Source organism: Dermacentor albipictus, chromosome 7 (genome assembly GCF_038994185.2).
Source record: "Dermacentor albipictus isolate Rhodes 1998 colony chromosome 7, USDA_Dalb.pri_finalv2, whole genome shotgun sequence".
Taxonomy (NCBI): Eukaryota; Metazoa; Arthropoda; class Arachnida; order Ixodida; family Ixodidae; genus Dermacentor; species Dermacentor albipictus.
The window spans coordinates 18,974,105-19,117,067 of NC_091827.1; the positions used below are offsets into that span (position 1 = coordinate 18,974,105).

Consider the following 142,963-nt stretch of genomic DNA (forward strand, 5'->3'; position numbering starts at 1 on the left):
CGCTTTCTTTTCAACCTCGTCTGACGACTCGAACACGCTCTTAACTCGACACACCCCAACCGACAACCGCGCCTTTCTAAATCCTTCATTTCGCTCCCCACAGTTTTTAGTGGCTTTCGATTCATTCGGACGCATTGCCTTCTCTGCCGCCTTTCTGCATTTGCGACGCCTCTTTCTCTTCGTACTGTTTCTCGTGTTCATTTCCGAGTGCCTTTCTTTTCTATCCGTTAGCGGCTCCTCAGCCTGACCAACTTCCTGAATTTCTGTCGGGGAAATCAGAAAGATTCTCTCCTCCGGCTTAACTATATGCCTCCCGAGCTAGTTGTTTCATCCTCTTTCTTTGCACCGTGTTCTTCGTCGTAATTCAGCGTCTGACTGTCTTCCTGAATTTGGGGAAGGGGAAATCGGAAAGATTTCCTCCTTCAGCTGAACTACGTATCCGGAGGTATCTGTTCCATCCTCTTTCTTCGAACTGTGTTCAGCGCCGTAGCATAGCACCCGACCCTCTTTTTGAAGCTAAACATTTCGACAGAATTGCCTGTCTGGTTGGGAAATTGATTAGAACTTGAGAATGACTCCAACCAAATACCTGAATTTTATTAGCCCGACGTTTCGGAGCCCATTCGGCTCCTTCTTCGGGGGGTGGCGGTGTGCCGCTTCAAAAAAGACGCTTTAAAAGCGGCACACCGCCACCCCCTGAAGAACAACCCCCTGAAGAAGGAGCCGAATGGGCTCCGAAACGTCGGGCTAATAAAATTCAGGTATTTGGTTGGAGTCAGTCTCAAGTTCTGACCCTCTTCTTATATTTCGGTCGAGGAAATCGGTTCCCTCCAAAATTTCTCTGCGGAGAACATGTATTTTGCGAGATACTCGCCTTCACTAAACTGTACATGCCTGCCTCAGCTGCGCTTAGTCGGGCTACGACCTGCGCGACTTCTCCCGGCATTTAATTGAAACAACCGTTCCGGCCATGTGCCCTGGTGAAACTATCGCTTCTCACGAATACGTTCAAAATCAATCAGGTAGAAACCGATGTCATCGCCTATTTCGTGCGGCTGAACCAAACTCGTCGTTTCCACGCTTTCCGTTGGCGCGGCGCCGCATCCACCTTGCGTGTTAATCTCGCTAGCTCTAGGCTTATTTCCGTGAGCTCAGTTTCATCCTGCTTTCTTTGCTCTCGCGCTCCTCCTCTTCCGCTCTTTTCTTCTCGCGACATGTCTTTTCCCAGGTATTTGAGAGCTCGACCTCATCGAAACCCACTTCGTCAATTGCAATACGAATTTCGGGCTTCCTCAACTGTTATATAAGTTGAGGAAGCCCGAAATTCGTACTGGCGATTTCGTAGGTGGCGATTTTTGCTTTCTGCTTTGTCGATCGCGAAACTTCGGAGTGCGTTAAAAATTACTGCTTGGCGGGAAAAAATCGAACTTCTAAGAAAACAGAAATATGGTTATCCGCCTTCATGTCCGACGGCGCAGTGTTCCGGCGAGTGGCGCAAAACGTCTCAAAAGCGGTGTTTCAAACCATCGATAGCGGGCGGCGATTTTCGCTTTCTACTTCGACGATCACGAAACGTCAAAGCATGATAAAAAATTACAGCTTCGCGGGAAAGAAGCGGGCTGCTTAGAAGAGAAAAATAAAGTTCTCCCCCTTCACGTCCGACAGCGCAGTGTGACCGTGAGTGGTGCAGAAGGTCTTGAAAGCGGCGTTTCAAACCATTGTTAGCGGGCTAACAATGCCCATTGGGCACGGTACAGGAAGAGTTAAACCACGTGAACAATGGCCGCAGATTCAAGGTTCACAACCGCCAGAACTCGTACAAGTGAAACCAACGCCGTAATCCATGCATGGTCCCCTGTGTATTTTTGGCCACCGTTATACTTCCAAATCTGATGGCCCACATTCCTCTCCTCTTGGTTCAGTGGTCTATTTGAACTTTTTTATTGAGTATGAGCACATTAGCGACCTAACAAAACATCCCACTGCACCTTGTTAACTAATCACAAGGTGTGATTTTGCACATGTCGCCATTACAATTTTTTATACACACTCATAAAGGCAATTTTAAACAAAGTTTCACTATTTCAAAGAGCTAAAAATATCGAAGCAATGTGCAAATTTTACTTCCATTGATGCAACACACTTAGCCGAAACAACAAAAGCTTTGAAACTTCTGAACTAAAATCCTATGCAGAAGTCACCACGCAATAGGAAGAATGTGTCCAACAATATGCTATTACCATGGTAATGATAGGTTGCTGTAGTAATGATACATCTCGTACAATTCTTCATCACAATCAGGCAAAAAAAGCACAAATATCAGCTATCAAATCAAATATCTACCACATGGTCATTATCCCCATGGCTCAATTGCCGAGGCTTTCCCTTGAGCAACCCGACATACCCAGAACTCGCATAGCCTACATACACAAAACAAGGTAGCAGAACATTGCAGATGTGTGACATCGAAGCGCACATCCACACCTAGATATGCAGTTTGTATAATACAAAAGTAATTAATAGTATTAGGTGCTGGTTTATACAGCAAATAAAAAATGCAAGAAGGAAGGAAGGAATTCCTATTGGCCGCAGTCTGAAGAGGTTGAAACCTGCATGGCAATTAGCAGGGGGGAGGGAAATGGCTATGTAGAAAGACAGGGAGAGAAGGTAACAAAGGTGAAGAAAAAAAAAGACTCTTTACATCTGTGTACAGATCATGCCTAAGTGAATCAATATGAAATGGTAAGCATTAATAAAATGGAGCACAGCAAACTCCTCCCCCGCCATCCCTCAACCCCATTTCTAAAGAAAAGATCACCGGAAATCAACGCGAGCATTTAGTGCAGTTGCACACAAGAACCTCAGGTGTCTTTTGGCAGACAAGTGTAAAACTACTAGACCACTGTGGCAGCGTTCTTTTGTTTAAGTACCGGCATGTATGTTTCTCTATGTTTTGTTCATCTTTCAAACTACCTATCGATTTACTCGGAAGCAATTTTTACATTGATGCAAATAATCTTTTTCTGACTCTGTATCTATGTTTTATTCTATCTAGGTTGGATACGACTTAGTTATAATGTGGAAGACTCTACACAGATGAAGGTTCGACCGTGTACTAGCATCTTCAGCTTGCAGTGTCTGCTCAAGTTTGTTGCCAGCCCTGACAGTAAAGATGAGCTACAGAGAGCAAAAATTCGCTAAGCGAGACACAAAAACGTAGTCTTATCTTTTAAATTAGTATTCAGCAATCTTTATTTGTTTTTTTCCTGGCCTGGCATGTTATGTGTGATGATGGTTGGTACACTGCTGATGAGCCGAGTATTCAGTCACCGGCCAATGTTCTCCTGGAGACCACAGCATTCAATGCCATCAAAAAGGAAGAAGTTTTTCAGTGGTGGATCCTTGCACGAGGCCACCTGGAAATGAAAACGGACTTTTAAAAGCACCCGGGTTGTACGAAGCATGACTAGGTTACAAATTCGCATATAACCCGCATTCTGCGTGTTGAAGCTCCCTTCCCCCCTATTTCATGATCACCATTTTGCGTTTTGGCTGTGTTAGTAATTCAGCATCTCAGGCGATCCCAGCTGAATATGAATAATCCGTCTGTTACGTTATAGGGCCACATAGTAAATTTTATTCTGTTGAGTCTACTAACTGCACTCTCGCCTTATAATCAAATAAATACATTAATGTGTTCATAGCATTTTAGTAAACAATATAGGGTGCAGATCGCTGGTTCCTTGCTCTCAGCACAAGAATGTCGTCATGTAACACGGTGCCTTCTTTCAATGTTTCTTGACAATGTTTTACATCAGGCATGTTCTTCAAGTGGCTGAATCGGTGCTTTACAAGTATGATAGATGTGAAATAGTTCATGTTTTCATATCTGGCATTCTTGTAGAGTTTTTGCATGGAGTTCCCATTCTGTGAACTTCACAGAAATCATTGAATTGAACATTTTTTAAATCTATTCTGCAGCTGTACACTTCTTGTGATTTTGGCAATGAAAGAAATGTGGTGAAATTAAATGTTTAATGGAGACAATAAATCGGTGCGTGAAGGGAATATTTGATTGATTAGGGCCCTTTTCGTGGATTTAGGCTTCTACGTCGAGACTAAGTGCGACCTCACTGCACTCAGTCAAATAATGCAGCATGAAAATGCATGCATGGCAGCAGGAACCACTAAAGACTTCGTTTAACGTTATTATTGCAATAAATCAATTTTGTTGCAACAAAGGCTCACGGTTTCCTTTGTTCTTAAACCTTTCATTTGATAACACCTAACCACGTCCTTTCATTATTTAAAAAAAAAAAAACATGGACACCATTCCCTCCTCTGCTGCGACTAAATGTAAAATACACGGCAACAAACGACCCACCTTGATAATGTCCTGAGCCAAGACACCTCCAACAACAGCACTTGTGGCACACATTTCCTTGGAAATAGCACTGGGGACAAATTAAAAGAAAGAAGCATATGGTCACTATTGGTCTGAAAAAAATATTGTATCAGGTACATTTAAGCGTGGCAATAGGCCTTTTGCGTGTGTATATGTAAATAGCCAAAATGCTATACAAGTCCCTTGTATCTCATCTCACAATCCAACAAACGATTACCGCATGTCTCCGACTCGCTTGGATTTTCTGACGGCCACACAACCAGTTTGCTTGCAAGCGCACACATGGCGTGTTTCGCTTTCTTTATTGTGGCAGGCGCTGGTTGCTTCAAAGATTAACACAAGCTGAACAAATTTTGCTATGCATAGTATTTGCAAAGAAATAACTGCACCTTTAAAGGACACATTTCATAACACATAAGTGTGCTTCCCTGTGCAGCACACTTGCCCACCACAGTGGCACTGATTATTGTTCGAATGAAGGCAAAGTGCTAACTGCAGACACCTGGGGCTTCTCTGTTGCGCACGTTCCTATCACGAGAGCTATGTCTACATTTTCCGTGTCATAAGACAAGCAGGCTATATGCCTCAAAAAGCAAATTTTCTCAAGTTTGGAATTTCTCTTGCTCACCGGCATTACATTTTATCTCTGAAACATTTTTATCGGCTTCTTCGCCTTCTGGACAACTTGGAAATATAATTGGAATGACTACTGTGAGAACAAAATCTCATCAAAAATTTCGTATTTCCACCTTTCTGTACCTTCTTCCGTGTTTTATATTCAAACAAAAGTAAGACAAATTCAGTTCAAGTTCATATATACATAAAAAACAAGATGGAATTTCCAATGTGACAGGGGTACAAGAAATTATGTTCTCAGTTTCCTTTGACAGGCACTAGCAACTCAAGGCATCACTAGCTAGGTAATCGGGAAAAGGAGAGAACTTACTTGAACAGTCTCTCCGGAATGCGCTCCTTGTCGACAGCTAGGTCTGCTGCCACTTCGTCCCTTAGTTTCACCATCTCTTCTCTGTCCGACTCGCAGGGGTCAACCCGGTGCTTGTCGTAGAAACGCAGAAGAACTAAAGGCAAGAAGGGGAACGAAAAAAGCATGGTCGATCCATTACATTTGTTGTTACCTAATTTAAGTGAAGCTTTGCTATCTATGCAAAGAGACACATGGTGCATGCAATTTTACTTCCAGCTACGTGCAAAGAACTTCACATTCTTCCCCAATCACAGAAGCCTTTTTCTGTTTGGCTTTGCAGTAATGTGCATGTAACTGTTCATAATTAGCAAATTTTACTGCATATGCATAAATGTAAGGAAAAATAAAAGAATAATACATCTAAATACTATTGGATTCCTCTCTCAATGCAAAGTAAGAAATAGAAGGTACAGTTGTTGACCAATTTTTCAGACCTCAGCCCATATTTTCTAATATTCCATCTCACTATCCACTGAAGAAACTGAAGCAGTGAGACAACGCTTTTGCACGTAATAGTGACAATAAAACAACAACACTGTTTGTTTCAAAGTAACACAGGAAAATGAAATCAGCTTGTTACATCACAAATTTGTTTTGATCAATGCTCACTAGAATGACTGTATCTCGGTTATAATCTTCTCACAACGCGAGTCGTAGTTCAATTGTTTTCAGAAGCGCAAACGAAAGTGTGGTTGTAGTACTTGTACCAAGATTCATGATTTTTCTGGATCTTTGCTTGGCAGCCTTATTGCACCCGGCAATCATTCAATTTTTAAACAACACAACATTGTCAAAATCAAATGTGCCAAATCCAAGAAAAGGTTGTGAGAAGACTGCAAGGAAAACAAAAAAAAAGTTACACAGAAGCTCCTTGCCTTTACGAAAATTCCCGATTTTTCAACCGAATGCAACAATGCATCAGGAGATGCAGTTCAACAGGATTCGCTGCTGGGCATGTTGGCATGGATATACTACATGCTTTTAACGGTATGAAAGCAGACACCATGAAAAGAACGTGATAGACACAACTGCCTGTGGTTGGCAGTGGCAGGCGATTGTTGTGCTCTCTGTCGTCTTTCTGTTTTTGCCCCGTTAAATGAAATTACAGTGCCCTAGAAGAATATCCCTTGGCCAGATTTGGTCCGCAGCTGGCACCAAACCTGTGACGTCATGCTCTGCAGTGCAATGCCATAGCGACTGAGCAACCACAGGGGGTGAAAAGTATGGATGACCTTAAGTGTCAGCTCACCATGAAGCAGGAAGAAAAGAGGTGACGTCTTCCTGTCTAGGCCAGTGCTTGCTTTGCCAGCCTTGACTTGGAGTGCTCTTGAAAGTGGCACACATGTCATCACCTGGGGTGAATGGATGAGCTTTTATTATTTTAGCCTTCTTGGAGAGACGACCTGAGAGGAGGCCCTAGTACCTTGTTCAGATACACGTTGCTCTGTTGCGTGAAAATGTTTGGCAAGAAAAAGTACAGCATTGGGAAAGTTTCAGATGCTGCGAAAGCTCTCAACGCATAAGGAGACACAGCCACAGAATGCAACTAAAGGGCAGCACAGTTTGGTTTAGCTCAGCAAAACAAGATGTCGCCAGTATAGTACTGCTGTTTATTCTGCTGAAATCGTATGCCAAAAGGTTTACATATCAGTTAAAACTGTCTAGTACTGTACCAACACACCTTCTTCTCGAGTTGCAATAATCACATAATGTGCATATTTTACGGTGTCATGTGCTTGGCTTCTCTTTCCACACATGGAAGAATTACACTTTTAAAGAAGATGAAATTCTTCGACATGGAGTCTGTGCAATCTTTTAGCGTAAACACAGAAAAAAAAAAAGAAATAATGCATCAACTGTTGTTGGCTGTCACATGCAGAAGCACGGAAATTGCTTACTTTTTGGATCACAGTGCTTGTGTCTTCTGTCTTTGGCTTCTTGGCAGGGCTGGGACCCACAGGCCTTGCAAGTTTGAGCACTTCTCTGAAAAAAGTTTAATTACTTAGCACCTGTGCATATCTCTGGCTATACAGATCAACCTGTACCAAAAAACCCCATTTTTTTCAGCCCCACAATGCATGTTATAACTGTATCACACAGACAGGTCGACTATATTGCTTTGAGCTCAGCAAAAGAAAGTGGTACCCAACTTAATTTGCTTTGTTCTTTCACGTAAAATGTCTGCAAGTTCTCATATTTGCATTTTGTAATGAATAACTAGGGAAGAACACATTCAACGCATTAGAATAGAAAACTGAGCGATTCAATGAATGTTCATGGTGACGTGGCGTTGTGACACAGATACCTTCCCTTTACGTCTGTGTGTGGCAAATCATTTCCATGGAAGCCCACAATGTGGAGGATCATTCACAAAAGGAATAAAGCTCAGCAGAACTGATCTGCCATATTCAGTGTCCCTGTGCTTTGAGTTGTCAATTAGTTCAGCCTCACTATGCCATGTGCCAGCCTTCTAGTTCACTCAGATGGCAGAATGACCACTCCGGAAAGGCACTGGACGTAGGTTCAGCTCTTTGGACCAGGATAAACTTTCTCCACAAAGTTTTCAGAGAAACCTCATTTGGATTTCCATCGTAAGATTTTCCACATTCCTTAGGTCTGGGTATCAGTGTCACCCCACTATGAACCCTCTAATGCTTTAAAATTATACAACTGGTTCTCTTGACATAACTTCGGATAGCGCAAGAAGGACAAAAGAAAAAGAACTCCAAAGGATAAGCACTCAATAATCCAAAAGGTATGCATCCATACCAACTACCCCGCTCGCAGTGCTTATAAAGTTATGTTTATTGACATATCTATTTGTAGATTAACTGAACATCATTTTTTTATAAATTGAAAGATACCTGATTATTGCCAAAAATATGTTGCAAAAGATCTTCAGCCTAACTGTAAATCATCACTGCAAAGCCGTGAATCGTACTACAGAGGAACCTCCTCAATTTACTGAACACAGATATAATGAATCATTGGATATAACTAAGTAAATCTAAAAGTCTCTTGCCACTATCAGCAAGTAACAAATGTATGTTTATAATGAATAGTGGATATACCAAGGCTATTTTCGTGTCATAACTAATGTCGTGAAAATACAGTTAAAATGCAGCCATTTTGTGCAATCTAAGAGGTCATGCAAACAAAAACACACACACACAAAGAAAGTAACTCACTGTGTGTAGGCATGTTGAATGAGATCACTGAAGTAGTAACCAAAGAAGCCCCACACATGACCACAGAAGAACTTGACGCCAAGGTTATGACACTGGGTGTTAACCTTGACAAGGTCTTCTGTGGAGAGGCTTTCTGTGCAGCACACAATGTCAAACTTTAGAAAATAGTCATCGTTCTTGTTCAGCAAACTGCCATCCTCAGAGTCCACTTCAACCATGGGGTTCAGATTTTTTGTGTAGGCCTTTGAACTGTGTGCCCTCTGCAACAAAAAGAGTGCACAGGAAAATTGAGCCAAAACATGCGTTGTGAAATCATTTAGCACCATGGGCAGCACTAACAAGCTGCTTGCAAAACAAACACTCTGAACAGCAAAGCACAGGACACAATAAATAGAGAGCTTTCAACCCTTTGGTTGCTCTGTGTTTTCCTGAAGTGCAAAAAATTAAAATTCTCTTGCAGGACCGTGTTAATGGGATTTAAACTTGAATGATATTTATAGGTGATACGCTGTGCTGCAGAACATTTGACAAATTTTTACTTAAAAATCTTTTCGACTAAAAATTAGGACTTATACTAATAACCTTAATTAGGATAATTAGAATTAATGAGACGATGTGGCCTCTTTGTCACTGTCATTGCACACTGAAGACATTTCGTAATCAATGTCAAATTCCTCCGATTCACAGTCGTAAAATGCTCATTTTTTGCACTGTCAAAAAGAAAAAGAACAAGCACAGCTTTTTGTGTCAGCCAGTCACATGGGAAAACGAGGAACTTACATTCTTGCCAACGTCTCCTCTTTCGACCATGAACTGGGACGAAAAATCCTCGGCAGTGACCTACACAACATTATTTATTCACTGTTATGTTAAAAAGTCCACTAGGGGAACTGGTTACCGTACTTACATTGTGGCTATCCAAGAGCATTATGGACTTGATGCCCGCCAAAACCAAGTTTTTCGCTACTTCTGCTCCAAGGCCGTTCAAGCCAGCGACCAGAACCCTCACCGCTCGCAACCTGCGAACGAGAATGCATGTAGTTCCAAATTTATGGATTCACCTCAAGTAGACATCACAACAACCATTGCCACAAGAAAGCAGCTACTGCCAAGATCTGCCGGCACATCAAACACATGCACACAAGCAAGCGTTGCTTACCGTTTCTGTGATTCCAAACCCCAGAGACGTATCTGACGGTCGTAGATACTGGCCTCTTCTTGAGACAACTCAGGAGCAACTGCCCGAACTTCACCCATAATGTTCACCATCGGCACCTCCCGCACCACAACACATCAAAAGACGCTTCGCGCACTATTGTCAATGGCTACTAACTAGGCTATTTTGGTGGCTTCGGCTTTAATAGCTTTGACCCTTTGATGGCTAGTTGGTAGAGGGAGCATAGGAGGCTATGATTGGTAAAGTCCCTATAAAGTACCCATATTTGTTTAGCGTTTAGCAGAAAATGTATGGACTTTAATGGTTGGTAATGCTGCGTTCGTCCGTCCTTTTTCTTAGGCATTAAAAATGTGGCGGCGATGACATCACCTGTCGTTCACCGATGAAACCCTGGACTTAGGCACAATCCACGCCTCAACGACGCGTAATAAAAACAAATCTCAAAATGTATTATGAAGGAAGGAAGTCTTTTTTTTTCCTCCGTGAAATTTAAGTTTTTGTTGGCTCATGCGCCAGAAGCGATTGTGAGAAACTCTATGGCAGAAACCAAAGACAAGGCATACGCAGAGGGCAAAAGTATGGCCTTCAAGATTGGCATTTCTTTAAGAAAGTCGTTGTTGATTGCGTACAACTGACATAGAAGCGAATGTTTTAAGGATTAAAACTTACCGTACTTGTTGTACAAATCTGATTTTTTTATTTATCAAATATGAAACAAAAATATGTTTTGACATGTGCTAATGATGATGATGATGGCCCTATAAGCACTCGCCTATCCATTGCCGACGCTCCTTTCGGTCTTTCGGTCTTCACGCGTCTTCCGCTACTTGTGTGGTTGTGCAGATTGTGCCTGCTGTGGTTGGTTTAGTGCACTATGGTGTTGCTCGAGAATGAATCGGTTAGTGTTTTTTAATCGTTCCGTTATCGCCATCGCAGACATATGAGGAACCGTAAATGCTACAATTTCTTTCATGCAGTATGTTGAGAACTAGGCGTCTGATCGGGAGTTGAAATGCATGCATGCTGGCAGGTTGCGCCAGTCGCAACCTTTCTTCGGTAGCTGGTGTCCGACCTGTCTATTTCTCTGTGTCTGCAGTTTCTAAGCGAACTGACGAAGTTGTTCCAAAAGTACAGAAGCAGTGGTTCCGTCTACATCACCATGAAAAGATGTAAGTTGGTCTACCCGGGTCAGCGCGCCGGACCGAACGGCTGATTGTTTTCATCGGAGCATTGTCGCGTGACGACGTCTTGTATGTGTGACATGGGGTTTTATAACAACAAATCAAAGCGTACCTGCCGGACTGTATTGTACAGTAAATCTCGAAGCCGCAACACGTAGGACGCAACGGTGCTGCTATGTGTGTCGTGAGTTGTGTACCGCCGGTCATGAACCACCCGTACGAGTTTCGGAAGCTCGGTGGTGGTGCCTGTACGTACTGGTTGCGAGCACGAAGTTTGACAACCTTCTACCTAAGGCCGCCTGTATAACGCCTGGTTCGTCCAAGCTTCGATATCTTGTTTTAACCTAATCGCACTGCTTGGCTTTAACTAGCTTCGTTTCGCCTCTAGTCTAGCTCTACCGTTGTACTATGTTCAAAACGTTACTCCCAACTCTAGGATTACAACTAAAAAGCTTAAAAATATCGAAATTACTCATGGCAAGTTTTATGCCAAAATGCGAGCTAGATCTACCAACATGAAAACTTGCGGAGGCATTTATGCGCCAGTAGCAGCTGCACAGAATAAATTGGCCGTAATATGAAGCACTTAGCTTCCCTAGAAAAGGAAAACAAAAAAATTATAGCAAGCACACAATACAGCTGAATCGCAATAAACAACAGAAAACCACATGGTGGTTTCTTAGCAAAGTTATGCAAAGTTGCAGAAGGTCAATTTTTCACCTGTCATACCTCCAGTAAATGACGCAGTGCCAAAACTTGCTAGTTATCAATGTATGAAACTATCGTTTTGGCCTTAGTTGCTAGACAGGTGCACCCAAGCTGTTGCTTGAGAGAGACATCTTGTGCCAACTTTGTTGAGAAATAAAACATGCCTTTAATAAAATGTGGAGATAACAGCTATTCTCTTGGTTCTGGATGCAGAGGGGATGATGTGACAGGCAGAAAAGAGGAAACTGGTAGTTCAGATGTACATTACCACTAGCTTCCCGGTGGAAGCAACTACAGTGCAGAAACGAACTGTCTCAGGTGATCTTTGTTATATACTTAATATAACGAACTAAATCTAAAATGTTTCTTGTCTATATCGGCGTGCAAGAAGTACATGCTTATAATGGATACCAGGCAGATGTAACAAAGGCATTTTCACATTGTATGCGACTTTGTCATGACATGGTCAAGTGTTGTTAGTTAGACTTGTTGGTATGACAATATAACAAACAGCACAAACCCAGGACATGGAGTAGGAAAAGACAAATCTTGACTGGAGGGTTAAAAAGCAGTGCATTCACTCTACGTAAGCAAAGGGCTGCCGCATTGGCAGCCTAACACAATCGAAGCTCCTAAAGCGTATTGTTATGAAGCAGAGTTATATTAGTTGTGTCAGCAGCTTCCTGAGCTTCGTGCTGAAGAAGTCTAGTAGTAGAAACGGTTTTGTGAACACCATGACAGAAGTGAGTGAGCGCTCCACAGAAATTCCCAAAGCATGACCTATCGGTCTACTATGCCGAAAAAATAAAAAAGTGTTTTCAGGTTTGTTTTAACATACGTGAAATCGCCTTTGGCATTTTCAAATAATAGTAATGTACCGCATGCCTGAAGTGCAGACGTGTATAATTTTTCATTTAACTTCAAACAAAATTGACTTGCCAAATTGCAATTAACTGGAGAATCAGGGTGCTGAAAATGTCCTTGTTTTCTGTGCTGGCTCAATACGACGTCTCGCCAACATCTTTTTAGTGAGCAGGCTTTTTCAGTGGGCAAATCCAGAAGCTTTCCAGGGTCCGTTTGTAAACGGCAAAATGGTCTATAGAACTGGCTTCTAATCTAGCCTATCAACTACTGTACAGTCGGTGCTGCATACAGCCCGAGGAAGCCAGGAAACTGGGTTTTTTGCGGCACATATTGTTAATGATTTTGCCGACAGGTGTATGCACTTTGTAACACAAGTACCATGTGGAACTTGCGCAGATGATGGCAGAACCAAGCCAAAGCCACGGCAAGAGAAGCTTGCTGCCAATCCAATCCAGCCACCAGCAGAGTACAAGTGCCTACTCAGAGCGCATGCTGGGCCAAACAAGATCAGCACAGTGGTGAGCAGGCCATAGTACATAGTTAACACTGATACTGGTCTTGCCGAGGCTTAATGTCAACAATGCACATTTATGCTTTCAGATTAACGCCAAGGACGTCAACAGGTTTCAACTGGTACGTACACAATTAGTGCCCACTGACCTTTTTACTACTGCCTTGTGCACTCAAACTACCTTCATCTTCAAGCAGTGCCAAAAAAAAGAAAAGAAGTTCTGCGCTAAAATGAGCAAAGCTTTTAAACCATTAAGTAAAGAGAAAAATGAGGTGCTGTTGTCTACAGGTTTTTGCTGTGGTGGCTTGATTTAGCAAATGTAAAGTCTTGTGTGACAGTTCGAACCTCAGTGAAAAAGAAAACATGAACTTGATTTATAATTTAACGTGCATTTAAAATTTATTACTAAAAGCATAACATATGATAGTAAGATACTCCTAAAACTGCATTGATCAGCTTGTAAACTTGGTTATCACTACCAGTGGCATTGTTGCTGTCTGTTGGCAGTTTTTAGTAAAGTTAAAGGGCAGCTTCAGATTGTATGACTGTTGCCAGAAAGTGCATGGGGTATGCTTCCCCACACCTCTTAATCAACATGTAAGATAGTTCAGCTTGCATAACAAGACAAACAATTTTGAATAAGCAACAACAAAAAAACTAAATAGGGCAGCCTGGGAAACAGCTGCTTGTGATGTGATCTTGCATCGCAGTTATTTTTACCAGAAAATGCAAAACAAAAAGTTGCTTAAAAGATTATGTTGCTGCCAACACCTTTAATTATAATGTTTTTACATGACAAAAACCGTAATATCATTACGGTGGAGGATATGGTGGAGTAATTTTCACCACCCGAGGTATTTAACGTACACCTAAGTGTACACGATTTTTGTGTTTATCCCCCATTAAAAAGCGGATTCAGCAGTTGCGATCAAACCTGCAACCTCGTACTTGGCAATGCAACGTCGTAGCCACTGAGCTACCGCGGCAGGCACAGCAGATAAGTTGAACGCAGTCACTCACGGCAACAAGAGTGCTGTTCCTCTGTTAGTGTCATAAACAGCAAGCACAGGATGACCAGCAGAAGCTATCCATTTGATAGCGTGGATCGGTAGTGCACGTGCCGACTTATGCACATCAACATACACACCACCCTCAGTTTCACAATTTCAGAACAGATGATAATATTCCCAGCAGAACCTAAAATGCTGCCACATTTTCCTTTTAAGGCGCTAGCTAACCAAGCGACAAAAATATTGGGAGCCCACCGAACCAGAGACCAAGAAATCCATACTGTAGTCTACAGTTTCACAAAGTGCAACTGCGAAGATGTTGCAATCACTCTGGCAAAATTTTGAGCAGTAAGTCAAAGATGAATGCTGTTCCCTAAATTACTACCAATGGTTGATGATATGAACCGTAAACAATAGGACTGTCTACCTCTAGCTTCCGTCGTCTTCGTGGCGTTTGATTGGTTACAGTGTCTGTTTTCCTCCATCAACATTTCCTGAATATATATAGTGTGGCCCTAAACACAGTTGTTAGGTTGAAAAGTTGTTCCCAACCCGACCTGTGAGTGCCTGTGCTTGCATTATTGTTGCAGGCTGATGAAAGGCAGCATATAAACTGTACCGACAGAAAGAAAATGGGAACACTGCTAATCACTTAATTTGCAGAAACCTAAGCAATGCAAAAGAAAGAGCCTATAAAACGGAAAACTTAAATTGTGCATTTCAATTATATTCCTTTTTGAGGCTTGTACACACAGAAGAAATATATTCAGAAGAGCAGAGCATTGGGCAAGATGGCTTAGATACATGGTTAGGGGCAGTGCAAAAGATGAAGATGGAGAAAGCACAACAACAAAGTCTCCCTATCTTCTTCGTCCCTTGCGCTGCCCCCAACCATGAGAAAGACATCCTTGTGCATAGCCACGGCCTCAAGAAATGCAGCTCCTGCCTTTCTTGGCCTGTCGTTGCTCGCCTTATCCAAGAATAGTGTGTTCGTGTGGACAAGCCTCGGATAAGAATGTCGTTTAGATGGCGCAGAAGGGCCCCACCTCGCAGAAAATCCAGTGACGGCGTCCAGCGTCGGACGTCGCTTCGGCAAAAGGAATTTCGAACCAAATTCCATACCACGCATACCCAACCACTCCTCTACCACCAAAGTTGCTCATACTTTGTCTTTCATTCTTTACAAAGCTATCCCTCGGAATTTTGAGAACAGCAACCCACAAACAAATGTAATGGAAAAAAGAACACACCTACAGCGCATATTTTTTATGTTAGCTCTTCTCAGACCGAAATATTAAAAGTTCGAAACAATAACAGGAGATCGACCCTCGCAAGAGGTGGCGTTCCTGCATCCCTTTATTAAAATTCAGTTGTTAATTATTCAGCAGTGTTCTCTTTACTTTTGTCCCTGTGTAAAACATTAACACTGGCCGAACCTGTCCATACGCACCAGTTAGTCCCGCAAGATAACTGTACTTCTGTGAATTTGGCCCCCGTTAATTAAATTATTCAGTTAATTCGATGCCGAGCGAAAGTGCTGGCTCGCACCCATTCATTTCTATAGATCCCAACTTGTTATTTCGGTCATGAAATTGGCCTTCGCCACATGACTGGTCATCGTGCATGCACCTGACCCAAATAATAACCCCGGTAGTGGTAGCGCCTGTCTGGACGGTTCAGGAGGTATTGATGTGGTTAGGATCATTCTAAAGTCAGCGCACTTGTTGAGACAAACCTTAAATCGCACACACATGAGCACTGTTGTCAATGTTCTTGCTTATGTGATTCACTGTTCATCCATGTCTGAGCTGGTAGTGGCGCTTAGGGGACAGTGAATGCATCGGAGACACGTTAAAACTCCCAGTTTGCAGCCAAGAGTCGGGGCAAATACCCCAAAACGAAGCGGTGGTTGTGTTACGACATGTTTTACACACATTACTTTGAATTTGGCCCGGCGGATAATTCGATCAATTTCATTGGTCCCAACAAAATCAAGTTTATGAAAGTTGATTTTACCGTGTCAAGTGTCAAGTGCGGCATGAGAATCTGTGCACAGTTGAGATGTTTTCCTGCAGGCATACGCAAACCTTCTCAAAGGAAACATTGATGGACTCAAGAAGAAGGACAAGAAGAAGAGCACTGCCAAGGCCACTCAGTAAAGCTATTTATTAATTTTTTTTGTACAAGACGAGAGCAAAACTGTCATTCTGTATCACTCTCATTATTTTAGTAAAACCTGCACCAATCATGCAGGCTAGCATATTTCTGAAACCACACAAAACCATCCAGGCATACAAAATCATTTCGTAATAACTTACTCATGCTGCGCTTATGTCGTACAATATTACTGGACACGCAAGCTGGTATGCGACCGCTCAGTAAAATAAGCAATGCTGGCAGCAGTCGAGACCCAGTTCCAGTATTTTGCATATTCAACCAGCGGGCTTTCCCAGAGAACTGGTCCATCATCGTGGAATAAAAATTTCAACAGTAATTGTACAAGTCACGCTTTGTGCCAGCGTCTTTGGGCAATTGCAATGTCACAGGTGAGCTAAAGTTTAGTATATATACACAACGGAAAAAAATGCACTGAAAAAAAGAACAAAAAGTGCTTTTGCAATGATGAACTGGCTCAGTGTTGCCCAAGTGCAAGAACTTGAGGGGTTTCAAGCAGTCCTCGAAACCCTTGAATATAGAACACCATATTCAGATTAACACCTTGAAAGTCCTTACACACCGGAAAGTGTTTTAAAATCCTTGTATTCTGTATTTTTTGTAACACTTGGAGGACTTTTTTTGGACATTTGTCCTTAAAGGGCCCCTCACCAGGCTTCGTTAAAAATTTCAGTTATACACTGACCGTTTTAAAGCATCACCTCAGGAGCATTCTACTGCAAGAATATTTAACAAGAATTTAGGGCCGACTTACACTTTCACATGACTGTGTGGTTTTTCGTGCAGAGGTGCACAAATTTCAGTGTACACTGGGTCTGCACAAGCAGCGTAAACCAAAATTTGCGCATCTGTATGTGACATGCAATTCTTCGCACACCTGTATGCATGCGACAGACGTGCAGTTTGAGTGTAAGTTAGTCCTAAGTGGTATCTGAGATGGAAACAAATGATACAGCAAAAGCAATGGTATGAGTCGTCGAGCTACCTTTCCTTCATCTCTCTCAATGCCCCTACCGGGGCCACAGGCGGTGTTCCTTTCCTGCCTCCCATATTGAAGCCGACGGCCCACTTCTGACATTATTCTTGTCTTTCCTCCCTTTTTACTGCGTGGCATATATTTGCAGATGCGTTTATGTTTGCTCTGTGTTTCACAGGAATCCCCGAGCTATTCCCTATCAGAACAAAAAGAAAGAAAATCATTATACGCCCTATACACAGTAATACCACATGAACAAATGGCAATTCTACAAAAAACCCTATGTTCCCACATGTCATATGGAGCCTGTCCCGTATGTTTTTAATATCGAGTTTATGAACGCTTGGGAATCTCACATAGAAACCAATGTTCCCATGGGAACACATGGGTTTAAATTTTTGTATAATCATATCGGACTTGCCCCATACGATTATAGGGGGTTATAACGAAGGGTTTTTTTTTCCGATATGGTCCCCCTGCTGTGGCTATTTGTGTGCTGCAGGCACTATCTGTTTGACGTCTCCTCGACGGTGCAAGTGGTCCCTTTCTAATGAACACACAGGCCTTTGGAAGTTTCAGCTGGTTTCGTGGCATATATCGGTGCAATGCTTCAGACACAATCATCATGGCATGATCAGTGCACTACTAGAAGTGGTAAGGGGCCCTTTACTTTAAACAAAATGTATGCCAAATTCGAAAATCCAGTTGATCCTATACAATATAGCAACTTTCTAGCAGTTTTCTAGGGAACCTTTTCATCACATTTTTGTTTAGCAATCATTTGTGGTCAACAAGAACAAGTCGGTTGCCAGCAATAGTTTTTAAACTATCCAAAGTAATGTTTCACTAGTCCTGAAAAATTTTTGTTGCGGCTACAAAAGTTCTTAAATTCCCTCAATTTCTTTTTCTTGAACTGCTACCCTGATTATGCACCAGCGTTTTGAGTTCATGTGCAAGGCTTATGTTCTTGTAGTACGTACTTGCCACTACAAGCAGAGTTCCTTAATCATGCCAGTTGTAGAGCACCTGCTAGTCCCCACATTTAGGTGTCCAGACACAGTGGTGATCAACTATAAAGCACAGAGGTCTGGCAATTGTTGCTATAGGCAAGATGCCTCTCCTCTCCCAAGCACAACAACAACAAAAGTATATCTATGAACGCACTATGAGCAACACAAAGTAAACAGCATTTCCAATCGGCACCTTGAACATTTTAGGGAACTTGCTGCTCTGATCACATGCGATGTGGTAGATCAATACATCGAAGTAAAGTTCAGTTTTGTTTCTCCCTTGTTGATTGGTTGATTAGACCCTACCACACCCCCTACGATTGGAGAGCTACAGTTACATGAAGTGTGCAGCATGCCCTAATTACCATTTCACTCTCCACAACCGTGAAGTGCACGTTCGGCACCTCGTGTACCAAATTTTGGATGAACAGGAGCACTATGTAGGCATTAACCTTTCGGCTAAACTGCTGGTTTCATGTCGCAGTGCATGCAGTTTGCTGCCATGTTTGGGTGCATCACTTGCCTGTTTCGTACAGCGTCAATAAAGTACATCTCATCTGTGGTGATGGCAGACAGACAACTGTCTGTTTTGCTGCAATGGAACAGTGACACTGTTTATTAGAAACATGGCACTCTTTGTTTTGTTCACAGCGACATTTGGCGCCAACATTCCATTTCCCCTGCATTTTATGTTTTCTGGTGTGGCATAGCCACAGGAGAACGTGTACTGAGAATTTATTCCGAACTAAACAGGCAAGCGGTGCTCCCGGAACACAGCATTAAACTTCACGCACTGTGAAATACTGCCAGTGCAGGAAATTTTGAGTGCAAATGAGCTAGCACTTTAGCTACAAGAATCACGCATACCAGGTAGTACTCCTATATACACAATGTTTAGCACGACGTTAGTAGTACGTATATAAACAAATTACCCAGTGTGTACATAACCGAAATTGGGTTTTCAAGAAACGACAACATTCGCTCTACTCTCCGCCATGTGAAGCACCACTGTCTGCCTTTGTATGATGGCTGAACAAAAGAAAAAAAAAGCTTGCTAGCATAAATTTTAACAGTACACAAAGCAGCAAGGAAATGGCTGTGGTGTCCAAGCCACAGCTAATGTTAATTTTGCAGACACAATACATCTACACATGAAGAACTTGATGCGATATATACAGTTTCAGCGTTCACCCTTACACAGCCGTTTGTGGAGATTTGGCTGCAAATTAGACTGGCCTTACTTGTGCCCTGGATTTAACAATATCTCATCTGCTGCTTCTCCCATTTCATTCTACACCTGTGAGAAGAAACCGAAAAATGTTTTTGCCACAAGTTATTCCTTCCGAGAGAGGCCTAGAAAGTGCAACTCTGACTAACTTTTTTTCCCCCAACCATGCTTGCACCAGTTGCTGAAAAGTTGCATGTGCGTCTTTTTTTTTTTTTCAGTTGTCTAATCAGCACTGAATTTAGAGGAGGGGACCCCATATACACACGGAAGCGAACAAAAAGATGCCATATTTAACATTTTCGGTCTTGTGAGCCTGTTGCTGCATCATCCCAGACTGCTAGCCTCGGTCAATAGCCTCTAAACACTTGATACTGCATTATTCACACCACGTGTCTTATCCCACTGTCTGAAAAACCTGCCTATCCCAAAAATGTATCACAAGCAAACTGTACATCGATCAGTATGTCGCAAAGCTCGCATAGGAGAGTGAGATTAATTCAATGACAACTGCAGAAGGTTAGCCTAGCTACAGGCTGGGCTTGCTACTCCAGGTGTAATGACAAGGGATAAAAGAGAAACGCACATATACACTAGTGCGAAACGCACTAGCACACAAACTGGGGAATGCGGCCAACAGGGAGCACCATAAGAAATGCGGCAAAACAAACATACCAATGCGCATCATCACCCCCCTAACGGCACAAGTGTGCATACTACAAGAGAATATCAAAAAGTACCGGCTGATGGCTTTTTAATTGTCAGTAATGAACCTGTCACAGAAAAACCATAATATGATACCTCTTTGTATACTACTGCATAATGGTGGGAAGTACGCACGTGGTTTGCCCATAGCCGCTTATGGCACCAAACTTATGCTCACAATCAAACTCTCTGCGGTAACGAGATTGCAGGAATTCAGTGCACACACTTTTAAAACCACAGAAAGCAGTGCTTTTGTGCTACACCACCAAAGGACCCTTAATGTTCCCCACCTTACCCCTTAATCACATACTTTGTGCACCATTGTTGGGGTTCGTGCACTTATGCATGCTGGGATGTGCTGGCATACAATTTTTTTTTTTTTTTTCTTGGTGGGGGGGGGGGGGGGGTCATAATCTGGATCTGTCACTTTTAAGATACCTAGTCGAACCCCGTTATCAACAAGGTCACATTTGACACTAAAGGTACTTTAGTTACATCCGATAATTGTTTGTTACATATCAACATTTCTGAGAAACATTTGAGATTTGCATCATATCCGGTCATTAATTATTTAGAGGCCCAACAGTTTTGCCTACAGTGAATGAATGTTGGTTAGCTCAGCTAGTGGGCAGAATGTTCAATGTCCTAAAGAGGCATTGCACTAGATGCCATGATACGCAAAAGTATCAGAAAGTAACCATTGGCGAATATGGCTCCTGGCATGAACTAAGCAGTACAGAACGGATGGTCATGTTGCTGGCACAACATGGCCGCACCACATGAGCAGGAAGGTGAAGTGGCACATGGTGAAAGTGTGGCATATAAGCTGCCAGGCAAAAGAGGCACCACTTTTCTGGTTAAAGTGGCTTTGGAACCCGTGACATCACATATCAAGGCTAGGTGCAAGACTCGAGACGAAGAAATGTTACCTTTGATTTTCTTTGTCAACGAGAACCTTTTTTTGATACGTTAAAGGAAACATAAATGAAGTGTAGACAAGCACCGGATTAGGCTGGGCTGTGGCAGAACTGGACTGTCCAGATTTGCACACACACCATGCGGCACAATTATGTTTACTACCATGACATCCAAAGCTGCATGACTCTTGGCACAACAGCAGGAACGCAAATGAGAAGCATCAGCCACGAGTTGTTGCTCTTACCCACAGGGCTGTTATGTTGTTGGAGTGTCAAGCTTCACTGAGGTATACCTCAGTGAAGCATGACAGAAAATAAAAAGCATGCAAATGCACAACTAGGAATATATACAGGAACAACGCTTGTCTTGCATTCCTAGTTGTCATCTGTTTGCACTTCGCTTATACTGTATCACTGGCAAATTGACTACTTAACCATTCTTCCACAAAAAACAAGAGCTTTCCCCAGGGCATGTCAGTGCAAACAAATGCACAATGTCAACTAGAAACAAAGCTTCTTGACCAGCCCTAGCACATTTATTTGAAATTTTACCCTTCCACGAGTCTCTCCTGGGCAGAATAAAGCTTTCAGAGAAAAGATAATGTACATTCTTTCTGTGCATAAACTTTTGTCATGCTTTGGGTGCTTGTTAGAATGGCACTGCACTTTCTCCCATCTTGCAGCTAGGCCATTTCGGGCAAAATCAATTTTTTCATTCTATTGTGGCTAGTAGCGCCCCACCAAGCCGCATGGCTACGGAATAAATAATATCTGACACTGTTTTGCTTTGTGCCATGAGATGAAAGCTCTTCTAGTCCAGTTTACCCTGCCCTTTCAGCCAAAACAGATTTTCAAATCCTGAACTTGTACGCAATCAGCAAGCCCTGTAGAGGCGACATCGGTTAATGTTTCAGCGTTTGCTTCTTTCGGGTGATATACAGATGGTGGTGGGGTGTTATAAACAGTCCTCCAATGCCATTTATGTGATCAAGATTAAACAGGAGGGGAGGAAACAAAAAAAAAATGCACCTGAAACATTTCTAACACTTTAGCTCATTACGCTGCCCAGGTTGTCGGCACGGGCACTTGGCAACGGTTGCGTCTTTGCGGTGGGCTGCAAGCGTGAGGTGGGCTCATCGAGTGTAGTAAACGCGGTAGTAGAGGGTCTTTGAGCGCCATAGGGAGTAGGAGTTGTCGAACTTGAGGAGGTAGACACCCTGGCCGGGGTACAAGTGGCTGCCGGCGTACACCTCCTCGTGACAGTCTCGGCGAAACACTGGAATCACCAAGCTCATCGAGGACTGGTGGGTCAAGCCGTGGGGGTCCCCCTGCGAGCCTTTCTCCACATCTCCACTTTCTGCAGAGCGCTCCTCTGCAACATGGAGGGCACGAAGCAGTGCCTTAGATTTGCTCCAAGCATGCGCATGCCATTAGAAACGCACGCATTCAAACATCACAAATTCAAACATCACATGTACGGCAGAAGCTTGTTGATACCTTGCTCATTGGTGGAACAGGCTTCTTGTAGCACATCTTGCGATAAAGATATTCCTTTTGTGGGAGACGCTTTGGCTTTTGTAACAAGGCATGTTGAAAAAGTAAATGATACAAAACAAATTCAATATAAGACAAGCTTGGCAACTCTTAAAAATTGCACTAACTTGCACCTAGAAAACAATTCTAAAACAAACTTTAATTAAAGGTGCCGTGTCATGAGTTACGAACTTATGAAATGCACCAGTTAGCAAGCAGCTTACAAGACAGTGGCAATATAGAAATGACAGATTACCAGATGTACAGAAAGTGGAATCTCATTTTGCATACAACATTACAACATACATTTTTTTTATCCCTATGAAAATGAGGAGTTCAGCACCTCTTTTGTTGATTTGATTTCATCAAAGATTTCCTTCATTTGCTTGTTTTTCCAAGCAAATCAGAATCGCTCGAGGTTCATTTGGGTTTTGTGCTCTCTACTGATGCCTCCACATTTAGTCGCTGCTGCTTTTTCTTGTGGGTGACCTTTTGCAGCTCTGAGAAGTGTGGCTTAGTTGAACCGCCACGCTTACAAGGGCGGGCATGACGGACCCCTCTTTGTTTTTCTCATGAATCAACATGTGGATGCAGATTCGTAACTAAAAATGCTGATGCGCCACCACACATAGGCTATAATGAAGCAATGGAAGTACGTGCAAGTTCTGGTTTTGCTTTCTTGATTATTGCCACCAGACATACAACAGGACTCTCAGGATCAGGCATGGAGTGATCAGTGGCAAAGTGAGGCTTTTGCAGCAACATGTAGCAAGATTTGCTCTTTGGAGCAAATGTAGCAGCAGTTCCACCACTTGTTCCTTTTTGTTGCTCTCTACCAGCTCCTATGCTTTCAAACGGTGGTCCCATTTGGTTCCCATAGGGATGTATACATTAGCTTCCCGCTTATCATGTTTCCCTTTGCCGTTCGTTACGTCCAAAAGCTGCACTACCAATGCAGCATCGTCTGTTGACAATACATACATTGACCGGCGCATGTTTGCCAAAAACAGGTCAATTCACAGTGCAAGAGGTGCAGGAACTTGAGAATGCTATGTCACAAATAGACAAGCTATGTCTAGAATGCTATGTCACAAAATGTCACAAATATATCACGTATGTATAATCACATTGTGCGATAGCGTCAGCCATTGACACCAATTTCAGTATGGCTCAAGACGTCAAAAACGAAAAGGACGTGAGTGCACAAACAACTGCCCCCACACCCACGTCAGTCACTATTGTGGCCTATGGCAGTACCTTGCACAGTTACTGAAAAGGAGCTGCCATTGCAAAAAAAAAAAAAAAGCTGATTCAAACAAACATTCAAATCCAGCACTGATGGAAATCACAAACAGTTGTGACCGCAAAAGAAAAATGTTTAACATTCGATAAAATGTTTAACATTCTATCTAACCATCATGCAGCAATAACGAGCTTTATTTATAGCAGGTTTTCAATACTTTGTTGGCTTTCTATTCGATATCAAAGAAAACTTTGTGTGAGTGAAGATTTCTTTTTCCTGTCACAAGCTGTTAGGTTTTCCTGGATCACACATTCTCTTTTCATGGTCCCCTAAAGAAAGTACTAACAGGGTTCTACTGTAGTTTTGCCCCATGCTAAACAAACTTTTAAATCTGTGTTGGTGCAATGGGCACACACAAGAAAACGCAACGCACTTATGACATAGTAGCTGGATTCATTTTGCCTGCCAAAATGGCTACTGTATTAGTGGGGTTGCAGCTGGAAGCCCCTATGCAGCGACTTTCCAGCTTCATTCAGAGCAGTTTGATTTTGTTATGGTAGCCCCGTGGTAATGACTACCGTCATGTCTCTATGTCAACAATAAAGTAAAATGCTAACAAAATATATAAAAAAAACACCTGCCAATATTGAATCTAGAACCTTGCAGAAACTTGCAAACTGTGCCTCCAGGACACTTGTGAAGTGGGAGCACCAAGTGGTAGCATTCTGTGATGAGGCCGTGGTTGCTTTGCACACTAGATAATCAGCCAGCACAAATGCAAAAAAGTAGAGCCAGCAGCGGTCAAAGACAGGATAAGCAGAAGCCATCCTTCTCCGAGGAGAGTAGCTTGTGTGCCACTGTGAATGTCTTCTGAAAATACTACTACTGTGTTAGAAGAACAAACCGTAAATGTAATGACGCAGCTGACCATCTCCATCACTACTTCACGCTTCAGCTGAAACTGAAAACCTTTCTTTTTCTTTCATCTTGTTCGAACAACCACTGTTTACATATCTTAGTAGAGCAATTAAATGTTACCACCACTTTACTGCCTTTCCTGCATCACTTTTGATTAAACTATCTTTATGTTGTGATGTACTTGACTCCACCATATAACTTGATGTAACGGCTAGTTGGCATATACCTATGCATTATTAGCATCGCTCCGGCTTACCATGCAGCTTGGAAAGTACATATTTTGACATACTTTTGTTAATTCTGTTTCTTTACATGTGCACTATATTTCACACTTTATCTTCAGGGGCATTGGGCCATTAATTTCATATTTGATTTTGAAATCTCTCCTAATAGAATGCCTTAGTGCTTAAGGATACATGACATCGAAAAACTGTACCCATCAAGCCTTGGGGCACTCTTGTTGCACTTGTTCAGGTTGAAGTCACAATTTAGTTGCGTGGAAGAATTCTGTGCTTCAGTGCACACTTTTGACTTGCTTTATTTTATTTTTTACTTGTTTAATGTTCATGTTGATTGCAGCATCAAGATAATGCTTTATGATAAACAGATTATCACTTTTACCCAATTATCATACAGTGCATGATATGCCCTACTAAATCCAAAAGTTGTTCAATACTGTCGCCGATTCTATAGCGCAAGAGCCTAGTCCAATCGGAACGCGATTGGCGCTGTACGCAACCACCAGCACTTGCTCTGGATTCTGGAATATACAGCGGTACATGTATAGATTGTGGACACAGTTGACCAGCGAGTTTAGATTCGACAACTGCTCGCTGCTATCATTGCAATTTGAGTGTTGCTCGCTCGTATATCTGGGCACAAGTTTACCCAATAAAGAAGTTCTTAACACAGTCTTGTCAGTGCTGCATTCTTCGCCATCACAACAATGTGATAAAGTGAGTTCTCTTCAAAAAGATTGGAGCCACTTACCTTCTTCCTCCTCGTCTTCTTCTTCACTCTCGCTGACGTGCACAGACATCTGGTTGCCTGGTTCGGCAGTCCATTCAAAGTAGATGCCAAAGCCCAGGTCATAGCTGTCTGTCGCGAACTCCCAGAAGAGACAGTTGCCGTTGGGATGCGTCGGCACACGCACGGTCACCACTTCGCCATGACCCACCTGCAGCACAGCAAGGGAGTATAGCCTGTCCTGTTTATGGGTTGTTTGCGGAATCCTTAAAAATACGCAGATGTAGATGGCAGCAGCAGTGCTGGTAGAGACATCCTGTGACCCTCTGTCTAACCACAATGCATTAGAAATATTTGTGTTCTTTGAGCGTTCTTGCCAAAGAAAAAAATAAAAAGAAGGAAAGTACCATAACATACCAAGCAAGCAGCCACTAAAAATTATGAGACAATTGCGGAAAACTTGGGGAAGGGCGCTTACTACACTGAGAGCAAACACCCCCAATTTACTTAAAATAGGGGGCTGTGGGCACTTGATGTGTACTTTGCTTCTGTTCAAATGGTTCAAAAGTACACGGTGGGCACTTATTGTGGTATGGGCCACTGCTCGGTATTTTACAGTGTGCGTTAACGACTGTTGCTACTGATGCCTTTGTATACACCAGCAGCTAAGCAGAACATGGACAGTGTGCTCTAGTTCAACTCGGTGTCACAAGCTAACTCTATAAGCACTACTGCCCTAATCTGTTACATTCCATCATTCCGCAAATGGTGATACACATTAAGTCGAACTCGGATATATCGGACCCGAAGGATATCGCGAAATAGTTTGATGTATCAATAATTCATTATATAAAATGAAAGTCTTACACAGAAATTTTTAAAAGTATTTTACAGCTGTTCATCATACACAATAATTTGCTATACCCAAGTTCTATATATCCGGGTTCGACTGTACAAAGAAGCTCGCTATTAAATAAACAGGCCACCTATGTGAACCACTCCTGCTGTAAGGACAAGTGACAATTCTCACCTTTAGGATTCCGTTGCTGCCTTCCTTGCGGATGCCATCTTTGAACTCCTTTATGTCCTTGCGGGTCCACATCGACGCCGTTGCGATTGTCGGCAACGCTGCAGTGGCAGTAATAATGTGTGCTCCATTATTCAGCTGCAGCACAACTGACGGCAAAAGTTGGGAGCCAATGAAGTTAATTCAGCTTGAAATAAAAAATGACCAACTCAGTCGACAGAAAGACCTTGATGTACTTGAGCAACCAATCACTGGGCAATACTGAGCAATACACCACAGACCGGCTTATAACGTAAATAGCTGGAATCGTTAATTTCTGCACCACAACCAAAACAGCAATATTTGGAAGGCTGTGCACAAATCGAAAACATGTAGACCAAGCAGCCGCATATGTTGGGAATCGAAGCATACGACCGGGATGTACCCTCACTTTCATTGGTGAGGTGGTTCCCCTGCTTTTCAAGCGCTGTACAGCCGCTGCGGAGCATTTTGTGGACTCAGTGCCAAACCACAACTTTGGCCACCAACTCCCAATGAAACGGTGCTGCTTGGCCCTAACCAGTGGGAGTGCCAAGCAACATATCGTCAAGAAAAGCTCCTCCTTGATAAACATCTTTTCTCCCGAATACGGATACACATCGATCTGGCACGAGATCACGCACACAGGCAGCACTGACATAAACGTGTGTGAAGTGGGGTTCGCGGGCGATCAGCCAGCAACTACCGCAAGCGCACATAGAAAAAGTTTCTGTGTGTGCATACTGGTAGGAACGGTGAAAGCTTGCGTGTGGACAACATTTCGAACTGGTGAACTTGCAGGACACAGTTTTAAACCGACAGCGTCTGAAGTCAAGGTCGTGTGCACGATGTCTGCGCTTCGCAAAGAGTCGCACCGCGACGGGCGAATGCAAACGTGCTCGTGGCCTCGACCGATTTTTCCATGGTCCTGGAGTTGTAAAAAACAAATTGATTTTTACCCTCGAAATTTGTTTTTCTGGCCTGGCCGATCATTCAGACTATTATTGCGACCCCATCCACGTCCTGAAAAGAATCACTCGGCGACTGTATTTACTTCCTGCATACAAAGTGAAGAGCTAAAGAGCGACAGTGCACAGACATTCAATGCAGACTGTGTGCCGCTGACAAGCAGCCAGAGAAACAGGCTTCTCCGTTGCCTAGGCAACCCCCACACACATGGTGAGCCAGCACACCGCCGCTGTATTTATTTTTTTTTCCTTTGTTCCTTGTTCGTTTGATCCACGTCTCCTCCTCCGCAACGCCCTGGTCGCTCTCCCCTCGGGCAGCACACCTGGTTGAAGAGTGCGCTTGCTGCCTTCTCTTTGTCTGCGGGATTTTCCAGGGACCGCATTATAACCGGTATTTCATCTCGTGTGTCCGCACTACAAGTGGTATGTGCATACATGGAGCTCTATCAGAAGAAATAGCGGGAGCCTGAAAAGACCGCATTACATCTGGTCCTGAAATATAAGTGGTCACGTTATAAGTCGTCTGAACTGTATCTCCAGCTAGCAGATTTTGAGAGGAGGTATTATTTTTCAGTGCAATCTGTTTCCTTGTGCAGTCTAGTCACCAGAACTCTCGTGTGCACCATTTGTCTCTCGTGATGATTTCCTTGACACAACGGCGGTCTCTAAGCACTTATGTGCCTGCATCGATGAAAGGAAATGTCAACCATGCCTCACACTGCCACCAGCATGTTTTATTGTGATCTGCTTTCGACACTGCTGCATACACCAAGCAAGGTTTAGTAAGTAAGTAAAGTCAAATCTCTGACTCAGCGGCCATTGAACTTGATGCGTTTTGTATCCGCATGGACCGTACCAGCTTATTGCGTATGTATCAGTTAGCACGTAGTCCTTCCACTTTTCGTCGCTTAATCACAGCAGTGCGTCGTCCCCATTGGGCAGCCTGGCAGAACAAGCCTCAGAGATCAGAACAACGGCTTGCACGTGCCCTATGCATTTGCACGTGAAGCCACATTAACATAATTTCGACGCCGTGCCAGAGAGCGTTGTGGTCACGGTTGTGGCATCGTGCAAGCTAACGGCGTTTTTCACTGGTCGATTCGGAGCAATATTTCTTGCTCCATGGCAACGAATCCAAATTTCACTGGTCAATCTGGAGCAGGTTTGCGCTTTCCGCTGGTCATTTCGGATCAACTCGCTCCGCGCCGGATCGCTCTCACTTGCTCCGCCACCAAGGTGCAGATTCAGGTGGAAATAGCTCGCGTCACTTCCGTCTTCAAGCGAAATTGGTACCTGGTTGGTATGCACAACATTGTGCTGCTTCGCAAAATGGCTGTGCTCGGTGCTGCTGCAGAGCTCGTGTTTAGCAATGAGAGCTTAGACGACAGCGATTACGAGGTGACGCAGGTGCTGTAGGAAGCCTTCTATGCACGTTGTCCATGCACAATCCTTGCGGGCGCGACATGGAAATGACGAACTCTGTGACTGCTACGGTCAAATTACGCACGGGGGACGGCGACTTTAGTTGTCGTGGAAAAGTACAGAGCAGCAGTTGGGCATGGTTTCCGGAACCGGTTTGTATCCTGTGTATGCAGACTTCCTGTGTGATACCCCGCGGAGCGTTTTTGCGCTCCGCTGGCCGATTCGGATTTGTGAAACCCGAGTGCTCGCTCAAAGATTTCGGCAGCCGCTCCAGATCGACCAGTGAAAAACGCCATAAGACTCGCGTCATGCCGAAGCTCGGATAAAAACACTGGGTGCTCAGCACAGAAGAAAAATTGGACATCGTTCTACTATCAAACATGGAACGAAGAAATAGGCACTGGCACGCAACAGGGATGTACCGTTGACTACAGTGAGTGGCATTTGGAATGCAAAGTTGCTTGGCAGCGTCACCGTGATAGTGAAAAGATGTTGGCTACGAGGTTTGACTTTTCACCATCGTTCCCTCTGTTGTTGCCGAAGTGTCACCTGACAACAGTGATGAGGATGCCATGGAAAGCAACAGCACGGGCAATTCAGACACGACAGTGGCAGAAGCTATGCATTACGTCAGCCTCATGAATGCAATCGTCGCAACAAGAACAGCACTCCGCAATGAAAAAGGCGCCTCGTGACCTCTACAGCACTACCGCACCCGTGCACGGAGAATATGCTATGCAAACAAGGAATCTGTCACGCGAGCGTTTGCCGAGAAGAGGGGGCTGGCTGAATAGCTGGCTCGGAGCTTTGAGTTTGAGGCCGCTGTCATGACTGCTAAGCCACGGCGGCATGGAACGAAAATAAGACTTGTCGCACGAAGTGAATAAATACCGCATGTTTTTGCACTTTCATCGCACTCTCTCAGAGTTCTGTTCTTCGCAGGTAAGAGGGTGATCACATGCTATTTTGGTTAAGCAGTACTACCGTTTAGTACGTACTTTTTCCAAGCTCTGGCCAACTACGGTTTAACGAGGTTTCACTGTACACTACACCAAGTACAGTACACCAATATTCTTATTTAAGCACAGTAAATTTAGCAGATAGCCTATAGTAACATTTTGATCCAATGGAATGAGTTTTCAATTGTAGAATTAATTAAATAAAATTAAGTTTCAACATAACAATTCTTTATTATTATTATTTTTTAATATAAATGCACTCTTCATGGCCAGAAGTAAGCTGAACACGTTTTTCTCATTTCTCTCAATGCCGAACTGTTTTCAGGCATTACCGGGCTAATTGCTATCGCAGTGAAAGAAATCCTTTCTTTTGGACACCAGATGCAAAATACAAAGCCCAACACACACCTTGGCCACCTTCCTCGGTGGACTCCTCATCAGCCGAGCTGTCTCCCTCTTCACCTTTGGTGTCGCCCTCGCCCCCGTTAGCCACCACCGGCTGTGGATCTGCTGGCGGTCGACCGTCAGCCGTGTCACCCCCGTCAGCCATCGCTGTCTGCTGCTGCTGCTGCTGATTGAGCACCTGCTGCATGTACTGGTGATAGTGCTGCTCCTGTAACTGCCGGATCAGCACACCTTGCTGCAAGAAAGGGGGAGCACATTTGGGCGACAGACGCAACTGCGCTCACAGTTTCTATGGGAGAACATTCACCCAATATATCCCAGAACACCAACACAACAGCGTTTATTTGCAACAAGAATGTTTTTGCGAGGAGGGCCTGGGGAAAAGTTGTGCAGGCAGCTCAAGAGATTGTGGTCTATGCCTGTACGCACAGGATAAACAGCAGTGGCTGCGATATAACAGGTGCAGTTATACAAAACTGAAATACTACAAGAAAACAATAAAGTACACGAAAACATTATAAACTGCGATATGTGTGTTTAAAGGAAAGTTTAAATTTGGGAATTACATATCTGTTTCATAGCTCTGTGAAGAAAACAGTACTATTAGAATCAATGTTGCTCTTCCCAGAAAATTTAAGTTTACCAACAGAACATCTGTCTGCCGCAGCTTGTACAGCATCTATTTACACGCCATTGTTCCGTATGTCAAGCAGTGTAACACACTGTAAATTTGTTAGTAAGCTTGCTATAGTGTTTGGTGCATTATCATTTTTAGCTATTCAATTTTATATTGATGGTAGAGTTAATAATTAAAAAAACTGATTGGATGGGGACAGTGTTATGTTTTTTGGAATCGGTGGTACTGATTCCAAAAATGTTTGGAATACTGTTTGGTGCATTATCAATTTTAGCTATCCAACTTTACATTGGTGGTAGAATTAATAATTAAAACACTGATTGGATGGGAACAGTGTTTGGATGGGAACAGTATTATGTTTTTTGGAATCAGTGGTAAGAGGATGGTACAGAACCTTGCAAACAATACCTACAAGGGCAAATTAGAAAGTCTTTGTCCCTAGTGGATTCTTTTTTTTTTTTAAGCCAATTGATGGCTGCAAATGCGAGACATATTCATTCCCAGCAATGGACCTTTCTTGTACCAGCCCGGCCTTATCTGCCGGTAGCTCCACGGCACGGCGCTACTGTCAGTTGTTGAAGATGGCAGTTGTGCTTCATATGTTCCACGGCATGCAAGCAGCAAACCGCAGCAGAGTGCACCCAGTTCTGCATATGCATCATGGCTCATAAATGACCGCACTGACCTGTTCAGGGTTGCCAGGAAACTGCTGCTCAGCATAGGCCTTGAACTGGTGATAGGTCTGCCGGTTGAGTGCCTCCTGGATTAGCCGTCTGCAGCAAAATACAAGGAAACACTTGACGTACTGCCCAGCACTGTCTGCACATTTGTGTGATTCAAGGGACACTAAAGCGAAGTAATACCTCCTAATAACAGTCGTGTCCGATACTAAAATAGCTTTGTTATAATTGATATTCATTATAAATATATATTTGTTGCATCTTGGTATTTATGAGAAATGTTGTAGATTTACTTTGTTACATCCAATTATTTGTTACATTTGAATTCGTTCAAATATGCTGTTATACTCATTACAGGATGTCACTTAATCCTGAAAACACAGGATGAGAAAAAGTGCATGCATACTCCGAAGAGAAGCCTACGGAAGAAAGGATCATGCTTACATAAAGAAATAACTAAACTGAGAAAACCGGCAACAAAAATGCAAGTGTGTAAACTGCAGGCGAACAAGAAATTTACCAGAAGGACAATATTTATTTATTTATTTATTTATTTATTTATTTATTTATTTATTTATTTATTTATTTATTTATTTACGCATTGCCGGTAGCCTTAAGAAAGACTGTAAGCAGGAGGGAGGTACAAAAGAACAAGACTACATAATGGACGAGAAGAAAGAAAACAGAAGGGCTCGATTTTGTTAAAATTAAATGTCAAAGGGAAGCATGGGGTAATTTGTTGTGAAACTGAAATGTAGAATATAATGATGGGAAATAAAAGCAGACAAAAAGATAACTTGTCACCGGTAGGGACAGAACCCACAACCTTCGTGTTACATGACACTTAATTGGAAAAACATGAAATTACAAGAATGAGAAACGTGTCACATCGTCAACCTGAAGTTGAACATCATTAGGCAAGCAACACACACTTTACAAATTTTTTTATAATGTACATTTGTTACGTGCATATAACATAACACTGAATCATGTAAATCTGAACGTAATGTACCATTAAAAAAAAAGCGCCCTATGGTGATCACCCCAACAAAAGAACTTCACATCACAGACCTTACAAAAAACAAGTAAGGTTTGCCTGAAATGCGCTTTCAACACTGCTAGAAAACTAACAAAAACACTACTCATCTATCTAATAATTATTTAATACTACAAATCAATTTAATGGCATTTTTATTCACATGTTTACGTGCAAACAAATTACTATGTATGCATATACTATTAGAAAAAGATTAGCGCAGCGGCAAGCTTACAGTATTATCACAGACCTAAAGCGTCACACGGGAAACCAATGAGATCTCTTGCCGGAGCCACATCGCTCACCCATTCTTAGCAGAATGAGCAGGGGCAACAGATGTTCACGGAAAGTGCACGGAAAGCCGTCGCTTTGGTCGGTAAGGATGCGAGATCCTCCAAATTCATTTAAAACGGTCTGCGTTTGCGCAGATCATTTACAAATTGGCCCTTAATGTGCACAAGGCCCTCCCCAACCAAGTTAGTGTGTGCGTGCAAAAACGCGAAAAAAAAAAAGCTCCTTCAGGGTCCCTTTAAACTTGTTAAAAAAAGAACTACACAACCACAGCGGACGTTGACAGCACAAAAAGCAACGAACGATCGGCTCAGAGCGAAAACGGAAATGCGCGACAACACACGACTATCGTAGGACACAGACCCTGCCGGCTTATTCCGCACTTTTCACCGCTTGAAAAGTTGGCGCCGTGCAACGCGCAGACGACGGACAGACGACGGGCAGACGACAAGCATCGCGCATCGAGTCTGCGCCATTGCAAAGCTCCGAGCGAGTCAATATATACAACGCGGGCGCAAGCCGTTCCAGCCGGATCGATAGGACCCAGCCGCGTCTCACCGAGCCGCCAAACAGGGGACTCTCGGCCGCGAAAAGCGACGGAGTCGAGCGTTCGCGTGGCGGAACGTCCCCGCAATTTTCGGGGCGGACGATACCAAACGGCAACTGCCTATGTGACGACTCGCAAAATGCAACTGTCAGCAGAGCGCTGCGCTGCGAGACACCGGAGTGTGGCGGCAAAGCCCACCCTTCGCTTCCTGCGTGTAAACGTATCGCGGTGCGCTCGGGTCACCTGGCTACGAATGGTTACATCAAACGCACCTTTACATCAAATCGATCGGCCCGCGCGACAGACGTGACAAGGGTCGCGGCTACGTCTAGTGCAGACGATGAGAGACGCACCTGCAGAAAACGCGATCATCCGGTCCCGTGCGGCGATCAGGCTCGGACACTAGATCGAAGCGGGACGAAGCGCCGCGCTCGATGCGAGCTAGGCTCCCTACGCGAGCGACAAAACCGCCCCTGGCGGCGCCCAAGCGCGTCTCTCCGCAACGATTTTCGTTTGGCGCGCCAAACTAGTCGAAAGCGACACATCTGGCTCCAAAGTGCGCGCCTGACGCTGGGCGGCGCTTTTAAGTATAAACCCTATGCAAGCGATCGTGCGCGCGACAGCGACAAGCGACGCGATGGCGATGGCTGTCGCGTTTGCTCGTCGCCTACAAGTCGTACCCCATGCGAGCGATGACTTCGAGCGATGTCTCCCCAGTGTTGCCGGTATGAGGGGCAGCAATATAGGCGCCGAAACTAGCGTGACGCGAGCTTTATTCGCTTAAGTTGATGTGTTTTACTGTAAAAAGCAACATAAAGTATTTCTGAATGTCTTGCAGTAGGTTCTTATCCTTGCACAAATAAAAATCCAATTGGCTGCTCGTTCCCTGCGACAATCGGAAGTACTTGAGTTATGGTACATCCAGTTCCGGCTTCACGCTATTGGCTAGTCGCTCATAGCACTTCCAGGCGACGAGCGACGAATTCTAGATTTGCAGAACTGAGTGATCATGCGACAAGACCGGGCGATCTGTTCAATCGACGGCCCGATTCGTCGCTCGAAGCCGTCGCTTGTCGCTGTCGCACACAAAATCGCGCTAATGAGGTTAGGCACCACTGGCCTAGTCCTTGAAGCCCTTGGGTTTAGTGAGAGCAGGGGAAAGTAAACTTGTCCACAATATGATTAGTAAGAGGCGATTGGAGGATTGGTGGAAGAAAAGTAGGAAAACGACAAAAAACGAAGACGTACAAAACGAAAGTTCGCAATAGGGGATCAGAAAATTTGGTTGCGAGTGTTCATAGTGGTTTTTTTTTTCTTGTTTAACCTAGGTAGGATATCAGGCAGTATAATAGCAAGAGTTTTGTGGCGCAACCCACCGCCCCGTTCCAAAAGGGACGCTCATAACATCCATCCATCCATCCTTTTGGGCACAAAGGATAGAAATGTGAAGATTCTGTGAAACTTTACAGAAACCAGAAGCAAGAAAATCAGGAAAGGAAATTTGTTCAATGGCACAGTATGGGCAGTGCCTTCCTATGTGAGGCCCAAGACGACTTGGCATGTCGCAGTGGAATGCCAAAAATATTCACCCAGGACGTAACCCAGTCAAAAAAGAAATTGCTCAAACCAGGTGGAAATTTCCAATTGAAATGACTTGGATATTTCTAATTGTGTTTTGGGACAACCATCAGAAAAAATCCAACAGGTCCAACTGGCCCAACTGGTCTTTTGTACACAATTGGACCCAATTGGTCTCTGAATTGGACTCACTGTGGCCAACATGATAAGCAAAGAAATAGAAAAAAAAAACGAAATGGGCCTTAACTTCGACATGAAACGAATATACCTGAAAGTCCTTTCGGGAAGCAAACTCATGCATGAACAAATGATGGCAATTATTTTCTCGACGTACCCAACATTCATGTACCGCTTCACTATGGGAGATACATGTCAGGTGCTATATATGTGAAGTAGGGCATGTCGTTGGGCTAGTCGGTGCATAGATTCAGCAAAATTTAAATTGCACGAAGAAGACAGGACGTGAACAGAAACATAGTTTCACAGACAAAGCACAGTGTGTGTGTGCCTATGTTTCTGTTCACGTCCTGTCTTCCTTGCGCAGTTTAAAATTTTGCTGAAGCTATACATGTAAGCGAAATTTCGTTGACCAATGTGGTGCCAGTGGTTCATGAGAAACTAGGTAAAATCTCAAGATAGATTTTTTTAACTTGACAGAAAGCTAGATGCTTCAGTCAATTACCCCAATATACGAAGACCTTTTACTTGAAGATTAAGATTATAATTGCGCTATCATTATTATCAACTGTTTTGTTGTTTCACGAGATTACTCATGTAGTGACTTCCAATTGGGCCCAGTTGGGACCAATTGGCTTGCCAAGTTCCAGTGATATCCAACTGAGACCAACTGAACTTCTCATGATGCCCAAATGGAACCAACTGGATTTCTCATGAAGACCTACTGGAACTTGGGCCTCCGATGATGTCTAATTGGAATCATTTGGGTCCCTTAACAAAATCCAGACTCAATGCCTCTTTTTTTCACTAGGGGTAGCGAACATCCACCTTCCAAATACAGTAGGATTCAAAGCTGGTGGCAGTGTCCACTTGTCAGCGGTCAAGGTAAGCTAGATAAAAGCCAGGAAGAGAAAGGAGCCAAAGTGTTGTAGACCTACGTAACAGCACAATAAAAAAGATAGTTTTTTAGTGAAAGGAATATAAAAAGAAGAGATAGACAAAAATTTAGGCTGCAATAGATATAGTAAAACCTGTTTAGCTCAGCGAGCTGCGCTACTATTCATTGCGGCCCTGTTTCAAAGGAGATGCCAGAAATCATCGATCAGTGGTGTAATAGTCATTTTACCTCTTAACGCAGCGACAGGCATTATTGGCAGTGTCCTATATCTATATACCATATAGTCACAATTTTAACTGAAATAGCCAATAAGTGGAGCCCGCTTTATGCACATCAATGAGGCATTCGGGATAAAAAGAAAGTTGTCAAGCTAGTATGATTAATTTCTTTTAGAATGGCGTCCTTGAACATCTATCGCAATATAAAACTGCTTCTATCATTCAGACTCATAAGAGGTGTTGGCATTCGGCACGCTTCAAATAAGCAAGAAAAAGAAAGTTGTTGGAAGTAGGGCATGTAAACAAGACCATATCCTACAACCAAACCGAGACAACGGTAAAGACATGCACATGGTTCTTGTAATGTGCTCAATCCCTAAGTAAAGACGAACAATGAGCCCAACTCATCCGGTACTGTTGTATTTTTTTCTGCAGCATCTCAATAAGATTTGCGCTCCGCTACTGCTCTGTGCCTGTTGTACACAACCCGAGATGATGCAAGCAGCCTGGTGATGAGTGATGTTGTGAACACAGACTCATTTTGTTTTATTGTTGTGTCGCCAGCTGCTCTAAAGCGTAGATCGCTGTAGCATACTCTGTAGGACAAGCGACCACTACAACTCATGTTGAAAAGAAACAGCGGCAATTGAGAGAGCCCAACTTTTTCAACTGAGAACAATTTTGCAACGCAGTGTGTTGTGCTGAAACATTGTAAATAAGGAAAGTAAGAGTGTGCTATGAAATCTACCAGTGTGCAGTTTAGCCCACCTTCACTACAGTGTAAAAAAAACATTTTCTAATAAAATTTCTTTTTCAGGCACAAAATTCTCACTAGGTCTTGCGTAATACCATCTACAGAATAACTTGCAGGCTGGAAAAAAACAATTCTGTCTTTTTTGCGAGCTTTTTCCTTTTTCTATTGTTCTTTTTTACCGTCTAAAAGGGTTATGCACTCACTTTTGCTCGAGCTGTCTCAGGCGCTCCTGTTCTTGTCTGGAAACTTCTTCTTCTAACCTCTGCCTTTCCCTTTCTTCTTCCTGCTCTCTCCTCCTTTCCTCCTCTTCTTCCTGCCTAGAAGATGAATTACAAACCTTAAAGAACTGTAACACATTAGCCCGACATGACATGCACTTTCAACACGACATGCACAACACGCTGTCACAAAACACAGCAAGTGAAACAAATGTTGAAGTGCTTACAGCCCTGACCAAAGTTCACGCCCTCTAAAATTACAGAATGAGTTATAAATTTCAATTTCCCCTATGGGTGCTGTGTGCATGCCTAAATAGTGTATCAAAAGCAAATTCACTGACAAAAATATTTCTAGTGTGTTGCATACATCTTGAAACACTTCAAATTAGAAATGTGCTGCAAGTTTGACTAATATATGTAATGTGTTTTCATAAAACTAGTTGGAAGACAGAAAGCTGGGTGTTTGTTCTCAGTGTCAGCATGTCGTCACGCAGTGGCTTCACTTTTTTCACTGTTTTTCACGTTTTCTACCAAGTACATATTTTCAAGTGCTTGGACAGGTGCTTTCCAAGTATGTTAGACATGAAATAATTTATGTTCTCATATGGCAGAAGGTAGAACAAGGTAGAACTAAATTTTCACTAGTGAGTGATCACACCTGGTTTAACACCAGCTGGTGTGAGAGTGCATAGCTACATTTAAGGTGTGCCTAGTCTCCCTGCTGCATGCTTAGGCAGCACAGTCAGGAGCATGATCTATAGCGCCAGACCAAGTAGCAAGAGGGGACATTACAGAATTTGGCATACGCTATGAATGTTTCATGTGCATGGTCTTCACAACTCGGCTATAGTCCTTTCACCATTCTGCTTACCAGTGCATCCGAATCGCATGCAACGCGAAATCAATCTGTTTGCCAATGGCAACAAGCTCTGCGCAAGAATCTGGGGCGCGTTGCATGCAATATGCACGCAGTAATTGGCAGAACAATGACGCAGCCACAGCAGAGTTCCAAACCTCATGCACACAAAGCGTTCAAAGTACAGAGATGGTGCGATTTCTGCTTCTCTTTTGCACTGTGGCATTGCAAACAATACTTCTGACTGTGAAATCAGCTGCCCATAAATAAATTGTGGTGTTTAACATCCCAAAACCGCACAGTGAGGGACGGCAAACTGGAAGGGTCCAGAGTAATTTCGACCATCTGGAATTTTTTAACATGCACCTAAATCCAAACGCATCAGCATCTTTGCACTTTGTCCCCATCAAAGAAAGCAGCTGTCAAAGCTTGCAGTTCTGTAAGCTGAGAGAAGACAAGACACCTTGTAAATGTAGACGTGTGCACTAACACTGTGAGCCTCTTGAACCAGCAGTTATCACTAGATATTGCCTGTGTAGTCTAGGGCATTTTGCTCTCCTAATTTACAAAAGCATAATTCCATGTGTGCTTGAAGACTATAACATTTTCTTTGGCCAACATTCTAGTTGAACCTCCTTTAAACAGATTGCTGGTGCCACTACATTCGGACCTCTTCATGAACACAAGAGTCTACATGCATCTGGTGACGTGCTGTTCTCGTTTCATTACTGTCATCATCATAGTGCACCGGGTAACTGAAAGAAGTACTTTATCATTTGCAAGCTCCCCAGTTCACCAGCTGTGAATGTCATTACATGCACTTTTCAAATAATCTAAATATAAATGTTTTCTTCCAATCGACTCCACTAAAACATTATTCACTTTGTTCAGATACGAGAAAATATTCAGTGCACAGCTCAATAGCTGAATGCATTTTTTTTTATTTGTATTCGGTTAGGGAATTTCCCCATTCAGCCACCCTGTGCAATTATGTTCAGTGAAACCTGCTTCTCGAGTAATATGCATTAAAATTGCAATTTAAATATCTCTGAGGCATACAGGACTTTCATATTCTCAATTTCTTTAATTGGCATCAGTGAAAATAGGTCCGATAAGTTCACCTTTTACGCTCTTTCTCTTCCATATCTGCCTTGTGTGCTTCAATGAATGGTCGGAATAGGGGGCATTTAAGGTTGAGCAACTCAATGAACTTCTTCATGGCTGTCTCACGGTCTGTGTCTCCTAATGAAGTCCAGGCTTGCCTGTGAAGGAAACAAACAATGCATGTCAGTCAAATAAAGATAAGGTATCACTGACTGAGTTCAAGCCTTTCAATACACACCTCCTGTCCCTTCCTACGACGTCGAGGTAGCCAAGAGGTTTACATCTCTCTGGGTTGTACTTTCCATGTGTTACTTGAAGTGTGTAGGCTACAAGATTCACCTTGTCTTCGTAAGAAATGTGGAAGGCTTTTCCTTCATGTTCTGTACGAGTTTGAAAAGTTAAAAAAGAAAGGAAAAACAATGCTGATCAGAGAAAAAGAGTGCATGGCAAGCCGACAATGTAATAAAACACAGGCCCAGTTAAGTCGGACGTAGGCAACCAATTATCGGTGATCATCTCCTAAGGATTCATTATCTTGTGCGGATTACGGTGCTTCAAAATAAGTTTGCAGCTCCATTCGCTCCATATCTAATTGCTGTTGTAATAGTACTTCTTGTCATAGGCCAGTCTACGTGATCATAGACACGATACCCACATTTACAGAGAGAATAAAATTAAGGGACGATTCTAGCATAGCTTTTTTCCCCTTCAATGCTTTCCCATGGCTCACACGACGTTCTCTTTAGCGTGTGCGCTCAGTGATGTGGTCGGAGCTTGGTCGTTCAGATTGCGGCAAGCCGTACCGCTTTCACGCGTTGTCATGAATAGACGACACGCGTGTACCATTAGAATCAAATACACCATGTTTTAGAATAAAAACGCAAAAGCAACCAGCGGAAGTTAGACAGCGCGACAGCGGAGACAGTGCTTACCCTTGAAAAACGCAGTGGCCATTTTGTACAGTTGATCGAGTGTGAATCCCCAGGTGACAGTACAGGCATCCTGCTCACTGGTGACCTGTGGTTGTGGAAGACTACTGATTTTGGACCCTGTTTCTTCGCAGCCGGGACCTCGGACCGGCCCATTGCTGGCGTTCGCCATTGCTGCAACGCTGGCAGCGAGTACTGGGGCGCCAACGGCGGATTTGACAGGAAACCGAAAGCGAAACTGTGTTACAGTGTACTAGAATACTGTGTCCCCTGTCGTGGCCTTTGATGTCGGGCGGTGCGCGAGCCGCGCCAAGCCGCCCGCGCCGCCCGATCTCGGAGTTCATGGCGAAATCAAGGTGAAAAAGCAATCACAAGTTTGTGCAGACACACATCACTCTTAGAACTATTTACACCCTTTGGGGCGTATCTTGTCCCACAACAATAATCGTCATCTGTCTTGCCCGCGTTTCCTTTCTTTAACGCTGCGAGCCCGGTACTTCCCAGTCACAAACGGCATGCGCGTTATCAGTGTGACGCAGCTTCTCGAAAGGAAAGTAGCAAGCGCCGAGCTTTCAAGAAAGGAAACTCGGGCAAGACAGATGACGATTATCGTTGTGGGACAAGATAAGCCCCAAAGGGTGTAAATTCTTTAGCACTTCTTCACTCTTAAAACGTTTGCACCCTTTGGGGTGTATATTTGTCCCACAACAATAATCGTCATCTGCCTTGCTTTCGTTGTTAAAGAAAGGAAGAAAGGAAATGCGGACAAGAGAGATGACGATTATTGTTGCGGCAAAACGGTGTAATTTTGCTTACACTCTTAGAAAAATTTACACCTTTTGGGGCTTATTTGGTCCTACAACACTCTTAGAAAAATTTACACCCTTTGGGGCTTATCTTGTCCCACAACAATAATCGTCATCTGTCTTGCCCACGTTTCCTTTCTTTAACGCTGCAAGCCCGGTACTTCCCAGTCACGAACGGCACGCGCGTTATCAGTGTGACGCAGCATTCTCGACAGGAAAGTAGCGAGCGCCGAGTTTTCAGGAAAGGAAACGCAAGCAAGGCAGATGACGATTATTGTTGTGGGACAAATATACACCCCAAAGGGTGCAACCGTTTTAAGAGTGAAGGATAATTGTCATCTGTCTTGCCCACGTTTTGCACATGCCATTCGTGACTTGGAAGTATCGGGCTCGCAGCGTTACGGAAAGGAAATGTACACAAGACAGATGACGATTATCGTTGTGTGGAAAGATATGAGCGAAAGGGTGTAATTTTGTTTAAGGGTGTAGTTGCATGGTTGTACACTCTTAGAAATATTTACACCCTTTGGGGCTTATCTTGTCCCACAACAATAATCGTCATCTGTCTTGCCCGAGTTTCCTTTCTTGAAAACTTGGCGCTCGCTACTTTCCTGTCGAGAATGCTGTGTCACTGATAACGCGCAAGCCGTTCGTGACTAGAAACTACCGGGCTCGCAGCGGTAAAGAAAGGAAACGCGGGCAAGACGGATGACGATTAGTGTTGTGGGACAAGATACGCCCCAAAGGGTGTAAATATTTCTAAGAGTGTAGGTGTTGGTGTAGTTTGCACCCTCTTAAGCAAAATTACACCCTTTGGGTCATATCTTGCCACACAACAATAATCATCATCTGTCTTGTCTGCATTTCCTTTCTTTAACGCTGCGAACCCGGTACTTCCAAGACATGAACAGCATGCGCGTTATCAGCATGACAGAGCATGCTCGACAGGAAAGTAGCGGGTGCAGCGTTTTCAAGAAAAGAAACGCAAGCAAGGAAGATGACGATTACTGTTGTGTGGCAAGATACGACCTAAAAGATGTAATTTTGCTGAAGAGTGTAGGCGCGCTGTCTTAAATTTTCCCATTGACGCTGTATTTCTTCATATACATGTAGAAAGGGAGCCAGGACAGAATGTGTTAGGAAAAGAAAAGGTTTCAACATGCATGCTGTGTCTGCACATTTATAGTCCATACCCATGATAAGGTGCACGGTGTCCAAATACAACACCCTAGAGACGCCTTTTGCTGGCTGCATGATCTGTAAGCCTGTCATTTCATATAACGCTTGTCGATGCATACGCTATTGATCATATGCTTGTATGTATAAATAATAACAATAACATTTCTTTGCACTGGCATCCAGTGATGTGCATTGTACCGATTCGTAGACTAGCAGCGCTCCCCCGCTACACCATGTTCAAGAAATGCTGATAAGCTGATCGATATTGCTATTCACTGCGGAAGCTTTGAACTGCCGATTCAGATGAGTTAAAACAGCGTTTTGTGCCATCTCATTACGGCCCAATCAGCTCAATGCGATCAGTAAACTTTATTATAAAAAAGGGTTTTGTTTTCGTCAAAAATTCATTTCAAATGCACAGTTATGGATCGAAATTTCAAGGATATTTATGATTGCTGCATTTTTTCATTAGTTAACTATAATCAGTTTTGTTAGAACGAGGTATGAGATTCTTATATTCATATTTGCAGCTGTAACATTCCATAAATAAGTCTTGCGATGATGCCCGTACGTGCGTACGAAGAACGCAACGGAGAAGCTTAGAAGGAAGCAGAGGATTGCTTTTGGAACTACTGGTTTCCCCACGCCATGTTGTACAAGATGTGCACATTCATATAAAATGTGCGCAGATGTCAGAGATGGTTTATGGGTTAATTCCTTAAAAGGGCAATAAAGAGAAAGATTATCTGAGCTGTATTAGTAAATTACTCTTGTTGTAAGACCAAAGAAGTAACTCGTCACATGAGGGGATTAGGCGATAACAGAGGCAGAAACAATTAAGACCGTGAAGTCATAGACTTTGACGGCGTTCACTCGGACTAAATGCAATATATATATCAGTAAATACAGATCGACTGCATTCTATTCTAATGTAACAAAAGATGATTGTGTTAAAAACATACTAATCACTTCGTATCAGTAATTTTCAAATTTCGCACACAACAGCCCTGGGCCGGGCTTTAACCTGTGCGCTTTTGTGGGTGCATATGTGTGGGACGTTCATAGCTTAAAATACATAATTCACAACAATTCTGCTGCAGTTTTGCTATATATACCGTTAGATGGGCATCAACATGGGTATGGATTTTCTCCATTAACCTTTCTTTGTTATGTCGGGGAAGGCATGCTTTCTTTATGACATCAGTGTGAAGAAAAGATATGTCAATCCAAATACTGATTTAAATACTGAGTTTCAATGTGTCGATGTCATATGGTGTTCAAATTAGGCACCTTTTGCGAGAAATTCTGACTCACCAGTTTTCTGGCTGCTCGATTTCCTCCTGTCTTTCTCAAATGTCAAAGAAAAATGGCTACTCACTGATTTAACTCATACCATTTTATTCAGTGTCCATGTAGCCATTTGCTTTTTTAATTAGGAGGAGGATAAGGTGTTTATAAGCATGGTAAAATAAAGATTATAACTTCCGATACTAAAATGTTATTCCTTTTCAAAATTTATACCAGCACATTGTCAGTTCCAGCATAGTTACAAGAAAAGAAACACTGTGTCATGGAGTGCTGATTCCAAATGTTGAACGCGAAAAAATACTGAACACTGGCTCAAGGATTTTAATGGCAACATTTTCTTTATTGCTGTCCTTCAAAGGAATAAAACATAACTGCACTTCACTGCTCATGGGATACTATATTCGTCAGTTAAAGAGATGCTGTAGCTTATGGTGCCTCATTTTTGCTCAGATGTACTGCATTCTGCACGAGACAGGCTGTTAAGTATATGGGCACTTTGATGACAAATATTTTGTGAAAAAAAAATGCTGTCAAAGTAGTCAATGTATTTACGAAAAGTAAAAGTAATAAACATACTTTGACATTGTTCGATTCTATAACACACATTTAGACACTTCATAGCTAGCTGCTTTGTCAAGGTGTTTCGGGTATTTGTAAATGCTAATGTTAATAACAATTATTGTCGAACCACACGGATACAACGAATTATCGGATATAACGAATTAAATAAAGATTGTCTGGCTGCTACTACAGTGTAACATACATAAGTTCATAGCAATTATCAGTTATAACGAAGCTATTTTTGTCTCAGATCTAACTTTGTTATAGCGAGGTTTGACTGCATTAGAGAGCTTTAGCTGAGCACTTTCAGCCAGCCCTGCTCAGGGTAGTATATCCTCACCATTTGCACACAACACTCATGCCAGTAGCAAAAGGCTGCCCTAGCTCTGATGCAGGGTCGATTAAGTGGAGTGTGACGGTGCTTCCGTTTGGCCTCTTTATTGTTTTACAACAAAGCAGGCTGCACCTCGCTTGCGTCTCGGGGGAAGTGCACTACGACACGCTTATTGAAAATGCAAAGTGAACACAGTTGTGTGTAGCGAGAGAGTGCCTAAAATGTGAGCGGAATGTACCATTGGCAATGTTCAGCTAAAGCTCTCTCTTGTTGCGATGGCAGCCTAGACAGCATTAAAGGACAAAAATAACGAAAACAAAATAAACTCTGCGATAGCTCAGTGGTCTGAACAGTCAGCACAGAAATATATCATGGTGCAGGGGAGCTGGCTTGATCCCTGCATTAATGAGCAATGTGTTTTATTCACTGTGTGGTAAAAGCTTTCCTTTGAATTCTTCTTGGCTAACGTTCAATTGTAGAGTCTACCTCCAAAGTATGTATACACAATCAGAAAGGCATTTTATGCCTCTAATCATGCTTCCAAAATAAAATGCGGAGGGCCTGAGGAACTCAACGAGATTCGATAGACAAAGGCAACAGAACTTTCAAGTAGCTGAAAAGGAGGCATTTCAGCTATACTGAAATTAAAATGCATACTCCAATGCACACAACGAAGCTGCCATGCTTGGAGTGGTGTTCAATCAAGGTGCTCCTAGCAACGAGGTGACGTCAGAGCAGCTTGATGAGAAGAACAGATGCGAAGCCTCCAATCGTGAGGCCCGTCATAATTGCCGAGCACATGACGAATCCTGTCCTTTCCTGGAGGTAGCTTGGCACCTTCCTGAAATGATGCAATTGGGTCGCGAGTTACACAATACTCAATCCCCTTGTGGGCCGCAATATGCCTGCATTCACAGGCTGGGCCCATTGTGCCACAATCGAAAAGACACCATGAGACGTGCATAATCCGGAACAGAAGATTTTGTGCGCATACATTATACGTTCCAAACAGGAGACACGGGGTGCCATGGAGCAGCAACAAGCATCACTGCTGGTGGCAGGTGTCATCGACGTTAGGTAGGTCACACACTGACACACAGTGCAGCAATGCAGCTGTTCTCTGAAGTTGCTCTGGGCTTTATTGAAATCAGTAACTCGACGTTAAATTTTCTTTTCTTCTTTTGGTGTCTGTTGAACAATGTTGTGGTTTTTGTTTTATTTCTGCATTATTTAGCTTGTGAAAGATGATAATTCTTCATTGAAATAAGAGAAAGTGGGAAGCCTCTCATGTTACACTTGAGTGAGAGACGTGCGAAACCATAGATTGAGTCTTTCTTTGTGCCTCTATATAGGAGTTGTTAATGTTTTACTCTGCTGTTTGCCCTGGTCACTGTCTGTCTTATACCCACTCATCATGGTCCATTCCTAAGCACCATATCTGATAGCATTATCTACAGAAAACGTTTGAAAACTATCATAATACTATCAATAATATCAACAGTCAATCTATAAATAGTTTTGCATCACTGCTGTGCACACTATTTGCTCACTCTGTAGTTTAGCTGTTGCTGCTTCGCCAAGCTATGTCCTTTGGCATTTTGTTGATTTACAGTTCTCGACCTTTTGGCCTTTCCAGCTATGGCAATGATGCACTGCCCGCTTGAAAAGCCACACATTACACATTGCGCTTTCTGTCAAAGCATCTTAGTACAGACGATAAGTGAAAAGTGGAGTGAAAATGACTCTGGCAGCCAGAACAACATGATTTCCGCAAAAAAGAAATAATTGAGAGGAATATGCACGGAACCCCGATGCACCAAGCATACTTGTAGACCCCATTCGGGTATAATAAATAATAGCCACTGTGATGAACGTAAGGCAGAGCAGGAGGGAATGAAGTCCTTGGTTTCCGATCACATGTTTGACCTTTGTATTCACAGCGCGTGCACATACAGCTTGTCTTTCACAGTGCACAATGCTGTTTTACTAGTTTTCACGAATGGCATTAGTGACCAACTGATTGACTGGGCTTGACAGGTTTAGCATTCCCCATCAAAGCACGAATAAACCACTCAGGGTGGACGGCTTCAGATTAATTTCTGACCAAGAGGGGTCTATTCACGTGCACCCATAGTTCAGCACATGAGTGTTTTTGTATGTCACCCACGTTGGAACGCAGCCACGGCGGCCGGGAAACGAACCCAAAGCCCTGTGCTCAGCAGCAAGCTCCCGTTTTATACATAGCAGGCAACGCTGGGAGACTTCTTTCACTTCTTGCATTTGGACCAAAAAATAGTGAACTCCATATAAAAGAAATATACCGCATTTACATGCATAATACTCACACTCGCATAGTGCTTGCATATGACTCCCCCCAACCCACCCCCCACCCCCTGCTCCCCTATGGCCATCAAAAATAAAAACTTTAATGTGACTAGCATTCTTTGGGATTTCCATACTGTCTGCAATATGTATGTCAATCTAATTTCTGTCACATCAATATTGGATCCCTCGTTATGTGCCAGTGGGAATGTGCCCCTCTTCAGTGAAAAAAGGAACTGTTCAAAATTTCTCTGCTGCTAGGCAGAAAAGAACCCGCAACATATAGAGGGTGTCCCAACTATCACGCACCAAGAATGAAAAACGTGCAAATTCCACATAGCTGGATAGAACCAAGGTAATTTCTAGCGCGCCGAAGAAGCCCGACAGCTAGTCCGCCTGCGCATCAAGAACCACCAGAGGAATGACAGCCGGCACTACAATCTTCGACAATGCTACATGGAATACCAGCCCGGCGACCGTGTTTGGGTTTGGACCCCACACGCTGACGAGAACTTAGTGAGAAGCTTTTACGCCACTATTTCAGACCCTACAAGATCATCTGACGCACTGGTGCACTCGAGAATGAGGTCAAGCCAGACGGCATTTCGCTATCACAGCACCGCCACTTACGACCTGTAATAGTCCATGTTGTGTAATAGTCCATTCTACCAGCACTAACGAACTTTGGGACTTTGCATAGCTGAGCTTTGGACTTCGTTTGGACTTTGTTACTTTGTTTCTTCATTGTTTTGTTACTTTTTCTTAGTAAGTGTGCTTTTCTTTCTTCTCTCTCCTTTTACGCTTATAGCATCAGGACGATGCTTTTTAAGAGGGGGGTATTGACATGTGTGCTTGTTTATAGAGTGACCACGTTTCATCATATAACAAATGTTATCACTTAGTGCAGGACGTGCCTGCAGGTATTGGAAGTTTCTGGAATGTTATTGAACTTGTGTAATTTATCTGATTGCATGTAAGCGCGACGCGAATAGTGTAGAACTTTCCCGAAGACACGCAGGCACCAGTGATTACACCGGACCGCTCGATGCCTCGTGTATAAAAGCCGATGCGCTTGACCCAGTGATCAGATTTCGCCAATTGCCGACTGTGTTCGCCGCTATCGTTGTGCTTTAAGTGTAGTCTGTTTTTGTGGGCGCAGGTTCACCCAATAAAAGTTAGTTTCGTCATGCACAGTATTGCTACTGTGCTCTTTGCCGTCACTACTACGTGACGATATGATGCGTTTCCTTCCGACTCAATTATACAATGCTGCAAGTGCATTGCACCTTAAGCGTTGTACGATTCACGTACCTAGAGGACTGCATCATGGATGCACTGAGCAGGTACCCGTTGGTGAACGCGAATGCAATCATGAGGGCCACAAAGGCAACATCCGAGTCCAGCAGAACAGGCAGGTAATGCCGAGGATGCGCATTGCACAGCATAAACAGCGGGATGAACACCGTGCGCACCAGGGTCAGCCACAGCATCGTCTTTTCATGTTTTTCATTCTGCAAGAGAAAAGCGCAGCCTTGTTGACCCTGTTGTACAGTATGTCAGACAGAGGATGCCACACCATGCCTTGAAAGAATCACAAACAGGATAATGAAGGGACGGCAGGCCATCTTTCTTTTGTGCTATTTCTCAATCTTCACTGCATTTAAATGAAAACTAAAAAGCAACATTAGGTCAGTTTAAGCTCATAAAGTATTCTTGCAAAACTGTATTTTTATTACTCTGCAGAAAGACCTTGATTACGAAAAGTGAAAACAAAGTCCAAATTACAGTTTCGTGAACTTTGTGTGAAAACCCATGCACCGGTAAGCCAATGTGATGTCATGGATTTCAATGCGTTTTCTTGAGCATAAGCTCTTTTGATGGACAATAAGTTCCGAAAGCATGCTAGGTCAAGTTCTTGGTTTCTTCAGACTGCAATGTAGTCCTTTTCCGGAAACGGTTAGCTAGACCCAATTACACATTGTCAAAATCTGTGACATCACGGTGAGATAGCGCAGGGACCTCTAGGTGGCGCCGCCACCCGTCTTTTGTTTATGCGTCTTTTCTGGCCTATGAGGCCTCTTCTCATGGTAATAGTGGCTTGTTTTGGTATTGTAGTAGTGTAATTTAATAATACTGCTCAACTCTTTTTTTTTCTCCTTTTTTGCGTACCTTTAACAGCACACAGACAACAAGGAAAAACTCGCAGCAAACATTACAACAAGGATAGTTGCCTGTCAAAATGGCTCCGGGTTCTTGTTTGCCCAGTCAATCAAATTTCTGCTTTTATGTGACCCCCTTGTCCTGACCTCTTGATCTTGACCACAAACTTTTTTTCAAATGCTGCAGTCCACCTCCTCCACCTCCTCTGCAGGAACACTGGACAGAGGTCGCAGGGAATAATTCCAGAGATTTGCCTCTGGAGAAAAAACTAAATTTATGAAAAAACGCTAGCTGCTTGATGAAAATTCTAGATGCCCCAAGTCATTCATAATGCTGGCAGCCTTAAAGGATGCTAAGGCGGTGCATTGCTCTGATATCGACTATAGGGACAAGTGCAGTAAAAACTGCGTTATATACCTTCGTTATATCCGGTATTTGTTATAAGCAAACAATAATAAAGCATGGAAAAAATTTTTCATTTGCTTCGTTATATTCGATAATTCGTTATATTTGTGTTCGCTATGTAGAGGTTCAACTGTATTCATCTAACGTAAAGACAGAGCAGGTTGTTTTTGCACTTTGCCAGATGAGCACACTCAATGTCCTTTAACAGCTACAAAAAATAACCACTCATTCATACTCTCCAATATATTATTATCGTACCAAACAACATGCCACTCAGTTTGGCAATCAAGCAGATAACACTTAGTTTTCAGACAATTGTCACATTCTCTAGCCATCACCTTAACTCCAATGGAAGATGAAGGTCTCTCAACGACCTCCAATTACCTCTATGTTGCATCGGCTCACACCATCATCTGCCTGCAAATCTCACAGTCTTATCACACTACCTAGTTCTCTAGTGTCCTGAACTGCGTTTTTCTTTGAGTGGCACCTATTCTGTTACTTTATTAGAGCACTAATAATCTGTAATACATTTCCTTTAGAGTGCAGCTTTTAGGCACCCGTTCTTGCGGCGAGCGTCGGTGGCGAAACCGAGTGAACGAGCACAGCGAAAGATGAAAAAACAAATGCGAAGCGGGACATGAAAGATGCGAGCAGTGAACGGCAGAGGCCAATGAGAACAGCCCTTTCAGTGACATGCACGCTGATGTGCACGTGATGTGCAAACTGGTGTCATGCAGACCCACCTGACCGCTCTATGTGTACTCGTACCTGGCTCCAGCAGGACCGCTCGTTTCATACTATCGTTTGCTCACGTTGGCTCTTGCTCACGCTTGTTTGGTTTGCTTGGTTTGGTCTCATTCATGCTTTTTTCGATTGTCATGGTTTGCGATTGTTTTGTAATCTGATTGTAGGCGCGATGTGAATCGTGTAGTGCTTTCTGGAAGCCATGCGGCACCAGTGATTACACTGGAACCTTCGACAAGACATGTATAAAAGCTGACGTGCTTGACGTGTTAACCTGCAAATCAGATTTTCGAAGATTGCCGACTCAGCTACATGTCTCTCAAATTCTTTGCCTCAATATATCGTGAAATGAAAACACGTATAGAGCTGCGCTCAAATTTCGCATTAGGGAGTATCGTAATCATCGGTGAATTTTTTAAAGTAATCTCCAATGTTGCTGAAGGAGACATCATCTATGAACCGCATGTTGTCAATATTTTCCCTGCTGAGCCTCACCCCTTACCATTCCTCACCTAGCATCTTGAATACCTAAATTAAACTCTGGGTTTTTACGTGCCATAACCACAATCTGACTATGAGGCACGGTGGAGTGGAGGACTTCGGATTAACCTTGACCCCATGGGGTTCTTAAATTAATGTGCACCCAATGCATGGTACTCAAGATCAGCGAGGGTACAGTACAAGAAAGAAGAGAAAAGGGTTCTCACCAAAGGCACAAAAGAGCAGACGATCCTCCCTGTGAGATCACCAGCATTGAACAGCAGATATCCACAAACTGGCATGAAGAACCTGCCTGAGAGTCGCGATAAAGAGCTAATTAAATTGCAAGCCTATGCTTGCATAGCGCATTCAGTCAAACCTCGTCATAACAAAGTCACACCTGACACAATAATAGCTTCATTATACTTGACAGTCATTATAAATAAATATTTGTTACACTGTAATAGCAGTAAGGCAATTTTTTTATTTACTTTATTATATCCGATAATTTGTTATATCTATGTCTGTTATATCGAGGTTCAACTGCTTAATAACATTAAAAGTTGAAAAAATTGTATGTACACAACACCGAGGAAGGGGGGGGGGGGGTAGGAATCACTAATTTCCTTGTATAGCTCCTGCAGTTGCCGGTCGGCTGTGTTTCAAAATGCACACAATTCCCCCCCCCCCTCAAACCCTCCCTTGGCCCCAAAAAGCTTATCTGGGTTCAGAGAGGGCAACGTAGCCTACCAGTCCATGCAGATCCTGACTCAACATTCGACGACACCACAAGGACAGCGACTGCTGGGAAGATGGCCATGGAGATGGCCATGACGTACATCGCAGAAGCTGCCTGTGGCCAAACCTGCAAGTGGACAACACCTCCTTGTGGAACACTGCCTTCTCAAGGCGCTGGGCTCATTACACTTGCTTTCTCAGTTTGCACACTATAACCTACAAAATATTCTAACACGCAGGATATCAGGAAAGTCTACGTCTATTGTACATTTCACATAAACTATGAAGTTTCACACTGATTTTACTTTGCTGACAAGAAATTACAAAATCTTTACACTGTTCCAATAAATCTCTATACGTTCCAGCATTGTTTACATATTTGAGCAACCTTTCAGGCACTACGCTTAGTGCCCTGAGTTCTTGCAGAGTATGGTGCTTGATGGTGCTGTGCACTTCCTGGTTTGCCCATCCCGACAAGAAAATATTGTATGGCTTTGAATCGGGGCTGCATGGCAGCTAATCATGTGGCCCATGGTCTACCACATTTTGTATAGGCATGACAGCTGAGCGCATTAATGTATTACGTTAATACGTCCAAAATGCAATATGTTACAATATTTGAAAAGCTTGTCGTCTGCTTGACTAATATCTCGGCACGACGTTGTCAATCAAAAACATAGCAGAAACAAATCCTGACTTCTTCGGTATCCTATTTGTTAGATTTACTTAGCTTCAATATAATAAATGCAGAAATGTTAACATTATAAGAAATTTAAAATAGGCACTAATATACGTCTACGTTCCAGACCCCCGTAAATTTTGTCTTTTCTGCACTGTGTTAGTCTTATGAACGTTTGTATTCGTCTAGTAGTTTTGTATAATTTTTGGTGTAGTGCCTATTAGGCTAATAGAAACATGCCTGTTTGATACAAGGTTGTGCGCAATGTATCTGCATGCTACTGTGGAGCGCTGTGAGCAAAGACCCTAGTTGGACAGTGCACATCCACGTTGTCAAGAATGGCCTCATACATCTATTAGGGCCAGCATTAATAGGCCTACTTGAATAACACAGGCTATTGGTCTACTGCTATTACTAGCCCATTTTGCATTGTTTGCATTGTTCAGTGAAACACTTTGCATGAGAGTTCTCTCCACGATAAATGGTGGTAGAAATGCTGCTCACCGACCCAGTTTCCCATCCACAGTTTCCCACCAATGATGCTGGGTGTTCCTTTAATTTATCACGTGGGGAAATATTAGGAAGAAAAGCGAAGTAGAAGGTGACAAAATCGCACATTTTTAGTGCACTGTCGACGACAATCAGATAGAAAATCAGGCGTCAGGAGGTGCCATCGCACCATGGAGCGTGCAACTTTGCATTGACACAACACCGCCATTTTAGAACCATTGTAAAGAGGAGAGATCTGAGCTTCAGATAGCCACACTGCCGTTTTTTGCTATGCAAAAATAAAAGCAATATAAGCAAAAAAAGCAAGAAACCTAATGTCACGAGTCATTGCTGCTGCTACGAGGACACAGGAAGCGTACCTATTGGCTGACACAGATTTGAATCGCCAGCATGTGTTTCGTGTACATCTTTAAAATGGTGAGTTGTGCATATTTTTTGTCCTGGTGAACTCTGGCAATCATGGCAGAATGCGCCATCGGCTCGCGTTAGTTTCGTTAATACGTCCTAAATACAACATTGTGAGCTTACAATTTGAAATGATGGAATGGTCATATCGGAAAAAAAGAAAGAAAGGGACAGAAGCTTAGTTTCATGCGTAACCCACCCCTGGTCACCAGATGTCCACCTCTAAAAAATATCTGGGCAGAACCCTGCTTGGCATCATTCAGTCTACATCTCTGCAGCAACTCACTTCACCAGTGGCAATGTGTGCAAACAACGATGATTTTTCTATGATATTATATTTATGGAAAAACCAGGTAAGAAGAAAAGTGTTTTTATGAATGGTGCAGACCAAGAAATGTGATCATTCTGCATAATATGAGTGAAAATTAAGTAGCAGTTCTTATAAGAAATGTGCATGTCACCGTATTGCAGAATTAGGGAAAAAAAAGGAACTGCAGAATACTTGCCTTTCTTAAAATTAAAGTAGTAGAGGCCTTAATCTCGAGATCACTGTTTGTAATCAAGTCCTGGATGCTTACTGAAAAATAGAACAGCAGATGTAGTAGAAAAAGGGATCAATCTGAATAAAATAGAACTGGAAGCTTTAGGACACATTTCCACGAAATCCTGGCAACTATAAAGCTACAATTCTGAGTTCCCAATTCACAAAGCCACCAATTCAATTGTGACTTCATGAACGAAGACATGACAGCTTCTAAAATACCCACTCATACACCAAAGTTCTTCAATCACACCTGAGCGTTGCCTGAGGTGAATCAACAGAGGTTAGTTGACTGATGCACCACGTGCGAGTAAAAAATGAAACTGGTGCCTCCTTCTTTCTTTCCTGTTGACAAGTCAAAATACAGCTGAGAAAGGCATTCATGGGACACCCTGTTTCTATGCAATTTTGCTTACTGTGTGTTTCTAGAACACTTTACTTGGTTGTTTCTGTTTCACCAGTGCTTAGAGAAGGGCAGCACAAGCGGTGCATGATTGTTTGAAACTGTGTGTGATAATCACAATGATTCAGGCCCTGTCTCAAGTGCACAACAAGGGAACCATTTCATTGACTCCTGCATAACAGGCACTGACAGCAACTGCTTTACATGCCTGCAAAAAATGTAGGCATGCGGCAGTCAACATCTCTGTAACTCTGCAAGTTATGCATAAGCACTTTCTCGACTCACCTTCTGGGCTCTTCACACAGTGCACAAAGAACTCCTGTGAACAAAGTAGAAGGGGCACGAATCAGAAGTTATCCAAACCCAAATGTGATGCAAGGTTAACTGTTTTATGCAGCAACACGCACACGTGCCTCTGTGGTTGAAAGGCACAAACACCAGATGATGAACGCACATGCATGGTGTGCTTAATGATTATTAGCCCCTTCCATGTCCTCTTCATTCTTGACAGAAGGCATGCCTGGAAAAGGAACCCATGCACCCAAAAAGCAGCAGACATTTTTACATTGACGGTATTGCATTGCTTTTCTCAGCAAATTGCGACATATACATATATATATATATATATATATATATATATATACATATATATATATATATATATATATATATATATATATATACACATATATATATATAGCCTATCCGTATACATATTGCTGTTTACGGAATACCACAACACTAATGATGTATCGCAAACTGCAATGGATTTAGAATATTTTGCATACCGTGATTGCTTTCATTGAAACAAAAGGACTCTACATTAGTGATTGTGTTGCTGTTGACAATCTGAACAGTTATTACCAAAGGCAAGATGCCAAAGTTTCAAGAAGCACGTCTTTTACATATAGCTGAGGAGGAGGAAGTAAACTTTATTACACTAGAAAGAGTAATTCAGCGGTCGGGCCGATGTCTTGATCTTCTATTCGTTGATGAAGATCTCCGGCCTGCATGGTTGGCGCCCCTATTCCAGGGCACCACTGAGCGTGGCTGCTCGTCGGGCATGATCCACCAGCTTCCGTTGGAGGCTAGGGTCGCCGCTGGAGAGCACGCTCTCCCACTGCTCCGCACTCGGATTTTCTATTTTGTGGAATTCCTTATTCGTATTGCACTCCCATGTGATGTGATAAAGTGTGGGTATTGCACCACACCACGGGCATGTGTCCCTGTATTGACTTGGGAACATTTTGCATAGTATATGTAAATTTGGGAAAGTTCCTGTCTGCAGCTTTCGCCAGTAAACTACCTGTTGTTGAGTGAGTGTATTGTGGGGCGGCGGATATCTGATCCTCGTCCCTCTATGGTAATTTAGTATGTCAGAGTACGTTGGGATCACTGTCATGAAATCCTCAGGATCTCTGTTTAGGTCCGCTCGGTTTGCATGTTCGCGAGTGATCCTATCAACCGTTTGGTTGCCCTCAATCTCAGTGTGCCCAGGTACCCAAAAGATGGTGTGTCTGATGCGTTTATTCTGTTGGCCAGCGCGGAGGAAGATTTGGAGCGCTTTTTGACCGATTCTGCCATTAATGTAGTTTCGGCATGCTTCCTTGGAGTCTGTTAGAATTATAAGGGATCTATTTGTGCAGTAGCCCTCCACAGCTGCTAGAGCAACAGCCATTTCCTCTCCCTCGGTTACCGTACAATCCCGTGCCGACGCGCAAGCGATTTCCCTATAGTCCGAGTCTATTACTGCCGCGACAACTTTTTGTTCTGTTTCCCGTCGTTCTCGAGGATACACCGCGGCGTCCGTGTATACCGTGTTCGCTTTTGTTGCTAGGTATTTTATAAGTGCAAGACAATGTGACCATGGTAACTACGTGCAACAAAAATTTCAATTGCAGTAACAAAGTATATTGCATAACAAAGGATACCATTTGGAGTTGAAACCTAAACATAGTGGCTGCCAGCTGCCAAACCTTCAGCAAGACAATGTAATGTAGTCCTCTAATTCAATGCTGGCGCTCCAATCACAAGAATCCGAAGTTTATGTGCCATATTTACAAGCCGCATGCCTGTCTTTTTTATACAAAGAAAAGGTCACACCAGTTTTTGCCAAAACAGTTAAACCTCGATGTAACAAAGTCGGTAAAATCAGCAAATTGCTTCATTACATCGAAACTTAGTTATTTTGACATTCAATCTTTCATGCATGTAAATACAGTCACTGATAGATTTTTTTGACATAGAAGGGGCTGCAAAATCTTCTGAATTATTGGGCAATCAGAAAAACCAAGTTTGAATTAGAAAAAAAGAAGCATTTTGTTGAACTTGGGAGTTGGCGACGACAGATATGGTTTCATGCTGTGTCAACGATATCTTCACATCAGCAGTACGAAGCGAAGTCAGCCATGCTTTCGCTTTCACTTTGCCCCCGCGGCTGATAGCGTTGTCTGCATTGGGACAATGCTATCATGAAAAGTGCTGGCAGCGGGGAGCGAATGCTTCGTCTGCCTCTCCCTTCAATGCATCTCCAAAACTCAAGATTACCCAACCTTTAGCACTAAACATGTGGGAGGACAGCGTATGATGCCATGCCATCTCGCCTGGCCCAGTCTTTGTGTACATGGCAGATTACCTATAAAGGCACATTCATACGGAAAGCCTTTCTAAGCGGCCAAGTGGATTTTTAATGCGATGAGGCAGCGGGCATGCAGGCCTTTCGACCATCTGTGTTCACTCAAGTTTCCACTTACTGTCTCAGTAATCCTCTGCTGCAGCAGTGAAATTTCGTGGTATTAAAATCATGCATAAACACACTTCGTTATACTGGGGTCCAAATACATGGTGTTCTACGGACAAAAAGTTATAAAAAGTTCAATACTTTGTTATATCGAGAGTTTCATTATATTGAAGTTTGTTATATTGAAATTTAACTGTATATGCACAAACATCTGTTCATCAAAACCCGTTTCCCAGGCTGCTACTAGTACTACAACTACTACTACTAGATGGAATTAAACGTCAAAAAACAATCTCAGTGTGCACATGAAAAATTTCAATCAACATTGGCCATTGAAATTGTTGGTCATTGATAATGGAACAGCTAAAGTCCACTGAGCAGTTCGGTCTGGCTACTACTCACTGTGGACAGCATGACTAGGAAGCAGACCAGGGCCACCAAAAAAACGAAGATGGCACAAAGGAAGTAGGCCAGCGCCGCAGTGGTGGGCTCCGTGTGGCCCAGCAGGCAGATGATTTGCAGCACTGAAGCGAAGAGGCCACCAACCGCCTGCAGGCAGTACATAGACGGCGCTACAAACAGAGCTTTGAGGAAGAATGCATCAAAAGACTCAAGGAAGTGAGGTCACGAGAAAGTGAAAGCTATTGAAAGTCAAGTAACTACATGTAGTATATCCAGGACTGAAGAGAAACGGGAGTGAGGTTGAGCATGGATTCTTCAAAGCAAGGCTCGTCCAGTGGTGGACTGGCTCAAATGAAGGAGCCATGCCAGTTCTTACGCCAATGATCAAAACGTTTTACTTGATGGCACCCAGAGTAGCACATTCACACACAATTGTGCACAGCATTTAGTGTTTCCAGAAGGTCACCAGATTTTTTGAAAAGAAGTATTGTACCTTATGTTTGTACTTTTTTGAGACACTAACCTTTCACACATGTGGTGAGACACTAAATATACCCTGAAAAAGGGGCTATACGAGAAGCAGTTGTCAGCCTCGGATGCCACACTAAACCCACCAGTTCTGACATTACCACCACAAGCACAACCTAAAAAGCAAAATAGTTCAGGCTGGTGAAGTACCTATTAGTCCAGAACACTACTTCGATTCACCTGGTTGAAAAAAGACTGCTTACTAATTTAGAAGAAAGGAAGAGCAATTTCCTCTGAACTACAAATTCAAACCACACTGCCGAGTGATACACAATAGATTTCAAAGTATTTTCACCTGTTCTGCTACTTGTAACAGAATAAAGTTGTCAAAACCTGATGCGATGTGTCCTTGGTCCTTTCATAAGACAATGCATCGGTACGTTCTTTGCTGATTAGCTATTAATTAGTCCCGAGCAGATGATATATGACATCACAGGAAGCCCATGCAGAAACTTCTAGCAGCGTCACCCTGCGTATTTAATTTTAGTGCCCTTTTCTGGCTTACTAAGCCTCCGTGTGTGGTATAATTACCTTTCTGACGCACCTGAAGTGTACCTTTCCAATGAAAATCATCTTAATATTCTTTTTTATCATTCCTTTAAAGCACCTACAATCCAGAACAAAGGCCGCAGTGCATTCTGTAAAGGAATCCGTAACTTGCAGCCGAAGACTCACGGTTGACATCCACGTTTGCCATTTTTTATTGTACCTGGACCATAGTAGTTCACAATACAACACGACACAGAGTGGCGTCTACTTATGCCTGACCAGAGTTGTTACCTTCTCTTCGATAGATGGTACGTGAGAGCACTACACTCCGAAACATTTCCCCTCCAATCTCTGGATGTCAGCCTCAAGACAGTACATGGGCAGGTGCTTGACGCTGAGCCAGTGTCGACATTCACACACTCCGTCAATAAGGGAAATGAGAAAACAGCCCTGGGTAGACAGCTACCATTTCAGGAAAGCATCAAGACACTACTGCAACAGGAAGCAGACCATGCTCCACAGCCCCTTCAGGTAACCAATTTAACATCTCCATTGAAAAGCTAGTTTGATCAGATCTGTTGCACGTCCAGCACTACCCAGAACTACAGCGACAGAACAGATCCTTCAGCGAGCTCTAGGGCCCCTAAATGTGGACTCCTCACATGAACCCTTCGATGGAGTCTCAGATGTAGGAACAGCATCAAATATTTCCTGTGCAGTATGCTCTTAAAAACATCCACCCAAGTGCTTGATAAGTTTGCCCTAGCTAAAATGGTGTTGGAAACAGCAGATGTGCACTCATTGTGCAATCAAACACTCGGCATCAATGGCTTAAGTACCAATATGACGTGGCATTGGTCTAGTTGCTGATGCAGACGAAATGGCAGAAAGGAAGAGGAAAAAAACGATAAAGCATTACTACCAGTTGCTATTGCAGCAGTTGCCGAGACTGATAGAACACAATGGAAAGGGCATGGTGAAGGGACAAGGACATGGAGTGATATCCTACAACCACTGAGTATCACACAATTTGAAGGAGGTGGTAAGAGGGCTCACTACACCCCTCACTTTTTCTGCCTCACACAAGCTGTGTCTCAGTTGCACAGGTAAATAAAAGCTGCGGCGCGAAGCACATGTACGAGAAATACTGCACAAGAGTGGTAAACCGCATTGTGATGAACAGTGGCAAAGTCTATGTAGCCCAAGCAGGCCACAGCACAAACAAATGGGCAGCAGAACATAAACGGTCAATGAAGTACAAAGTAAGACTGCATCTGCCAGCACAGCATGAATTATACAAATGTGAATCGAAGCCGAGCAATCTCACAATATGAGGCAAAAGCAGGGTTGTTGCAACCCATGAATTGTAGGAGGCATATTTTATCGAGGATATGGAAACCAGTAGTGGAATATCAGAGGTTTCGTTAGACAAGCATCTCAGTTTCATATGCATGGCCATGTAAACAACAGTGTCCTATCTTGCCTTTTGCCTTTTGCTATTTACAGTAAACTCAGGTGTGAGATATTCATGTGCACATACTCATTTAGGCTGATCTGTTGAACTAATTGGTAGTAGAATTCCTTGTCTTTTTAGAACACTTTGCACATATATTAATTTTTGCAGCAAAGGTGAATGACAGCGTCTCAAGACGTATGCTGCACCTTTTAATGATCACTATTTTCATCAAAATTTTTGCATTTGAAGCAGTATCTTTGTGTGTATACACACAGTACTTTAAAAGAAAGACTACATTTTCTGAAATAGTGGCAAATCCCCTTTGGTTCATACTGACGACCTCCGACCTAGCCGGTCATAGTAATTGGTCGGTATAAGGAAAGGAAAGCAAATTACTGCTGACCTCAATGAATGGCGATCAGCAGCTGTGTTGTGAGACCCAACTGCCGAATTTTATTTTCATCAGTATGTAGAATCGGGATGTACAATGAGAATGTGCAACAGCATGTACAGTCAGTATGTACTCACTGGTAATGGCCAACGCTATGCTACTGCAAATTCACCCGAGAGGGAACCCTTCTGAAAAATGTTTGAGAAGCCCTGCCAGGCAATCACGTACCATTCCAATGAACAGACTGTGCATGTAATCCGAAGGCAAGAGTGCCGCCAGGCCTGTGATTCCTCCTTGAAGCCATGACACAAAAACTGCAGGAAAAAAATGACAAAATTGTCACTATGTGCGCGATACAGTATTTAGTAGTTATCTAACAAGGTACATACAGGCAGGTTGGAAAAGATTAATGTCACAAGTACAAGCACTTAAGTTGTGCCATGTGTAATAATGCAAAAATAAACAGAAGAGAATGACAAAGACAGGGTTACTATGATCATAATTAATTAAGCAGAAACAAGGTGCCAACTGCTAAAAAACATATTAGCAAGCAGTTAATGCAAATACAATGTAGTACAGCTGGAATGAAGCCATTAGCTTCAGGGCAAAAAAAAAGAGGCAGAGAACGCACAAGAAAGTTAAACGAAGCTTATTAGCAAGAAAAAGAAAGTGATCACAATATGCTTTTAGGCTTATGAGCAGAATCAATCTCAAACATGAAAATTAGTTATGCATTCACCGTATATCCTTCAAGGGAAATTTTTTTTTTCTTGGAAGCACGCATCAAATAAGGGAACAAATTACGAGTGTGCTAATGAAAAGAGAGGCAAAAATGTTTTCACATAATCTGGTGCATTAATTCTTAAAATGGCCCTAAATCACCCACTCCTGCGTGAGGACCAAGAATATTGTTCTCAAAATCTTTTTTTACCTTGGCTGGCACCTTTGGACTTCTTTTGTGATCATTTATTTGTATTTATTATTTTTTGTTCATGTGCATGCACCGCCATCTTGGGATGTTACATGGACAATTTTTTCAGCTTTGTGGGCGGTGCCGTCAAATAATATGGCCATGCAACGCCAAGCACACTCGTACAACAATTTTTGTGCATATAAATCGACTGTAGCATCATGCATTTGGTTGTTACAGATAAAAATCAGCAGCATTAACAACCCAAGATAATGGCACACAGACGGTTCAGTAAAATAGTCTATAGACTACAGATTTCACTGGACTCTTAGGCATGCTGCCTATGAGCCGAAACAACAATCCTAATGCAGGCTGCATGCAATATCCAGTCAGCCCTTAACCTGCTAGCATGAGTGGCATATCCATGCTGCATTCTGCTTCTTGCAGACCTGCTAACGCTAAAGTTCAGTGGCGATTTAGTGGTAGATGCGAGAGAAGTGCGCTAGCATTACATCGCACCTCTCTGAAGTCCTTGATCCATGATTTAAGCCACATTCACCACATTACAAAGTGTTGTTCAGGAGCTCTCTCGACAAACGTCCTGCCATTTCAAGGACCGTAGTGCAACTGATGGTGATCTGCTCCAAACCACCGTCAGTTGCGCCACAAGCACGCATGCATACACACAAACACACAAGCACACACATGCTATTTTAAGCTCTCCCATCCCCTCTCTACCTCTAGCATGTCATTGGCTTCCCACACATCACAGGCATACACTTTTTCCACTTTGACACTCCTAATGCGAATGCATTGAAGGTTGAAAACTACTGCGCTTAAACCCAAAAACAACTATAATTTGGCAAAAAATACCAAAAAGTAGATCCAGAGTGACCAGTGGGAAATCAGATGGAGTGAAAACGTACTCTATATTGACCATGTGAGATTTGTACAGTGGGGAGCTTGATTTATGTCTCACGGCATGCAGTGATGTACTTATTTGGCCCTTTTGCCCGTCGAAAACAGTGGGAGAGAGGCCTTGGTACAAAAGGTGGTGGAACTCCACACTTCTATCAGAAAGAGCCAATAAGATGCATATCTGTGTTGCACTTCATGTTGCCCAGTATCACTGCACGCACCAGGTGGTGGCCACAACCCCTGAATGGCAGCTGGATTTAGTAGAACCTCCACATCTAAGCTTGTACAGGCAGTTGCACAATTCTATTCAATGCCATAACGTGTTCATAATCTGTTTCAAGGAAAAGTTGGATCTAAGGCCAAACATTTTTTTAACTCTTTGTCGTAGGAGTAGATCTTGTAGAACATGTATGGTTGTAGGAGCAGAGCTTGTAGATACATGCAAATTTTCTGTGCTTATTATGCGAAGCATATTACGAGAGCTCAACCCAGCTCCTCAGGTGCGGCGGTGTCGCCTTCAATGACCTTTGACCCCATGCCATACCACGTGACACCGTGATGTCACGACAGAGGAGAAACGGGGCTCCAACTCGCGCCGTCGCTCGCGGCGTCGCTCAACTCTCGCAAGATGGGCTGGGTGGGAATCGAACCAGGGTCTCCGGAGTGTGAGACGGAGACGCTACCACTGAGCCACGAGTACGATGCTTCAAAGCGGTACAAAAGCGCCTCTAGTGAATGCGGTGTTGCCTTAGAAACGAGCTGTTTCTAAGGCTCAGGCGTGCGTCACTTGCTCAGGCGCACATTTCGTTGCCGCGCCGAATGCTGCGTTGCTCGACGCTCACCGCGTCCAATGCGGGGCGCGTAGTCGCTGGTGGGTTGACGGGAACGCTGTCGCGTTCCACTCTTAAAGGCGAAACAGAGTAACGCATGAGTTGTTTATTCGTCTAGCCGAACCAAATATAGCCAAGCAACAGCAGTTCACCAGGCTAAACAGTGGTTCAACAACTAAAATAAAGGCTAGTATGCTTCGCATCCTGGGCTTAACCTTAGCTAAGCCACAGCCATTTTATTTTTCAAATATGAGCTCCATTTCTTTACCAAATGTCTCATCACTCTTGTTCAAGTGTAGAGAGAGCAATAAGGTTTACCTTATTGGATTCCTTGTATCATGCAGAATCCACTGATACCGTTTATCAAGATCTAAGGAAATAATTTTTTGCAGGTTTTTCGAGAAAATGAAACTTGCATAAAATTAAAACCGAATGAGACAAAAATGAACCTTATGTTTGAAATGAGCACACAAATTTACATATACCCACAAGTTTTCAGCACCATAGCTCAACGAACAATTTCTTTATTTAATTGCCTGTTGCAGAATCAACTCTCCCTTTCATTTACATGACTGTTCTTATGGGCTTAAAATGCAGGTTTCATTCTTTGGGACCAAAATAACTGTACCGAGTGGATATATGGTAGCTAATCACATGCACATAAAGAAAGGCATATTCCAGCAGGTGAACTAGCTGCCGTCTCTTTGCTTAACCACATGCAGGCACATTTGTTGCAAATAAAATTCCTTCAAAGTCTTGCAATGCAAGGCCCACTGTGGAACAAGTGGTACATACTTGATCCAGTTACAAGATTTTTTTTTCCAAGTACCACTTAGATTGAAAAATATACATATAATATTTTGTTATGAAAACATTACAATGTTACATTATTGAAATTGAAAGACTAAATAAAGCTCTAAGACACACTCGTATTACAGCACTTATAGGCCAATTGCAACGAAATTAAGTTTTGCCTAAATTGGTTATACTATATGCATAGTTAAATATACTATTGAATGAACCTTGGCCAAGCTGCAGGGCTGGTAACTGTCTAATATTCTTATAAGCAGCCTTTAAATAGCACCCAAGCAGATGACATGTGCACCTGGTGATTAGCAGATACATGACGTAAATTGAAGCAATTGAAGCATGACGTAATTGAAGTTGGCTCTGAAATTTTTCATTGCATCACAGGCAGCGCCCAATCTAGGAGGGGATGCGTCACTTCCAGCTGAGCGATAACAACGTGTGTTCCTTTTGTTTGCTTGTTTCTTCTCAGTACGGTCAATGACGCCATGTAGGCGTCACTGACCACCCAGAGGTATGAGTCAGCTTAGTTTGCACAGCTTATACTCAAAGCGGTGCACCATAATAACTCGAGACACCCATAGCGCATCTTATCAGAGTCGTGAAGGCAAGCAGCAACTGATGATAAGGCCCCTCTTGCTCTGTTTTTTATCTCCTGTTACACACTTATCAAACCTGCAGGTCAAGCTAGGGCTATCCGCATGCACAAGATGTGGTGAGGATACTTGCCATTAAGAAGCGATATGAGGACGACAGTAAGAATGAAGAAGCCAACCTGCCCTGAAATTGAAAAGGTCGTTATTTTGTGAGAAAACAGCCAAGTTACGTGTCACCATTCAAATAATAATGGTGAAATGTGCGTGGTCTGCAATACAGTTGGAAGACAGTGATCAGTCTGAAGGGAACTTTATTTCCCTAACAGGGCTGAGAGGTGGAGGCATGTCGTGACACTAAACAGAAAAGGTGCTATTTTGAGGAGGCGCTGACTGATGTGCCAATAGGTTTAGCAGCAACGTTTCTGGTGAAAAAATTCAAGGCTCTTCAAGGACTTTGCAAGGCACTGACAAAACATTTTCAAGGCTTAATGCACCATGATGCCCGATAGCTTGAAAACAGAATATACTGTCTTAAATAACAAACAAAATTTTTCTATTCTCCAATACACAAAAGGAAGAGAAAAAAATCTGCTTGGTAAGCCTTTTTTGTGAGTGTAAAACACCACCATCCAAAACAAGCAATATGGCTCTCTACCACAAGGATGCTAATTTGATCGAATTGGCACGACTCTTGAGTTGCATAAGGCTTGTGGCCAGATACACAAATATGATCCACTTATAAGCTTAGCCTAAAGCAAGATTACAAGAATTTTTAAGCACCCCATGAAACTTAAAGGGCTCTAGGCCAGTTCAAAGTTAAATTTCCCAAATTTCATGCTGACACCTCAGCACTGGTACGTCAGTGTGACCAAAGTCAGCTGTGCCATTTTGTGATACATAACTGATAAATCAATACTCAAAACAAGTGTACCCAAGGCTTCTGCAAGGTAAAGCCACATCCTTCTGAAAGAAGCTATATAGAATGGCAGGCAATGAGGGGTTGTGCACATAAAAAAGACATTCAAAACAGGTCTTACAGTTATCAGTGTTGATTTTCACAAATGCTGTCACTATTGAAAAGAAAGCAATGCAGAGAGAGAATCCCAATATGTTCCGGGTATCCTGCCCAATTCTGAAAAAGGGAAAAAAGAAACAGAGAAAAATTACTTAAAAGACAGTGCTACTTGAAAGTGCATTCTTAGCTCCCAATCTGATAAATGAAGCACACAGTGTTTTCATTTCTAAAAGAAACAGTAATTCTTATCATGTAAAGTTGCCGACGGTCTTCATATATAAATGGGCTAGAGAGTTTTAGACTTTAGCCCCTGCTGTTTTCACATGTTTTTAACCTGGCTCTTTCTCATGAAATGTTTCCTAAAAAAGTTTTTTTATGCCTCCGATGTGGAGTAGTGGCTCAATAGTTGGCAAAAGCCGCAGTAAACCATAGACTGTTTCGCACGGTCTTTGGTGGAGCGAACATTTGCAAGTGCAAGCGGGGGAAAAATCTCCTTTTCAGAAGTAAGAGAAGTGCGAGTTGTGTTTCTTTGTGGAAGTTGCACCTACCGGTGAAGAATTGGAAAGACTCTGAGTTTCTTCCTTCTTTCATCTAAAGGACTTAGCCAGTGGTTTCTACCAAAACAATCCTTCAGCTTCTTACTGATGTATGCATTTGTTCGGCTTATCTCAAATTTATATTTGGGCTACTCCATTGACAGTGATGCAAGTGTTGCAATGTAGGCTTATTGGTATGCCATCTTGGGGTACTATTCTAGCACACACAGATGAAAACACAAGAAGGCACATGAAAGACACAGTACCAAGCTGTGCCTTTCATGTGCCTTCTTATGTCCTCACTTGTAAGCGCTACAATAGCACTCAAAGATTCCATTCACAGGCCTCGTGCTATCCTTCAAGAAAACAAGACATCAGCACCATCCAGTAAACACGAGAAAAAGCCGAGCACTATAGAAGAAGACAAATGAAAATGAAGCAGGCATGCTTAATCATTGTCATTCCATGTAGGACTGCCTCCTCAACTAGGAAGGCAACGTCACAAAGCATGCAGAAGGTGCAGGTGCCAGCTCATTTTAACACGCAGATGTTGAGCAGGCATTAGCCAATCATGGCAGCCGCTGGCACAATCATGATCTCTGGGATCAGTATATTTTCCACTGCTGTGGCATTGGCAAGAGCAGCTGAGAAGTAGAATCCTGGACTGCCAATCTGCTGGTTGTAAGTTTGAATCCTCGCGGCACAGTGATGACCCTTCTTTCCTTGCAATTTTCTCGCAAGAGATCTTAGAATTGCAGTGATGGAATCCCAAAAGCAGACACCAAAGCAACCAAGGGAGAGAGCACATATAACATCTGTCATTGTAAAACTCCAGATCACAAAATGATAGCTTTGCATAAAGGCACGAACAAAAATGTCTTCGAAAATTACAGACCGGTATCTATCCTTCTGGTTCCTTCAATATCTCTAGATCTTATCCGCATGCCCTTTTTTACAAAAGACCAAATTATTACAAATTTTAAGTCTGGATTCACGAAAGTTATTGACATGGTCCTATGCTAAGTGCCTTTTAACAAATGCGTCTAAATTGAAAGCTGCTTTGTTCAAGCCAAAGAACAGAAAGCTAACTGGCTAACTCAACATCGATGTTATTACTAGGAAATTCTGCTGTCAAAACTGTTTCTGCATTTAAAGGTCTTCGTGTTCTTCTTTGCAAAAAGAAACGTCATGGAATGTGTAGAATAAAGTTGTACTAGATAAAATATCTTGCATCTGCCCGGTGCACTGCAAATGATGGTTTAACCTGCCCAAGACCGTTAAGCTTGTTATACAATACTCTATTTCTAACACACGTTAAGAGGAGAGTTGGGTCTGAGACCAATAAATTTTTAAAACCTTTATTCTTCGAGTTAAGCTTGCAGGTATGTGTGATTTCATGTGCTTATTTCAAATATGAGGTCCATTCTTGTTTATCTAATTTGGCTGTAACCTTATGCGAGATTACTTGCTTTGCCAGAAATCTTTGCAAAAAATTAATTCCTCATATTTTGCTAAAGAGTGTGCCAAAGACTTCTGCATGATTGACGAAATCCAATATGACAATTTAAGACTAACCTTATTGCTCTGTCTATCCTGGAACAAAAGTTGTGAGACCTTGAAGTTAAGCCTTAGATGATTCTTTTTCTGGAAGTCTTCATCAAAGCCCAATAACACATGTCTGTGCTTAGTACCCTCCCCACAATATGCTGATTAGGCAAAAAAGGTGAGGCATGCAGACAGGACACAAGAGAAGAGAAGTGGACAGCATGAACACCGTCCACTTCTCTTCTCTTGTGTCCTGCCTGCATGCACACCTCACCTTTTTTGCATAATGAATCCTTACCGACTAGCTCAGCTTTCTGTCGTTCTAAACATGTTGTTGCTTGTGTCACATGCGTCTATGATTGTGTGCACACGTATAGGACCTTGTTGAGTATGAATAAAGCTTAAGTTGCGATTCTGCACTTGTCCCGTGACCTTTTTTTTGTCCTTGTATCTTTTTTTTTTGCACGGTTGTGGAAAAAACACACTTTTATCAACTCGCCCTACTTTCCAACCTTATTGTGACAGTAACTTGTATGTTGGTGAAAGCAGCACATGTACGGAGAAGGTGCAGACATACAAAGGCCACTTTCTGGAAGAACTGGACAATGAAGGAGGGGAGGTGGGGGGTGATATATCCCTTTCAATTCTGCCATCGTGCCTACTTTTTGGATTATTGTCTGCATGGACCAGTAGATGCACCCGGTTGAAAACCCATGCAATAGTATGACAGCACAGTGGCCCTATACACAATGGCATAAAGCATTGCACCCCAGAACTTACACATCACTAACAGGATCATCATTACACACATTACACATCATTAACAATTAACAATTAATTGACTGCCACCACATTTTGCCCACTGCACATTGCTCCGTGGGTAGCAAGAAAAATGATGCGACATCAAGATCACTACTGAAGCCTTTAATAATTAAAGTAACAGCTAACACTATCAATTGAACAGGTGGGACCATGGCTCAAGCTTACTCAGACTCAATACATTCAGCCCTGCACGTTTAAATTGGCAACAACTTTTCGTCGATTCCACCGTGAGAAAAGGACCCACATGAGAGCTGTCATCAACATCTGGGTTTATTGGTTAAATTATTGCCCGAGTAAATCACGGTGGATTGTGCACAATCTTCAATGAAGCTAAGATTAGGAAATAAAAAATTAAATGTGAAATTTTGTTAGACCCAAGTTGAACACTACAGGCCATACCCATGTGAGGTACAAGCAGGGTCAAGAGTGTACCTGTGGTTGAACAGGGTCCCCAGGTAGACAGCTATGAGTGATGGAAACGAGCTGGCCACAGAGAAGGCGCCAAATATGTGTGCTTGCAGCTCCGTCTTGTTTGTAAACGTGTAGTCATACGGGAGGGACACATTCCTAAACTTGTACATCCAGAACTGCAGAAAATGAAAAGATTTAAAAAAAAAAGACAGAGCGGGCGGTCAGTGGAGAACAGCAAAAATGTGATGCTACGTCAGACAAGAATGAAAGGAAAATAAAAAAGTACTGCTGCCCCGCAAACTATAAATATATCTTTCTCAGATGTCAATTAGTATTTTTCTCTGTTGGAAACAAGTTTTGACATACTTGCTGCATCTACAGAATCATAAAAGCATACAGAAACAGTATACGCTTAATTATGATTTTTTTTTCTGAGCTTATTTGAGATCACAAATGTGGTCTCCATGCATGAAGTAGGTTAGAGAAAAAAAATCAGCCTCTTCCTGTGTAGTGAAATCGGGGAACATCCAGCCGATTATGATAGTGTTCTGATGTAAATTATTACTGTAAGAAATGAGGGAAAGGAAACCTCTACAGAAATACATAGAATGACAGAAAGGCTAACTGAGGAGTCGCACCACTCATTTTATAGTTTTTGTTCCACAAGAAATGAAACAAACGCATTTGTGCATGGGATGTGTTTCAAGGTCATAACATTTCTGACCACAAGTACACACTGGCTCCAACAGCAAACAGTTAGACATTTTTCTTTTGCCTCTTTCTTTTCTCTGACACCCTTATGAGTACAGTTACCCCTTTTGCAGCACAATAAGAAATATTTCAAGATGTACAAAAACATCTTTTAAAAACGTCATCTTTATCAGTGCCTCTGATGTGTTATTCTGTTAGAGTATTGGACACAGAATTTGAATGGGTTATTGGAAAACAAATGATGTTGACTAAGTTGCAGGCGTCTCAGCCCTGTCACTACATTGTGTCATCATCATCATCATCAGCCTGGTTACGCCCACTGCAGGGCAAAGGCCTCTCCCATATTTCTCCAACAACCCCGGTCATGTACTAATTGTGGCCATGCCGTCCCTGCAAATTTCTTAATCTCATCCGCCCACCTAACTTTCTGCCGTCCTCTGCTACGCTTCCCTTCCCTTGGAATCCAGTCCGTAACCCTTAATGACCATCGGTTATCTTCCCTCCTCATTACATGTCCTGCCCATGCCCATTTCTTTTTCTTGATTTCAAGTAAGATGTCATTAACTCGCGTTTGTTCCCTCACCAAATCTGCTCTTTTCTTATCCCTTAACGTTACACCTATCATTCTTCTTTCCATAGCTCGTTGCGTCGTCCTCAATTTGAGCAGAACTCTTTTCGTAAGCCTCCAGGTTTCTGCCCCGTAGGTGAGTACTGGTAAGACACAGCTATTATACACTTTTCTCTTGAGGGATAATGGCAACCTGCTGTTCATGATCTGAGAATGCCTGCCAAACGCACCCCAGCCCATTCTTATTCTTCTACATTGTGTCAGAGGTAGCTTTATCGCTGGTTGTGCGAGGTACCTGAGAACCCAAATTTGTGTTAAACATTCACACTCACAGTACATATTGGAACCTTAGTATAATGACTATGGATGTAACAAATTATTCACTATAACAAAGTAATTCTAACACGCTTCTTGACAATACGAGCATGTCACAAATATATGTTTATAATGAATATAGGATGTAAAGAACCTAATATTTGTGTCAGATGCTACAACGCTAAAAAAAGGTTCTACTGTCAAGGTTAAGCCCACAGGTTTCTCAATAATAGCCACAATGCACAAACAATAGGCCCAATGGTGCTTTTGTAGCGACATCAGCAATGCATAGCTACATGACATTCGACATAGTTGTGACAATTACACAATTTTCTTTCTGTCCTTGTCCTCCTCTCAAGTTTGATAAAGTCAACTGTCTGCACTGCAAATTATGCACAGTGCTCAGTGGTTGAAACGTTATTCTCAAAGAGCATGACTGCCGGTGCTTTTTGTGTCACCAGTGGGCACTGGGGACGCCGAGATGATGCATTGTGGTATACGGTGAAAGTGAGAGCCTTTATGATGCTTTATAACTGCATTTGGTTCCCCAGTGCTCTCCAGTGACACAAAAAGTGCCACCTGCCTTGCAGTCCAACTATCGCATTTCAATCACTGAGCACTCTATACCCATGATGATGCTTTCACATGGCACAGCAGACTTGGACTCTCGGTTTTATTATGAAACAAGTTTGTAGTTCTTCTAAATAGTAATTAAGTATTGAGTACCTTTCCTATTTATGCTCTCTGCTACTTTTCGTAGCACTTTAGTTCTCCTCTTCAAACAAAATGTTTGTAGTTTGTACAGGTGCCCTCTCTGCCTGCGAAACAACAATGAAGAGTACGTGAATAAAACACTTACATCACTGGCATTTGTTGTGAAGTTCCAAGGAAGCATAAGAACCACTCCCAACAAAAGAAAGACATTTTTTACGAAGTAATATCTGCAAAAAAAGAAAAAAAGATACGTATTTGTATGTCATGCATTTGAGTGTTACAACATCACAGGATGTTAGCACATCCTGTTATGATGTTATAAAGTTACAGCCACCAAAGTGTTCACTGTGCATAGCTTTCCCATGTGTACGACACACTCTGGAAGCGATGGTTTAAAAAAAAAAGGAGCAACACCATTTTGTGCTAGCGAAAGCAATTGGACAACATTTACAGCACTAAAACCAAAACCAATGACAGGCCTTTGACGTAATTGTTCTGTGGAAACCCACAAGGTGGAGAGAAGTAATTATTAAACGGAATATGAGACATTCACCCAAAGCAGCTAAGTGCTACAAAGGCAACCCATACTGCTCCGGAAAGGCGGTGGTGATGAGATCAAGTCCCGGACCAGGACAAATTTTTCTTCAACTGCGAGGCTTTTCTTTCAAGAAACCCATATGGGTTTTCTTTGTAGCACTTAGCTATGTTTGCGTGGATGCCTCATTTTCACTTTATTAATTACTTCTCTCCACCTTGTAGGTTTCCGCAGAACCATAACGTCAAACTCTTGCCTTTGCTTCGAGTTATTGATAAATTTGACTTCACCCTGCCATCTGCTAGCTGCCTGGTTGGCTCAGATGGTAGAGGGGCTGCCCCGGAAAGGCGATGGTCCCGAGCTCGAGTCCTGGACCAATACGAATTTTTTCTTCAACTGCAGGGATTTTCTTTCAAGGAACTCACACGGGTTTCCTTTGTAGCACTTAGCTACGTTAGAATGGATGTTTAATTTTCCCTTTACCAATGACAGGTCGCTTGAAGTACCACACAAGTGTCCCATTATTGCGAAAGACTGCAATAACACATATATTTGCGTGCGTGTGCACACATTGCAGAGACAGACAGATAGGATTAGCTATAGGGGATCAGGTGGAGAGGTTGGATGTACGTGCTTACTGCTAATCCACTTCACTTCTACCGGATGTTTTATGTGACCTGAACAAGCTTTAACAATAGAATTGTACACTTTAGACAAAAGAGACCACTCAAATATCCTTCACAGTTGTCTTGAGTTACTCGGACTTTAGTTAGCTACTTAGTTATATGGAAAATTTTAAATATTCCTTTTTGGGGCACAGTTCATACTTTAAATGTTGTAGAGTGTGCTCAGAAATGCCCAATGAAGTTCTTTCTATGGCGCTACCTTTAATGTGGTTCCTTTTTCCATGGCTCTGAAGAAAGCTCATGAAGTATGAAAAAATGGCATAACTGCACTATTGTACACCTGGATAGCAGCGCTTTCAATCATGCTTCAAAAGAATGAAGTCCATGTGCATATCATAAATGAAGAAAGTGATCCGCCATGATATCGGGGGGATGCAGTCATCTTGGATGATCACTTTTGGTGATACTGTCATTTTTGCGTGACGTGAGTACATGGCATGCTGTGATTCGAGTGTTTCTGCTCAGCCAGTCAATCAGGTCATCCTGTTTTCCTCAACCAGTCAATCAGTGCGCACTGAAAGTGATATCTTCGAAAGTGGCCATCCGAGAATACATCTGCAGCATACATCGGCACCTTTGCTGTGAAGACCAAAACCTGCCACAGATTTAAATTATAAGAAATGGTTAAGTATTGAATGTGGATCCAAACACACTCATTCGTTTTTTTTTTCTTTTACAACGGGCATGTGGGCTTCATTCTTTAAAAACACTATTGAGACCACCACCATCTAGATGCACAAGAGTGTGGCTTGCACCACTGAAAAGGCAAATTTACCTTTGTCTGTGCCCCTCATGATGCCTACATCACTGCCCCCAATGAACAGTGGAAACGAATCTGAAAGTCTAATAACTAACAATCTCAAAGGCCACGCTCTGGTGCACAGTGAACAATGACAGTGACCAGGTGGCATCATAGCCACCACGTTTTGGACACCACTTAAAGCGAGAAGCCTAGACGAAGGCAACTTGGCTTTTTTTTTTTTTTTACCTGGAAAACCAGGCAAGTAACTGTACCAAGTGCTATATTGAACATGCCAGACCATAAAACCTGATCTTACTGCGAGACTTGAGTGAGAACAGAGCAGTGGTAAGCGCAAAATAGTATTTTCAAGGTTGAGCTGGGAAAGACGACTGTCTCTATATTGAGTTGCAGTGAAAAAAGAAAAAAAAAGGAGAGAAAAAATAAAGAGAAGACAAAGGAATGTCATCCCATAAATTCAACTGCAAAGTACAGCATGAGTGCATCCTTAAATCATGTAGCTGCATTTAGTTGACACTTCATGACCCTTCTTTCAGCCACGAACCTCTATCATGTGTTTTGGGCTTTAAAGAAAGAAACAGCAATATGCCCTCCAGTCAGAACAATGGAATGCACATCCTAACTACTTAGCAACAGGCATATTTTTTTTTATTATTATTGAGAGCTGGCCTTGAAGCAGAAGTTCAATGGCTGAAACAAGCGCCGCCTTTCAGTTAACTGAAACACATGCCGCCATAACCAAACAAGCACACAATGCAGGCGAGCACTCGGCTTTCCAGCGTGCAGAGGTACTTAGCAGACATGAGTGTTTTGGAGCATGTAAATTCAAACACCAAACAAACAACATTTAAAGAAAAAATATATCAAACACAAGACAACCATGAGGCAGAGAGAGCACATCACCGTTTCTAATAAATGCAAAGAACACAATGCCTTTTTATTTGGCATTCGAGAAACACAGCAAGCAACCACTAACACAAACAATCTAGTACCGGCACAATAACCACAGCAAAAAAGAAGTTGCAAGCTGTATACACCTCGACACAGCAAGACACACCTGGTGCTTCGTGCCACAATAACTCCGGTCAAATTCTGACTTGCTCAAAGCAGATGTCAACCATAGTGAGCTCAAAGCAGACAGAGCAAGCCAGGGTTGGATACTTCACTATGTTATGGTCACCATACTCTCTTTCAGCAACTTTAACAAACAACTAAACACGGACGGATGGATGGACAGACAGACAGATAATCACACACTGTAGGAATCAATGTTATGCAGAGCATTCTGCAGGTCATTGAGCATAATTCAAAGTTTTGCAAGGCATTACCAGATGGACCAACATGTTTTGAAGGGTGAGCAATTGTGTGCCCCAAAGTGAACCTGGGCGTGATGACAGCGGCAAGGCAAATAAACGTTATGACCTGTTCCATTGCGGCTTGGCTTATCTTGAAGGCAGTACAATATGGGAGGAAGTGGCATGCCCTCGCTTTTTATGAGCATCCTGTTGCTGTGTGACGTGACGCACGCAAAGGACCAGGGTAAGGTTGACAATCAACCACACGCTCCGTTCCTGCATCTGTGGCCCCATGGAAACTGGAGCGTGTGCCCAAGCTCTCGCATATTAAAGCAAGTTGCTGCTATGCAACATGACATATGCACCAAGAGTCTCAAAGAGCTAATTGACACTAGCACGAGAGAAGTGTGCATGCATCTGTGGTTTAACTACTTTCTTGAAGGCTAGGTTCAGGCTGGAATACATTCTCACTTCAAGCCGCAATGAAACTTCTGCAGCAATAGTGGACCCATTTGTGCCAGATCCATTTTATCATGAACCTTACTGAGGTTGGCCATATGAGGATATACTTAGATGGGTCTGTAGAACGTGTCTACATCCTGGAGTTAAAACCTTTTTCGGTAAATTGCACTCAGAAACACTTGTTGTTAAAACTGGGTCGAACTCGAGGGGCTGCTTCGTGCCGCGGTCCACGTGCTGAAACCATAGATCACCGGTTTGTAGACTGTAGAGATACTATACGTTCTGGGGGGACATTCTCTGACAGACACTTAGAAAGGATATAGATATCACACCATATTAAAGGAGGTTTTTACTGTTTAGGAATACTGGCAGTAGTCCCTATGACATGCTCATACTACTGCGTCTATATAGCCTCTGGAGATCTAGACTGTGTGGTCACCATGCTGAAAGCCTGCTATCTACCAGATCCTTTTATTGTGAAAGTCCCGCTTATGTAGTAAGCGTGCACACTTTGCAGGAACTTCCGCCGGACTGGATGCACTCATCGGATGCATGTGCGTCTTTACCCGAGTTCTGAGCACGTAGCAATGTTCTCTCTGTAATATATTTTCATTCCAGTTTTGTATTCCATGTGTACTGGAGAATATGCATGCAGCACTGTAGGCACTGCCATCGCTTTGGTGCGATGCCCGAGCTCTCGTGTTGCTGATGCCAACAGCTAGGACTGTTCCTAGAGCCTCTTTCGACCACTTGGACGAGTTTTAATAAATCCCCCTTTCATTTTATTTATTTATTTATTCATGTTGGCCCTAAAGGCCCTCATGGGGAAGGTATTACACAGGGGAAGGGGGGGGGGGTTTGATGCAATCACTAATGCTGTAGATATTAGAAAGAGAAACAATACATAGAGCAATAATAAAAAACAGCAATGAAAAGATAAAGCATAATATGAAAGGAAAGGAAAGGACAAATAAAAGAACACATCACAGCAAAGTAAATCTTGGATTTTTTTTTTTTCAGTTTCTGTGGCGATGTGCGATGGCAAATTGTTCCACTGAATGATTGTGTGAGGAATGAATGAGTTGGCATGAGAGGATCGATGAATGGCACTTTACGTGTTTAACTTTGAAAGAATGATCACGTCATGGAAAGATGGCATGGGGTGACTGAAAGAAATTGTTGTGAAGGGACGGATGGTGATAAAGCTTATGGAAAAGTGTTAAATGAGCAAGTTTATGATATGATAGGTCTTACAGTGCAGCACGCTTTCTTAGTTTTGAGATGCTTGTACAGGGTGAGTAGTCTGAAAAAATAAAACAAGCAGCACCGCTCTGCAAGGATTCAATGTTAGTGATAACGTAGGCCTGATTGGGGTCCCAAATTGAAGCAGCATATTGAATATTAGGGTGTGTTAGAGTAGTGTAAGCAATTTTTTTTACGTGATGAAGGTGCAGGTATAAAAAAAAAGGATCTGTGGTCTAATGGGTACATCGAGCTCTTGTGCAAGTAGAACCTGCTTCAATGTCACCATCAGACACATTGATTCTGGGCCTTCTTTCTTTTTTTTTTCCCACTGACTTGTCCTTACAATCCCCTATTTGTCTTTTGCTTATTTATTTTTCTTTAACTCAAGATCACTTTTCGCCACATGTAAAGGTGGCATGTGCTTTGATGTTGACAAAGACTCTGCAGTCACTGCACCATTCTGCCACAGCATAATGCCAAGCTCCATCCTATGCTTAAGGAGGCTGCCTGATACCCTTGACAAAACAGGCTCTGAAATTGTTGTTGCTTGAGTGGTAATGCACAGGCTCCCGAGGCTGCCGTGTTTCCAGATATACATATAAGCGTGCATCTGAAGTAAACTGGCACAACAGTAGCTCAAGCCATATATTTAGGGTTGTTCGTTTTCTGGTTTTATGTTCTTTTTTTTTAATGTATAGGTAAAAATCGGGTGCTATTTTTGAAACTGATAATCGTGGAGAAATCGGATTTCTTGTGAAACCATTCCGAAATATGGGCTTTTCGGGTTAAATCTACAGATGTATTAAATAATACACTCAGTTTATTTTATGAGAAAGTATCATGGGCTTCTCAACACGTTAAAATTTGCACTTTTTTCAAGCTGGTAATCAGGGGTGGGTGCACGTACACATAGCCTTTTCTTTTTTTCTTTTTGGGTGTGTGCACGTACGAACTCGTCAAGAAAGTAGGGATAAAAAATTGCAGCGCTAGAAAGCAATATCTACTCTCCAAGCAGCAGGGTGAGAATGCACCCTTTTGTTTATATATATATTATTACGCGGGGCACCTGGAGTGAACAGCAGACCGTCAGCGCACGATTGTGCAGATCACTACTGGAAAGATTCATTTGTGGAGAAATTGCGTTTAACCCGTTTCTCCTGAAACATATTCTGGCTGTAAAAATTGGGTAAAATCGGGTTTTACCCAAAAACGAACAACCCTACATATATTTTGTCCCAAGGCACTTTCAGTTGCATGTATGCAGGGCCATAAAGCCAATGAGCATATGTTGTAAACACCACCGTATTTCTTGGTTGGTAGATATTCCAGTTGAAATTTCAGCGCAAGAATTAGATAATGGAAAGGAGGCCACATGACACAAGTACCGGAGTTGCATGGTCTCCTCCTTATCGGCGCCAAAATTTCAGCACAACCATTTTTTTTTTTTTTCCGCTTCAGGTGGGATGAAAAATTTGCCCTAAGTGAATAATGGGTAAGGACGCCGACCCAGTTACCCAGTGAATGTTTGAATAAAAATCTGAACCATATATGAAATGGCTGAAATGGGAATTGATTTTCTTGCCTGCATTTTTGTATTGACGAGTACTAGCTCAGGCTATTTTAATTTCTTCCTTCACTCTAGCATGTTCATCTGATGAGAACAGTGCATTAAAAAATAGGCTCTGCCGAGATCAGTTGCACATGTGTAGGTGATACAAAATAAAGCACAAGAAAGTGCTACAGCTGTCACCAGTGCTATGTCATGCAGGCTACAATTCCTGTGGAACCACCTCTGTTGCAGGAGACAGACACATGAGTAAAAGAAAATAAGGGACAAAGCATCATCACAGTCAGCTAAACAGACGCAGTGAAATCCTTAGTGAAAAGGGTGCCACTTGATAAACTCATAAGCCAAGAGTTTCTCTTGCAGCAAATGCCTTGTCTTCTCCATTACCTGCAATTTCGTCCTACACCAACACCAGAGCTTGTTTGCTTCAGAATTCAGTGTTCAGAATTCTGGTGAATAGTATAACTCCTTTCAATTGACAAGTGCGTTGTGATCAGATGAACAAACACAAGTTCTCCCCCCCCCCCCCCCCCAAGTTTCATCAACGTTTGCCAGATATATAACATTTTCCACGTCCCGTGAAAACCAGTGAAGCCTCCCGATGATCACGCACGTGTCGAGCATGACTTCTGTGGCATCATATTCTCACAATTCTGTACAGCTGGCGAAACGTTGCTCGCAGCTGCTGCACAATGCGTTTACTTTTTTGGCCCGTGTGCTCTGACCGCCACGCGTATTACAGACTACGTTTTCGCCGTGTCATCAATTCCCAGCACGAAGGAACTGATTCACGCACTAGTGGCGCTCACCTGTCAACGGGCACCTCACAAGGAGGCGGTGACGCTGGAAGCAGAGGATCATCTGCGCTGCTGTCAAAATCATCGGCCGCTCGCAATGTCGCATTTCGAGACAGCGCTCGAATGGCTTCTGGAACAACACCTTCGCGCACCACAGGCATCCTGTCTCCATTATGTGCCGAAGTTGCAGCGCCGAAATTGCGCCCGTATGCCGGCACATCCATGACCGCGATTCGTCAGCTCCCGAAAACAGCTGTAGCTGCGTCCATCACCCGCCTCTCGCAGATTCTCAGCCGCGGACTTGCATTTCGCGACGTCCGAGAGACCCGCTACGTCGCCAGAACGTCCAAGGACGCCTAAAATCCCGTGCTAGGCACTTATTTCAGACGGCAGTGCCCCATACAATAAAGACCCAACTGGCAGAGTCCGCTCTCTCTGAACTCGCGATGCTGCCTGCGATCGCCGCAACTGCCAAGCGTGGAGAAAAGAAACAGAAACAGTGACGTCAGACAGTCAGCCTTCGCAAGGCAATCACCTCTGACATGCCTCTGACGCTGTTCTCTCTCCACTTTCACTTGCCCGGAGGAAATAAAGTGCGTCGAGAATAGAGCGGAGAGGCGGAGAGCATAGGCGACGAGTCGAATGCGATCATGACTCAAATCGTGTGACCGTCGTGACGAGAGCATTACTAAAAGCTACCACGGACCAAACAAGGCCTTCAAAATGCTTGAGAGGCTTCGCCGTGGGTACGGTGAACCAATATTTTCTAGTGCACTGTAGCCGTGGGTTTGCCCTTTCGGCAAATATGAGGAAAAGAGGGTGCGACGTCAGAGGAGGCTGGTTTGCCCTAGTGCATTCGCAACTTGATTCACGGCCCGCATGTCGTCTGCTACACCGCGAGCGTGGAGCACGTGCGTGGAGAAGGGGCCGGCGCGCATATCTGCGCGTGTGCTCTGCGCGCTCTGCCTTCGCTCCTCAGGCGCGATAAAAACATTTGTGAACCATATATCATTGGTGCCGTTCAAAGATACGGCTCCGGCCACGACGTACGTCGACCACTCGTGTAACGTTCAACTAATGGCGCCAACAAGCATAAAAGTGGGTTGCCATAGTGTCCCTGTACATGCTCCCCGCAGAGGAGCACAGTTGCGTGTGGGTCCACCAATCTCGCGCGCTGAAGATTCAAGGCTTGCAGCAAAGATGAATCGGGTAGTTCTGAACTTAGTGTCACACATTACTTCCCCCCTCTTTTTTGGCTTCTGGATTGGATTGGCGCGGCTCGCTACGTGCTTGCGCGCGCTTTTCCGAGCTCAGATTGGTGTGCGCCTGGTTTCTGCACTAGGCTGTTATGCGATCGCTTTTTCGAGCGCAGATTGATGTGAGCCTGGTTTCTGCACTAGGCTTTTGCACGATCGCCTGCTTTTTGCACTGGGCTTTCAAAAGGCGAAGTGAGCGTCGCTTACTGCAGGCGGCAAGTGATTTGGCTCACGTACTGCGTGAGCAAAAACATAGGCACGTGGCTCATGAAGGAGATGACCGGCGACTTGCTTAATCTGTCAGACTATGTCATCGCCGACTGGAGGAACTACGCTCGTGAGGTCGTGCGGGACGAGCTGCTGGCGCGACCCCCACTCGGTGGCCCCGGGAGGATTGTGCAAATTGATGAATGCCTCCTTCGCGGTAAGCGAAAATACAATCGAGGCCGCCTGATGACGGGCGACAACGTTCCGCCGAGCCGCCAAAATTACGGCGGCATTGCAGATCGTGGACCATGGGTATTCGGCATGATCTGCGTGACCACCGGGGAGCTCCGACTATTCAAGGTCGACCGACGAGACGCGGCGACGCTAGGCCCCATTATTGCAGCCAACGTTGAACCGGGAACCACCATCCACCGTGATGAATGGGCCCCATACAACTGCATCCCGAACTTGGTGGGGGCTAACGGAGCAAGACTGAATTTGCAATGGGAGGCTGTTAACCACAGCATGAACTTTGTAGACCCAATCACGGGCGCTCACACCCAGAAAATCGAAAGCTACTGGCAGAAGGTGAAGCGCTACCTCGACTCCGCCGGCTACAGGGTGACTCTACAGCTTCTCGAGTCGCACCTGATATGGCTATGGTGGGCATCGATTAATGGGCACATGCGCTGCAAGGACTCGTTTCTGCGTTTATTAGAAGCGATCGCACGGCGCTACCCAGTGTGACATAGTAATGGAAAATAAAGCGCGCTTTTCTGACCCTTTGCTTTTGTATGAATGTTTCCCGGCATTGCTGCGCGCTTCCATACACGGTAGGCCCGCGGCGCTGCACTTCCGCAGTAAGCGACGCTCACTTCGCCTTTTGAAAGCCCAGTGCAAAAAGCAGGCGATTGTGCAAAAGCCTAGTGCAGAAACCAGGCTCACATCAATCTGCGCTCGAAAAAGCGATCGCATAACAGCCTAGTGCAGAAACCAGGCGCACACCAATCTGCGCTCGGAAAAGCGCGCGCAAGCACGTAGCGAGCCGCGCCAATCCAATCCAGAAGCCAAAAAAAAGGGGGGAAGTAATGTGTGACACTAAGTTCAGAACTACCGATGAATCGTACACCAACGACAATACACTCACGTAATTCATTCCACGTCGACCGCAGCTATACCAAGTGCTTTTTACAGATAAAACTAAAACAAAAGAAAAGCTCGAACAAACAATGATTTCCGAAAAAGATTGCTAATATATATGCATCATCAGCCCATTTCATGCCCACTGCCAGGACGAAGGCCTCTCCCTGCGATCCCCAATTATCCCTGTCCTGCGCAGCAACCGATTCCAACTAGCACCCTCGAATTTCCTGATTTCATCACCCCATCTAGTCTTCTGCCGTCCTCGATTGCGCTTCCCCTCTCTTGCCAACAATTGGTACCCATTCTGTAACCCTAATGGTCCAGCGGTTATCTAACCTGCTCATTACATGACCTGTCCAGCTCCATTTCTTTCTCTTAATGTCAATTAGAATATCAGCTACACCCGTTTGCTCTCTGATCCAAACCGCTCTCTTTCTGTCTCTTAACATTACACCTAGCATTCTTCGTTCCATCGCTCTTTGTGCGGTCCTTAACTTATTCTCAAGCTTCTTTGTCAGTCTCCAAGTCTGTGCCACATATGTGAGCACCGGCAAAGTGCACTGATTGTACCCTTTCTTTTCAATGATAATCTTAAGCTTCCAGTCAGGAGCTGACAATGTCTGCTGTATGCGATCCAACCCATTTTTATTCTTCTATGAATTTCCTTCTCATGATCAGGGTTCCCTGTGATTAATTGACCTAAGTGAACATACTCCTTCACAGACTCAAAAGGCTGACTGGCGATCCTCAACTCTTGTTTTGTTGCCCGGCTATTCATCATTATCTTTGTCTTCTGCATATTAATCTTCAACCCCATTCTTGCACTCTCTCTGTTAAGGCCCTCAATCATTTGTTGTAACTTGTCTGCAGTATTGCTGAATAGAACAATGTCACTGGCAAACTGAAAGTTGCTGAGATAGTGTCGATCCTTACTCCTAAGCTTTCCCAGTTTAATAACTTGAATACTTCTTCCAAGCATGCAGTGAATAGCATGGGAGAGATTGTGTCTCTTTGTCTGACATCTTGCTTTACCGGTATCTTCCTACTTTTCTTGTGCAGAATTAAGGCAGCTGTGGAATCTCTAGATATTTTCCAAGATATTTATGCAAGTGGTCTGTACTCCTTAAGTATGTAATGCCTCTATGACTGCTGGTATCTACTGAATCAAGACTTTTCATAATCTATGAAAGCCATATATAGAGAGGCTGATTGTACTGTGCAGATTTCTCAATTACATCATTAATGACATGGATGTGATCCATTGTAGGGTATCTCTGTCTGAAGCCAGCCTGTTCCCTTGGTTGGCTTAAGTCCAGTGTTGCCCTTATTCTATTGGAGATTATCTTGCTGAAAACATTATATAATACTGGGAGTAAGCTACTGGGCCTATCATTTTTCCATTCTTTAATGTTTCCCTTTTTGTGGATTAGTATATTGTTTGCATTCTTCCAGTTTTCTAAAACCTGCAGTCAACAGACACTTGGTATAGAGAGCCGCCAGTTTTCCAAGCATCACGTCTCCTCCATCTTTGATTAAATCGACTATTATTTGGTCTTCTGCCGCTCTTCCCCGTTTCATGTCTTGCAACGTCCTTCTGACCTCATCGCTATATGTAGGAGGAGTTTCTGTGTCCTATTCATTCCTGCTTCGAATGGAGGCATTCCGACTCCTCTGGGTACTGTACTGGTCGGTATAGAATTTTTCTGCTGCTTTTACTTCGAGATTGTTGATGATATTACCCTGCTTATTTTTCAGTGCATAGATCTTGGTTTATCCTATGCCAAGTTTTCTTCTCACTGATTTTAGGCTGCATCCGTTTTTTATGGCTTCTTCAGTCTTTCTCACATTGTAATTTCGAATATCACTTATTTTCGCCTTGTTGATCAGTTTCGACAGTTTCGCGAATTCAATTTTATCTGTTCAGTTGGACACTTTCATTCTTTGTCGTTTCTTTATTAGGGCCTTTTATTACTTGGGAGACCTTGCTTACTGGTTGCCTTGGTGCCGTGCCTCTCACTTCAGTTGCTGCCTCTAAAGCCTGCATAGTTACGGTTTCATTCATTACCTCTATGTCATCTCTTTGTTCTAAGGCTGCATATTTGTTTGCAAGTACCAGCCTAAATTTGTCTGCTTTTATCCTTACTGCCTCTAGGTTAGCCAGTTTCTTCTTGACCAATTTTACTCTTTCTCTCTTCAAATTGAGGTGAATCCTAGCCCTCAGTAACCTGTGATCACTGCATTTTACCCTACCTAACACTTTTACATCCTGCACTATACTGGCATCGGCAGGAAGTATGAAATCAATTTCATTTCTTGTGTCACCATTACAACTTTTCCAGGTCCACTTCCTGTTGCTACGCATCCTAAAAAAGGTGTTTATTATTCGCAGGGTATTACTTTCTGCGAAATCTACCAGCATCGTTCCTCTAGCGTTCCTAGAATCGACGCCGCGGTTGCCAATTGCGTGTTCACCAGTCTGCTTTTTCCCCACTTTTGCATTGAAGTCGCCCATTACTACAGCATACTGAGTTTGCACTTTTCTCATTGCTAATTAAACATCTTCATAAAACTGATCTACTGCATCATGATCGTGACTGGACGTTGGAGCGTAGGCTTGTACTACCTTTAATCTATACCTCTTATTAAGTTTGATTATGACTACTTCTAGCCTCTCATTAATGCTGCAGAATTTGTCAATATTGCCTACTATGTCCTTATGGATTAAGAATCCTATCCCGTATTGCTTCTTATCTGGGAGACCTCTATAGCAGAGGACATGGCCGTTAGTCAGCATTGTATAAGCCTCCCCAGTTCTCATCTCACTAAGGCCAATGGCATCCCAAACGTGTGGTAGTTTCTCAAAGAGTCCTGGGGGGGTATTCTGTAAGAGTCTACCTAGTGGACTGTCAATTTCGGCCGCTGCTGATTGGCTAGAGCCGCTCGTCCCCTCCTTTCTCGTAGACCTGCATCCAATCAGCAGCGGCCGAAATGGACAGTCCACTAGGTGGACTCTTACGGAATACCACCCCTGCTAAGCTAGCCTCACTCGACAGATTTCGGGTCTTAAAGGTTGGCAGGGTCAGTTTCCTTTGGCAGCCTGTCTGAGTCCAGAGATTCTTAGCACCCTCTGTTGCGTTACAGGTCTGACTGCTGCCTTGGTCAGGTGCTCCGCAGCTGCTGGGGACTGAAGGCCATGGGTTAATTGCAGGAATCATAAGGTAGGAAGTGGCCGAATATTGCACCACCAGGGAGGCCAATTCCTGTTCTGGTGAGGGAGTGTCTTTGTGGAAGCTTAGTGGGCCTTCCTAATTTGGTTGTAACTGGTTTAGTATAGCCCACACACTCTCGGCATATGTTGCTGGTGTCAGGCATCACTCCAAGCCTGCAGATGTAGTGCGCTGGAGGAGGCGAAATTCAAGCTCACCATCATCAGATAAAAAAAAAATAGATTAGAAGGATTCGAACTTCCGACTATCGCAACCGAGCATCCGACATAGCTCAGTCAGATAATCCCATAGGCGGCGAGGCTATCTTATCGCTGAAAAGTACTGCCCAGAGGGCCTTACATGCCTAAGAGATCCGTTGATTGATCTGTCCTCTGCGGGTTTGCTGACCATCATAGGTTGCACGCTATAGTGTCAAATCTCAGTGGTCCTAACACTGTGTTTTCCAGAGCCTATGCGACCTTGAACGCACCTAGATACATTATATATTTTTGGCGAAATTGAATAGCCCTTATATATATGTATATATATATATATATATATATATATATATATATATATATATATATATATTGTCCACTGCAGGACGATGGCCTCTCCCTGCAATCTCCAATTGCCCCTGTCTGCGCTTCCCTTCTCTTGGCACCCATTCTGTAAATCTACTGGTCCACCAGTTATCTATCTTATGCATTACATGGCCTGCCCAACTCCATTTTTTCTCTCTTACTATGGGCTATCCTCGTTTACTCTGATCCAAACTGCTCTCTTTCTGTCTTAACGTTATGCCTGCCTACTTTGTGCAGCGGCACTGAAAGGGATCTCCAGATGGCTCATACCTTCATACATGCTGCATTGTCGCTGCTGTTTGCATTGAAGCGATAGGCAGCATGAAGGTCAATTCACTCGCTGCTGCTGCCACCGCGCTTCTTAACTCCAGTGTCCGGACAGCGAGTGTCCATGGTCATCGAGTATGATGTGTTCATGTTCTGCCCATGTGCGTTGACACCATGCTTGTTAATTCAGTTAGTAAGCGAATGTTTCCAAGTTTATATGGCCGATAAAAATACTGTTCTTACTTCGTACAGTCGTCAACTAATTTGCAATCGCAATTGATTATTTGCCTTTCAGGCAAAACTGCAACTTTTCTTTTTAGGCTGTTAGTACAACAGAAAGTGAGGAAGAGGGTCATATTTCTTAGCGTACGTAACACCAGCAGTTATCGCTGTACATATGGGCCCGCTTGTATAAAAACCTGTTACACAAGAATGGTTCGTAAGAGAAAGTTAGACATATCATTAGCGAAGGTGTTGGGCAATGAGAAATAGCTATTGCGAACGAAAAGGTTTGTGAATTCGTGCCGTAGTGAGTTTGCATGCTCCTAAGAAAATCGAAGGTGCAGAATGAATGAATGTAGAGACAGGTTTCCTACATGCGCAACAGCGGCGCTTAAATGTTACATGACCAACGACCGCGATCGGCTATTGTCGCGGCGTCGTTGTTATCATGCCAATAGTAAATCGCAAATGGAGGATGCCTGAATAATAATCAATGAGGAAATGCTGTTACGTAAGCAAGGTTATATAAAAAGAAGCCAAGGAGTCGCAAGCTGACAAGTGTCTTGACTACGTTGACAAAAGAATGGAAGGTGGTACACGACAGTTTGTTCATATATGATTTTTGCATTCGGACATTACGTTGTTACTGCCTTTTAGATGGAAAGTTACAAGGACACCGCAAGGTGAGCGTTATGTAACCCCAAACAAGACACATAGGCAAAATAAATATAATAGTGTCTGGGTGTTTATGTAAATTATATCTACAGCACCTATGTATTTGTCAAATGTGACGGATTACTTAATGCAGATCCTCGCATGCTCCCTGCATGCAAAAGCTTGCAGGGAGCAAAAGGTATAAAAAATAATGAAGGTGAGCGACTTGTGGATCACTGAAGGGCTTGCACGAATTGTTTTCCATGTTTCCGTGATGCGAGGATTCTGGGTATTGTGGATCACTGAAGGGCTTGCACGGATTGTTTTCCACGTTTCCGTGATGCGAGGATTCTGGTTAGAGGAAGGCATCAGACATCATGTGAAACATTGGAAGCCTTCTGCATCAAGAAAGCAGGTCTGAACTGTGTTAGTGATACATCGTTTTTTCTTTACGAGGCTGAGCTGAAGTTTCTATCGCGCCTACTCTGATAAGACTTTTTAATCCATGTTGCCTTGTACGCATGCGCGGTGTTTTGGAGGGCTATATATGTCGAGTGCTTTCACCCTCATTAAACAGTTGAAGTAGCGCCCGTGGTGTCGTCGTCTTTCTTGTGTGCCCAGCACACAGCCCAACAGTTAACTCTTCTGTAGTACAAGCCTATGCTCCAACATTCAGTCACAATGATGATGAAGTAGATCAGTTTTATGAAGATGTTGAATTAGCAACAAGAAAAGTGCAAACTCAGTATACTGTAGTAATGGGCGACTTCAATGCAAAAGTGGGTAAAAAGCAGACTGGTGAACAACCAATAGGCAACCGCAGCGTCAATTCTAGGAACGCTTGAGGAAAGATGCTGGTAGAATTCGCAGAAAGGAATAAGCTGTGAATAGTGAATGCCTTTTTCAGGAAGTGTAGCAACAGAAAGTGGACCTGGAAAAGTTCTAATGGTGACACAAGAAATGAAATTGATTTCATACTTCCTGCCGATGCCAGTATAGTGCAGGATGTAAAAGTGTTAGGTAGGGTAAAATGCAGTGATCACAGGTTACTGAGGGCTAGGATTCACCTCAATTTGAAGAGAGACTGAAGTGAGAGGTTTGAAGAGAGACTGAAGTGAGTGATTTGAAGAGAGACTGAGCAACTGAAGTGAGAGGCAAGGCAACCAGTACGCAAGGTCTCCCAAGTAATGAAAGGCCCTAATAAAGAAACAACAAAGACGAAAGTGTCCAACTGAACAGATAAGATTGAATTTGCGAAACTGTCGAAACTGATCAAGGCGAAAATAAGGGATATTCGAAATTACAATGTGAGAAAGACTGAAGAAGCCACAAAAAACGGATGCAGCCTAAAATCAGTGAGAAGAAAACTTGGAATAGGATAAACCAAGATCTATGCACTGAAAAATTAGCAGGGTAATATCATCAGCAATCTCAAAGGTATAGTAACAGCAGAAGAAAAATTCTATACCGACCAGTACAGTACCCAGAGGAGTCGGAATGCCTCCATTCGAAGCAGCAATGAATCGGATACAGAAACTCCTCCTATATATAGCAATGAGGTCAGAAGGGCGTTGCAAGACATGAAACGGGGAAGAGCGACGGAAGATGGACTAACAGTCGATTTAATCAAAGATGGAGGAGATGTGATGCTTGGAAAACTGGCGGCTCACTATACCAAGTGTCTATTGACTGCAGGGGTTAGAAAACTGGAAGAATGCAAACAATGTACTAATCCACAAAAAGGGAGATGTTAAAGTATTGAAAAATTATGGCCCATTAGCTTACTACCACAGTATTATATAAAATATTCACCAAGATCATATGCAATAGAATAAGGGCAACACTGGACTTTAGCCAACCAAGGGAACAGGCTGGCTTCAGGAAGGGATACTCTACAATGGATCACATCCATGTCATTAATCAGGTAATCGAGAAATCTGCAGAGTACAACCAGCCTCTCTACATGGCTTTCATAGATTACGAAAAGGCATTTGATTCAGTAGACACCAGCAGTCATAGAGGCATTACATAATCAAGGAGTACAGACCACTTGCGTAAATATCTTGCAAAATATCTACAGAGATTCCACAGCTGCATTAATTCCGCACAAGAAAAGTAGGAAGATACCGGTAAGGAAAGATGTCAGACAAAGAGACACAATCTCTCCAATGCCATTCGCTGCGTGCTTGGAAGAAGTATTCAAGCTATTAAACTGGGAAAGCTTAGGGGTAAGGATAGACGGCGAATATCTCAGCAACCTTCGGTTTGCCGAAGACATTGTCCTATTCAGCAATACTGCAGCTGAGTTACAACAAATGATTGAAGGCCTTAACAGAGAGAGTGAAAGAATGGGGTTGAAGATTAATATGCGGAAGACAAAGATAATGATGAACAGCCGGGCAACAAAACAAGAGTTGAGGGTTGCCAGTCAGCCTCTTGAGTCTGTAAAGGAGTACGTTTACTCAGGTCAATTAATCATCAGGAACCCTGATCATGAAAAGGAAATTCATAGAAGATTAAAAATGGGTTGGATTGCATACGGCAGACATTGTCGGCTCCTGACTGGATGCTTACCATAATCTCTGAACAGGAAGGTGTAGAATCAGAGCATTTTACCAGTGCTGACATATGGGGCAGAGACTTGGAGACTGACAAAGAAGCTTGAGAACAAGTTAAGGCCCGTGGAAAGAGCGATGGAGTGAAGAATGCTAGGCATATCACCAAGAGACGGAAAGAGAGCAGTTTGGATCGGAGAGCAAACGGGTATGGCCGATATTCTAATTGACATTGAGAAAAAAATGGAGCTGGGCATGTCATATAATGTGCAGGTTAGATAACTATTGGACTATTAGGGTTATAAAATGGGTACCAAGAGAAGGGAAGCGCAGTAAAGGACGGCAGAAGACTAAGTGGCGCGATGAAATGAGGAAATTTGCGGGCGCTACTTGGAATCGGTTGGCACAGAACTGGGGCAATAGGAGATCGCAGGGAGATGCCTTCGTCCTGCAATGCACATCAAATAGGCTGATGGCGATGATGATGATTCTCATATCCCACGGCTAAATTTCTGTTTGAACAAATCTAGTATGGAGGTACGACTTTGTGAGATTCCATTTCATAAGCTTGGGCTGAGTTTGTGTCGTACTCTCCAATTGTCACTTGGAGCATCAATGTTAGGCTACAGCCATAGAAACATTTGCCAAGCTATATATGAACACCTCTCTAAAAGTAAGATTACATATTTAATGTTTCTTCATTTTGGTCATTCTCTGCCATATTTCCGTTCTTTTGTTTCTTGATGACTTAAAAAAAAAATTAAATTATGGGGTTTTACGTGCCAAAACCACTTTCTGATTATGAGGCACGCCGTAGTGGAGGACTCTGGAAATTTAGTCCACCTGGGGTTCTTTAACGTGCACCTAAATCTAAGTACATGGGTGTTTTCGCATTTCGCCCCCATCGAAATGCGGCCGCAGTGGCCGGGATTCGATCCCGCGACCTCGTGCTCAGCAGCCTAACACCATAGCCACTGAGCAACCACGGCGGGTGTTTCTTGATGTTGTACTTTGCATTACGATTTTTCACTTTAGTTTTTTTCTTCTTTGCCTATTTGCATGCAGTGTCTATTTATTACAAAATCCAAAATAGATAATACACTCGAGAGAAAGCTTTAGCTCAGACCCCCTAAACAATTTGAACAAAATTTGTTGCATTTGAAGGACAAAGTTCATTTCTAGCAACCATAGAAAGCAGAATTTTGATTTTAGATCACATACCTTTTGTAAAAAGTTCCAGAAAATCATTATGTATAGACAAAATTTGTCTCAAGTTTACATATCCCTAACTCTGCATCAAAAACATATTCAGTATCCTAGTTCTGTAAACTGCACCTGCGAGAGCATCTCACATGGACAAATTTGATATACGACTAAAGCTTATATGAAGTAGTTACAATGTTTACAAGGGTTTTGCAACAAATCCTACTCACAAGTTAATGGTATATTTGAGAGTAGTTTATAATACAGAGTTTGTACACTTTCGATGACTTAATGGGTGCCTTTTACACAATTGTGATATTGTTTTTGACTACTGAGGTAGAAAGTTCAAAGCTTTGTACTTGAGTTCTTTTGTTTACCTTTCAATAAAATTTGACGGCCTAAATAAAGAAATGTGCTTCCTACAGTCACTAGATTCTACCTTTTTCATTTTAAATCTAGCAAACCTCGTCAAACTCGGTGCAGTGGGTGCTGAGCAAAGTGATCTTAATAGTACTTAATTTGAATATTGCACTTGCATTCTATTGCATATTTTCATTGCTTTGTATAATATCTCTTTACTTTTTTCAGTGTCTTACTGCGTCTTACTTGGTTACATGTTTTTATTCTAATATGTGCTGTCTGCACGCTGCCAAAGCATGGAAGCTGGGGCCAGTCAAGCTGCTCTGCAGCAACTGCTACTACTACTTGCATATCACACCTTTTGTGTCTCATGTATGTGTTGAGGAAAATAAACTCAATGTTGGACTTTTCTCTTGCTTGGTTATTCATATACATTGACTACAAACAGCTTCATCTATGCTCCTGGCAATTCTAAAACTTCTTGCAATTCTCCTTTCTTACTTGGTTCAAGGTGTTGCAATATGTTGTACTTGTATTCATTGAAGCCTGTTTTGCATTGCACGATATGTTGGCTGTTCTGAGTGACCTGATGCTGTTCATTGTATGGTTATTCTTCTTTGGTGTACGCATCAAGACAAGGTCTTGCATTCAGCCTTCAGAATACGTGCCCTCCTTCTGTATTCCTCTTCGAAATATATATGGAATTTATAAAAATAAAACTGAAATTGAAATGGTTCCTACTGTGTTTGCAACTTCAACTTAATGGCTTGCATAGTTCACCTGTAAATGTTCATATTGTGATTGGTCTGCTGGATTTAAGGTTGATTTTTTTTATTTATGTTGTTTTTTTTTAGTGAAACTGCTTTGCGCTCCGCAGGTGCCCGCGAGCGATACTGTCAGCAAGCAGGAAGCAAGCATTCTTATCATTATCAGTCCGCAATCTTCCCCTCTGCATGCTTTCCCAACGAGGCAAACGTAAACAGTCGCATTACTAAGGGAGCGTCGACTAAGGCTGCACCAGTTGCATTCTTCGGCCGTTCAGTCACAGCTTTCCGGGGGAAATTGGCCAGAATTCGTAACATTGCAGAAATGAGCCGTGACAGCTTTCTGCACATCTCTGCATTTGTCTGGAAACGGTTATGAACAGGATGATGGGATTCAAGTCTAGCGACAGGATCAAATGTCAGACTATTTCGGCTAAAAATCTGCGCACTGCAATTGTCATGACTACTTTGATTACTACCTCTAGCAATTTTCAGATGTATGGCCTCTGCGACAAAAGCATGTTCCGAAGAAATTACTTATCACATCTTCCTTATCTTTAAGGAATTTCGAATGCACTTTGTGAAACACCCCTTACATACACATGCAGGCTGTGTAGTTTTTGAAGCATTTTTGATAAAGACACAGTTGCACGAGAGCACTTGTTTTGTGTCCGTCTTCCATCTAATTTGCATTGCAATTTGCAAGCTATGAATCAATTCTAGGCAATGCAGCTTTCCATTCTCTTAAAACAAAAACGTCTCACAGGAGCACAGTGTAGCCATTGGCTTGAAGCATTGAATGTGAAGCTGGTAAACCAACTTCTATGTAAGCACACAATGCTGCTATACCTTTAGGTTAAGCTGAATCCACATCTGTCTAATGCAGGCAATAATTTAAAATATCAGTGTGTAGTGCTTTACAAAAATCTAGCAGAAGCTGACAAATGAGAGAGAGAGACAGAGCGATATTATGGAGCTTTATGTGCCAAAACCCAGACCTTATTATGAGGCGGGCCGTAGTGGGGGCTCCAGATTCATTTTGACCACCTGGGGTTCTTTAGGGTGTACCTAAATCTAAGTACACAGGTGTTTTTTCATTTCGCCTCCATGCGGCCACCGTGGTCGAGATTTGATTCCAGGACCTCGTACTTAGCACCGCAAGCTAACAGAAGAGTTGACCAGTATAAACAAAACTGGAAGCTCGATTGGAAGGCAAGGCCACATTTATGGCCCCAAAAAATAAAGGCACGTTTCTGAAAATAAAGCACCAAATTGGTAAACCCCTGATCACGTGGTTGAGGGTGAATGACCAGCATGTTTGGAAAGTGTGAAAGCAACATTGTTTCCAAATGGCACATTTACTTTGCTGTTGCAAGTGTCACAAAACCAAGCATGCACAATTCTGCAGCAATAAATGCCACTGTCAGGTGCAAAGTCATTTGCCCAGGATGCAACACAAAATTTTAGCGAGTCAAGCATGATCTGCTGCGAGAAAAGCACTCACAATACGCATACTGGTGACAACAACACAGCCTCAAGGATTGAGCAGGAGACAGGACACCATTAGCAAAAGTTGGATCTAGTTTTATTTGGTAGCAACCACTGTCTTGAAAATATATTGGTCTGACAAATATAGAGATCTGGCCTTGCTTGTACAACATGTTCCCAGATTTATAATGCGAAAGGGAAAGAAAATGAACGGCTGGATGAGAAGCACAGAACACAAGTTGGCACTTGTGTTAAGCCTTGTCTCATGTTGCGTGCCTGCGATGTGCATTCAGTTTGATAGCACTGTTCCACATATGAGCAAATGTGTAGTGAATTCAGTGCAATGAAAAGAGCTAGTAGAAAGGCTATTACAGCAGAACAGAGGTGTGAATGACTCAGGAGAGCAGGTGCTCTTGGGTCTCTCGGTGATGGTATTTAGGCAATACTAATAACAAGCAAAGGGTCAGGTCTCCAGTCAGCTTCTCTTTACAGCTTTCATTTGGCAAATTTCACACAGCAGGTAAATTCATTAACCCAGAGATGCCACAAGAAGGAACCGAAGATGACCAAGCCATACCTAAAGACCACATCTTGTCAGGGCTACGCTATCGATCATGGCCATTGCTGCTATATTTCCCAATGCTGCAAGACAGTCCAGTTGGTGCAGAGTAGTTCCTTGCATAACGTGTTGTGGGTGAAACAACTCAAGTTTTCACAAGAGTGAACACTGTCCAGTCAAGTACATATTGCCGGTGCTAATAGGCCAGAAAGACAATTGCTACCTCATCAGTACACGTGGTTGTTGCCTCATTGAATGACTAATTGGCAAACGATGGTGCTTTTCAACGTGACACTTCCTCATAATGCAAGGATGCTTATACCCCCCTCACAGGGGGCACTTTCAACTGCGATTAAGCCTGATCAGGATCAAAAGTGACCCGTGCAACCAGGGTATAATACATAAAAGTCTCGCCAGGCTGCTTCGGAGTGGCCGAAAGTAAACAAGCTTCTTCAGGTTCTACACGAGAGCCTGACAAGCATTAAGCCCTCTTATATATATGCTGGCTGCTTGCAACACTTGTTACGGTAACATTTCACCTACGTTTCTCTCCAACAACAATTATCTAACACAGTCAGAGGGGGCAAACAAAAATAATGCTGTGCCCCACTTGGTTACAGAAACTAACGAAACAGTTTAGTGTGCACACACATACCAAGGAAAAACAGTGCATCACAAAGCGTGGTGCAGCAGTTCTCGAGAAGATAATCTGCAAGCGCAACCTGACAAGACGCACATCGCAGCCTCGGAGACAAACTTAGTTTTTGACGTAGTTTTACAGATTGAGCAAAATTTGAAACTAGTCTTTCTAAAGAAAAATATGGCATCTCTCTCGCTGACATGGCAGAAATCTTTACAATAGTGCCTTTCAGACCAATGATCTCCACCAACATATTTCTCATATGCACAAGCTTTCGGCAACACATGCAACTTAATCGCTTGGCCATGCAAACCTATATGCTTCGTTTACAGCAAAGGGCATCTTCTGCCAAACTATATGCGACACGTGGTATGATCAGTGAATGCTTATACGACTTTCACCTACAATTTTCACATTTTGATAACAGTTGGCAGAAGCATTATAATGTGGGTAGTTTTATTGCCTATCGTTAATGCCATAATTTTAGTTTATGCTCTTCAGCAAGCAGTGAGATTTAAGGAACAACAAAAAATCAAAACAAACTACAAAATGGTTCCCAAACGACAATAAAAATCAGCAGCAAGGGAGATGCCTGAACCAAGCATCTTGACTGCCAAGTTGGTGGGGGCTCCTCTGATTAGTGTTGAACGCGTGCGGCTGGTTGGCAACAGGTGTGGCCTTGAGGTGCTGGTGCTGCTTACTCAACGTCATCTTCAACCAGGGGGGGGCCTCCGGCACTGTCTGCCAGGCGCTGCACGCCACGGAAGGAAATCACATGAGCGACGCTCAAGGGCCATTTTTCCAGTAAAGTTGAAATTTGAGGCATCGATACTATCTCACTTCCTTTGCCTTCGTTGTATAATTTTTTCTATATGGTGGCAGCATTTTAAAATGTCGCTCATTTCTTATGCAAGTTACATGCTTCATCACTCACAGCATTTACCACAAAAATGTGTTGCTTTTATTGTAGGTGCTTTTTATTTTTAAATACGCTAAATTTTACTGTATTTTTCACAAGCAGCATATTTTTCTTGTTCATGATTAATTTTATTTACAGTTCAACCTTCTGGCTACATTAACAGGGGAGAACAAAAAGCTGCGGCAATCTGCAAGCAATGCAAACAAAGTGAGCTGTCCTGCAATGGGAAAGTGAACAGCGTCTGCACAATGTCACTTCATTTCTTCCTACACTCCTGCTATAGGTAGTCACTTGGGAGCCACTTGAATTTAGGAGAGTGGCTTAGGAGTGCACACCCAGCCTTTGTGAGCATGAGTTTGCCAAGATACCTTCTGCAACTTGCACAAACAGCAGCACTGTGTTCAGCTATCAGCCAACTGCCCTACAGCTGCTATTGACCCTTCTCTGTTGCTTTTATCACAGCCCACCGTGACGTACTACACAGTTGCATTTTACGAAATGCACAATCGCACTTCACGTGGACTTGTAGTGCCACCTGTTGGGTTTTGTTACGAACGATGCACCCCGGCCAGGTAGGCGGACGCTTCGAAAACAGGTGGAGCAAGCAAAAAAAAGTTTTAGCATTGAAAGGAATAGTCTTGACATAACACATATGGGCAGTGGACAAATAAAGAAAAACAAAATGTAGTGGAAGATTCATAAAAGGCACAAGATTCCTTGTAAATGTATAAAAAAAAACTCTTAGTGGCAAATACAAAACTGTCGTGACAGCAGCATTTGATCATGTCAAATCGCCCGAACACATGAAAAACGCTGCCGTGATCACTACTTATCTGTGTAGCATACAGATACAATAACTTGATGAATGTTTATTTTTCAGGTGCTTATTCCTTGGAAAACTGAGGAGGCCAGAATGCCTTAAAGTGAAAGCTGGCAACTTTCAGCCCTGGGCTTCCTGCACCACAGTGATGCAAACAGATTGAACTTGCATTGTGAATAGAAGGAATACAAAAACAATATAGTGTTCAAACACAGCCATTATAGTGCATACACAACATGTTTTTGGCTACACTTCATTTCATGCTTAGCAGGCAATGCTGCAGGAGCTTTGCAAGTGGTGGGGGCATAGAAGTCTGACTCCACATGTGTTACAGAGTAGTTGTTTTTGATCTGCTAAGCCTTCTACACAATAACTACCGTACTTATTCAATTATATGGTGTTCATGCTTATAAGGTGAGGGTGAAGTTGGGGAAACCAAGAAAAAGAACCTTCAATTTGCAGACTAATTTAAAGCAATATAGAGTAGCCGACGGATTATTCAGACTCGACAGAGATTGCCCGAAATACTGAATTACTTACATAGCCAGAAACAAAATGGCGACCCTGAAATAGGAGGGAAAGGAGCTTTAACATGCGTAGTAATAATTATATGCAAATTACACCTTTAGGTGTAGCCTCAGGAGAGCGCAAATCTCAACTTGTAGTGAAGAATTGCACCTTACAGCTGAGGAGAAAAATCCCACGGCTTCACAGCATGCACTGCCCTAAAGCCACACTATAAGGCAAAATTTGCACTGCTATGATTCCACACTATAAAGTGAAATTCTGATTCTGCAAGGATTTTGAGAAAAAAAGAACCCATCTTACATACAAATAAAATTGGTATTTCATACATTAAGACTGCAACTTGTGGGGAACAGGTTACATCGAATCGCATCTTCTTTGCGCACTTGAGCATGCGACGTGGTGTGTCTTGGTTGCAAGCACAAGCAATGCACTGTGGCCTCCGGTCGCAGAAAGAAGTCCCTTGGCTCGTTCAATGATGAATGGGTTGACGTCTGAGACGCCTTCCATGTAATACTTGGGTCATATTTTGCGACATAGTAAGTATGAGGCTTAATGTTCCATCAAATTGCATGACGCATACATGATGCTTACCTTTGTATGTGACGCACTATTTTTCGCTCTCAAATGTGAGTAGTGAGGGGAGTTTCTCTGGCCTTCGTAACATAGTCTGCTACGCATGAAGCAGAGTATAGCTGCCTATTCACATTGACGGAACAGGTATGCTCACAGACAACAAAAAGAAAGCTACAGTGGCAAAGCACACACAAGTAACAGTGCCTCCTGAAGACAGTCCCTGCAATCTTATTCGTGTTAGTACGAGCTGGAAAACAGGAAACACTGACATCTTACTGACAACAGCAGAAAGACAAAATAGACCACTTGGTGTTGAATTTGACCTATTTTTTCTGCCTTTTCTCTTTCATGTTTGGGCAAATGCGAAACTGTCACTTGTGGAAGCTACACAGATTCAGTATGTGTTGCAGGAAACCATAAGCACTGTCGGACGCTGCTGGATTACTTGGTGCAGTAGCACATGTGCAGAGGCTCTTCCCCCGCAGCTTTCCCTTCACTGTCATGGAAAGGTGCGCGCGAGTATAGTTGGTGTACGTACTGTCAGGTGCTCATTCTCCATCAACAGACAACATGCTCGCCATGTATCAAATGGGACTCGCATCACTGACCTGCGAGACAACAGGCAGGCGTTGCAGGAGCAGGTGGAACACCTGGGGAGGCAGAGTCTGCTGCAGCACCTGCAGCAGCTGCTGGGGCTGGCCGCAGACGGCCACTGCACTGCTCAGATGCTCCACACCGTTCTCAATGTCGCCTGCACAAACGCAAAGGCCAGCACATAGAGACAAGTGACCACAAGAAGGCAGCTGGCACGTCTGCCAGTGTGTGTCATCACAAGTCACTTCTGCCCTATACCAAAATAATCTAAGGACTACGCAATGCAAGACTGAATGCAAAATGATAGGTGTACAAGCGGGGAAAGTGGCTGCTTGGGTTAGAAAACACAGGTGGCTGGCTGAGATTAGAAGGAGATTGGGCAGGTCATGAAATGTGTACAGCAGGTAATTGGTGGTCTAATGGAGTGGACAGAGCAGGTGCCCACGGACAAGGCACTGCATGCATAATGTGAGCATAGCTTTTATGGTACCGTACAGGGTGTCAAATATATGCCTCATGATAAGTAAACGGGAGGAAATGTACTGTTCCAAGGAATTGCGAGGTATGATACACCGGCTGCAAGAAAGGTGCATTATACCAAATTCTTCAAAGTTGGTGAAAAAGTAAACATAGGGCACACACGCGTGTTATGAAGGAGCATGGGAGCACTTTGAAGAATCGGTTCGGTGGTCATCTAGTTGACCATTGTATGAGGTGCCTATGCATGCCATTTTGAATAAAATTTTAAGCGAAAATCCCACGTTACACAGGAGAGGAAAATACTAGAAGCTTACATTATCGATCAGGAAGGGGACACGCATGTAAGTGTAGCTTCCGCAGTCTTCCATGATAAATTATCATTCTGCAAGATAGTTTTGCTGGTGGTAGAAGTAGTGGTTATAGTGCCTGCTCCAATAAAACCGCAGTTGGAAGCGCATCGTTTTGTAGGTTTATGTCATGTGTCCGTGTTTCGCCGTTTCCGCGCTGAATAGCATGCTTATCAGCTTACATTTATGAAAGTGAACTCATCGTGAGTCACATTTCGCCAGACAAAAATCTTACCTTGTGCCAGCAGCTCTTCGCCCATCTGGACCTCGTGAATGAAGAACTTCTGTACTGCGTCATAGTCCTTCAGGTCCGGCAACTACGCATATCAGTTACGCGCGTTAAGGCGAAAAGGGGGCAAATACACAACCCACTGTCGCGATATCTTACCTTGCCAGAACCACTGCGTGCTTGCTCTTTCTGCTGCTGGGCCTTGGCGCGCCCTGCAATATGCGCAATAGCGTGGGATTTACCGACGCGTGAATCTCGCCGTTCAACTTGGCAACACCGGTCAGGGCAAGCAACTAATCCGGCGTGCCATCTCCGAGCCAACGCCTCCTTTATTTAATATAATAAAGGAGGCGTTGTCCGAGCACACTGGCGGATACGAGACAGTAGCAGCTGGACTGCAATGACCTTTTAGGCCCTTACGAGTACTTCACTCAGTACAATAACAATGTGCTGCACGTGTTTAAGGACATCGTTTTACACAACTTACGTTCCTTCAGCTTTTGCTTGAAGAGCGGGTCACTTCGGCGCTTTCGGTCGAAATAAATACAGTAACCTATAAACAGTGTGCCACAAACACCGGCGGCAACACTAAGCGCTGTTTTAGACACCATAACACTCATCTCAACCATGTGGAAGTACTATTTAGTGCGAAGGAATCTGAAGTGCCTGAAGTACAAATCTACGGTTACCTGCGGCCACTCCGCCGCACGCCAGCGCACGCGTTGCCCAAGCCCTCTAGCGTGCAAAGATGAAGCATTGCACGAATTGAACTACAAACGAGAAATAATTACAGCACATGCTATTACGCATACGAGACAAACGAATGCGGGGAAATAAAAATAAAAAAGTAATACGAGGGAGTACTGACGTTTTGAACTGGACAGGCAAAGATGTAGAAATGGCTAGAAATGGCGCGAAGTTAAGCAGCCATTTTGTATTTTTTTGCAGGGAGATTTTCATTGTGCACGTTCAGTACTTACATGAAATGGAGCCGAGCACTCTAGGGCGGTAGCCCAAAATAATCTTAGGAATTGCGATTCCGCAGAAGTGCCACTTGCGCTTTTGCACACAGTACTGAGCACAGCACCGACTTAAGCGAATGCATCGACCCGATTTACTTACATGAAGGTTGGACGCCGCCGGCTGTTGACATCACTGTTGACAGTCAAATGCCGGATATTTGGTGCTACCAACCGCGCAACGGTATTTTACCGCGCGATACGGCAACACCAAAATAAGAATTCAGCAATAGTAGCAGTTCGAAGGGCTTTATTTCTCAGTTCAATGATGACCTTTTCATTTTGTAAGATTTTACACGGTTCTGTGACGAAAGACCAAGATGACAATGGGAAGGTACGACAGTACAGGGCGAAATAAAAGCAAATACACGAGTGCTACTATAGAATAAGCCAGACTTAGGCCTAACGACAAAGCAACATGACTACAGTTCTGAACACACGCATGAACATGAACAGATGAAACAATGCGCGAAGTTCTGAGCCGCTGACCGGCCGGGGTGGTTTAACAAGAGGAATGCGGCGACTGAGTGAACAGCAAAATGTCCTCAAAACTCCTGGCTGGAACCGCCTTTCTTGCCGGGTTTGCCGGCTGTGCTGGTCTGGCCGGTCTTCTTGGGCAGCAGGACGGCCTGAATGTTAGGCAGAACGCCGCCTTGTGATATGGTGACGCCCGAGAGCAGCTTGTTGAGCTCCTCGTCGTTGCGAATGGCCAGTTGCAGGTGACGTGGGATGATGCGCGTCTTCTTGTTGTCGCGGGCCGCGTTTCCCGCCAATTCGAGAACCTCGGCGGCTAGGTACTCCAACACGGCAGCCAAGTAGACCGGTGCGCCAGCACCTACCCGCTCGCTGTAGTTGCCCTTGCGCAGCAGCCGATGGATGCGGCCCACGGGAAACTGGAGACCGGCCCGCGATGACCGGGACTTTCCCTTCGCCTTGGCCTTTCCGCCCTTGCCGCGACCAGACATGCTTGCTTACTCTTTGGCGATTGGCGTACACAACACAGAACAACGCACTCCAACGGACCAGCGATGGTGTCTATGAGGTCGCCGCCAAAAACGACGGCTTATATGGCAACCTAAAAAAAAGCAAAATATAGAAAACACAAGAGAGAACACTATCATGGTTGCCATACCAGTAAAAAAAAGTATGGCGCGTTTACTCAGCAAATTCACTGACATAAATGTGGCACTAAATTGCAGTACAAAAAATTAGGGCCTTTGAGATTGCGTGTCTTTGTTACTACGAGCATCAACGAGAAAGCCGCTCTTTGGCGCTAACCTTGTTTTCTACCAAAAATTATTATGAATCTGAAAAGGATACTTTCGAAGGCCATGCTTTATTGTGCTGCAGACGCCGGAAGCGACAGCGGGCACAAAAAGTACGTGATGGTCGGCATACGTTACTAATTCTCTCTCTCTTTTTTTTGTTAATGCAATGAAGGGGCAACTAAATAAAAAAAATGGACAAAGAGAGTGCTACTGCCCTACACTGTGTATTAGGTTGTCCCTTCTTTGCGCTAGATACTAATCAAACGAACTGTAAGCAATGGTGTTTTTCTGGTGCATGCAGTACACAAAATCATGGCCTTCGAGATTCGTTTTTGTTCAAGAATGGTTTACAAAAGCGTGTTCTATCCCTCCAAAGAGCTTTCTTTGGCTTTCTTTATTTCTCCCGCCGTGTTTTGACGTTTGGCGGGGCGGATAGTCTCTGCGGTCGCGTCACAGGTCGCGTGCGTGGTAGGCGTGATTGGTTCACCGCGTGCTCGCCAGAGGTATCGAAGCATAAAAAATGCGTCACTTTGATCCACACTTCTCTGTACATGCACCTCTGCTCACACTCTTTCTTCGCTATTCGCAAAATTTAATCCCCGCAAAATCCAGATCGCAAGGCCACGTGAACTTGTGTTTGCATTTGAATCAGGAGTTAAGGATAACCTCTGAACATTTGCGCCACCACACAAATGATAATCGGCTGTCTCAAAACACTCCGAAACGTTTCTCTGACACCATGCTGAAACAATGAGCATAAACCCTAGTGCAGGCTCCACCATATAAAAGAACCGTTAGCTGAAAAGTAGGTATACATCCACCTTCAGTACAGGGCACCAACAGAGGTAGAAAAGCAGACAAGCAGTGAGTGGCATTGGTCTTTGCTTTTCTATGTCTGTTGGCACCTTGTTCGGAAAGTACACCATTCCCATATGGTTCATTACTCCCTGTAGGTTGCAACAATTGTTGCTTGTCTGTATATTCAGTCAGAAATTATGCGACTATTTCGAACATAAAACTGACGAGTTGAATACGAAAAAAAAAAACATTAAAAACCACACATCTAACATTTCACAGATATTCCAAATCTCTGCATATATCTGTCTTCCAGTTTTAATGTACGCAGATGACATATTGTTAGCTGGTATATAGACATTCAGCTACCAGCTGGCAGACACTTGTGATAAAGAGGGCAAATGTGCTTAAATTTCAGTGCAAACAGGTCAGCATTCGAGAATGTCGACCAATTTTCAAGGAGCCTCGCAGAACCTTTCTTTGCTTCTTCCCCAGAATATCAACTCCGTTGGAGCGTTTCTTGCAGAGTAGGTTGGTAGCCCAAGTGGACTTGCAGCTATGCAAGTCCACTTGCATACACAAATTAAGCAATTCATGCCCAAAAGGCGTCGACAACCTTGGTGCAAACTGTGGGATGTATACAAACGAGACAACTTGTGCCAGTTCATAGTTGTTGCAGAGTCATTTGGTACTCTGCTGTATAAAACTAGCTACACACCGCGCATTCCACCACCACGTGGCTTGCATGCCTGCGTTGCTGTCATTCCATTCTTCAATCATTCAGAAAAATCCTCATGTTCCCCAATGCATCACAAAAGAATAATTTTCCTGCTTGTAGTTTTAAAGCGAATGGCCTCTTCCTTGGGGCTTGGTGTTCATCGCCGTTTCCTCGCTGGATATATTTGGGGATATACGTAGAGAACTTGGGCTACCAGGTATGTGCTGGCTGCTGTCTTGGGTTGCTGAGAATGAAACAACTTAGGCCACCGGGTATATACAGCTGGGTATGTACGACTGGCCCATTCTTGGCCAAAACCTAAGAATGGATGTGCCACTGTGACACAAAGCCCAAAATGCATTTAAGTACAGTGGACTTCGGATAAACTAAACCTGCTTAAGCGAAAATGCTGGATAAAGGCAACGAGGATACAAAGTTTGGTTGGCCTCCTGTAGGTACAATGTTAACAAACTTCGCATAAATGGAATGTCTTTTCTTGTGAACTCCTGTTAAATGGAACTGGCACCTAACTTCCATGTCCTTTGTTGGCCGTTATACCACACACAAAACACAAGCAGTCCGAGAACCGTTTCAAATGGTGAAGCTGAAAAGTCAATAATGTCCAATCCATCAAACATTTGTGGCCCTGTGGCGACAACAGCTGCTGTGTGGCGTTCACATTGCATAGTTTTCAAGTCCAGTGCCTTGTAAAGGTGCCAGTCAATATGCAAAAGCACAAAGCGCTCACACTAGCCACTAAAATGAATGTCATGAAAGATGTGAAGTGCAGTGACATTTCGTATTCTGAAACTCCCCGACTCGAATAATGAAAGATGAAGAAAAAATTTATGCTGTCTGGAACGGCAGCTTTTTGAAGTACCAGATGCACGAACAAATGAAGAAAGGTACTGTTCCTGTGGTTTGAATGTCTGTGCAGCAGCAATTTTTTTCAGTTACCTCACTATGAAAGAGAAGGCAGAAGAGGTTGCCTCTAAAGTGGCATTAGTGGGGTACGCGTAAGCAATGATATTCGAAGCAGCAGGGCACTGTAAAGTCAGTTGTTTATTCACTGCAGTAAAATTAAAACATTCGAAGCTTTTCAAATAACGCAATTGTTTTAAATTTGTGCATTTCACTGAAACAAAATATTGGATAAACGGAATGCATTCTTTTGTCCTTTCAAGCTCCATTTAAGCGGATTCTTAAATGTCGTACTTCTCTGTGCAGACACCTCTCTCCAATATTCTTGATTCGAGAAGCGTCCCACATCACTTTCCTCCTTGTCACGCAGACAGCAAATGGCTACAGGTGACGAAGGTGTGCTCATGTCATCTGCACACTGCTGGTACCTTGATAAGTCAAACAAGCTTCACATCATTTAGATTATAATGTTGCGTTGGACCAGCGTGTTTTTTCCATATTCAACATGCAAACAGTAAACTAAATCATCGGGTTTAAATTCCCAAAACTGCGCAGAGTGTTATGAGGCATGCCTAGTAGAGGGTTCGAGATTAATTTTGATCACGTGATGTTCCGTACCGCGCACCCAAAGCATGGTACATAAACATTCTTGCATTCAACCCTCATCAGAGTGCGGTCACCGCATTGGAGAGTCGAACCCATGATCTTGTGCTCAGCATTGAAACACCATAGCCACTGCGCTACGGCGGCTGGTCATACAAGCACCAGGGAACACGCTATGGTACCTTTAACTTTATTTTGCACAACTATGAGTGTGAGCAGTGAAATACAAGTCGGGAAACAATTCTGCACACACGAATGGACAGGGCGCTAAGAGGACATTACTTACACTATTTACAGAGGGTAAAAAAGTGTTCAGACGCACTGCATAATGTACAAGACGCAACGGGACAATAAATAACAAGCGCACAGACAGGTCCTCGTTCTGTTGTTTGCAGCTCGCTCCATGGCTGTGGAACTGCGGTAATTGCATTTTCTTCATCCTTGCAACAAATTGTTTCAACTGTTAAAAACAATTCTATGTTGCTTCCACTAATAGACCACGTATAAAAAAAAAACACAATTTTTGTACTCGGCATATCGCTACGACGCCAGCTCTCGCTGGAATTCATTTCCTCCTGTTCACCGTGCCACACATACCTTGCTCAATATCGAGTGGGCTGACCACATGCAACATTCAACAAATGGAAGCAGAATAAAAAACATACTTGATACACCAAAATAAGACAGGCACATTGCTAATCTTGCTTAACCATATACACTAAAAAGTAGTTGAGCTAGCAACAACTCTAAAATGGATAGTTATGAGCAAAAATGGGTCACGCTAGCTCTTCTACCACTGATTAAAAATACAAACTTGGGTAAACAAAAGCAGACATTACAGAGCTCTGAGCAAATGGTTCATACCAACAACAGGCCCTCAATCTTTATCCATTTCATCCCTAATCTTACACGGACACTAACAAGAAAAGTATGTTGAGCTGTGTTAATGTATATTGCACTTCTGTAATATTACAGAAGCCACTGTTACCGTGACAGGACACCCGATAAACCAGATTAAACGCAAAAACAAAAGACGGGTGGCGACATTGCTTTGAAGTTCCCGTACCAACTCGCCATGATGCCATCGATCTGGGCCAGTCAATTGTTCACAGGTAAAGATGGTCTACACTGCATCCTAGAGGAACCAAAGACTTAATTTTGCAAGTTTTGAGAACTTTTACAGTACTGCAACGGCCCAGATATGAAGAAAGAAGGAAAAAAAAAAGACACTTTGAAATCCATGATGGCACACTGATGTACCGGTGTTGTGGTTTTGGCTAGTGACGCAGAACTATCGGTAAATCCACTATCGATAGCACTATATATAGTACTAAAATATTTCACTATGAAACTACTGACAGTACTACAGCAAGTATTGCTATAGTGCACTACTGACAGCGCAATTGGTTGTTTTACAATTGGCTAGAGATATTACCAGAAATTTTGCAATAGCTGAACACCAGTGTCCTTTTTTATGCAACTAGGAACAGAGAAACGTTGCCAAGTTTGTGTCGCGTTGTCTATGTGTGGTACGTCATGCAAGTGTAAATTATGGATACTGCACAGTTAATAACAGAAGCGTTAGTGAGCTCAATAGTATTTTCGATACAAATGGTGCACTATGGATGGTACTATCAGTAGTTTTTGTGCTATCGATAGTTCTGCTTCACTAGTTCCGTCACACACAAAAAAAAGAAAGCAAGTTTGGTTCATTCTTTCTGCTTGTAGAGTAGTTGCAATGGCAAAAATAATGAAAGTGGCGTTTTGAAAGAGTTCTTTATCAGTTGAAACTGTTTGTTTTCTTTTTAGTGTCCAAGTCGATAAGCACTCGTGTGCGCGCCTGGCAGAAACCATCTTTGTTGCGCGAGATGAAATGCACTGTGTAAAACGCAACAGCAAGAGAAAATGACATGTTAGCTACCTCCTCATATGCACATCAGTGTCATGAGTGGAGCTTCTATCCTCCCCTATGATAAGTGAAGCTTGAAACAAAGCAAAATACATATTTTATCTATTACACTATCTTCGCTAGAAAGAAATCTACACCTTGTTAGCAGAAAAAGAAAAGTCAATCAGGATGGTCACAACCCAAACTTACATTAATAAAAGCACATTTTCTCTCTACACGCATGAGCAAGCTCACAGAGCTACGTTGTTTTTTTTTTCTTGCATACATTCTTAACAGTACTCTGTTGCTCGGCTCTTTTATGTGCACCATTAAACACACAAGGTGCATTACATAACCAGCATTTAAAAAGACCTCGCTTATAATGAGGGGCTCGAGGATAACGAGCAGATGTAAGCTAATGATTTCCCTTTGTTCATAAGGAAATGTTTTCGGCACATAAACTCATAAGTGCAATGCCGCCATGAACCGTAGCTTGGCCAATGGACAATTACCACCATAAGCTCAACAGATGTATGAATGGTGTGTTTCTCACAGATTCAAATTCTGTTGGTCTGAAAAATTTTCTGAAGCTCAAACAGCACTATCGCAGACAAATTCAGAAAATGGAAATGATGAATTTAATTAAATGATGCACCTCAATGCAAAATTCGACATGGTGTCCCAACTATTACTCATCAAGCTATAAAAAAAATAAACTGATAATTTCATGCAAACAAAACAAAGTACAACATGTCTCGTTCACAGTCTAGCTGAGCATCCACAAGCATTTTTTTTTCACTGCGAGAGCAATGAAGTGTTTGAAACCGGGTTTGCCTTGTTCGCCCATTCCCATCCTCCTCTTCCATCCATTCATCTATTCTGTCACATTGACGATGATCTACACCTGGCCACCTTATCATACCTCAGCTACGCCATTGCCACAGTGTGAAGATTCACCGATGATTACAATATTCCCCAAGGCGAAATTTGAGCGCACCTCTATGCATCTTTTCATTTCACAATATATTGGCTGGCACGGGCAATCTGCCTCGTGCTGCATGCTGCAAACGGAGTGAAGGGCAGCATGACTCGCTAATCTGGACATGGCAAAGGACATCGCATGGGCTCGATTCACAGCAGCCGCAACAGGCAGACCTCTCAGACGACGCGAGCTACTCTGATGCCATCTCGTAGCCATCGTTGCCACACTACACTTTTCATGGGCTTTCAGTAGGAAAACATAAGCACGCAATTAGCACCTTGCTAAAAACACCTCTATTCAATGTTTCTTATAATTGTCTGCAGCTTCATAATTGACATCTTTATTATTCGAATTCACGAGTTGGATAACCATACATAATTAAATAACTGATTGTCATCAACAAAAATATTACTGGCGGATGCTCAAGTGGACTGTGAACAATAGGTGTGTTCAATCCATGCTTGGTCCACTGCACCCTCTGTACCTGTTCACGGTACGCCACACCTCAACCCTCAATTGCGCTGTGGTGCAGGCGAGATGCTGCTGCAGTGCAGGGATCATCTGAACGTACTGGTGAGATGATGCAGCAGAAGTACATGACGCACACCAGGCCACTGACCAATTCAACCAAGCAGATGACACAGCCTACACCTCAGCACTCGGCACATAATTGGGTTTGTTCTCCAACGTGCAACACAAACGCACTGCACCATCACTGGAACTATTTTTGCTCTGTCACTGCGAGCAACACAGGAAATGAACATACCTAATATGTGCATGAATTTGTTCACATAAAATGATCACTCTTCTTTAAAAGCTTGGTGCATAACATGTGAGACATCTGTAAGTACGCTACAGGCATAACATCAATTGCAGTGTACCTGATAGGTGCCCAAGAATTCCAGAAGCTTGCCAGCTAGGCTGTATTGGTGGCAACATGAGAACCCTCCTCAAAGTTACATAATAAAGTGTCATTTAACATATCAACCTCCACATGCTTTCTTCTTTTCTAAAGTACTTTGCACACAATTTCACAGCACAATTCTTATATAATATTTTTAAATGACAATATGTTGAACTAAATTTAATTTTTGTTCTTTTCTTTTTCATTTTGTGCTAGCTATTCTAAAGCATAAACCTGGCACCTGCAACTGTGGACAAGGCACCTGTGGAAGATGTAAAATATTGTTCGATAGCTCGTACACCAAAGTAGTACCACGAGAGCACGAAAGGGTTTGGATGAGCTGTTGCATGGTAACAGATCTTGAAAACAAGCAGTCTTGTCATGCGAGGTAAACGCTCGCCTTCTCAGCAACATTTGTAATATCAATGAAGCAATGGCCACCTGTAACAGTGACTGGCTGAACCCAACTAGTACGACATCATCTGGACCTTCAAACTCAGAGGAACAGCTGAACAAAATCGTATGCGACGACCCACGTCAACCAATGTCTGGGCCTAGGTGGCAGCTATTGAGGGCAGAGGCACCGAGTAGCCCGTATCCCCGGCTAGTACCCGGCCCAAAGTCCTGCACAGTGGTGCCACCGTCCTCGATCTGGCGCACTCGGACCCTCTGCTTGTAGTGGTACTCCCGCAGGTAGCTCTTGAGGCTCCGGGGCAGGGGCAGCTTGGCGGCACCGTCGTAGGCGATGCACGAGCAGATGACCGCACGGGCCAGGTGCTGCAGCGGGAACACGAAAGTTCGGTGCAGAGGACGGGTGAGCATGGGCTCAAAGTACATGCAGCACGACGGATCCTTGTAGTGCTCCACCAGGCCACACACGGTGCGCGACGAGAACACCCCCGGGTCGTGAGAGTCAAAACTGAACCTGTGGTTCCACTGCTCGACGCGGGCGTGCAGCGAGCGGCCGTACCGTCGAAAGCTCACCGAGAAGAGGTACTCCTCCTGCGCGGAGTCCCTGAGCAGAAACGTGCCCTCGGGCTTGTTCTCCAGAAGCCGTTCTGCCTCGTACCGGTCCATCTTGCCCCAGTAGAAGCCGCACGAGGTGATGCCCAGCAGGTCGGGCACCAGGCAGTGCATGTAGTCCACCTGGGTGTGCACTTGCGGGGCCACGTCCCATATCTGGCTCAGAACCTCCCACGGCACGGACAGGCTCTCGGGACCGCTGGAAAAGCTCAGCTGGTTGCGCAGCGCGAGCGCGAGCTCCGGAAGCTGCGGCTGCAGAGGTTGGGGCGAAGGCACTTGAGCCCTCGGCTGTTCTTCGGAGGAAGAGGAGGAGGACGTCGACGGCCGACCGTCGCTACGGAATCCCGGAGGCGGGTCGACGCCTTCTTCGATCTCGCGGGCCCGCTCCTTGCGAGCTCGCTCGTCCCAGTCGTCCACCTGGTACTCGTCGCCCCGATACTTGCCGTCCGAGCCGCAGGCGAACTTGCCGTGACTGCGCGGCGGTGTGACCCTCACGCTGGCGGCATCGGGGTCGACGCTGCGCTCCTCGGTGCGACGGTAACCGGTGCATATGCATATCGGGCAGCCCGTAGGGTGATCACTCGCAACGGGATCCGCTGCCGACGAGGTGCGGCGCGATCTGCATCCAAGCTTGAAACCCCAGCTGCTGCCGCCTTTCCTCGGCTTGCATTCGCGGGACGGCTGTTCCTTAGATGGGCCCGCCGAGGAGGACGACGAGCCGGATGCGTTCTTGCGGCGACGGCCAAATGTCAGGGTCCGCAGCTTCTGGCGCACGCCCGGTGTTTTCTCCTCTGTTTGCGTCGCAGCCGAGGTCGAGCCTTCGGCATCACCTTGGCTGGACTCGGCTTCCGGAGAGCGGTCCGTTGGGTCGGTGTCCGAGCTGGACATTTTGCTCTCGACTAAACGGACATCGCTGCTAGTCAGAGGTCCCCGTTGCAAACACCCCTAAGCTGCGTCATCTGAAACGGTACGACAGGTCGGACACGCCAGCTATCAGCACAGCACCAGATAACGAAGCTGCGCGTATACGTAGTACTCTGGTCGATCACGTAAAAGATTGTCGGCGACGCGAGCCACCGACACACCGCAAGCGATTCGATCGAGTCCACCGTAGGCGTCTGCTAAGCTTACGATGCGAGAACAAAAGGCTAGCCAAGAACAACTCGCTTCGGAAGCGTTCTGTCCGAACGTGTCGCAGCGCCTTCCATTCACGACAGCAGGAAACAAAATAAGCAAAACCAAACATACGCGTAACAAGGCTTAGCGGGCGCCAGCTCCGCTGACGACAGTAGGCGAAATTCGAGATAACACGAACTAATGCGCCGCCCTGCAATCCTCACGTCAGCAAGCGGATTCATGGGGCCGGGGCTGTCATACGATAAGAAGCGTGGAAACATGCGCAAAATCGCTTCGTCGAGCCCTACCTACTTCGCGACCTACGCTTCCTGAAGCGAAGATCGATAGCGCAACGTGATCGTATTATCCGCAAGCAACCGCATAACTGGGTCATATGCGCGGTAAAGAGTACACCACATTGGTCATTTGGTCAGTGGAGGTAAAACTCTGTAACTGTTTGTAACTCTCGTAAAAAAAGGCCGAGTGCACTCGGAACAGTTTCACTTTCCTCCTTTAAATGGTACTTTTGTTTCGTGAGCAGAATGAGTGGTTAAAACAGAAACGCTAGTCAATGCGCCAGTTCACGAACGTAAAGCCTAACTCAAAAGGCTGTGTACTCACGTTAGCAAAACTGAAGTGCCTCTCACAAACCACGAAACGGCAAACAATACTAAATACACACAATCAACCAAACACTACTGCGAGAAACGATCGCACACAGGAAATAGCTCGTCTATTTTGTTTTGTTTTACACGTGACGTCACGGCTCCGCGTAGAGCCGAGCGGACGAGCGCCCAAGCAAGTCATAACGGAAAAACAAACAAAACATTATGTCTCGTACGCTCGTAGCAGTAGGAGCGGCCGTCCGTCGAACTACGGGGAGCGTTTTTCCCTGTACATCGTAGAAAAATTTTTGCAACAAGATCACATTGGTTCTGAAGACAAAAAAAAACAAATCGCCTTTATTTAATAAACTTCTCGCACAAAAACAACCAAACCAAACTTTTTCTCACCGTGCTCTTGCATGTTCAAATGATGGCACCTTTAACGTCACCAAGTTGCTTCCGGTGTTTGCTGGGCGGCTAAAAATGACCTTTGAGATTCGCTTACGCTACTCACAAAGTGCAATGTGCACATCCCAAGGCTTTTTCTTTCTTGACCAACTATAGCAAAATAAGCATGCCAACTTAAATTTGAATGATAAATAAAAGGTAAGTACGAATTCTTTTTTTCTTCTTTTGATATTTTAGGGACGTGAAAACGCTTTTGTTGCCTGCAGTAATCTTTGAAAGTTTTAACCAATCCTCAGGTCCTCAACAAGTTATCAAATTAAAATAAGATCACTGCTCCAAAGCACCAAATTTATAGAAGACAAAGGTAAGGACATATCGTAATGCACTCTAAAAGTTTACACCCTTTGGAGTGCCCCTTCTGCCACACAAAGATAATCGTCATCTGCCTTGATGCGTTTCCTATCATTAACGCTGCGAGCCCGGTATTGCAGAATGCTATCATGCTGATAACGCGCGTGCCGTTAATTATAGCATTGCAGAATGCCATCATGCTGATAACGCGCGTGCCGTTCGGTACTGGAAAGTACCGGGCTCGCAGCGTTAATGATAGGAAACGCATCAAGGCAGATGACGATTATCGTTGTGTGGCAGAAGGGGCACTCCAAAGGGTGTAAACTGTTCTTAGAGTGTACTCTAAAAATGAAATACACTCTTTGGGTGGTATTTTGTCCCAGAACAATAATCGTCATCTGTCTTGCACGCATTTCTTTTTTTATCGCTGCGCATATAGTTTCTCACTACATTACGTTATAGTGAGAAACTCTATGTCGCTGCGAGCCTGGCTTGCGCGCTATCAGCTTGACACAGCATTCCCGACAGGAAAGTAGCCAGCGCCGAATTTTCAAGAGGAAACGCAAGCAAGGCAGATTATAATGGTAATCTGCCTTGCTTTCGTTTCCTCTCTTGAAAACTCGGCGATCGCTACTTTCCTATCGGGAATGCTGTCAAGCTGATAACGCGCAAGCCGTTCGTGACTGGGAAGTACCGGGCTCGCAGCTTTAAAGAAAGGAAACGCGGGCAAGACAGATGACGATTATCATTGTGGGACAAGATAAGCCCCAAAGGGCGCAATATTTTTTTAAGTGTGCACACTTCAAACAGTTGCACCCTTTGGGCTGTATATCTGTCCCACAACGATAATAGTAATCTGCCTTGCCTGCCTTTCCTTTTTTGAAAACGCTGCGCTAGCTACTTTCCTATTGAGAATGCCATGTCATGCCCCAAAGGGTGCAAAATTTTTTAAGAGTATAGTACAATTGTAGTTGCATTACATCTGAATTAACAGGTTAGCGAAATTTAGATTTCTCCAGTGAACTCGCTGAAGCAACCTCCAGCTTAGAGTAGGCAGAACCTTAATAATGGCCAGTTCTGCAGCAAGGTCAGCATAACTTGTCCTTTGAGATAAAAGGTCAAATGTGCATTGTCCCTTTACAAACAGAAAACAGGACACACGAACAACCAATGCACGGCTGCTTTTCTTTAATTGGTGCAATGAGTGTTGCATATTTTTTACAAGACGTCTTTGATCTGTACATGGTACATATGCTGCTGTCATGCAATGTCCGAACCATCATCTTCGTCTTGGCTGCTTTCCTGTTCAGAACCAACTTCTCCATCTTCTACACCAGAGTTCTCGTCTGCTTCACTCTGGCTTCTTTCACCGTCCGACAGCTCCCAGATGTTGCTCTGAAACCAGGAGACTCAATTAACAGCTTTGCTAAATTTTGCACTAAATTTGCATAGACAGGAAAGACCATTGCGCACCCCCCCCCCCCCTCCAAGAGCGGAAATTTAAAATATAGGTCACCTGCTGTGGTTGCTCAGTGGCTATGGTGTTGGGCTGCTGAGTATGAGGTCACGGGATCGAATCCCGGCCATGGCAGCCGCATTTCAATGGGGGCGAAATGCGAAAACACCTGTGTACTTAGATTAGGGTGCACCTTAAAGATCCCCAGGTGGTCGAAATTTCCAGAGTCCTCCACTAGGTCGTGCTTCATAATCATAAAGTGGTTTTGGCATAAAAAACCCCATACTAATCTTTTTTTTTTTTAGGTAGGTCACATGGGGTAAGCCTCAACAGGGGCGTGAGAAGACCATGTCACAAACAGAAAAAGAAACCATTAGGTGCATAGTCGGAAGGGGTCTCCAAGATGGATTACAATGTATTCTAAAAGAGCAAAAGATTGAACTTAGCAAGGTATAAGAACTTCTAGTGAGTCACAATGGCATACGTACGAGAAAATACATTGACATGAGAAATACACAGATACTGGTGCTGTGGTTTCAGTGCGAAATTAAAGAAACTGAAACTTGGACCTTTATGTTCCATTATAGTAAAACAATCTCCTACTGTGAAATTAACGAAAATGGGGCTTTGAAAGAACACATTATCAGTATCAACTGAATTGGCACTTCTCTTTAGTGTCCTGTTAAAGGGCAACGAAATTTCACTTTGCCTAAGTTGGTTACATATGGTACGCATATACATTGGAAGCAACCTTGGCAAGGCTGCAGGGCTGGCAATCCATCTAATTTTCTTAGAAGCTTTTACACAGCACCTAGTCCCAGCAAATCACCTTGTGACATTTTACAGTGTGAATCAAGCAGCCACATAATCTCGGAGGCCATAATGTTTAGGAGCATTTAATGGCCCATTCTTGCGGCGGCGGTGGCATACCTGAGCGAACGAGCACAACAGCAAAAGATGAAAGAGCGAATATGGAGCGGAAGGTGAAAGTCACGAGCCACGCACAACAGAGACCAGTGAAAGCGGCCCCTTCAGTGACATACGCGTGGAAAACTGGTTTCATGCGAACTCGCCCAACCGCCTGATGACTACTTGTATATAGTCTCCTTGCGTCAGCTCTTGCTCGCGCTTGTTTGGTCTCACTCGTGCACACTTCAACTGTCATGGCTTACGATTGTTTTTAATCTGATTGCATGCGCTATGCGAATTTTGTAGTCCTTTCTGGAAGCCAAGTGACATCAGTGATTACACTAGAACCTTTGACGAGTCATGTATAAATGCCGACACGCTTGACCTGCTGATCAGATTTTCAATGATTGCTGACTCTGCTACATGTCTCTCTCAAATTCTTAGCCTCAATATATTGCGAAATGAAACACATAAGGAGCTGCGCTCAAACATCGCATTAGGGAGTATCGTAATCGTTGGTGAATTTTTTTCTTCCAGTTTCAAATATATATATATATAAAGGCTATTTCTGTGAGCTTTTGGTGATACCTACACTCATGTTCTAAACGTAAAACTTTGCATGGAAGCTGTTCTATTATAATACACTATCTAAAATTAGGCTTTGTATTTGGTCCAAAATTTTATTGCACTTGCCCTTTAATGAACGGGTAACATTAGAAGCCAAAAGCACTCATCATTAATGTGAAATGATGCCGTGACACGAACACATATGCCCATAAAAGTTCTGCGTACTGACCTCTTCTCCGTCGGTGTCTGGGCCCTCTGTGTCCTGGTCCATGTCATCATCTGACGAGTCTTCAAGAGGGGGGCACACAAGAGCCAGTTTATAGTCACAGTAGCATTCCACCAAATGAGATGCTCGATAAAAATTTAGGAAGAAGCTGTAGCTTGGGGGCTCGCATCTAAATGGATGGGAAACTCGTTTCTCTCGGCAACCGAAGCACCAAATTTGATGAGGTTTGTTGCATTTAAAAAAAGAAGTTAAAATCTAGTGACTGTTGCTTACGAATTTTCGATTTCGGTCGTCAGTCTTTAAATAAAGATTGACGAAAATTGCAAACTTTCAGAAATAAGAAACTATCAAGCTTACAACTCTGTAACTGAGCAATGAAAACGATATCACAATTCTGTAAATCGCACCTAATAGTACATGTAAAGTGGACAAAATGGATGTAGTATACATGGCTCTCAAGTACGTATAGCACTATTATTTGAGTAGGAACATTGCAAAACTCTCGTAAATAATAACAAATGCATGTAAGATACAAATTGTTTTATCAAATTTGTCCGCTTTGAATGCTCTAACAGATGCAGCTTACAGAACTGCGATACATTTCTGTTCTTGGTACAGAGTTACGATTTTGTAAACTTTGTGCTACCATTTTTTTCATACCTACAACATATATTTTGTTTATTTCTTTTAAGAAGCTCGAGCTTTAAATTCAGGTTTTGCTTTTAACAGTCACTAGAATTTAACTTTCTCTCTCAAAATAAACTAATTTAATTATAATCAGCCCAGTGGTTATTTCAGAGAAGTGTTTCTGTGTCATACATATTTGAATAGGCGGCATGGGTGTTGGGCACAAGCTAAAGCTTCCTCTAAAGTTTCAAAAAAACTAACTGGTAAGAAAAGAATGCATACCATCATTCACGAGGCAGAGAGGCTCGGTAGGCAATTCCACAGCCTCGTGCCTTGTTGCCACCTGTGGATTGAAGCGTAACCACCACCGTTAAACTTTAATCCTCAGACACTGAATATGGTATCATCATGAATTGGTACCAACTTGCTCATTGCACTCAGCTTATTAAAATAACAGGGCCTGCATCAACCTTTAACCAAAAGAGAGAGAAAGGTTTTCAAGGTTTTTCAAGGCCCTGAGAAAACATTTTCAAGGATTAGAGCACTGTGATGCCTAACAGCTTCAAAAGAGAACACTGTCTAAAACAATGGGCAAAATTTTTGTACTGCACACAAAACAGGAAAAGGAAAAGTACTCGCTAAACCTTTTTTGCATAACAGAACATGATGGCTCCATACCACAAAGAAGATAGTAAGAGGTGATAATAACGCTTGACTCTTGGCATGCATAAACCTTTCAGTCAGATGCACAGATTAAATCCACTAAGCTTAGCCAAAAGCAAAATTCAAGGATCTTCAAGCACTTCATGGAACTTGAGGGCCCCACAGGACTTGAAAATGGCTGTTTCACATTCAAGGTTTTCAAAGACCACCATTAACTCTGGAAAAAAACTTGTGTTAATAAAATTCACTTTTTTCCCCTTAATTTCAGACAGGTGTGCAAGAGCAACGTGGCAGTGACAGGTCTGCAGGAAATGAAGCTGACTCACTGCCTTACTGAAAAGCTTTTATGTAACTAGGTTGCACAGCACTGTGAGGGATGCCGGTGTGAAGGGCCACATGGGAAAGAAATACACTGACATGTTTTCACATTTGTAAAAACGGTGTCGCACACTTTTCACCGGTGTTAAAAGGATGACACCCAGTAAGCACGAAGTTTGCGAAACGGCCCCCACGGCCACTGGCGAGGCACGCCATGCAAGTCGGCTGCAGAGAAAAGCCTACCCGGTTTCTTTTCAATACGTTTGATCGATAGCCGCTCGTTGTGGGAGCATACGAACTCTATGGTGACTCAACCTTAAGTCAAGGAACAGCTTCCGTGTTTAGCAAATCACGTGCGCAAAAATGGGAAGTAGTGACGGTCACGTGAACATCCCAGACAAAAATGAAAATGTGTGCCATGGTGATGTGCAGGGGGCAGAGCGTTTTGGTCACTGCAGAGAGGATGAAGGGCGATCTCTGATAGCCAATAACTTTGCTTCTACAAAATGCATTCAAATACTTTATGCTGCAAGATATTACTATGATGGTGCAGTTTAATGGCAAATACATTTTACAAAATTTTAAAGCATTGCCAAGGCCCCTTTAACGCTAAAACAATTTTCGCGAACAATATGTGTGCTCGACAGAGTAAAAGAGAGAGAGAGAGAGAGAGAGAACAACTTTAGTGAAAATGCCTGCAGAGTCGGTTAGGCTCCCTCCACGCGGGGAGGGCAAGCGTTTAGCGCGACGCGGCCACTACGTCAGTCTCGTGCATTGTGCTCCTCGAGGTCTTGGTTCCTCGCTACTTCCGCGGAGTCGAGAGGGCCGCCGCCCCCTTCCTGGGGGTGCTGCGCAACTAAAGGCCGTCCAGCAGGTCTCGGCAGCTCGACAGAGTAAATGCACAAGTCATAGAAGCCAGCCATACATTACATATTCTAAAAATCTCAAGCAGTGGCAATTTACTAGCATGCGCTAGCAAGAATTAATGTTGCCAGGTGCTTGAAACTGGTTCTTGATGAAATGGGGACATTTGCAAATCACAGTGAAGCAATGTCCGTTATTCTAATGCAAAATACGTTTAAAATATTTGAGGTGCTTCTTGTCACAGTACCCAGTCTTATGCTTTATGATGATGAAATTTTAATAGCCCTCCTGTTGCTAGATTTTTTTTTAAAGGTAGTCTGATAAAAGATTCTGTTTAGATCACTACAGCTGACTTCCACTTATTCAACTCTGATGGGACTGATGAAATTGATCAACTTGTCCAGCGGGTCGAAATAAACAAAATGAAAAAAAAAGAAACAATGCCCTGCTAATTCGTTTGGCAGTATTTGATGAATTCTAAATGCCCCCGAATCAAATGCGCGCCCACTTTCTATGGGTCCAAAACAGAAAACTAACATAAAAATGATATGAAAACTCCTAAACAAGGTAGAAATCTAATTCGCACCCAATTATTTAGCAAGAAATATGGGCAAGGGTCTGTGCACACTTTTTTTTTTTTCTTGCACACAATGGTGGCTGGTTTCCTAAAGTAAGCTTTGCCTCAATACAACTGTGCTATGTGATAAAGCATACAAATGCCACGAAGGTGGTTTAAGAAGTTTATTCTTTCTTTCAACATACAAAAGAAAGTGAAACAAGAGCTAAAGGTATAGAGCCTGACATGGGCTCTTGCTGCAGATAGCATTTCATGTGGAGAAAACCCACATACAAGAAATGAAATGTCATGCAATTCCACTGTATATATAGACACAAATTGTACCACTACAAACTAGCAATGTAAAAAAAAAGTAATTATTTTAGCAGAAATTTACAAATATAAAGCAATATTCACGTATACGGTGTAAATGCTCTCTAATACTTAAGAATACTGAGAACAATACTTTTCGCTCAAGATAACTCAGACAATTATTTAAAACAGTTTTTTTTTCACATATAGTGTATACATGCATACATTTAAAGTATTCGAGACACACAAAAATGAAATAGTATCAGCCAAATCAGTCAATCAATTATTCTTTGAAAACTCTCATTTCGGCAATTTTGAATGGTAATACGTTAGTTATCAAAAGAAAAAATGAAGGTAAAAAAATTTTCTTTTTTTTCATTCTGGGCTGAAACCCATGTGGTAGCAATGCTAAATTCAGTCAGTTGCTTTTTTTAGAATACAATGTAGAAAATCTACCCCAAACTTCTTGAAGCAACCGTTGATGCGGTACTGCTTGGTACGATAGTTCGCTGAACCAAGGGTCATGATCTCTAGCCCGCTAATCATGCATGGCATATCACAGTCACCACTGCTACACTCAATCAAGCTGCAGATGGCATTCAGGGACTTGATAACAGTCGCTAAAGTGGGCGCATGAGTGAGTCCTCACATGAGTCCCTGCCATCACTTTATGGCACAATGTCAGTGAATTCGCCTTCCATGCGTATGATATCTGCACGTCTACTTCTATGTATACAACTAATTAGCCTAGTTTGTCACTTCCACTGCTTTCTTCGTACACTAGCTGAAATGCACACATGGCCGAAACTTTTCATGCGGATGGGAATCGCGTGCACGTCACGCACTAGCAGCACAGAAAACGTGACAACACATGACATGTGATGCAGCTGGTACTTAAACTGGAAAAATCAGAAATGGAAGAACAAAAGTGCCATGTTTATTAGTGATGATGATAGTGATGCTCTGACTCGCTTCCCCGTATTGCGCAGAAACAAATAAAATTAAAGCGCACCACCACACGACATAGGCACTTTGCACAGCTGTATGGCCTATCAGCACCTGCATCGAGAATTCAGTGTTTATTCAATTGGTAGTGTCTCAACCGCAGCACCATCGACAACTCTCTCAAAGACCGATCTCAAAGGCCATGTATTTATGTAAAAGCACCAGGAGCAATCAACGTTATAATATACGAGCTGGAAGCACATCACGGCCATCATATATCTGACACTACCTCCGAGATATACATAGCCAGAAAGGCGTCGCAGCATGTCAGTCTCGGAGGCCACTAGAATTATCTGGATGGACGTGCATGGGCTTCCCAAGGTAACTGTTACGATTCGCATTGCAGATTATAGGACTACACAAATTCTATAAATTAACCAAATTTTCAAAAAACCGAGATCAAATTATTGAGGTTTTACTGCATAATTTCATAACATACGGCTGCAGCTACAATGGCCATGCTGATGGGGGTGCACAGTAATACTGCATAACACCATGGGAACATTAACATGCCATGCATTTTGTCTAATTGCTAAACCCTAATTCACCACTAATTGTTTTTAGTCACTCAAAACGTGACCGAGCCAACTGCCCTGCACTTTCATTCATACAAGTTAACTTTGCTAGCAAATCTTAGAATAAAATAGAGGCAAGATTTACAGTCACATCGACCTGACCATATCACCATGGTGGTTTTTAATGGAGTGATTGTAGCTGGAACAGACTAGCGTGTCGTACTTCCCAGTTGCGTTACCTACATATGACAAAGCAAACTAAAGAACATTACTTTCCTGAGCACAAAAAAAAAAAAAAATCACAGATCTATGTGTGTATTGCAATCAAAGCCAAATAAAAAGCACTTCCAGCCGGCCGCTTGTTTCAGTCAGGTGAGCACTTTTCAGCAGGCAACAGGGGACAACATAACTGAGGTGTTGCTCACTCACAACACGTCAATCACTTAATAATCCTCTGAGAAAGTGCATTGGGTTTTATAAAATGGCATGCAAAGGGTAACGAAGGTACCTGTGCCATGATGAGGTCCACCTTGCCCCTGAGCCTGCAAACCTTCTCGAACATCTCGGTCCGAGCTTCGAGCAGCTCAAGCAGCGGTTTTAGTAGTGTACCGGCCTCCTTGCACTGTACAAAAAGAAAGCATTCTCTGTCGGGCATCTCTGCTGTCCTGTTGCATCCCAGTAAGAGATGAGGCAAGGCGTACCAATAAACCAAGACGAACTACATGGACTGTGTCTCAACTCAAAACATAATCTACGTCTCGAAGGTCCACAGCTGGGGCTTCATTCTTTCACTCAAAACCAAGAAAACAATGTTGCAAACCGACAGGAAGAAAAATGATTTTCCTCCAGATGGACACAAAAGTTAAAAATCATGCAGATCCGACTGACTGAGTGTGGCAATAGGTGTAAACAAAGCTTAGGTGAGCCGGTAAGACAAAACGGTGCAGCACGATAAGAGATGCCCAACAAATTTCGCCATCTAATGCATCTCCCAACCATTCTCAGACACGAGTGTGGACATTCTGGAAAGAGAATAGAGCGCCATCACCAATGAATGCACATAGTATTCTCTAGATGCCACAAAGACAGCTTCATTAAACACAAGCAGGCATCCCAAAGTCACTTTTAGGTATCGTTCACCCAAGCCTTTTCCATCTACTGGGAGTTGATGCCGGCCACGTGATTTAAAAGCTGCTCAGCTCCATTGCCAGCTTACACAGCCCTTCTGTATGCATTAGCTTTTTGCTCAACCAACAAAATGCCAATGAACGTGCTACCATGTGCAACGAGTGCCTATTCATGGCTTACAAAATCGTGCGACATCACGCGATCTCAGAGGCCATGGCCTTCTTGTGCTTGCATTTCCCATCTGCCGCTGAATGACCCCACCCTTCTGTGTACATTGGGCTTTAGCTCAACCAGCAAAGATACCATTGCATGCAATGAGTGCCTTTCGTGAGCGCATTTTCTAGCCGCCGCCAAGTGATGCCACCCAGAAAATGCAGCAGCCTGCCAAATCTACCGCCAGGTGGCATTACCCTCCCAGGCGTGCTGGATTATTTCTCAACCAACCCAGCTGCCACCACGTGGCAGCTTCATCGGTTGAGAAAACGAAAAAATTATATCAGCCTGAATATTAGAATCACTACATAAAACCAACAAATGAATTACACTAACTAGTCGAGTGATTGGTGAGCACCCTATTCTAAAGCCATGCTGAAACTTGGTCAAGATAGGGTGTTGTCCTAGGCAATCATTTATGCAATATGCAATGATGTGTTTAATTGTATTGCACCGTGATGATGTTAAGTGGAATGGGTTCGTAGTTCTTTAACTAAATTCAGGCTTTTTTTTTGTTTGTTTGTGGAAAAACCACAATCTGACAGAGAAGCCATCTGTGGTTCTTTAACGTGCACCCAATGCGAGTAACACAAGCATTTTTTAATTCTGCCCCAATCGGAATGTGGCCGCTGTGGCTGGGAATGAACCCATGACGTTGTGTTTAGCAGTGCAAAGCCATAGCCAGTGGTCTATCATGGTAGGTGATAGTTTTTTAATAAAGTCCTCAATGAAATAAAGATTTAAATGTGGGCTGCTTACCGTCATCAGGTAGGAGGTGTGTGTTGAAACCACCGTCTTGGTCCACTTCATGTAAGGGTACACCCTGCAACCAAAAGGCAGGTCACATAATGTCCTGACAAACAATGAGGATACAATTCGCATGACGTAGAATAATGATGAATAATCACCCGCTACACGTCAGCGTACTTACGCTGCCAGTGAATAGCAGAAGAGCTGCATGTAATAAGCATTTTAATTAGCCTTGTGCAAGAAATACATGTACTATGTATACTATATCGTGAAAAATTGTTGGAATTTAGAGGAGCATTTTATCTGTAATTGTGTAGCTACTAATCAAAAACATTTTCGACTTTTGTTGTAAAAGAACTCGTGAAATTCTTAAGTAAGGTTGCATTTGTGAAAATATATTATAGTTCTGCATTAACGAGTGTTTGCAATTTAATTGCTTTCTTGTTGCATTTTCTTTTTCATTGTGGTATGACCTTGCTCCATATAAGTTAGTAGTACGTACTGAAATTTTATTTTCATATCCTTGAGCCCATACCAGCCTTTCCAATATGGCTACGAGTTCAATCAATCAGTGAACTTTAAGACTAAATAATATTCATGAGCCTTTCACTCTGTGAAGGTGGATGACTAGCGAAGCTGCTTAGCACACGACACAGAGGTGATAGAGAATTTTGAACAAAGATACGAACTCATTTACTGTCTTGATGGGTGGTCATTGTGACGAAAGGTACGCATGCACATGTATTGTCTTGATCGGTGGTCATTATTTTACTCGCAAATGTGATCACATTCTTTGATAATGTTAAATCGATGCACGCATGCCGCTGGGTGGTTGGTTGGGACGGCTTGGTGCAGCATCGCAAGCGATATGTCTGCAACACGAAACACGTAAGCCGCTCCCTTTTCGGTCCCGACTCATTCACATTGAAATCACTGACAACCATCACAGGGGCAGTGTCATTGCAACTAACCCATGCAAAGTGAGTAGCCATGAACACTACGGGACAATGAGCAATTGCATTTTTTGCTTGCTTGGGGGGGGGGGTATGAGCCATTGATCGTGACAGTTTTCGACATGCTGTTCTGTATGTTGTATGCCTGATTAGAACGAACGTAAGCGCTGTTCGCTGCACTTGGCCAAGTGCTTGTAGCCTCTGCCTTACAGGGCTATGAGCCATTGCATTTTTTGCTTGCTTACGGGGCTATGAGCCATTGATGACGATAGTTTTTGAACATGGAGAACAAAAATGAACAGGTCCCTAGCCACACACAGCTTCGCTGTAAATCTGAAAAACTGACCCAGATCCACGGCTGTGCATCCGCTGCTGCAGCTCCTTCAACAAGGACATGACGCTGGACAGTGGCAGCCTCCGTACCGTGTTGCGCAGCAGTGCTTCATCCGTCCGCTGGAGCACGCTCTGAAACAAAAGTCCTTCACATCACTTCAACGGCAGTCAGAAAGTGTGCAAGGCTGCGTTCAAAGTCAGCACAATCAAAACAGCAACACAGGTCATCTGGAGACCTTCCCTGTTATCCTGATGACTTGATGGAAACCGTGTGCCAGACAATTTAGTCCAAACACAGCATACTGTGTTTACTCATATGAAACATGCACATTTTTTAGGAAAAAATTTACTAAAAATGCGCACTTTACATTTGAGCACGAAACAAAAACTGAAAAGTGACACGCTATCGTCCTTGGCATTAACATTTTTACAATCTAATCCACACGTTGTGTGCAACTCAGGGAGCTGTGGTAGCCTCTTGCGCGCTATGTAATTCCATCAGGCAGCCGTGGGGTTCAATATGTTTAGATGACGCGATACCTTGAGTGCCACAGACAGAACCAAAGGTGAGATACACTGGGGCTGTCGATACTAGTAGTGATAAGAAGGCTTTCGACACCAAAGAAGAGTGATGCCCCGTCTAATGTCACTCAGATGCGATAAATTTACTTTTCACAGGTCAGAACAAGTCGCCATTACCCTCTCTCAGTCTCTATTACTGTGAGAAACTGGTCAGTGAACAAAGGATGGCATTGAATTTTGAATTTCTGTCACTGAAAATTGGGTGTGTGTTGCATTCAAAGGGGTGTTAGAATCCAATAAATATCGTACTTCAAGAAGGCTTCATTCCAAGTTCAAGCGAAGGCTAGGGGGTTGGTACCTTTTATTTCAAGCAAAAGGGCAAGATGGGGGATCGGCACACATGTGTTGTCACAACAATCTTTAAAGAATTTTCGAAGTGCGATAAGTTTGGAAAAAAAAAAGTTTTACTAAGCGTCACATGCATACATAGGTGTATAGGCCCCCGACATTGTGCTGCAATTTCATTCCACTGCAATTCATTTTTGCAAGCCACTAGTACATGGCACTAGCTGCTCTCCCGCCGATGACGGCATCATCATTGTATCCCGCTGGATCGTGATCACATGCCACATATCGAGTGTGCTTCAAGCGCATTCTGTATTTAGGCGGTATTGGCTGTGCTTAGGAGCGTTCTTTAGCAGGTTTAGCTGCATCGTGCTTTAAGGTGTACAAAGAGGGCACCAGTACAAGTGTGCGCACGGATTTGGAAAGCATGGCATGCAGACTCTTTCAAGACGAGTAAAATAACTCAGTCACAAGACTGCTCTCTTTGCACAGCTTGCAAAGCACATGCATTCACCACCAAAACATAGTGCATCCCATTGTGGAATAATAATAATAATAATAATAATAATAATAATAATAATAATAATAATAATAATAATAATAAGTATATGGACACTATGTGATTTGACATATCATGACCTACAATGCGTTGGCGGGCTAGTTGGTGCGGATCCATAAATACTTCGTTTAGCGCAATACAACGGGCACAAGCGCCTTGTCCTGTCGCCTTTCTTGTGTCCGTTGTATTGTGCTAAACGAAGTATTTATGACCTACAATGTTGCAGCTACAATACATTAGGTTGTTCAGTAGATGTCACTGACCAAAAGCAATGTTGCTGTGAAAAGCACAGAGCAAGAGATTTCTGCAACTGCTTTTACTTATGTCGCTTCCACACCGTTGCCTGCTGAGTATGAAACGGAACACAGCAAAGGTACAGGGCCTGACCTGGTTGCAACAGTCCCCAAAGCCCTTGTTCCAACTGTAGCCAATGGGAAGGTCTATTTGTGCAGAAGGCTTTCCCATGATCTCGACAAATAAGCTGGCTACAACATGCCGTATGTACTCGAATGTAGGCCGATACTTTTTCTATAACAAAAACCATCACAAGACATCAACCCCAGCCTACGGCCACAATATTCCGGGCACTATATTACAAAATAGCCTCTGAGACTTGGTAGCATGCTGCCTGATCGCGGAGCCTATGATTGCAGCTGACTGTTTGATGCGAGGCATTTTATTTTAAAATAGTACTGGCAAGGACAGTGTGCCATGGGAAGAAATCAGTGACAAAGAGGCCAGCGATGTCTGTGAAGACAACAAGTGAACACTGCACATGCTTGTGATCAGCGCCAGAAAGTGCAATAAAATACATGTTCTTTTCACAGTCAAATTCCCTTTTGTGTTCAGCTTAGATGTGGGCAATTTTTTATTTTTTGCCCCTGACCTTCCAAGTTTCTGGGATTGGCCTGAAAAAGAGGCTGAGCTAGATTTGAGTGAATATGTGGTCACACCAGAACAACGAGAGACACGACTGCAGAGAAAGGCAAAGCCTCACGTTTAGCAGCCTGGGGTCCTCGCTCTGCAGGCCCTGCAGCAGCAGCTGCGACAGGTTGTCCGCCCGCGGGGGCTCCTTGCCGCTCGCCTGTGCGACGGCCAGAAGCCGTTCCTCCATGGGCAGCTGCGCCAGTGCCACATAGAAACGTCACACCTCTGCACGAACTTTGCAGCTCTGTTCATCCAAGGCGTGAATTCACGAAACATCAAGTGCACTCTGTGGGGTCTGATGTGGGATTCTCACACCGTACTCTTGGGACAAAGGAACGACAACACAGTAGTGCAAACAATCACAAGGGCATTTATTGCACCTTTCATACATCAATGCCTGCTAGCCGAGTTGCTATCCACAAAACATGCCGATGGGCGCGCGACAAATCTAGAAGTCCGACTCACCGCGTCCTCGTGAGCGAATATGTTCGCTCCATGCTGGATCCCAACGCCTGGTCGTTCGCGTGTATAGTCACGCGAATCGTGGCGCGTTCGAAGGCGGCCACGCGAGGCGGTCTCGCAGATGCATCGGTCGCCGCGTGCTCGCGGGAGACGTCCCCCGCCGGGAAAGAGGGGCGCTGCACGCGCGGCAGGTCCGTGCGGCCTGCTCACTGTCTCGAACCCAAGAGAGCAAGCGCCTTCCTTTCGGCGCCCAAGTAACCTCGCGGCCGCGCAACACTAGCGCCATCTCTCGCACTGCGCCTGTACCACTCGGACCGCCGCGTGTGCGGCGAAGCCGCACTACAGGAGACGCGCTATGCGGGAAAAACATCAGGGGAGGCGCGAGGGTCGCGCATCCCCACAACTCATAACATTAGTTCGATTTGCCCTGCACCTCGCGAACTAGTAGCTCACTCCAGTTCACTGCCTGTTCCGTGCATTTGGGCAGAACCAGCCTGGCAACTTGTGTGCGAGCCCCGAACTACCTTTCCTACCGACGCAGGGAATGCTGCGAACTGGTTCTGCACGAAGCCCGCGCTGTGAGAAACAAATAGCAAGGTGCAGCAACTCCTGAACCAGGGAAGAGCAGGCGAATCATCGAATGGACCTATGGTTCACATCAGGCACTGCGCTGTTTATTGCATAGATTCCACTACGAAACGACCTCCATAAATGTACTAAATATGTGAAGATAAAAAAAGAAAGAAAAAAAGAAAGAAAGGAAATGAAGCAAGATTAAAGCCCAGTAAAGAGGCACTTTTATGCAGTCTAGAGGCAAATATTACACTAATGACGCCACAGATACAAGAATAGAGAAACCCCTGACAGTGTGGGCCTACTAACAAGGGAACCTCCTACATTCTGGTTCATTCCCAAGTTTTATTTCAAATGGCCTCTCTAATCAGAGATCATGGCGAGCCTGTTTCTGTGTGGGGAATGAGCAAGAAGAACGAAAAGAAAAGGAAGTATAGTCACCAGCTACGAGTGGGGATGTAAAGATAACCAAACTTTTTCGAAATAAACATTTCTATTCAGTTTTAAAGGAAAAACAATTTAGTTGCCTTCAAAGTAGTCTCCTTGAGCTGCAATGCGCTTGTCAACTCGCTTTTTTGCACAGTTCAATGCATCATAGGAATTCTTCATTTGTGACGCTGCCGAGGGGCACGAGTGCATTTACGGCCGGTACATGATCGAAAGAGCGCCCGTTCAAAATTTTTTTTTCACCTCATCTGCAATTCCTCAGTCAAAATTTGTTAGCACGCACTCCAACTTATGCCTGCGTTCTCTGATAACTCGTCGATTGTCATTTTGCTGATCTTGGTTGATCTTGGTTTCACATCTAGGTATTCTGAAATCTTGGTTTCACTAATAAAATCAACAATTTCACCTTTCTGACTGGCTGAAGGTGACCCAAATAATGTTCACTGTCAATGTTTATTCTGCCACCCTTCAATTGACGATACCAGTTGTAGATTTGAGTACAGTTAAAGGCTTGTTTCTGGAAGGCTTTTTGAAGCGCTCTACGAGTTTCCATGAAAATTTCTTTCCAAAAGAAAACAAAATTTGATGCGTACAAGGCATTCTTTACGATCACACGTTTTCACAGACGTGTCGCAGTTAACCTCTTCAAAACAAAGCGATGCACAGAGTGACTTGCTTCTATGATGGCTTCAGTCAAGGCCCTGACGGCAGAGGGCTATAGCAAGCTAGACCTGGTGGCGGGACATGGAAGTACACCCATGAGAGGTGTCAAAACAAAAGGTAGGTTTCTTTTGGGTCCATGCCCCCATACGTAATCCTCACTCAACAGTGTTGAAGGAGTACAGACTCAAAAATTGTGTCCAGCTTCCTTTTTTTTCTTTTCTAGGAGCTGTAAACTTCACAATAATGCTGTTAGTATCAACTTCTTTAGAACGGCACAAATAATGAATTACATCACCTTCTAGTTGACCAGTTCAAAACATGTGCCAAGTACAACGTAGTTTCAGATGTGAAGCAGGAGACCTCATGCCACTGAAACTGGAGGTAGTGGTTACGTGGTATTGCAACTCAAGCATGCATGAGTCAGTCGGGCAGAGTGGTTGAAGATCATACAATGATTGTGCCGCCAAAAGCTGCCAAATCAGCCTTTCCAATTGTGCACTTCTCTTGGAAACAGACGGGCAGACCCTCCGCCTGTCTGATCGTGTCGAGTGCTAAGTGAACTTGGCTTTCAGCAGCATGGTCATAATAGCCTTGACTCTTGGTTTGCATAAACCTTGTGGTCAAACAGACATACAGTCAAAACCTGCAACAACGAAATCGCCGGGGAATGCGAAAAATTTCGCTTTGGCGGGAAATTCGTTTGTATGAGAATAAGACAGAATAGACAGGAAAATGGCTTTCCAAACAAAAATTTATTGTCAAAAGTCGGGAAGCTTATTTTGCCGAGCCTTGCCTTGTAGCAACTGGACAGCTCTGCCTCCGCACTGCAAAATGTAGTCTATTGCCATGTCATCGCCATGCTTGCCAAAAAGCAAACGAATTGCATCAAAGGCGTCTAACACATCCTGCGGGTTCGTCTTCTTCTCGTGTTGTTTTTATCTTGGTGGTCCTCGGCGTTGTCACCTTTGCACACATTGCACTCATGGCCTCGTTGGTCATCTCCACATGCGCAACAATGCCATCACATTCACGCAAACTAACTTGTCGACGTTGAGGCCATCTGGAACTTCGTTTTCCATGGCGCAAAGATTGCCCCATGCGTTGGTCAGTGCTGGCAGCACTGTTATCGAGTGCATCTCAGGGCAACTCTTTCTCCAGTGCAGCTGGATCAGCAAATGATGCCTTCTTAGTGGCAATGAAGCCGGCGTGCCTAAAACAATTTGCAATCGCAGCTGGACACGTTGCCACCTATGCGGCAACCACCATCTCAAGCGTGATGAACAAGTCCAAGTCAGTGGGACTTTTGGCATGGAGATGCAGCAGCATCTCCAGGCCAGAAGTCCCACTGACTTGGACTTGGAGTAGGCCTCTCTCTGTAACCGCACTTGACGCTGCGAATGATGCCTTGGTCGAGCGGCTGCAGCACAGAAGTGCAGTTTGGTGGGGGAAAAAAAAAGAAAGCTTACGTTTCAGAGCTCCACCTTATCAACCACTTCTGAGCAGAGAGAGAACGGAGGCCTTGTTTTTGAATAATGTATATGGTGAAATGCAGGCAATTCCATATTTGTCAGCGATCTCCATCTTCTTCCTGCCCTTTTCAACCTGTGCGCAATAATAGCAGCCTTATCTTGTAGCGCAGAAAATTCATGCGTTTTGGCTGGAAGCGACGTCTTAGCAGGCTGCCAAAGCCGACGGTCCGATCACCACACACACAGCTGAGGCAGCCAAGCACCAACCACACACACAATTATGTGCACAGTACACAAAGCACAAAGCCTGAAAGCGTCATTGGGGTCTTCCCATGTGGATGTAGATTTCACTAATTCGCGATTATGGGTCAGCATGCCACACAGGTGGTTCCGCTCCGCATTAACCCATTAGGTGATGGCACACAGGATATATAAATGTGCCTACTGCAAGGTCCCCTCTGCTTTATTTGGTAATCTTTTCCTACTTAAAAAAAAATGTATATTACATTTCTGGTCAGGACACTGAGTAGTACTCATTCGTTGCAAAGGATAAACCACGGTCATGATAGCTGTCGCCAGTTGCAAGGTGCAACTACGTCAATGCTGTTTTTTTGTAAACAAAAATGGCGTGCCCACACAAGCGCGCTGTGGTGGTAGTTTACGCAATTTAAGGACCCAACCAATGCATTTGAGTAGTTTTGGACACTTAGCATTACAGGAGTAGATGATATACAGACAGTGGTTTCATAAATTTTGTTAATGCAGGATTGCAATAAAAGAAAGTTTTGTTGTCGCGAGATATGAAATACATTAAAGAATATTTCATTGTAGCTAGAATGTCGTTACCTCGGGATTTCGCTATCGCGGGCTTCAACTATAAAATTCACCATGCATAACAAATGAAAAATTCAAGAAGTTTTAAGGAACCTGGAGGGCTTTCAAGGCCTTGAAGATGGCAGTTTCACATGCAAGAGCTTTCTAAGGTTTCAAGGACCACAACAAACCCCGTGTAAACCCTCACCTGCCCCATAGAGTCAGCCGGTGTCTTGCGCTTGCCGATACTGGGAGCCAAATGGCCAGGGGCCAGTGTCGTCACCTCTCGTGTGGGTTGCACTGGTTGCTTGATCTGAGGCGAACAAAAGAGCCGGAAAGGTAAAAAAAAAATGCATAATGGGCACCTTGAACCAATGCATGGTAGATAAATCTTCGAAAAAAAGCGAGAGCGATCCGCCACCCTTACTGCACCCACCTATGTGCAACACAAGCAGACAAGAACAATCGCTTGTAATTTTATTTCTTTTCCAGGATTTCGTGTTTATTTCTCTTTCGGCACAGACACCCAGTAGCCAGATTTAATTGTTGTAACCAATGACATAACCTGGGAGCATTACAGTAAGTGGTTTATTTTAACACAGAATGTGCTAAAGTTCACAGTGCCATAGTTGCTCATGGTTACATTTGAGTATTGTTAAAACTGGTAATGCTATAAGGGGGTTCAACTGTACTACTGGTATTCTGTCAAATTAAAATGTTTTCATGCCTGTCCCCTCTGCTTTTTTTTTTCTATGCGAACAGGTCACAACAACTATCGGTTAAACCAACAAAATTTTCCTGGCACTTAAATATTGTTATAAGTGGGTTGTACAGTATTTGCCATCCCGTTCTTATGATGGGTAAAGTGCTGCTGAAGAAATATGCAGAAGCACTAACTCGTCATTACCGCCTACGGTCGGACAGATAAACCTTCGGTCATTTCGAGTGAGTGCACATTGCTTTACCGAGTGGTACTGATAGCATCGACAACTAGGTGTTCAAGAAAACACTTGAAATGAGTATTAGTGCTTCAAAAGCAGTCATTATAGTTTTTTTTTTCATTATGAAAAAAATAAACGAAACAAATGACATTAGCAGAAACTGCTTGGACAGCAGCACTATCGCACATCTTGGCACAGGAGCAGTGGCACAGCAGCATGTACTACTGCTGCTGGTACTAACCTGGCAAATTCCATCCTCCGTACTGCAGGAAACAGGGGGCTTCACCTGTCGAACCAGCCATGTTTGTTCACGCAGGTCTGTTGCGATGTTCTGCAATAAATGACACGAGATGAGCTTGATAAGCTTGCCCTGATTATCGAAAGGAAGGTGCCGAACAAGCGGCAAGAGTGTGCCCCTGATGAAAGCAGCTCCAGGAGTCTGTAAAAACATACTACAGGCGCCGATATGAGGCAGCATCAAGATTTTTCATGACTAAACAATACCCAATGCCTTTATTACAGTACCTCTGAGCCATCACATGTGCAGTCTCCATACCTTATTCGCGTAGTCTTTACTATCTCCCTTAACCCAATTATGTAGATGTATGAGCCGAGAACACGAATGATACCGAGGAACCTTTGTTTAGCAGGCTCACTGTGCATTGATCCCTTATATTTACTATACAAGGCCTATTTGCCAACCAGCGAACTTACATTTGTAAATACAGTCGAATCTCGATAATTCAAACTCGAAGGGGTCCGAAGGTTTATTTGAATTAAAAGAAGTTCAAATTAAAAGAAGGACTTGTTCTCGAAGTATTCATGCACCATAGCATGGTGCACAAATGGTGAAAGTTGTAAAATATCGGGGCGCGCAAGCACACTGCTAGTGAGAATCACGAAACTGCCAGTGCCGACCAATGCTCGCTCACCCCCCCCCCCAGTCATCAGGGGAGAAAAACAAAACAAAAAACAACAACAACAACAACAAAACACGGGCGAAACTGCCGCCGTACCAGGTGGGTTGGAGGCACTGGCACGAAGGTGGGCATATGCGGAGACCGTCAAAGGTGAGGGAGTTACAAAGGAGTTGAGAGAGAGGGCAAAGGAAGCTTAGCTGCGAGGAAGGGAGGGTGGGAAGCAGATTTGCTTTCCCACCAACTTGCTGGATGGCGCTAATTACCTCTGCCGCCTACTGCCACCAAAGCAGCGGAGTTGCCGAGGTCAGGACTGAACCTCCGCTGCTGTTTCCCTCTGCGTGCTTGTATGTTTTAATGCTATCGCGTTGAAAGGGCACTAAAAACAAATACCAAGTCAAGCTAAAGTGATAGATTAGTGCTCGAGAATCTCTAAGGCATCAATATTATCGCAAACAGAGCCTTAATAATCGAGAAATTGAGGTAAATGCAGGACATGATTAGAGACTAGAGACGATTAGAGATTAGAGACGAGCGAGACCAACTAAGCCAACCAAACAAGCACGAGCGAGAGCTGACGCGAGCATACGAGAGTGCGAAACAAGTGGTCCAGCTGAACTGGACGCTAGTACGAATAGAGCAGTCGGGCATTTCCGCATGATTTTCCCGTGCATACGTCACTGTAGGGGCCATGCTTATTGGTCTCCTCCACTCGCTGCTCACTTGCCGCCGCGATGAGCCACGAAAAATCAGCCCAAGACCGATTTCTCCCACGGCATGCATTTTGCCGCAAGTGTGGCTGGGGCATTATGGTGTGACGCAAAATCGGCAACCTTGCCACTAAAGGTAGGGTGAAATTTCCACCACCTTCGCCAGTGGGCACAGTCTTTTGTACTGGCCGCTTCTGGATTTTATCCAAAACACAGGCCTTTACATTTTCATTTTCATTATGTCGCAGGGCGTACTTGTACAATTAAAAAGAAAGTACCCATCTGCCATCCTTTCACTAACAGAAGAATCTAAACACAACGTTCGAAGACAAACAAATGAAAAATGTTTCTCGAACAGAACTTATTTTTCCTAAAACTGTTGAATGAGCCCAAAATTGTAAACTTTACGGGAAATGTAGGAGAGGTAGCAAGCATGACAAGAGGGGTAAAAAAATGGCTGCCTACCAGATGCTCAAAGCTAGGCAACAGGAAGCTGTTGTAGCAGAGTAGAAGGCGGTCGCCAGTGGGGCAGAAGGCGGCGGCCAGGATGGCCACTGGCTGCGGCTTGGGTGCCTTGCCATTCTGGGTCTCGGTGGCCACCTGCACGGTGAACTTGGGCTGCACGGGCGTCCTGCAGCGCCTGCAGCAGTGGTGCCATGGTTAACGACAAAGGTTTTGCACCGTTGCTGGCAACTTCTGTCAGTGATACACATGCAGAGTGCGTCCCTAATTTGTTCCAGTAGGCAAAGCTACCTTAGTCTAAGAAGACAGCTTCTTTTCCGCATACTGAAGTGCACCTTAATCAATCAATCCATTCATGGTTATTTGCAACAAGGATGTGACAACAGCAGGAGAAAAAGATGTGCTAGCAGCCTGAAGGGTCCTGGCTTCCTCGTGTATACTATATGGGACAAAACAGCTGTGGTCGTGACATAACAGGCAAGGTTATGCATACTGAAATACAAGAGAACACTGACATATACAAAAACACATCACCAAATTTGGAAATTACTAACATGTTTCTACTAACTAGTAGTTTTAAAGGATCTTAAAAAGATATTTTATTGCAATGGCAATAATATGGACACTCCAGATACATTTCTGCTGTCGGTGTCACCGTGATGTTCCGTACAAAGTCCAAGTGCAATGGCATTGTGCCTGCATGTCGTATGCTATGGGTGGGAGTGAAAACATGCGAGGTTGAGCTGAGAAGAATGGCCGCTTAATCTTGCACGCACAAGGGAGCGAGGCGAGGAGGAAGCATGCCATCTTCCATCACGCACAAGGCAGCAGTGGGGGGGGTGTTCTACTCCGGCGGCAGTTGTGTATGGCGCAGCTGAGTGGGCCCTATCTTGAAAGCGATATGTGGAGGGCAAAGAGTCCAGGTGTGCCGTGGGCTTTTTCTTCTCGCCGCTTAGTTCACAGTGAAGCAAGAGGTAGCACGTGGGGCAATTTGCTTGCTGCTGCTGCCGCTTTTCCTCATGCCAGCGTTTTGACAGCGCATGTCTGTGGTCATCAAAAGAGATGTATTCGTGTTTGCCTATGCACGCATGATACCATGCTTGTTAATTTATTAGCAAATGTTTACAAGTTTATACAGCCAATAAAAACTACCACCCTAACTCTGACACGGGAAATACAAGTGGATCACACAGTATCTTACCCGTTCAGCTGCAGTTCAAATATATGCAGGGCACCGGACTTGGTCACTGCCGAGAGGTGTGCCGTCTGCAAGAAAACAGTCTAAGGCTCGATACCAGCACAACAACAACAACAAAAAAGATGCTATGCCCCTGCAAAGGTTGTCCTGTACCTTGCTGTTCTCTGATGTATGTGAAATGCTGATGTGTACTGCTTCCTCTGAGAGCACAAAGTTGGCCAATGAGCTTGAACTGGCTCCTTTCTCGAGGTGCCTGCAATGTTCCAAGACCATCTGGCACTGAGAGACACACAACAATGCATGAAGACCACTGTTATGTCACTGCAGCAATTATGAATCAGTACTGCTGTAATGCATTGGGGCTCCTCCCAGGAGGAATGACTGGTTGATAAACAGTCCAAGGGCACTGCAACAATCATGGAACCCTAGATGTTGCTGCATAGCATTCCTTGAGGCCATAAGAGTTTGGGACTTACTCAGGCCGTCTCGAATTTTCATTTGCAGGACAGTCCTTTGTTGCTGGGCAAGAAGTTGGCAAAATACTTTGTAAAATTTAACTGAATCTTTATTTCTGAATTAAAAGCCAAAAGGTCATAGTAAACCAGCAGAAATTACAGTCAGTATGTAAAGAACACATGCTTCTTCTCGAGCGGCTGCTTCATTTTAAACATGCCTGCCTCTGTCCAAAGCTACATCATGTTTTCCTAGCACTGCTGATGCTGCCATACAGTTGATGCTTCTTTCTTTCCAGTGACATCATGTGATCATGCTCCACACACCCTGTGCCACAAAAGGTGTCTTTTTGTTCATTGCGACGCTACTATATGAGGAGACTTGGGCTTCCACCTCACCAGTGATGAATGCATTCGAGCGGTGCTTGTGCAACTGATGTAAATAAAACGTTCTACACTCTGATAAGTGCACTGGTTTTTACGGGAGCTGGCCATTAGCTACGCCTGGTTATAGTCTAAACAACAACCCTTTGTTTCACAAAACTCGTTTGCCTCAATCATCCACGGGGACAACTAAATACTGCAGGACAGTAGGGACCCTTTCATGTGAAATGTTGCACCATCAACACACGAAAACCTCCTCAGGTAGCGAATAGGAATGAGATTCATGCAGACACATTCATCATGACAATCACAATGACATCATTCATCAATACTGGCAAAGCTTCATTGCTATTGCCACTCAACACAGCTCGTGGCTATGCTGCTTCTAAAAAGTGATAAACGAAACATGCACAGACTGTGGCATTTACATAGCACAAGTGCATAACCTCAATTTCGCACTGTAAGGCAATGCAGACCGTGTGCTCACCCAGGACAGTGTTCCCCTCTGCCATTAGTCTACCATGGCCTCAAAGCCCTTCACGCCACCACCACCCCCCTCTTTGCCTCAGCCAAACATGCATAAATGTTGCTTGCCTACAGCGATGTACCATGTGTACAGCCTGATACAGCGAGAACACACTCCACATAGCTGCTGCTTCATGACGTTTGTGTAACACACCATTCATGAGATACTGCGAACTCGCCACAAACAAAAGGAAATTGGCTGCGTGATGCCCAAGTGTACAGTTCTTTCTCTCCACCCAACATTCTTTTAAACAAGGCACACAGACGGACTCACCATGCACTCACTTGCCGATCGTTGGCTGCGCAAGTCAGAAAGTAGGTCCTCCCTTCACCGGTCTTGCTGGGCAAAAACACGGGCAAAATCTGTCTCACCTCGGTTACGTGACCTGTGAACTTCTGCTCAGCAGAAGAGAGAGAAGAAACAGGCAAAAGTAGGTTTAATTCCAGCCCAACAATTTGCTGGCACAAACTCGACTGATTCGTGAGCGACCAGTCCCACACTGGTGCAGGGAGCCTATGAGGATATTCCTGCAAGACTGTTATAAATTGGACTGTTGTGCAGCAAGGTCACCTCATTTGTGCTCTAGGGCAGCCTAAATATATGAGCCACGTGTAGCTACATGCAGAAGTTCCTTCTGTATAGTATACAGAAGGAACAAGAAGTACAAGATTTCCAACTGCAATGCAAGCATGTGCAAGAAAGACGTGCTTTGTATCTTCAAATGCTACATTGCAATGAAATTTGGAAGCCTCTTCAAAGCCATTCAGCAACAGGTTCCAAAGTCGCAGCCAGTCAGAGACATAGATTTGTGTAGCACAGAACAATAACAAAGCAGAAGACATTCATAAGTGGCCTTGGTAAGAATGGGTCAGAGTGAAGCAGATGAGTGTAATTTCATTAAGTTTCAAGTTAAAGATTTAGGTATTTTGTCAGTAAGCCTGAGAGCTTACCGTTTATTTTAACCAACCTATGGTCATGGTGCGTGCAAAAGGCACAATGCTATCGCACTGACAAAGATAAGCACTGAGACAGTTTCTGTGTAGCTTATGCAGATTGGATGGGATCCGCACATAGAAAAAATGGAAAAGAATGAAAACTTGTAAAGCTCATGGCATACACACATATATGTGACACTGAATAGCTGTTTCCACAGTGCTGCTAACAGGTTATGAAAATGGGCACTTCAGCAGTACCTCAAGCACCAGCCTAGTATAAACAACCATTATGTAAGTCAGTAAAATTGTGACCTAATTTTAGGATACTCTGTTAAAACCTTTCAGAGACAACTTGTCACCAGCAGTGAATTTGCGAACTTGTAACAAACTGCACTCGCTACTGCGCTTGCAGGCACTAAAAGGAAGCATCATCAGTTGCGTAGGCAAAAAATTTGGCGTAATGGTACGCAACAAATTTTACGTACCATTACAATAGATTTTGTGTCTACATTCCACCACTTGATACTGCTGCTGGCTGTGAGTACTGTGTTGGCATCGACGGCAGCAACAGCATAGACACTGTGACGATCGGCTTTCCATTTACTGCAAATAAAGAGAATGAGGTCTAGTGTGGCTTGTTTGCAGGTAAAGGTGGTTCAATTTGCTAATTATGCATGAAAAAGATACTTGCAAGATCAAACTATCGATGACAGAGTATTTACTTGAATGTAGGCCAATACTTCATTTAGAAAAATCCTGTACAAACCTCGGGGGAAGGCTTAGAATCGAGAACGCTGTTTAGCCTCACACTTTACATCACTTCTCAGTCACAATGCGGTGGTAAAAAAGGAGCAAACTTTTCAATAGTGCAGCAAAGCAGGTGTCTTCATCGTATAGAAAAAAGGTCGGCACCATGAAGTTAAAAAGATGTCCCTGATTTTTATCAGGAAACATAGGGTGTAACATTTGCCCACAACGAAAGGGATCATACAGGCGAAGGTCGGGGAGGTCATGAAGGTTTGAGGTGCTGCTTGGAAATAGTTGAGGCTCCTGTCTATTTTCATATGTTAACAAACCATAATACAAGTTCTTTACGCAGTCGAATGCATATATTTTGTTTGGCTTACATCTGAGAAAAGTTTTTTTTTTTCCTGACCTACGCTCATTCATATGGTAATTATTTATTTATTTGAATACCTTCTGGGCCCATAGAGCTTTGCAGAAGGGAGTGGTGACAATAAATACCAAAGAACACAATACAAATATCAGGTAACACCTTCAAGCACATTTTGAAAGTCACTGAGATCTGTAACAGATACAGTGGAGGTAGGCAAGTCGTTTAAATAATTACAAGTTTGAGGAACGAAATAATGAAAATGTTGGTTAGTGTGAAAATGAGGAACAAGCACTTATGACGATGGTCAATACGAGATGATATGAATGAAGAAAGAACGGGAAAGTAATTCTTGCTTAAAATGCGGGTTATGAAAGTAAATCTTATGAAATAGGGAGAGACGTGCTATTTTCCTACGGAAGGAAAGGATCGGAAGCCATAACACTGCTTTCATAGATGAAATAGCGGAAAGACGGGAGGAGTTAAAAAAAAAACGAAGTGTGCCCTGTGATTTTGTACAGCTTTAAGGTGACTAACAAGACTTTCAGTAAATGGATCCCACACAACTGATGCACATTCTAGTTTGATTGGAACAAAAGCATATAAAGAAGGTGTTTGAGAGAAGGGGCCACTGAAAAGTTATGGCACAGGGACCCAAGCATGGAGTTAGCATTATTAACAACTTACAGTAACTGATGTGTGGTTGCCAAGACAGGTTAGAATTAATGTGGATCCTTAAGTATTAGACGATGCGTTGTACAGGAAGGAGTATTGCTATCAGGAAGCATAAAAAGTTTTGACAAGCTAGGCACAAAAACGCATGCATAAGCCCTGAATTTCAGGTTCGAGCTCTGCACAGTACTTGTAACAATATGCATACCTTTTGACCTTGCTTGAGGAGACACTCCAATGAACGATGTGTTGGTCATCAGAAACACTGAACAGCGAGTCCGAGTTGGCGTGCCATGAGACGCCATTTACAGCTGCTGTGTGGCCTCCTGTCTGAAAATTTCCAACACAGTTTTGCCATGTGACGGAAAAGCACGGGAGCTTTCAAATTGTACAAGAAATGCTACACGCAGAGCTACAGGGCAGGACCTCCATCAGCAGGTGTTGATGCCAACATACGAACATTTGGAAAAAAGGCTCACTGGGCTTGTCCTTCAATAAAGCAGCGATACCACTGAGGCATCTCTTGGTCAGTACACCTTTCTAGGTAACCTGACATTGTGCAGCCACAGTTTCTTTAGCTTCCTCAGTGTGCCAACAGTAGAACTTTTCCACTCTTAGAGGAGCTCATATACATGCAATGTAGGTCACATTTCTGTTATGCACTCCATCATATTGTCAAGTCTAGACAGACGGAAAAAGCAGCTGCTGTCAACCACAGTTTCCTCGGACTAGTCCTGCCAAAGCATATATTGATCATTTCAGAATAATGCTATAATGACTTGCTATAATCCATATAGAAGTGGATAGCAATATCAGCATATATTGATCATATATATATTGATAGCATATATTGATCATTTCAGAATAATGCTATAATGACTTGCTATAATCCATATAGAAGTGGATAGCAATACTGAAAACACGAATCACTGTGTGACACACATTGCTGATGCAGATATAACGGAAACGGTCACAATCGCGACAACAAATTACAAACGGTTAACAGCGCAACGACGCCTTGTTGACATTCGTAGCTAACACTCGCTCGCGGGAAAATGTGCGTGCGCTGTTCGCTTACGAGCTCGCTGTGCAGATCTCCTTTGGTGAGGCTGTACAGCAGAACGGTTCCCTCGGCTGTCCCCATCGCCAAGAGGCTGGCTTCAGACAAGGCATCGGCAGCATCGTCGCTTGTTTTTTGCCGCTTTCTCTTCTTGTGCGTCGCCTGCAGAACAGAAACTCACGCATGACACAACCTGGCGGTACCGCCGCGGCACACACAATGTTCAGCTAAAACGCCTAGCTCACATAATGGGGCAAACGCAACAATCAAAAGGTAACGCGCGGTCGACGGGGCCAGCGGGACCCCCTTAGCAGTAATCCTGCGCACGCACTTTCGCGGCGCTCTGGGAGAGCACATGGCCGCGGTGACAACTTAAGCCGGATAAACCAAGGCATCTCGCCACGCGCACAGGTGATCGGTGCTACTTGTAGGCACCGACACTGCTTCATAGGTGACAATCAACGCAGCGGTGGCACCCGAATGCGCTACTTGCAGAGAAATCACGTTTTCCGGGGTTGTCACACCGACAGGCCGCACTTACGAAGCCCTGCCGCGTAGGTCCCCAGGACAGGCAAGTGCACTTTGCGGAGAGGTGCGCGCTCGGCGTGTACTCTTGCTTCAGTCTACCCGTCGACGTGTCCCATAACTTTAACCGGCCATCGGAGCTGGAATGCGCCAAATACTCTCCGCTGTCCGAAACAGCAACTGCTTCAACGAGAGACGCCATGTTTTAGCTCGGTTACACGTGAACCCAAAAGAAGGCATCGCGCATGCGTCGGCCCCCGCTTGTTTTCGATGTCAGCGCCTGCCGCACGAAGTGGTCGTGGGTGTTACTCCTTTATTAAAATTTCAAATACCTTAACGTCTTGATAAATAATAACTTCACATTCAAGTTTTAAGTGACAAAAAATATGAACTGGTGATTTTGTTTTTTAAAGAACTGTTTTACTTCAGAGTTAACAATCGTGGATACCAAAGTTAGGCTTAAGCATAAGCAGGGAAAATGTTTTTTTCTTTCCCCTTAATTTATTTCATACATGGCAGCATGCATGGCGTGCTAGCATGTCCTTAGTGTGCAAACAAGGAGGCTAATTGAAGCAGCGCATTTACATCTGACACGTACACGCACACACAGAAAGGACATACACAGGCGCTGTTTGTTCTTTTAGTGTGCGTGTATGTGTCAGATGTAAATGCGCTGCTTCAATATCATGGCGCACCATATAATAGCCCATCAGTATGTTTTAAGGAGGCTAAGGCGTCATATGGTTGCTTCCGTCGTTTGCTGTACAGAAAAGCATTGATTGAGTAATACCATATAATTAGCCCATCGGTATGCTTTAAGGAGGCTAAGGCGTCATATGGTTGCTTCCGTCGTTTGCTGTACAGAAAAGCATGGCCTTAGAGATTTACGTTCGACAGCCGCTGGTGGTTGTGATGTGCGAGCAAGATGAAAATCTACGCACATAATTGAATGGTTCGGACCATAAAATGCGACCTATTTGAGTAATAACATAGCAGCGGTAACCGCAAAACCTTTCTTTTATGATGTACAGATTAAAAAATCCGGACCAACACTTAAAAATGTTTGCACCCATTGGTGATCATCTTGTCCGACAACAAAAATCGTGATCTGCCTTGCCTACGTTTGCTTTTTTGAAAACTCTGCGCTTGCTACTTTTCTGTCGAGAATGCTATGTCACACAGATGACGCGCTTCCCGTTCGTGATCGTTTGGGCGCGCAGTGTTAATTAAATGCAGGCGAGGCATATGACTATTATTGTTGCGGGTCAAGATAAACCCGAAAGGATGCAAACTTTCTTTAGAGTGAACAAGAAAGCAGCCGAAGCGCAGTCTTTTTATTTTAATAATAATAATAATAATATAATAAAGCTTTAATCAGAAAAGCCGTCATGGCTGCGCTTGGTCTGCCTGTGACTACGTCAAACGATATGTTGTTACGACTGGGTCTGCATAATACTTTAGATGAAATTGCCGAGGCTCAGCGTACGGCACAGAGGGAGCGGTTGCTAGGTACAAGTAAATCTCTTGCTTGGGCTAGTTAGTTCACGCTTGAATTAGTAAAGACAAGGCGCAGAAGACCAGGACTCAAGAAGAAAAACACAGACGACAGGACCGGCACCGGTCCTGTCGTTTGTGTTCTTCTTCTTGAGTCCTGGTCTTCTGCGCCTTGTCTTCACTAATTCATGCTAGGTACACCAGCGGGTAGGCATGTGTCGAAGAATCGGTGGCTGTGTTGCACGATGGGTTGCCCGTACACGAGTTGAACGTGAACCTTAGGGCCAATATCATGGTTCGTCCGTTTCCGCGGAATGTGATAAACCTCCCCCTGCCACATTCTAAATTAAATAGGCCACATGCGGTTACGTTAAGGCTTCTGCAGACTCGAACGTACCCTAACCCGGTCATCATGAATAAATTTAATGCGGACTGTGGGGTTTCAGTCTATCGTAGTAAGTGTGGGGGTTTGCTCGATTTAGAACACATGCTTTGGCGCTGCTTGGCGTTGACCTGTGATGGTTCTCGAGGTGAACAGTGGTGACAGCGGATGCTGCACAGTGAAGTCCTGGCGGACCAACTCAGGGCTGTCCAGAGGGCCCATGTAACGGCAGAGGGGCACGGCCTCTCTGTCCCGACGTGGGAGCGGCCCGCATCAGTCCCAGACTAATCCCTCAGGACCTAAATAAAGTTCTTTACACCATACTATCGTCAATTGTTTCCCAAGAAAAAAAAAACGCACGTCTCTGTAGTTTCCTGGTAACCTCGATCGAAGAAATAACACTCTAAATAAATTGCGCCATGCTTACTCCAGAGGGTTTGAGCTTTTTCAGAGTGCATTTTTCGGGGCTAGATCCATCTCAAGAGGTGTAAACTTTTTTTAGAATGTATGTAGAAAACAAAACACATGAGCTATATAAACACTCTTATAGAAAAGTTGCACCATTTGGGCCTCATCTCGTCCGACAACGATAATTATCATCTGCCCTGCTTGAGTTTGCTTTCTTGAAAACTCAACACTCGCTACTTTCCTGCCGATAATGTCGTGTCACGCTGATGACGTGCAAGCCGCTCGGGACTTGGAAGTACTGGGCTCGCAGCGTTAAAGAAAAGAAACGCGGGCAAGACAGATGACGCGCTCATCGATGTGGGACAAGATACGACCCAAAGGGTGTAAACTTTCTAAAGAGTGTTGCTTGCGTTTCCTTTCTTGAAAGCTCTGTGCTCACTGATTTCCTGTCGAGAATGCAATGTCAAATTGATAACGCGCGTGCAACTGTTGTTGACTTGGAAGTACCGGGCGCGTCAGCTTTAAAGGGCAACTCCGTCGATTTTTCGATCTCCACGGATCTTACTAAAATGTTGAATATATGTTCTCTATGGCACTCTGATTATTTGTGCCAAAGAAAATGGCTGCAAGTCATCTAGTTTTCCTGAAAATGAATTTTAAAGATTTGTTGCGTTCCCGACTCATCTCCTCAGGGTGATCAACGCCTTCGTACTATGTCATTTCACGTACACAATTTCTATGCACAACTGGCTCAGAGCGGAACGAGACAAGCTCAACTCTCTCACCCGCAAAGTAGTCAAGAGGGCTCTCGGGCTACCCATCAGGACCCATACCGAGGATATCCTCAAGCTGGGGTGCATAACACCGCCGAGGAGATTGCCGAAGCCCAAGAACGCGCGCAACTCACTCGCCTGATCACCACAGCGGCAGGTAAACGCATCCTCGAAGAGCTGGGTTACCACTCTGCGGGATTCCCGGTGGTCAGTACCCCGATTCCTAGGTGCATTCGAGACACGTTCGAAGTGGCCCCTGTGCCCCGAAACGTCCATCCCGTCCACAACGAGGGCAGACGCAAGGCCAGAGCAGCAGTCATCCTCAAACAGATCAAGCAACGAGATATTAGAGCAAGCTTCGTTGACGCCGCGGAGTACAGCGCGATGGGAAGACCTTTGCCGTCGTTGTGGTCGACTCCATCGGCAAGGTTTCCAATAGCGCCTCCATTCGCACTTCAGACCTCGGAGTCGCCGAGCAAGCCGCCATCGCCCTCGCCCTGCTAGATGGTCGTGGGTCCGATATATAGCGACTCCAAAATGGCAGTTAGGGCTTTTCAGAAGGGTTGCATCGCCAAGCAAGTTACTGGTCTTCTTAGCTACTCGAGTCCATATGCTCTCACGCATCATTCAATGCACTGATTTCCCGCTCACGTGGGGTCGGTCGAGGGTGCTCCCCCGAACCTCAGTGAGTCTGCTCACGAGGCCGCGCGTGACCTCACCTTACCGCGCTTCCTCTGCAAGGATCGCCGACTCCCCTCCTCCCTACAGCCACAGGGACGCCCCGCTACTCACAACGAGGTCATTAAATTCTTCTACATGTCTAGAAGGGTCTTTCTACCCCCTCACCCCAAGTTGAATAGGGCGCAAGCCGTTTCTCTTAGGCTTCTACAGACCAGCACGTATCCGTGTCTGTCCGCTCTCAACCCCGACGTGTATCGCGACGACGCCTGCCCGTCCTGTGGGCAGACCTCCACTCTAGCGCACATGCTCTGAGAGTGCGGGTCGACGTACCCGAAGTTCATCATGAAGGAGTGGGACTCGCTTCTGCGTAGCCCCGCTCTAGAAAAGCAAATCTGCATGGCTGTCCGGTGTGCCCGCGACCGGGCCGGTGGGCTAGACCTGCCGGTTCCGACGTGGGACTAGCCGGGTGCGCCACGAGTTCGCGTCCTCGCCGGAACTGCAATAAAGTTTCTTCACTCACTCACTCACTCACTCACTCACTCACTCACTCACTCACTCACTGGCCACGCTGTATTTGTGAAGTCAGATACTACGCCGCCACCGTCACAGAAATCGTCGCTGAAGTCGTCGCTGTCTGGTTCAGGACGTCTGTAAAAGCTCCCTGTGTCGTTGCATCGACTTCGTTTCTATAGCGTTAGCGCCATGTGCACATGTACTGCGTGTTTAGCACGCGTTCTGCGCGTTTACATTATGATAGTGTAAAATCTGACGTCATCGACTCATCGTGACGTCACACGAAGCAGCTACCCGTTTCGGTTTCTGTCTATCGTTTATTGGCTAATTGAAGTTATTCAAGTGATTATAAGCAAAGTTAACCACCCTATTGGTGACAGGACTGTCAATGCCA

The 142,963-nt window shown here is 43.8% G+C and overlaps 8 protein-coding genes across 11 annotated transcripts; 1 reads left to right on the forward strand and 7 right to left on the reverse strand.

Moving 5' to 3' along the window:
* Positions 1–3,220: 3,220 nt before the first annotated feature.
* On the reverse strand, positions 3,221–9,917 carry Aos1 (activator of SUMO 1). Its single transcript, XM_065425076.1, has 9 exons — positions 9,738–9,917; positions 9,486–9,597; positions 9,359–9,418; positions 8,579–8,838; positions 7,289–7,373; positions 6,640–6,742; positions 5,352–5,484; positions 4,385–4,454; positions 3,221–3,416 (listed from the first exon to the last, which is right to left on the reverse strand). The coding sequence occupies exons 1-9, from the start codon at positions 9,845–9,847 to the stop codon at positions 3,327–3,329; spliced, it is 1,023 nt and encodes a 340-aa protein (XP_065281148.1). The 5' UTR covers positions 9,848–9,917; the 3' UTR covers positions 3,221–3,326.
* A 599-nt stretch (positions 9,918–10,516) lies between these two features.
* Positions 10,517–16,234, forward strand: Srp14 (signal recognition particle 14). The gene is made up of 5 exons (XM_065425118.1): positions 10,517–10,653; positions 10,852–10,924; positions 12,905–13,026; positions 13,109–13,141; positions 16,105–16,234. The coding sequence occupies exons 1-5, from the start codon at positions 10,630–10,632 to the stop codon at positions 16,186–16,188; spliced, it is 336 nt and encodes a 111-aa protein (XP_065281190.1). The 5' UTR covers positions 10,517–10,629; the 3' UTR covers positions 16,189–16,234.
* A 5,753-nt stretch (positions 16,235–21,987) lies between these two features.
* LOC135896637 (Golgi resident protein GCP60) lies at positions 21,988–40,625 on the reverse strand. 2 transcript variants are annotated; one of them, XM_065425115.2, is made up of 10 exons: positions 40,423–40,625; positions 39,729–39,870; positions 39,508–39,648; positions 37,516–37,629; positions 31,819–31,906; positions 30,500–30,731; positions 26,728–26,825; positions 25,722–25,908; positions 22,535–22,609; positions 21,988–22,409 (listed from the first exon to the last, which is right to left on the reverse strand). In XM_065425115.2, the coding sequence occupies exons 1-10, from the start codon at positions 40,589–40,591 to the stop codon at positions 22,171–22,173; spliced, it is 1,485 nt and encodes a 494-aa protein (XP_065281187.1). In that variant the 5' UTR covers positions 40,592–40,625; the 3' UTR covers positions 21,988–22,170. The 2 variants fall into 2 exon arrangements, with proteins under 2 accessions (XP_065281187.1, XP_065281188.1); XM_065425116.1 differs by lacking the exon at positions 22,535–22,609 and having other exon boundaries at positions 40,423–40,622.
* A 3,399-nt stretch (positions 40,626–44,024) lies between these two features.
* LOC135896641 (equilibrative nucleoside transporter 3-like) lies at positions 44,025–78,722 on the reverse strand. The gene is made up of 13 exons (XM_065425121.1): positions 78,061–78,722; positions 70,847–70,928; positions 68,415–68,569; positions 65,102–65,196; positions 64,198–64,248; positions 60,232–60,317; positions 57,140–57,286; positions 54,283–54,316; positions 53,560–53,630; positions 51,472–51,586; positions 50,949–51,034; positions 48,241–48,440; positions 44,025–45,448 (listed from the first exon to the last, which is right to left on the reverse strand). The coding sequence occupies exons 1-13, from the start codon at positions 78,270–78,272 to the stop codon at positions 45,337–45,339; spliced, it is 1,446 nt and encodes a 481-aa protein (XP_065281193.1). The 5' UTR covers positions 78,273–78,722; the 3' UTR covers positions 44,025–45,336.
* Positions 78,723–92,037: 13,315 nt separating this feature from the next.
* LOC135896635 (mitochondrial import receptor subunit TOM20 homolog) lies at positions 92,038–98,385 on the reverse strand. Of its 2 annotated transcripts, XM_070521714.1 has the most exons (6): positions 98,134–98,385; positions 97,806–97,858; positions 97,653–97,734; positions 96,605–96,747; positions 95,436–95,459; positions 92,038–93,907 (listed from the first exon to the last, which is right to left on the reverse strand). In XM_070521714.1, exons 1-6 carry the CDS (start codon positions 98,273–98,275, stop codon positions 93,854–93,856), a joined length of 498 nt encoding a protein of 165 aa, XP_070377815.1. In that variant the 5' UTR covers positions 98,276–98,385; the 3' UTR covers positions 92,038–93,853. The 2 variants fall into 2 exon arrangements, with proteins under 2 accessions (XP_070377815.1, XP_070377816.1); XM_070521715.1 differs by lacking the exon at positions 95,436–95,459 and having other exon boundaries at positions 98,134–98,382.
* A 512-nt stretch (positions 98,386–98,897) lies between these two features.
* LOC135896620 (histone H2A-like) lies at positions 98,898–99,717 on the reverse strand. Its single transcript, XM_065425096.1, has one exon. It carries the CDS (start codon positions 99,628–99,630, stop codon positions 99,211–99,213), a length of 420 nt encoding a protein of 139 aa, XP_065281168.1. The 5' UTR covers positions 99,631–99,717; the 3' UTR covers positions 98,898–99,210.
* Positions 99,718–103,144: 3,427 nt separating this feature from the next.
* Positions 103,145–109,687, reverse strand: LOC139046667 (suppressor of cytokine signaling 5-like). 2 transcript variants are annotated; one of them, XM_065425111.1, is made up of 2 exons: positions 109,505–109,687; positions 103,145–108,726 (listed from the first exon to the last, which is right to left on the reverse strand). In XM_065425111.1, the coding sequence occupies exon 2, from the start codon at positions 108,653–108,655 to the stop codon at positions 107,282–107,284; it is 1,374 nt and encodes a 457-aa protein (XP_065281183.1). In that variant the 5' UTR covers positions 108,656–108,726; positions 109,505–109,687; the 3' UTR covers positions 103,145–107,281. The 2 variants fall into 2 exon arrangements, with proteins under 2 accessions (XP_065281183.1, XP_065281184.1); XM_065425112.1 differs by lacking the exon at positions 109,505–109,687 and adding an exon at positions 109,016–109,188.
* A 1,731-nt stretch (positions 109,688–111,418) lies between these two features.
* Positions 111,419–138,563, reverse strand: LOC135896625 (WD repeat-containing protein 43). Its single transcript, XM_065425099.1, has 17 exons — positions 138,335–138,563; positions 137,812–137,955; positions 136,942–137,063; positions 135,433–135,550; positions 134,286–134,407; positions 132,804–132,903; positions 132,654–132,718; positions 131,456–131,630; positions 129,605–129,694; positions 128,631–128,735; positions 124,066–124,188; positions 121,656–121,774; positions 120,366–120,429; positions 118,774–118,887; positions 114,315–114,375; positions 113,409–113,467; positions 111,419–111,642 (listed from the first exon to the last, which is right to left on the reverse strand). The coding sequence occupies exons 1-17, from the start codon at positions 138,518–138,520 to the stop codon at positions 111,508–111,510; spliced, it is 1,902 nt and encodes a 633-aa protein (XP_065281171.1). The 5' UTR covers positions 138,521–138,563; the 3' UTR covers positions 111,419–111,507.
* Positions 138,564–142,963: the final 4,400 nt, after the last annotated feature.

What these genes read in the sequence shown, in the direction of transcription:
- LOC135896641 (XM_065425121.1), bottom strand. Translation starts at nt 78,272, where the DNA reads ATGGATGTGCCGGCATACGGGCGCAATTTCGGCGCTGCAACTTCGGCA. An exon ending in CTGTGTGAAGAGCCCAGAAG is followed by an intron (nt 53,631 to 54,282) that starts GTGAGTCGAGAA and finishes TCTATTTTTCAG; the next exon opens with TAAGCATCCAGGACTTGATT. An exon ending in TCCATGATGCAGTCCTCTAG is followed by an intron (nt 45,449 to 48,240) that starts GTACGTGAATCG and finishes GCATCATTTCAG; the next exon opens with GAAGGTGCCAAGCTACCTCC.
- Aos1 (XM_065425076.1), bottom strand. Translation starts at nt 9,847, where the DNA reads ATGGTGAACATTATGGGTGAAGTTCGGGCAGTTGCTCCTGAGTTGTCT. An exon ending in GAGGAGACGTTGGCAAGAAT is followed by an intron (nt 8,839 to 9,358) that starts GTAAGTTCCTCG and finishes TTTTTGTTGCAG; the next exon opens with AGGGCACACAGTTCAAAGGC. An exon ending in ATTCAACATGCCTACACACA is followed by an intron (nt 7,374 to 8,578) that starts GTGAGTTACTTT and finishes AACTTTTTTCAG; the next exon opens with AGAAGTGCTCAAACTTGCAA.
- LOC135896635 (XM_070521714.1), bottom strand. Translation starts at nt 98,275, where the DNA reads ATGGTTGAGATGAGTGTTATGGTGTCTAAAACAGCGCTTAGTGTTGCC. An exon ending in CAAGCAAAAGCTGAAGGAAC is followed by an intron (nt 97,859 to 98,133) that starts GTAAGTTGTGTA and finishes CGCATATTGCAG; the next exon opens with GGCGCGCCAAGGCCCAGCAG. An exon ending in CACGCAGTGGTTCTGGCAAG is followed by an intron (nt 97,735 to 97,805) that starts GTAAGATATCGC and finishes TGATATGCGTAG; the next exon opens with TTGCCGGACCTGAAGGACTA.
- LOC135896637 (XM_065425115.2), bottom strand. Translation starts at nt 40,591, where the DNA reads ATGGCGAACGCCAGCAATGGGCCGGTCCGAGGTCCCGGCTGCGAAGAA. An exon ending in GGCCACTGCGTTTTTCAAGG is followed by an intron (nt 39,871 to 40,422) that starts GTAAGCACTGTC and finishes AAACTCGTACAG; the next exon opens with AACATGAAGGAAAAGCCTTC. An exon ending in CTGTTCCACCAATGAGCAAG is followed by an intron (nt 22,410 to 22,534) that starts GTATCAACAAGC and finishes TCCATGTTGCAG; the next exon opens with AGGAGCGCTCTGCAGAAAGT.
- LOC139046667 (XM_065425111.1), bottom strand. Translation starts at nt 108,655, where the DNA reads ATGTCCAGCTCGGACACCGACCCAACGGACCGCTCTCCGGAAGCCGAG.
- LOC135896625 (XM_065425099.1), bottom strand. Translation starts at nt 138,520, where the DNA reads ATGGCGTCTCTCGTTGAAGCAGTTGCTGTTTCGGACAGCGGAGAGTAT. An exon ending in ACACAAAATCTATTGTAATG is followed by an intron (nt 134,408 to 135,432) that starts GTACGTAAAATT and finishes TCTGCTGAGCAG; the next exon opens with AAGTTCACAGGTCACGTAAC. An exon ending in CGGAGGATGGAATTTGCCAG is followed by an intron (nt 128,736 to 129,604) that starts GTTAGTACCAGC and finishes TGTTCGCCTCAG; the next exon opens with ATCAAGCAACCAGTGCAACC.
- LOC135896620 (XM_065425096.1), bottom strand. Translation starts at nt 99,630, where the DNA reads ATGTCTGGTCGCGGCAAGGGCGGAAAGGCCAAGGCGAAGGGAAAGTCC.
- Srp14 (XM_065425118.1), top strand. Translation starts at nt 10,630, where the DNA reads ATGGTGTTGCTCGAGAATGAATCG. An exon ending in TGTTGCTCGAGAATGAATCG is followed by an intron (nt 10,654 to 10,851) that starts GTTAGTGTTTTT and finishes CTGTGTCTGCAG; the next exon opens with TTTCTAAGCGAACTGACGAA. An exon ending in ACGTCAACAGGTTTCAACTG is followed by an intron (nt 13,142 to 16,104) that starts GTACGTACACAA and finishes GTTTTCCTGCAG; the next exon opens with GCATACGCAAACCTTCTCAA.